The following is a 138,833-nucleotide window of genomic DNA, read 5'->3' on the forward strand; positions in this document are numbered from 1 at the left end:
ATTGGAGTTGTGTAGCTCAACTTATGAGCTGCCAAGCACACTGGATTCAGTGTCCAGAAATTCTATCCTAATGTTCAATTGTCATTTCCTTTAATTACTTCCACTAACCAATCTCAATTCACATTTAATTCATCCCAAAATGACCATAATTTAACATTAAACACATCAATGGCACTTCCTAGCACAAAACCCCTAATTTTTCAAAACCCTAGTTTGCAATTTTCCCAATCTATATGAACGAGTCGCCCTTTAGCCTCGACTGGTTTTCCTTCCTCTCCTTGATATTTCCTCTGTATTTTGAAAAACCTGCTCTTCAATATACAAAAAAAGCACTAAAATAATATTTACAGTTAGGTATAAAATTATACCCAGAGACTTCATGACTGACTTTCACACACCTCACGAAATCTGCTTCTCCTCTAATCTCTCTTTTTGCGTAAAGAATAAAAGCTCATTGAAGAGTAAACTGAGTGTCACAATATCTCTTCTCTTGCACACCTCAACACTTCTCCGGAGAAAGAAAAATAAAAAATAATACCCCCCCCCTCGTAAGTCTGAGCTGAGTTGTTCAAATATATGGTCATGACAGGCTTTAGAGCATAGTAATATTGTGTGCAACCTCCTCAAAACGAGTCGCCCTTTAGCCTCGACTCTCTCCTCCTTCCCCCGATATTCTTTTTCAACAAAAACACATAATTTTTTTTGTTGTTTTCTTTAGAGAAAATAAATCTAACTCTAACGTGTTAAATTCGACGCTTCTCGAAATTTTTTGTTTTTTACTATATTCACACGGAGTTTTGTAGCTCAAGTATGGCCAAAAAAGAAGTTTGTTCATCACGTGTTCATATCTGCATGCTTTAATTGTCAGAATTTTTGCTATACAACTCCATCAATTCCTTTCATCCCATTAATGTCAATTCACACTCAAATGACCACAATTTGTCATTATAAATACTAATTATACTTCATACAATAAAAACCCTAATTTCCCATAAACCCTAATCTTCCATTTTTCAATTTATGCAATTCTCATGCAATTTCCCTACTTCAATCTTGTAACCCATTTCAATTTAACTTGAATTCATCGTCAATTTAGCTAAAACACATCAAAACCCTAATTTTCTCCAAGTTGGCCAAAAATCACACCTCTTCCTACATGCATAATTTCTTTCAAATTCTCATGAAATTTCATCACAATCTAACTTAATTCAAAGCTTATGTAACTAATTGAGCAAGAAAAGAAGCTTACCTCAAGTGATCAACTTCTAATCTTCAATTTCCCTTCCAAATCTCTTATTTTTCTTGCTACAAACCCTCAATCAAGGGTCACTTTGGTATTTTCTACAATTTAGGTGAAGAACCCATGGAAGAAAAGTGGGGAAATCAAGGGTTGAGAGAGGTTGCAAATGGTGGAAATGAAAAAAAGAGAGAGTGAGAGAGAGTTGGGGGAGAGTGGCGGCATGCATGAAAAGAGAAGAAGGAAAAATGGCTTTTTTTAATTATAGTTAATTTGTCTTGTCTCTTATATATTTATCCCCAAAATTAGTTTATTAAAATCATAAATTTTAATTGTGTCATAAGAGTAATTAAACTTAAATTTTTATTCCTTTTTTTTTTTACATTTACACTTAATTTTTCCTCAAAATTTCTTCATTATTCAATATATTATTTTTCATTTAATTTAATTGACATTTTGGTCAAAAATCAACTCTTGAAGTGAATTGACCAAAATGCCCCTTATCAGGTTATAATCCATCTTTTTAATAATACCCGATGAGTCCTTAGATTTTTTAGTTCACTTGAATTTTTATTGTGTTTATCTCAATTAATTTTCCATTTATTATTATTATTATTTTTATCCCTAAGGTGGCTTTGAATAGTATTATTCATAGACAAAAAATGGTACTATTCAGAGCTCAGAGGTTCAAGGTGTTACAGAGCTTGGTAGTAAAAAGAAGACCTCTCCTTCCATGGACAATCAGAACCATTCATACAACACCAAAATGGAGGTGAGTATACCGTTGTCTTTTCCACTAAGGAATGAGAGCAGGTGGAATGTATAGAGTAACATATTGTTCTTTAGTTGTTGAATGAAGAGCACATTAGTCCAGTCCAGACGTTTGAACATATTCTTTAATTGCTAGCCTTTTGGTGGAAATGATAGATCGAATTCCTCTGGTCAAGGATTCAGAACTTCTGTAGATATTATAAGGACTAAGGAGAGGGAGAAGAGTCTCTCTACCTAGGCACTTTTAGGAATTTGACAGATTTTGACTAAGTTTTCTATTTTTGAGGCTAAAGTTCTATGACGATAGGAAGATAAAGAAAGAGAAGAAGAAAGATTTATCAGGTTTAGGTAGGGGTGAGCTTCGGTCGGTTTGATTGAAAATCGAATCGAACCAAAAAAATAAAAAACCAAATTTTATATAAAATTCAAAACCGAACCGAATTATATACACCACCGAATTGAACCGAACAGAAATAAATCAGTTTGATTCGGTTAAATTATTTGGTTTTTCATACTCCATTTTTGTTTTATGTTCAAACAATAGATCCACAACCACAATCACAAAATCAAGTAAATATCTAGAACAAAATAATTAAAAATAAAATTTTCATCAACAAATTTAACTTAAAATCATAATCATACAAATCAAATTAGATCAATATTACATATTACAGATAATAAATTAAAAATTTAGGAAATAGAAATGAAAGAATTGTGGCATGTGATGCTACGACGTTGGTGCTGCTGCGACGCTGCAAGGTTGCATTTTGATGTTCTTGATACTCTTGGACTGCTTTCGACATGGCTATAGATTGTGCTTGCATCTTCTTTTGTATCAGGAGTGCAAACTTTAAATATAACGATTTCTTATTAGTTCTAAAGTGTTGATCATAAAATGGAGATGAAACCCTTGTGGATTAAAGAGAAACATAATGGAGAAAGAGAATGATGACAAAAAAAAAATAAGGATAAAGAGGAAGCCTGAAACATGAAAAAGAAACAGAGGGGGAAACGGCTACAAGTGAAAGATAGGAAGGCTAGGGCTAAGAATTTAAAGATATATATACAGTGCAAGTGGAAAGTTGAGATTAGATTAGAGGAATGGTTAGGATTGATTGTTAAAAAAAAAGAATTAAAAAATGTAAACTATTAGAGTTGAACACACAACCTTTAATAGATTTTAAGCTAATCTTGCCACTAGGCTAACAAACATTTCTACATCATTTAAGTGTGTGAGTTTAATGTTATATTAGTTCGATTCGATTATTCTAATTTTTTATTTTTAAAAATCGAACCAAACCAAAATTATTAAAATTTTTAAAAATTAAAATTGAACCGAACTGAATATTATTAAAACCAAACCGGAAAAACTGAAAGTAATCGGTTCTGTCAATTTATTCTGTTTGAACCAAATAATACTCACATCTAGATTTAGGAAATCTAACGTTGATGAGACAATGTGGGCAGGTGTACTGAGAGTAATAATGGTTACCAGGTTTTCTCCTTACTCATCCTTAAACAAAACCTTACATTAACAATTTGATTTTTAGAAAATCATATAATCAAGTTATCTTAATGAAACATAAGGAATATATGATAATTAATGCTTTCTTAATTTTAAAAGAAGTTATTTTCGTAAAAAAAATAAATAAATAAATTTGAGCATTTACTTTAGAAAATGTTATTTATTAGTTTTCATCTAACTAAAATAAATTATATTGCACATCAATATTAGTGAATTTATTTAATTTAATTCAACATAATGCGTAAACTCGAATCAAATCCTTCCTGCATGAGTTAATTGAATCTATAAAATAAATAAAAAATAAAAATAAAAATAAAATATATAATTATTTTATATAATTCAACATCGTCTGTCAACATATTGAATGTTAAGCATTGACCTTTAATATTCAACAAACTGTTAGCCACCACTATTTCTTTTTTTCCTTTCTATATTTTTTTTCTTAAATATTTAATTTCACTCAGTATTTATTAGGATATTTAATTTAACATATTTTTAATTTTTTATTTAAATGAATTAAAAAATTTCAATTTAAATTAAATTTAGCTTTAAAATTAAAATTTTTGGACTAAATTTCTTAATTTAGACAAAATATCAAAAAGTTTAATTTCATGTTTTTTGGGCTAAATTTCTTAATTTAATGATTTGGATAAAATATCAAGAAGTTTAATTTTATACTTTTGGGGCAAAATTTGTTGATTTAGTCTTTATTTTTTTAGCTAAGTTGATTTTTAATGTAAACTTTTGAGATAAATTAGACAAAAAATTAAAAACGGGCTAAATTGAATATCCTAATAGATATATACATGTGAGTTGAGCATTAATTTTTTTTTTTTTTTCAGTTTCAGTTATTTTTAGGGAGCAAGACATGGAGGATGGGAATGAAAACAGCTACTTGCCACTTTGCAAAGTTGCATTGCATCCATTGGATTCCTGCAAAGAGAATTTTTTATAATTACTCTATTGTATTATTTTATTTTCCTTTTAATTTATATATTAAACTTGATCAATTTTTGCATAAGAAGAATAAATGTTGTACTTAGAATAATATATTTGCATAAAGAGGGAAGGTATCGCTTCAAAAACATAAAATGAAGATGCTGATCTACTTTCTCTCATTTTACTCCAAGAACTAGAAATATGCTCGCCTGTTGCGCAAGTTTACATTATTAGCAATTTATTTTAATTTATTGTTTATACACAAAAATAATTATATTGACATTTATATTTAAATTATGTATATGCAAAATATTTTGATAAAAAATATTGCACAATAGATATATTATGCTAATTTAATAATTATGTGATATATATACATATATATATTAGATGTAAAGTAGTTAAAAAATATGTGATTGTTATTTTTTTGGTACTTTAATATTTATAAATAAATTAATTAAATATATTATAAATTTATTAATTAGTTTAATTAAATATTTTATTAATTATATTTTATGTATTTAAAATTTAAAATATCTAAAAATTTATAAAATAGAAAATTAGTAATATACAATGAACTTTCAAATATTTAATGATTAGATTTTTAGACTCATAATTAATTATAAATAAATATTAATATTAAATTTAAAAAATATATATATTAATTGTATAAAAAAATTTTAAATTCTTAAAAAAAATATATTTGTAATTCATAAGAATTGCTAAGTAGGAGGTAGATGAATAATAAAATATAGTGAAACTAAGGTATTTCGAATTTTTTTTTTTTTTTTTGGAAAAATGAATTAAAGGAGATCACATAGAAATGAAGATCTCTAAAAGTTAAAGAAGCTAGCAGATGAGCTATTTGATTGAAAGAACGCTTAACAAAAATAATGGAATTTTATCATTCCAAACATATTAATAATTTGGCTCATATTGCATATTCAATATAATATAATTATCATTCCAAATAAACTAAAAAGCAAAGTCGCAAATATGGCAAAAATACACAAACTTATTTTCAAAGAAAAAGGCACCACAAAGAATTAAAAAAATATTTATAGACAGTACTTTAATAATTAATATTTGTTTTACCAAACCAACGAACACCAAACTCGGCTCAGGAATCAAAGACTGGTTTGGAACACCTTATTAGGCACCACCACATATGGCGACGATGGAGGAGAATTATTATCATCGTCATCTTTTATATGGTAACCTTCAAGTACTAACATTGTTTACCAATCGTGCGGAGATAACTTGGCAGCAGCCGTAGCCTAAGGTTGTCTCACCATTGAGGAAGAAAAAAAAATGATCTCCCTAGTCCAAGCTTGAAGTTGGATCAAAGAGTCCTGACAACTTGATGATTATTCATTTAACTTTAATCAAGCAATGAGATTTGAGTTGGAGGCCAAGGGACGTACCATGGCTCAGCCAGTTGCTACCAAATAGCAATGAGAAGAAGGAGATTGAGATTATAAGGCATTGGCAAAGGAATAAGTAAGAAGACATGGTAATTAGGTAATAACAAATCTAACAAACTCAAAACACTAAACATCCCAAACCAAAATAAATAAATAAAAATATTAGTTAATAAAAAAAAATTCTCAATCATCAAAACACTAAACAAAGAAGGCATAGATCAAATAACCTCAATAAGCAAAATGGGTACAAACCACTTGTAGAAAACAAAAGTGCCTGCTGATCCTACAAAACCAACACCACCTTAAAAAATCAACCAAAAAAAAAAAAAAAAGGTACAAGTGGAAGAAGGGTAATATTTTGTAGCTTAAAATCAGCTTATATTCTTCAGCGCGGCAGCCCAAAATTACGAAAAATAAAAAAAGGGAACAAACATGCTCTCTTCTGAGCCAATACGTTGCAGTGGATGCCAATCGACAGGCATGTTGTTGGCCCCGTTGATATGGTAGGGAAGCAAGAGAAAATTAAGGGAATAAGAGAATGAATTGGGAAAACGGAAAGGGCATAGGAATTGAAGAGGTGTTTCAGAGAACTTGCATCTTAAAAGCTTGATTATTGGGAATTCAAAGTTTGAATTTGAACTGTTTCATTTTTGTTTGATTAATTGCATTCTACTACATATGCACCAAAATAATTGCGTAACTCAATTGATCAACATCACGTAACTCACTGGCTTGTTGGATTTTGCTCTGAAATCAAGAATCTACACTCTTTTATTTTTTTGTTTTAAATAAACATCAAGAATCTACTCTTAATGCGTTCCTATGCCTAATTTTTTTTTTTTTTTTTTACAATACGAATTTTTGCTGAAACTTGAATCCGGTGTCATCTAAAATTGTTTCCCTGTAGATTTTCCTGGTGGTTTTTATTTAGCGCCGGTTCATAATTTTTTTTGCAGTTGACAAATAGATGAGTTGATCTTGTAAAACTATTATCGAAATAGGGGTAAAATAGAAAAAAAGCTAACAGAACGCTACTTGTCGCATTTGATAAAACTTTTTTTGAGACCAGCTTTGTTATAAATTATATAGATATAGATAGATAGATATAGATATACATAGATATAAATATTCCAACATTCCTGTCAATAAATAACATTTCTTTCCCTTTTAGCCTTAAAGATTCAAGTAAGTGTAAGCAAGCCAATATTAATTTAATCATCTTCTTCCTTTCTGTATATTTTATATATGTTTCTTTTTCAGTTAATTTTTATTCTTTGCAGGGAGTGCAAGAAATGGGGATGAGAACGACAACCACTGATTCTTTTTTATTTGATAGAATTAAAAATAAAAAAATAAAAAACTGTTCGCTCTGAATTCAGTCAATACCTAAATCGGTCCAAAATTAGACTCTCGTCCAGCAAGTGATGATAAAAGCAGGATTGTCACACCCCTTACCCGTGTACAGTATATCCGAGTAAGTAATGCCACACGGTGTACTGGCACACTCTAATATACCTTACTTAATTTGTATCATGCTTTTGAAGCTAATTTATGAAATATGATTCATTTAAGCCATTTATCGAAATTATTATTTATTTGAGGTTCCGAAAATTTTAAAGAAAATCCGGCGGAGTACCGGCTAAAAATGGAGAAAACAGTTCTTCGGAACCTGTTAAAAACACTTCCAAATAATTTCCAAACAATCCCAACTTCAATTTATCAACAAAATCTCAATATTAAGATCTCAACAACATTTCAATTCCAGTTCTCAATCATCCATCACATGTGATGATCACATATAAATCACAAGTAAACATTTACTTTTCCATTCACAAGTACAATTTTCATAATTTACATAAACATCAATATACATTACACAAGTTTAATTACATAGGAGAAAAACAAAGTTAAGTTACAAAATGTCAAAATGACACCTAATGTCCTACCAATGCAGTTGAGGTGACACGGACAGCGTGCAGGATGGACTCACCCAGTCTGTGGTCTACTGGGCTCACGATCGGGATCTCCAGTACCTACGCGTGGCAAAAGCAACGCGCTAAGCAATAATGCTTAGTGGTGCAATAATATAATAAAAGAAAATAGCAAGAAAACGAATATATAGTGAATGTGTATGATTCATTTGTTTAGTATGGTTATATATACATTAATTCAGTAACTTTGTTCACTTTCATTCATTTGGTTGCCCAAGTAACCCACACTAGACGATCGGATCGATAAGTATCAAGTGCCTCGCCGTCACACCATCGGTCACATATGCATCTCTAACAAGTCAGAATATATCGAGCACAAGGCCAAAGCTCAATACAAAGTTAGAATGGCTAAAAGCCATAAAATCAGAATGGCATATTGCCATGTGCGATCGCTAATCAACCCTATTGGCATGCCAAACTATCCAAACCAATCTTGTTAGGTATACTAGGGCATTTGAAACTTTTAAATTCTTCAATTTGTGAATTTCAAATTTTTAGTGTCACTATTCATCTTATTGGTCAACAAAAATGTTGACTTTTAGAATAAAAATATGTACATTGACTTTGGCACTCCCAACATACCACATTTGGCATTCCAAACTTGTTGGCATTAAGCATTTATGCCATTTCAAAGTTTAAACCAACACAAGCAGAATTTTCAGTTTTGGTGAGTCAACTTCACTGTTCCATTGGATACTGTTGCTGTGGGAATTTGAAGAAATGTAAAACATGAAAGTTGTTCCTTATTTTGTCTAGTTGAATTTCTTTTTTTGAATCACTCCATTTGGAGTTTTGTAGCTCCAGATATGGTCCAAAAACCACAGCTGGCCGGATTTGCATTCTGCAGAAATTACCATATCTATAGTAACATGAACAGTGACTTCCACTGCCATTTGGGTTAGGTTCTGGCCATAATTTGGGGTAGGTTCCTTCATGAAAGTTGTTTGTCTATGTCTTAACTTGTTGCTGTAAAAATTTCAGGTCAATTGACCAAATCTACAGTGAGTTATGGCCAAATGAACAGTTACTGTTTATTTGGTCAATTCTGCAGAATCAGTTGCAGGGTGTCCGGATTGGGGCCAAGTTTTGGTCCTCTTGCTTTGGTCTTTTAGGCATGGTTTCTTCAGCAAAAATGTGCCATTATAAGCCTAGTTTCATGTCCAATTGGCCAAACACCAATTGGACCAACACAACCAAAGTTATGGCTATGTAATTGGACTGAAATCTCAGTCCATTGCTGCTGTCCTAGGGCAGATTTCACCTTCACTTTACCATACTATTTTTCAGTTCTAATTATGGTCAACTTACCTAAAATGGTCACTAATTGACCATTAAAATGTGCTCTAACAATTTCCCAAGCCAAGCCAATTTTTCACTCTTCAAAACCCTAGTTCCATTATAGGTTTTCACAACACCTTAATTACTAGCTCTTTCAATAATCACATACACACATGGTTTAAACTTGATCTATAGCCCACTTTAAGTCCATCAAAACAATTAAAATAATTCCTTCACAAGGGCTGCCAAAAATTCATAGTATGTATACACATAATTCTTGTTCATTTTAGTTGCAATTCTCACTCAATACAAGTTACAATTCATGAAAATAAGAAGTTTTAAGTGTCTAATGCACTAACCTTGATTAGGGTAGATTTTTCCTCACTCAAAACTTCACTTTCCTTCACTTTCTAGGCTGCCAAAAGCTTGTTTAAGATGTGGGGTAAAGTTTTAATGAAGAGAGGTTAGAGAAATATGGTGGAAGTGATGGAAATCTAAAGCTTGAAAAAGCTTCAATGGAGGGTGGCCATGGAGTTAGGTTTCGGCTGGCTTTTTGGGGAGGGAGAGGGCTGCTGAAATTTTGTTATTTTGGTCTTGTTTAGTCTCTTTTATTTGTTAGTCAAAGGATAGCTCAATTGTGATTGGTTGGTAATTATAAATGACATCACCATGATATCATAAATAGCCATTTTTCCTCAATTTCTTTTCTTTCCTCCACTACTCATTTTCAATTTAATTTCTAGTAATGTTTATTCATATTTTATGTCATATTAATTATTTACTCAACTGGACAAGTCGGCCAAAAATCACCTCTGAAGGCGAAATGACCAAAATGCCCTCCGTTTGACTTAACGGGTCAAAATTGTCTGTACCGATTGAAAAAATTTTTTAGGTATTTTCTTGGCATTCTAATGCCATGGGAACCTCAATAACCCTTTTTTGGAGTTCCAAAAATTATTTTATAATTTTTCCCCCGGGTCTAGGGCTCCTCGTTGCGAGAACCGCAACTTCCCTCCGGTTACCCATCGCTTGGGCACCGGCTCATTTGACTTGGTTGTATTTTATTTTTAAAATTTTTACTAAGTGTTTCTTATTAATATTTGAGTTAATTATGGTCCCTCACTTAAGTTTAATTATTTTTCCGGACATTCTAGTTGTCCGGACCGAATGTACGGAGTTGTTATCGGGAGGATGTTACAACTCTTCCCCTCTAATTTAAATTTCGTCCTCGAAATTTACCTGATGCAAACAGTTGAGGGAACTGTTGCCTCATCGTCTCTTCACTTTCCCAAGTTGCCTCCTCGGTGTTGTGGTGCCTCTAAAGCACTTTCACCAGTGGAATCTGCTTGTTCCTCAACTCTTTTACTTCCCGAGCCAGGATCCGTAGAGGTTCTTCTTCATATGTCAAATCCGGCTGTATTTCAATTTCTTCTCTGGAGATGACATGTGAAGGATCTGGCGGTATCTTACGAGCATGGACACGTGGAACACATTGTGGATCTTGTCCACTGTGGTAAAGCTAGCCTATAGGCCACTGGACCCACACGTTCAATGACTTCATATGGGCCAATGAACCTAGGGCTTAACTTACCTTTCCTTCCAAACCTCAATACTTTCTTCCATGGTGACACCTTGACGCCAACCACATATTCTATTTCTTTTCTCTTTAGGTCGGCATAGGATTTCTGTCTGTCTGAGACAACCTTGAGATTTGCTTTGATTAGTTTTACCTTTTCCTCGATTTCACTGTGTCCGCCCCACCAATTGTCTTCGCCAATTCAGTCCGACACTGAGTTCTACATTTTCTCCCATACGATTACTTCATATGGGGCCATTTGGATGCTAGCTTGGTAGCTATTGTTGTATGCAAATTCGATGCTGGAGGTATCTATCCCAACTTCCTCAAATTCACTGACACAACTCCTCAGCATATCCTCAAGGACCTGACATATATTTCATGTTATTGTTATCATTTCAGTTCAATATTTGTATCAATTTCATTGGTTTCAATTATTTACCTGGATTACTCTTTCAGATTGCCCATCCGTCTGAGGATGGAAAGTTGTGCTGAAATGGAGTTGTGTACCCAAGGATTCATGCAACTTCTTCCAGAATCTCGATGTAAACCTTGGGTCTCGATCAGATATGATGGAAAGTGGAATTCCATGCAGTCTAACTATCTCACCGATATACAGCTAACTTCTCCGGTGAGTAGTCGGTCCTAATCGGCGAAAGTGTCTTGACTTTGTCAATCTATCAACTATCACCCATGCCGCATCATGTTTCTTCCGTGAGAGGTAGACCACTTACAAAATCCATGGTGACCGATCCCATTTCCATTCGTATGCGTATATAGCAAACCCGATGGAACTTGATGTTGCCTTGACTTGTCGACATGTCAAGCATTTAGTCACATAGTCACTATGTCTTTTTCATACTGTGCCACCAATATCAAGCTTCGATCATGATACATCTTTGTACTTCGTGCATTGCATATACACTGGTGTGTGCCTCTTTTAGAATACTGGCCTTCAATTCCCCATCATCTGGTACACACAGTCTTCCTTTGTAATACAGACACCCATCTGCTTTCACTTCATAGTCAGTTGCTTTTCCTTCTGGGATTTTGCTCATAATGGCCGTTAACTTTCCATCTGCCTTTTGCCCATCTAAAATCTGCTGTAGCAGGTTTGGCCTCACTTGCAACTCAGCCAAAATAGTTCCATCTCGAATCAAAGTTAGACGGGCATTCAATGATCTCAAAGCTGTGATGGACTTTCTGCTTAAAGCATCAGCAACTACATTTGCCTTCCCAGGATGATAGTCAATCACACAATCATAGTCCTTCAGGAACTCAATCCATCGCCTCTGTCTAAGGTTGAGCTCCCTCTGAGTTGGCAAATATTTTAGACTCTTGTGGTCTGTGTAAATGTAGCACTTTTCACCATACAAGTAATGCTTCCATATCTTCAGTGCGAAGATAATTGCTGCAAGTTCTAGATCATGGGTAGGGTAGTTCTGTTCATGTAGTCTTAGCTGCCTGGAAGCATAAGCGACCACCTTTCCCTCTTGCATCAATACACACCCTAACCCATTATGAGAGGCATCAAGACCACGAAGTCCTTTCTCGACACCGGTGTGTTGGTGCCTCACAACATAGCCTTCAACTTCTCAAAGCGGTCCGACACTTGTCATTCCAAATCGACATTCTTGTGTAACAACTTGGTCATTGGAGCACTATTAGGGAAAATCCCTTTACAAATCTTCTGTAATACCCTAGCCCCAAGAAACTTCGACCTCGGTTGTATTCCTGGGAGGCTTCCATTCCATCACTGCTTCTATTTTCTTGGGATCCACCCTAATCCCATCAGCTGACACTATGTGTCCAAGGAATGCAATATCATTCATCCAAAAGTCACACTTGGACAACTTAGCATACAGCTTCTTTTCTCTCAGGGTTTGCAGAACAATCCTCAAATGCTCATCATGTTCTGCCCTGGTCTTGGAATACACCAAAATGTCATCAATAAAGACCACTACGAACCGATCTAAGTATGGATGGAAGATACGGTTCATAAGGTCCATGAATGCTGCTAGTGCATTTGTTAGGCCAAAGGGCATCACTAGGAACTCATAATGCCCATATCGGGTCCTGAATGCAGTCTTTGGCACATCTGCATCCTTTACCCTCAACTGATGATACCCTGATCTGAGATCAATCTTAGAAAATACTCTGCTCCTTCAACCGATCAAACAGATCATCAATTCTAGGCAACGGATATTTGTTCTTCAGTCACTTTATTCAACCGCGGTAATAAATGCATAGCCTTAAAGACCCATCATTATTTTTCACAACAAAGACTGGAGCTCCCCATGGTGACACATCGCGTATGAACCCCTTATCAAGCAACTCTTGCAACCGAAGTTTTCAACTCCTCAATTCAAGGTGCCATCCTATAAGGAGCAATGGAAATAGGTGGTCTCAATAGCAAATTCAACTTCCCTTCGTGGCAAACCAGCAATTCTTCAGAAATACCTGGGAAGTCTCTCACCGTGGGTATGTCACTCAAGTTTGGCTTAGCTCGCCTAGTATCCACCACATGTGCTAGGTAGGCTTCACGATCTTTTCTCATCATTCGCCTTGCAACCGTGGTCGAGATGACATTGGACAAGAAATCCTTTCCCCACAACCGTGATCTCATTACCCTCTCAAGTTTTTAGAGAAAGTCTCTTCAATTTGCAATCAACTATTGCCTGATGACGTGACAACCAGTCCATTCCCAAACTCACATCAAACTCGTGGAAGGGTAACTCAATCAGGTCGGCCAAGAATTCATACCCCTGAATCCTTAACGGGCAACCCTTGTATACTTTGTTCACCACTACACTGTGGCCTAATGGATTAGTGACCGAATGTCTTGGTCACTCTCCCTACCAAGATCCCCTTTCTACGGGTAGATTGATGCGATGTATGAGTGAGTGGATCCTGGATCCACCAATGCATGCACAGTGTAGTGTAGAGGAGAACGTACTCGATGACGCCCGGCATCTTGCTCCTCCCGAGCTCTCAAGGCATAATTTGTGGTCCGTTATCCGGCCTCTCTGGCTCGGATGCAGCCTCCGAGATGGTCCCACATCTTGGATTTACCGGACCTTCTACCCCTTGGTGGTGCAGAGCAGTCTGCGCTTGTGTTGGAGCAATGTAGTAGTTCTGCGTGGAGCGTTCTTCAACCGATGCTCGTTGACCCACACCTCAAGCAAGCACCGTTACTCCAACATTCCCTTGTGCCATTTCAGCAATGCGGACATGCAGATGTTGGGGCTGGTCCTCGAACCCCATCCTCGGAGAGCCACCGATGGTGTGGGTGACCTCTCCTAGGGGTGAACTATGGCTCGCCCCGAGACCGACCACGACTCGTGGCGAGCCGAACTCGTGCAGAGGACCCTTGAACTTCTTCCCGAATGCGTGAGCTGAACTAGACCGACCGGTCCCTCTTCTCGCCTATCCTTCCAGTCCGCCACCGATTCTTACTTTTTCTACCTTTATTGCAGCTTCCACTAACTTGCTAAATTCTGTGATTCCCAAGGCAGTGAGCTGGATCTTGATGTTGTCATTTAGTCCCTCTTCAAATCTCTTGCACCTTTCAGCTTCATTAGGGACTATCTCTCTTCCATAGCGGCTCAATCTTACGAATTCCTTCTCATATTCGCCATCGACAACCTGTCTCGCCTGTGTTAATAAACTCTCTTCTTCTCTCTTCCGTATACAAGACACATATTTCTTCTTGAATTCAGAGAGGAAGAAGTCCCAAGTTATAGTTTCTGCACTTCATCGGACACGTTGTCCCACCATTCGTAGGCATCGTCTTGTAACAAGGATACACTTCTAAGTTACGCTGCAGGTGCAGTGGAGTTGTTTTAGGACTCTGCTCTGCTCAACCAATTCTACCGCAATGAGTCATCTTCTCTCTTGCCATAGAAGTCCACACCCAAACTTCCTTAGCCTTTCCAGTGTGATTTACTGTGGAGTGGTGGTGGTGGTGGTGGTGCTGCATTACCCGACCATTTGTCCAAGAAGTCGGCCATTTGTTGGAACATGGCCTCGTGGAGGCCGAGGTGCTTTGCTTGAGCGAGCAGATTCTCTCATGCCCCAGCCTCACAGTGGAGCATGACTCTCCACTTCCTCCTCAACAGCTCTCTGAGATGAAGGGTCCATATCCTATTCAAAATAACAAAGACAAACAGATCTGCATTAGTGTCACCTTGACTCTTACAAATGCAATGCATGGTATGGACTCAATCTAGGCCCAGAAACGCCTAAACCGTGCTCGATACCACTAAATGTCACACCCTTACCCGTACAAGATACCCGAGTAAGTAATGCCACACATCGCACACTCTAATATACCTTACTTAATTTGTATCATGCTTTTGAAGCTAATTTATGAAATATGATTTATTTAAGCCATTTATCGAAATTATTATTTATTTGAGGTTCCGAAAATTTTAAAGAAAATCCGGCGGAGTACCGGCTAAAAATGGAGAAAACAGTTCTTCGGAACCTGTTAAAAACACTTCCAAATAATTTCCAAACAATCCCAACTTCAATTTATCAACAAAATCTCAATATTAAGATCTCAACAACATTTCAATTCCAGTTCTCAATCATCCATCACATGTGATGATCACATATAAATCACAAGTAAACATTTACTTTTCCATTCACAAGTACAATTTTCATAATTTACATAAACATCAATATACATTACACAAGTTTAATTACATAGGAGAAAAACAAAGTTAAGTTACAAAATGTCAAAATGACACCTAATGTCCTACCAATGCACTGCAGGTTGAGGTGACACGGACACCGTGCGAGGATGGACTCACCCGATCTGTGGTCTACTGGGCTCACGATCGGGATCTCCAGTACCTACGCGTGGCAAAAGCAACGCGCTAAGCAATAATGCTTAGTGGTGCAATAATATAATAAAAGAAAATAGCAAGAAAACGAATATATAGTGAATGTGTATGATTCATTTGTTTAGTATGGTTATATATACATTAATTCAGTAACTTTGTTCACTTTCATTCATTTGGTTGCCCAAGTAACCTACACTAGACGATCGGATCGATAACGGGTAAACTGGCACTGGGTATCAAGTACCTCGGGCCGTCACACCATCGGTCACATATGCATCTCCCGGTGTGCAACAAAACAGCTAACAAGCAGTAAATATATCAGGCACAAGGCCAAAGCTCAATACAAAGTCAGAATGGCTAAAAGCCATAAAATCACAGAATGGCATATTGCCATGTGCGATCGCTAATCGAACCCTATTGGCATGCCAAACTATCCAAACCAATCTTGTTAGGTATACTAGGGCATTTGAAACTTTTAAATTCTTCAATTTGTGAATTTCAAATTTTTAGTGTCACTATTCATCTTGTTGGTCAACAAAAATATTGACTTTTAGAATAAAAATATGTACATTGACTTTGGCACTCCCAACATACCACATTTGGCATTCCAAACTTGTTGGCATTAAGCATTTATGCCATTTCAAAGTTTAAACCAACACAAGCAGAATTTTCAGTTTTGGTGAGTCAACTTTACTGTTCCATTGGACACTGTTGCTGTAGGAATTTGAAGAAATGTAAAACATGAAAGTTGTTCTTTATTTTGTCTAGTTGAATTTCTTTTTTTGAATCACTCCATTTGGAGTTTTGTAGCTCCAGATATGGTCCAAAAACCACAGCTGGCCGGATTTGCATTCTGCAGAAATTACCATATCTACAGTAACATGAACAGTGAATTCCACTGCCATTTGGGTTAGGTTCTGGCCATAATTTGGGGTAGGTTCCTTCATGAAAGTTGTTTGTCTATGTATTAACTTGTTGCTGTAAAAATTTCAGGTCAATTGACCAAATCTACAGTGAGTTATGGCCAAATGAATAGTTACTGTTCATTTGGTCAATTCTGCAGAATCAGTTGCAGGGTGTCCGGATTGGGGCCAAGTTTTGGTCCTCTTGCTTTGGTCTTTTGGGCATGGTTTCTTCAGCAAAAATGTGCCATTATAAGCCTAGTTTCATGTCCAATTGGCCAAACACCAATTGGACCAACACAGCCAAAGTTATGGCTATGTAATTGGACTGAAATCTCAGTCCATTGCTGCTGTCCTAGGGCAGATTTCACCTTCACTTTACCATACTATTTTTCAGTTCTAATTATGGTCAACTTACCTAAAATGGTCACTAATTGACCATTAAAATGTGCTCTAACAATTTCCCAAGCCAAGCCAATTTTTCACTCTTCAAAACCCTAGTTCCATTATAGGTTTTCACAACACCTTAATTACTAGCTCTTTCAATAATCACATACACACATGGTTTAAACTTGATCTATAGCCCACTTTAAGCCCATCAAAACAATTAAAATAATTCCTTCACAAGGGCTGCCAAAAATTCATAGTATGTATACACATAATTCTTGTTCATTTTAGTTGCAATTCTCACTCAATACAAGTTACAATTCATGAAAATAAGAAGTTTTAAGTGTCTAATGCACTAACCTTGATTAGGGCAGATTTTTCCTCACTCAAAACTTCACTTTCCTTCACTTTCTAGGCTGCCAAAAGCTTGTTTAAGATGTGGGGTAAAGTTTTAATGAAGAGAGGTTAGAGAAATATGGTGGAAGTGATGGAAATCTAAAGCTTGAAAAAGCTTCAATGGAGGGTGGCCATGGAGTTAGGTTTCGGCTGGCTTTTTGGGGAGGGAGAGGGCTGCTGCAATTTTGTTATTTTGGTCTTGTTTAGTCTCTTTTATTTGTTAGTCAAAGGATAGCTCAATTGTGATTGGTTGGTAATTATAAATGACATCACCATGATGTCATAAATAGCCCTTTTTCCTCAATTTCTTTTCTTTCCTCCACTACTCATTTTCAATTTAATTTCTAGTAATGTTTATTCATATTTTATGTCATATTAATTATTTACTCAACTGGACAAGTCGGCCAAAAATCACCTCTGAAGGCGAAATGACCAAAATGCCCTCCGTTTGACTTAACGGGTCAAAATTGTCTGTACCGATTGAAAAATTTTTTTAAGTATTTTCTTGGCATTCTAATGCCATGGGAACCTCAATAACCCTTTTTTGGAGTTTCAAAAATTATTTTATAATTTTTCCCTCGGGTCTAGGGCTCCTCGTTGCGAGAACCGCAACTTCCCTCCGGTTACCCATCGCTTGGGCACCGGCTCATTTGACTTGGTTGTATTTTATTTTTAAAATTTTTACTAAGTGTTTCTTATTAATATTTGAGTTAATTATGGTCCCTCACTTAAGTTTAATTATTTTTCCGGACGTTCTAGCTGTCCGGACCGACACCGGTCACCGGAATAGTAGAATGTACGGAGTTGTTATCGGGAGGATGTTACAAGGATTTTTTTTTTAGGCATTGCATGTTCATATTAGGTGCAGTGAAGTGACGCAAGTCTGGAGAATATTCAAATTAGTGTCTATTATAATAATTTTTCCTTTCAACATTGAATTGTTTGTGGAGGTAACAAGCTTTTACCCAACCAATTTAAATTTTGTGTGCCTTGATTTTATGAGTTATTTCATGAAAAGATTCTTGCAAAATCATAAATTACTCTAGGGTATTAATTCCTGTCGTACTTAGTATAATGCAATGCTTCAAAAGCGTAAAAGAAAGATGTTGATCCACTTTCTCCCATTTTACTCCAAGAATATAAAGATTTCAACATTTCTTGTCAACAAATAAAATTTCTTTCCCTGTTGACCTTAAAGATTCACGGAAGTGTAAGCCTCTATATATTAATTCAATCATCTTCTTCCTTTCTGTGTGTGTGTGTGTGTATATATATATATATTCAGTTAATTTCTGTTCTTTGCGAGGAGTGCAAGAGATGATGGATGAGAATGTAAGGCACTGCTTGCCACTGTACAAAGCTGCACTACATGGAGATTGGGATACTGCAAAGAGAATTTTTGATAGTGATTCAAATGCTTTAACTGCTAATATTTCACCCATAGAAGAAACTGCTCTCCATGTCTCAATTTGCGCCGGTCACTCCATTGAATTTGTGGAGAAGCTTGTAGATAGAATGCCAGCAGATGAACTCGGAATAAAAAATAAATTCGGCCAAACTCCTCTTCACGCAGCTGGTGTAGCTGGAAATACAGAAGCTGCAAAGGTGTTGGTGAAAAAAAATCCAAGATTGACTCAAGAAAGGAACTCTGTTAATGATACACCGCTTCATCTTGCTGCCGTACATGCCCGTAAGGAAACAGTTCAGTATCTTCTGTCAGTAACTCAGGATGAGGATCCAAGTCCTTTCGCTGACAAAGATGGTGTCAAACTCCTCAATTTGCTGATCACTGCAGATTTTTATAGTTATGTGCATTATCACCTTTGTTTAATTATGTATTTGCTTTGACCTGATTTTTCTTTGTAATTGAATGCTAAATACAAAGCATGCACTCGACTATTGAGCTACTTGAACAGCCGCAAACACATTTAGCTCTGTTGATAACCGTTTTCTACTCATTCTTCATGAGCAGGCATCGCGCTTGATCTATTGAAGCTCTATCCTGCATTGGCACGCAGAAGAGACGGCCAAGGAGTTTCTGCTTTAGACAGATTGGCCGGAAAGCCTCAGGCATTCGCAAGTGGAAGTCGGCTTGGATTTTTCCAACGCTTATTCTATCGTTGTTGGACTAGCATTCCTGATCTATTTCTTTTATCTACATGAAAGTTGGATCTCTCGTTGACCATGTCTTTTCAATGCAGATTTTGCATGTACTTCTGCAGACAAAGAAAGCGTCCATCAAGGAAAAGATGTGGAAAATCCAGGCGGGCATTTTGAAGAATACCAAAAGGAATCCATGCACTTTCAATTTCTGCAACACATACAGAAAAAAAATTTATTGCATAAGCAAGCAATGGAGCTACTCAGACTTTTGATTTCTGAAGCTATAGAAGGGAGTGTATTAGAAGCTGATAATCTATTAGCATCTCCAACAGGTATTGCTGCCACATTGGGCATTCAAGAATTCGTCACCGAGGTGATTAAGTCCTACCCTTATATAGTGTGGCTCCGGAATAGGGATGGGCAAAATATTTTTCTTCTTGCTGTAAAACATCGCCAAGAAAAAATATTCAATCTCCTGTATCAAATGGGTACGCATAAGCTTTTTACTACAACATTCATTGATAAACAGCGCAACAGCATGTTGCATTTAGCAGGGATGTTGGAACCGTCAAAGAAGATTTCTGGCGCTGCTTTGCAAATGCAAAGGGAGCTGCAATGGTTCAAGGTGATAAACTCTCCAATCTAAATCTTATTTAGATGGCATTTCCTTATGCAAACAGCAAAAGTATTATTCAATATTTTGTCCTGCATGTCTTTATTCATCATCATTTCTTTCTGACATTTATACAGGAAGTGGAAAAGGTTGTCCAGCCATCATACAAGGAAATAAAAAATAAAGATGGAAAAATTCCGAGGGAGGTTTTCACTGAGGAACACAAGGATCTAGTTGGGAAAGGTGAGAAATGGATGAAGGATACAGCTTCATCATGCGCAACAGTCGCTGCACTTGTGGTCACAGTTGTGTTTGCAGCAGCTTTCACTGTACCAGGCGGCACCAATAGCGAACAAGGGATCCCCATTTATTTAAAAGAAACATCTTTCATGATTTTTGCTGTATCAGATGCCTTGGGACTTTTTTCTTCCTCAACCTCATTGCTTATGTTTCTGGGAATACTCACATCACGCTATTCTGAAGAAGATTTTCTCAAGGCCTTGCCAATGAGGTTGAGCATCGGTCTTATCACATTATTCTTTTCAATAGCCTCCATGCTTGTAGCATTCACAGCAGCCTTTCACTTGGTTTTGTTTCATAGAGTGAAATGGATCACAATTCCAATTGGCCTAACAGCTTGTGCACCTGTTACTTTATTTGCACTACTGCAGTTTCCTCTCTTGGTTGAAATAGTTTCTTCAACATTTGGGCCTAGCATTTTCTACATACAAAGTGAGGAAATCATATTTTAGCTATAGAAAATGTCCTCACTGGCTTCATAACGTTTCATGTGAGATATGATCACATTCTGTGAGATGTGCAAGAAATAAACAGTAATAAATAAGTTTGTTGTACTCAGAAAATTTTCTTATATTTTGGTTTAGTGTTGGAGTTTGTTAGAATTATTTATATTTTTACCTAATCTTTGTAATTGTATTCCTCTGTTTTATTACTGAAATTTGTGTTTTCTCTTCATTTTAGCTTCTCTTGTGTTTTGTTATTCAAGATATTTTATGTGTTGTTTCTTCTCTCTGTTTTTGAGGTTCATACTCTGCAAATCTATTTCTCCCTGTGTTTTAATTTTCCGACAATTATCAACAGCGCATTCACAAAGCTTATATAACAGAAGATGAATTTAAACATCTAGATTTTTCAGCAAAGCCATAGCATTCGCTGCTTCCGTAAAGACAATCCAACAACAAGAAGTATGGTATTTTCAATGGGCTGAGTTGTCTGTTGATTCAATTCAATTCATCTGAAAATCAGAAAAATTAAATAAAATAAAATAAAATTTAATAGGCCAAATTGAACCAAATTAAAATACTGAAAAAATTGGTCGAATAAACCAAAATTTTAACATTAAATTTAATTTTTCTTAATACTTCTTAATTACTATTTAAAAAACAATTTTCTTCAAAATTAATATTTAAATAAGACCAAATAACACTTGATCTATTGCATTTTTGCTTTTTTGTCAAACAGCATGAAGGAATGAAATAAATGCAAGGAAAAAGAAAAGGAAGATTACTAGCAATTGCAAAGAAGAATGCCCTTGTCCATGTCCTCAACCAAAGTAGGAGACCTAAACACTCTTCCACCAAAACTTTTAATCCAATCACACTCTTCCATTCTGAAGGCAGCTGCGATCTTTCTAAACTCTAGCATTCACTGAAACTACTCTTCCTCTCCCAATGAGTGTTGAGATTAGTATGTTTGGGAAGGGAGGAAAGTAAGAGGGAAAAGAAAATGTGAGGGGAAAATAAATTTATTTTCCATTCTTTAGTTTGGATTGAGTAGAAAATAAAGGAAGAGGGAAAATATTGGAGGGAAAATAAAAATATTTTGTCTTTTTCTCCTTTCTCTCCAAAATGAGGGGAATATAGGAGAAAAATGTTTAAAAGTACAAAAATATCCCTATACTTAATTTTTTTTTTAATTTAAGGGTAAAGTTGTAATTTTACTATTCATAAAACTAACTTTTCCTCTAATATTTTCCTCCCCCAATCCAAACAAGGGGAAAGAAAATAATTTTTATTTTCATTCCTTACTTTCCTATTTTTATTTTCCTTCCCTCTTTTATTTTCCTTCCCCCCTTCCCAAACATAGTGGGAAATTGGTGAACAAGCAACTATGGAGATTTAGGCATTCAGGGATGAGCTGACGAAATGGGTCTAATACCACATGGATAGGATACTGATGGGGACAAAAGGAGAGCCATGAACACTTGAATGGAGCTGTGGGCCTGTGGTGGTGTATGGGCAAAGTGAAGAGAACCAACAAGAGTCGGGTGGTGCGAGTACGAGGCAAGGAGATGGTCTCTCAAAAATTGCTCTCTTGGATAAGTATATAGGGTTGCAAATGCTCGGATTCTTTGAAGAATAATTTGAGAGGGTGAGATTTTTCCTCCCAAACTTGTTTTTTTAACCCAAAACCATCTTTCACACATAGAGGTGCCGGCTCATATGTTTACTGTTCATCTGGCAGACATTGCCGGCTCAAACTTTTAGGGTCATGTGCAAATTTTTGTTGAATGGCATATTTTTATTGAGTAAAAAAAAAGGTACGTGTGTATATGTTATGTAAAAAATACAATAATTCAAATATCTGAAGATGAATTTAGCCTTTAAATAATGTTAATTGACTAGGTGAAATATAACTTTTTGTTATTTTTGTATATATTGATTTAAATAAATTGCACAACCAAATTTGATATAATTTTCTTTTGATAGCAAAAAAATATTTATACCATAAGTGTAAAAAAGTAAACATAAATTAAATTATTTTGGTGTTTTTGGTTAATATGTTTTATAGTTTAAATTAACAAATATTTTATTTATGTAAATTAATTAAAGTGGCTAAAGAAGTTTTGAACTAGCAAATTAAGAAAGCAAAGTCTCAGAATACTTTCTTATAGAAGATTGACTTAAAGATTGATTTAGTAGTCGTACAAGCCCAGCTTACCGAGACTAAGATTAACAGCTTGTCAGCCCAAGTCAACAAACTCTATGCTGATATTCAATCCATAGTTAATCAACTTTTTCCAAATACAAATACATAGGCTATCATATCAAAAAAGATCACAACCTCATCTGTGATCTTCTCTAGAGACCGCAAGTCATACAACTTATTTTCTCTGTCTAGCCTATACTACTCATTTTTATGGAAAGTTTCTCCAAAAAGCCATCTGGCTCCGAAATTACTGTGTCTTATTCCTACTCCTAAGAGTTTTCCACCGGATGTAATTGACCTTGTGATAAATCTAGACTTTTACAAAAAAATAATCTTTTCCATTACCAAAACCTTATCAATGTCCTTCTTATCCTTCTTTTTTATGGTGGCAGTAGAAGTCATCTTCCTAATCCTAATCTTCATAGTCACAGCCTGGATTCGCACGTACCGAATCCAGGGGCATCCCATATGAAATGTCCTTTAATCTTATCAGTATAAATAGGATCACCATCAGGTCTGAATGAATGCACTAGAATTTTTTCTCTTTTTCCGGTGACAGGGGAGGTCATACAAGAATGAAAGATCTTTAGAGTCTGTGAAGAACCTTTAAGGGACTTGAAAACTGTTTTGATAATTCCATTTGGTTGTTTGTGGAAAGAAGGATCCATGGCTTGGATAGGATGGGAATTATTGTGCAGCTTTTCATAATTAGTAAGACATTCCATGGAAATGAGCTTTACTAACTCATCTCTGGCCAGTTTCCTGGGAATCTGTATAATGGTAGATGTTATCTCTGTGTCAGCAAGAACAAACAGAGTATCAAAAGAGACTTCTGGTTGTGAAAGATCAACAACATGATCCTGGAATCAATCTGGCAATGAGGAGTTGCTGTCATGAAAGACACTGTTTGTTCTAAATTAACTATTTGGACTTGCACCTTCAGGCTTGTAGGAAGATAAAGATCTTGGAGAGACATATTGTAGTTTGGGAAAAACGTAAGCACCACACTTCCAAACTAAGCTAAAAAAAAATTATTTATTCAACTATAGACATTCAAACTTCAAAGACAGAAACAATGGCAATTATTATACAAGGATAAATTTACATTTTCAAACGAATGAATTCACTAAATTCAACACACAAAACAAAAGAACACTTATCTTGAACGAAGTGACAGAGGTAGTAACAGTGATCGTCTACTCACCCGGCAAGGAGAGAAAAATGGCCAATTTGCCAAAGCACTCTAGGAAATATAATTGGGAGCTATAGCAGTGCATAATATTCTTAATTTTTGTGACTGGGTAGATGGGAATGAGAGAGAGTGAGATAAAGTTGGAGGTGGAAGGTCCTGGAAAGATCAGATTTTCAGGAAATGAGCAGCCATTGGAGGTGTTGAATTGGGTTTGAACTTTGAATATGTGGTAAAATTATAAAAGCACGATTGATGATATAAAATGTCAGTTATCCCTGTGCTGTGTAAAGCAATTGAAGTAGTTGCAAGAATTTCATTTCCTTGCTATAGCTGAACTCTTGCTGGGCAGACAATGGCAGAGTCTTCTCTTTTCTATAAATTGCAAACCAAGTATTGTTAAAAATAGAAGCTTCTTCACTTCATAATTTTCATTCATTTTGATCTTCTCGTTACAGCTCCTTTAGTCATTTTTCATTTTCATCTTCCTTTGAACCATTGTTATAATTTATAGTATTAATTTGTATATTTCCCATTATCATGCTTTCTCTTTTCTTGTGCAGTAAATCAACTGAACAAACAGAGATAGACGAATGGAAACTAGAAAGGAAGAAAGATGAGGTAAGTACTTGCTTTGAACCAGAAGACAGAAGTGGGTGTAGTGTGGGTTTGGAGTCGACACAGGGTTATCTCAGTACAGTATGTTAATCCTGTTTGGGTCTGGGTAGTGGGTAGAACCGACCCATCAGCCAATTGGGCTGACTTACTAAGGTAGGCCATTTAGGCCTACTTTCCAGTCACATTTCCACAACCTTTTAGATTTTTTGAGGAATTACTATGATTGTAATTATTTTCTTTATAAAAATAAATTCTGCTTCCAAATATCATACTAAAAAAAATTAAGATATTTTAGTTGTGGAATAAATTAATATATACCATAGTTAAAAAAAATGATATTTTAATTATTAATAAAAAAAAAATTATGATTCATTTCTTTACTTTTTTATATGAATAAATAAGGTTTTTATAAGGCTTGAGTAATTCTTCTTCTCTTAAACTAGCTTTTGGGTTGTGTTAAGTCTGATCTATATTCTCTGTATGGTATCAGAGCCTTTGTATTTACTTATAAATTCCATACTCCAGATATTCATAAAATGAAATTTTAAAAAATTAAATTAAACTAAATTAATAATTGAGAAAATTAAGTTAAATAAACTAAAATTTGAATGCACTAAATATTTAATTTCACTAGGAACTTATTAGGAAAATTTAATTTAGCATATTTTTTAACTTTTTATTTAAATGAATTTAAAAGTTTCAATTTAAACTCAATTTAACCTAAAAATTAAAATTTCTAAGTTAAATTTCTTAATTTCATGATTTACACAAAATATCAAGAAGTTTTATTTCGTGCTTTTGGACTTAAATTTCTTGATTTAGTTCAAAAATTAAGGAGTCTAGTTTCGTGAATTTTTGGTTAAATTAAGTTTCAATTGAAACTTATGAGATAATTTAGACAATCAAACATCACAATACATACAGGAGTGAAATTGAGCATTAAGCTTTTTTGTTTATTTATTTTTTAACAGGTAGCAAGAAATGGAGGATAGGAATGCAAAGCTGCATTAAATCCATTGGATTCCTGCAAAAATAATTTTTTTATAATTACTCTAGCGTATTAATTTATTTTCCTTTAAATCTGTATATTGAACTTGATCAATTGTTGCGTAAGAAGAAGACCTGTTGTACTTAGAATAATATTTTTGCATAAAGAGGGAAAGTATTGCTTCAAAAACAAAAAATGAAGATACTGATCCACTTCCTCTCATTTTACACCAAGATTATAAATATTCCAGTATTCCTGTCAATAAATAACATTTCTTTCCCTGTTAACCTTAAAGATTTCAAGTGTAAGCCAAGCCAATATTAATTTAATCAATCTCTTTATTAATTTAATCAATCTCTTCCTTTCTGTACTTTTCTTTTCTTTTTCAGTTAATTTCTATTCTTTACAGGGAGTGCAAGAGATGGAGGATGAGAATGAAAACTGCTACTTGTCACAGTACAAAGCAGCACTACATGGCGATTGGATTACTGCAAACAGAATTTTTGATAGTGATTCAAATGCTCCAAGTGCTAAAATTTTAGGCTTACAAGAGACTGTTCTCCATGTCATTGAATTTGTGCAGAAGCTTGTTGATATAATGTCAGCACATTAATAAGAAGTGTGCATGTTAAATAAGGGACGATATTCAAGAGTGCAAAGAAGCACTCAATTGGAAATTTTCTTTTAGGCTGATTCTATTTTATTTGGAGGTGGAGAATTGTTGAGTCCAACTCAAAATAAGATTAGAAAAGAGTTAAAAAAACATAAAAGAAAGATGCTGATCTACATTCTCTCATTTTACTCCAAGAATATAGAGATTCCAACATTTCTTGTCAACAAAAAAAACTTCTTTCTTGTTAGCCGTAAAGATTCACGAAAGTGCAAGCCACCATATAGTAATTTAATCATCTTCTTCCTTGCAGTATTTTTTTTTTCTTTTTCAGTTAATTTCTATTCTTTTCAGGGAACGCAAGAGATGGAGGATGAGAATGTAAACCTCTACTTTCCACTATACAAAGCTGCGATACATGGCGATTGGATTACTGCGAAGAGAATATTTGATAGTGATTCAAACTCTCTAACAGCTAATATTTCAGCCTTACAAGAGACTGCTCTCCATGTTTCGATTGGCGCCGGTCATTCCATTGAATTTGTGCAGGAGCATGTAGACAGAATGTCAGCAGATGCACTTGGAATAAAAAATAGAGACGGCGATACTCCTCTTCACTAAGCTGGTATAGCAGGAAATACAGAAGCTGCAATGATGCTGGTGAAGAAAAATCCAAATTTGCCTCAAGCAAGGAACCCTCCTAATCACACCCCACTTCATCGTGCTGCTCAAAATGCCCATAAGGAAACAGTTCAGTATCTTCTGCCAGTAACTGATCCGAGTCTTCTCACTGAGAAAGATGGTGTTGGACTCATCAATTTTCTGATCATTGCAGATTTTTATATTTATGTGTAATATCACTTATTAATTATGTATTTGCTTTGACTTGATTTTTCTCTGTAATTGAATACTAACTCCAGTACAACAGAGCAAGAACTCAACTATTGAGCTACTTGTCCAGTGGCAAACATTTAGGTCTGTTGATAACCATTTCTACTCCTTGAGCAGGCGTCGCACTTGATCTATTGAAGCGCTATCCTGCTTTAGCACGCAGAAGAGACTATAGAGGAGATTCTTCTTTGGACATACTGGCTGAAAAGCCTCAGGCATTCGCAAGTGAAAGTCGGCTTGGATTTTTCCAACGCTTATTCTATTGTGTTGGTCTAAAAATTCTGATATATTTCTTCTATCTACATAGAAGTTCGATCTCTCATTGACTAGGCATTTTCAATGCAGATTTTGCAGACACCTCTGCAGACAAAGAAAGTGTCCATCGAGGCAAAGATGTGGAAAATCCAGGTGGGAATTTTGATGAATATCAAAAGGAGTCTATGCAATTTCATTTTCACAACACATACAGAAAATAATATTGATGCATGAGCAAGCAATGGAGCTTCTCAGACTCTTGATTTCTGAAGCTATAAAAAGGAATGTATTAGAAGCTAGAGACCTATTAGGATCTCCAACACTAATTGCTGCCACATTGGGCATTCAAGAATTCGTTACCGAGGGGCTTAAGTCCCACCCTTGTATGGTGTGGATCATAAATGAGAAAGGTGAAAGAATTTTTCATCTTGCTCTAAAACATCACCAAGAAAAAATATTAATTCTCCCGTATCAAATGGGTACGCAAAAACTTTTTGCTACATATTAGTGGATAACTCGGGCAAAAACATGTTGCATTTGGCAGGGAAGTTAGAACCATCAAGCAAGATTTCTGGTGCCGCTTTGCAAATGCAAAGGGGACTGCAATGGTTCAAGGTTATATATTCTCCCATCTAAATCTCATTTAGATGGAATTTCCTCTTGCAAACAGCAAAATTAATATTCAAGATTTTGTCCTGTCTGTCTTTATTCATTATCATTTCTTTCTGAAATTTTGTACGGGAAGTGGAAAAGGTTGTCCAACTTTCATACAAGGAAATGCAAAATAAAGATAGGAAAAGTCCAAGGCAGGTTTTTACTGGGGAGCACGAGAATCTAGTTGAGAAAGGTGAGAAATGGATGAAGGATACAGCTTCATCATGCGCAACAGTAGCTGCACTTGTGGTCACAGTTGTGTTTGCAGCAGCTTTCACTGTACCAGGTGGCAACAATAGCGATCTAGGGATCCCTGTTTATTTAAAAGAAACATCTTTCATGATTTTTGCGGTATTAGATGCCTTGGGACTTTTTTCTTCCTCAACCTCATTGTTAATGTTTTTGGGAATTCTCACATCCTGTTATTCTGAAGAAGATTTTCTCAAGGCCTTGCCAATGAGGTTGAGCATCGGCCTCATCACATTATTCTTTTCAATAGCCTCCATGCTCACAGCATTCACTGCTGCCTTTCACTTGGTTTTGTTTCATAGAGTGAAATGGATCACAATTCCAATTGGCCTAATAGCTTCTGCACCTGTTACCTTATTTGCACTACTGTAGTTTCCTCTCTTGGTTGAAATAGTCTCTTCAACATTTGGGCCTAGCATTTTCCACAAAGAAAGTGAGGAAAAAATCTTTTAGCCAAAGAAAGTGTCCTGCTTGCTTCAAAATGTTTCATATGAGATATAATCACATTTCTGTGAGGTATGCAGGAAACAAACAGCAATATATGAGTTTGTTGTACCTGAGAATATTTTCCTCTGTTTTATTCCTCTACAAAATCTTTGTACCATGGAATAGTTTCAGCAAACATGAGCAGACATAGCATTCTCTACTTACAAAAAGACAACCCAACAAGAAGTATGGTATTGTCTAACATATTTTAGCAACCAAAATTAAAGGTAACGAAAGAAAAAAAAAATTGCAGCAGCATGTTTCAACTCAACGAAGTTATCAAATTCAAAAGCCTGACAATTAGCATATGTCAGTTGCTCTCATATGTAATGGATTTTTATTATAAAAAGTGTAATCTTTTAAATTTAAAAATTTATTGTAAACAAAGTATTATATATATATATATATATATATATATATATATGACTGGGCTCAAATTGAAGGTCTCACAACCCAAAGCTCATTGGTAACAAAGTATACCCTTTTAGCACACCAATTTTAAAGGTAATATGAGATGTCCACTAAACATATATGCTAAGCAAAGAAACAGTCTAGTGGTTAACTTATTGAGTTGATTTTGTCCCATCCAATATGATAGTCAAATATTGTCTTTACTTAGTAGTGTAATAGAAGCTGGCGGTAGTAGGTTGTTTAATGGTTCTTATTACTCGGTGTCATCTTAAGTTCGATAATAGATTCTTTCTTATAAGGTTGAGTTAAATTAAGGATATCAACCGGTGACCTCGGGCCTCGAGTCTAAGGAGCTATGACGGTCATACTAGAAAGTCCTATTTTTTTGTGGTGTAAAAAAAAAAAAAACTGCAGAGATATTTAAACATCAAAGATTGAAACAATGGCAATTAATCTATTAGTGGGTCTCAAATTTAATTTTTCTCCTCCTTTCTTCATGAAATAAAAATATATAAATTATAAAATTAATTATTTTAAATTTAAATCAATTTCCACAAATAAATAGATATTTATTAAAAATATTTTAACTTCAAAAAAAAGTCAAAGATCTAAAATGTATGTGAAATTTCAAAAATTTACATTAAAAAAGAATTTTTTTTAAGAAAATATTATTTAAACAAACATTTTCAAACCAAAATTTTCTAATTTTTCAAAAAGAAAATAAAAAAATTTCAGAGTGAAAAGGTTAATAACGGCAATTAATCTGTCATTAGGACTGTTTACATGAGGGATGAATTTGTTAGCAAAATTAAAATATGAAGACTAGTTAATTAATGGGTATAAGTCCCATATAATTATATGGTTCATGGTGAACAAGGTGTAAGCAAGAATTTCATTTAATTAATATACTCACTTAAGAAGTAAATAGTTATTGGATTTTTCTTAATTAGACCGAGTCTACGTGAATCCAAAACATAGAATGTATGATGGGATTATCTATTAAATAGGTGGCTCTCATATATTTGTGTTTTAAGTACATGGTAAACCGAGTTAAATAAAAATTTCTCATAGATATTCATCTCTCCGTTATGAAAAAATTAAAAAAGTTATGCCATCACTATTTCTTCTTCCTTTCTGTATTTTTTTTTTCTTTTTTCAGTTTCTGTTCTTTACTGAGAACAAGAAATGGAGGATGGGAATGAAAACAGCTACTTCCCCATTTACAAAGCTGCGTGACATGGCATTGGATTCCTGCAAAGAGAAATTTTGATAATTACTCTAGTGTATTAATTCATTTTACTTTTAATTTAGATCTTGAACTTGATCAATCTTTACTTAAGAAGAAGACCACTTGTACTTGGCATATATAGATTTGCATAAAGAAGGAAGGTATTCCTTCAAAACCATAAAAGAAAGATGCTGATCCACTCTCTCTCATTTTACTCCAAGAATATCAAGATTCCAAATCTTAAAGATTCACGCAAGTGTAAGCCATTATATATTAATTCAATCATCTTCTTCCTTTATGTATTATTTAGTTTCTTTTTCAGTTAATTTCTGTTCTTTACAGGGAGCACGAGATGGCGGATAACAGTGCGACCCGCTACTTGCCACTGTATAATGCTGCACTACATGGCGATTGGATTACTGCAAAGAGAATTTTTGATAGTGATTCAAATGCTCTAACTGCTAAAATCTTAGGCTTACATGAGACTGCTCTCCATGTCTCAATTAGCGCCGGTCACTCCATTGAATTTGTGAAGAAGCTTGTAGATAGGATGTCAGCAGATGAACTTGGAATAAAAAATAAATACGGCAATACTCCTCTTCACTATGCTTGTGTGGCTGGAAATACAGAAGCTGCAAAAATGCTGGTGAAAAAAAATCCTAGATTGCCTCAAGAAAGGGACTCTAGTAATGATACCCCACTTCATCGTGCTGCTGCATATGCCCATAAGGAAACAGTTCAGTATCTTCTGTTAGCGACCAAGGATGAGGATCCAAGTCCTTTCGCTAACAAAGATGGTGTCAGACTTCTCAATTTGCTGATCACTGCAGATTTTTATAGTTACGTGAAATATCACCTTCTTAGTTATGTATTTGCTTTGACATGATTTTCTCTGTAAATGAATACTAATCTCCTGTATTACAAAGCAAGCAGTCGACTATTGAGCTGCTTGTCCAGTGGCAAACATTTAGCTCTGCTGATAACCATTTTCTATTCATTCTTCTTGAGCAGGCATCGCGCTTGATCTATTGGAGCTGTATCCAACATTAGCACGCGGAAGAGACCATCGAGGAGTATCTGCTTTGGACACATTGGTTGAAAAGCCTCAGGCATTTGCAAGTGGAAGTCGGCTTGGATTTTTCCAACGCTTATTCTATCATTGTTGGTCTAGCAATCCTGATCTATTTTTTCATATCAACGTGCAAGTTGGATCTCTCATTGACTAGGCCTTTTCAATGCAGATTTTGACGGTACTTCTGCAGACGAAGAAAGTGCCCACCGAGGCGAAGATGTTGAAAATCCAGGTGGGAATTTTGATAAATACCAAAAGGAATCCTTGCAATTTCAATTTCTACAACACATACAGAAAACAAAATTGATGCATAGCCAAGCAATGGAGCTTCTCAGACTCCTGATTTCTGAAGCTTTAAAAGGAAGTGTATCAGAAGCTGATGATCTATTAGGACCTCCAACACGAATTGCTGCCACATTGGGCATTCAAGAATTCGTTACCGAGGTGATTAAATCCTACCCTGGCACGGTGTGGCTCCGGAATATGAATGGGCAAAATATTTTTCATCTTGCTGTAAAACATCGCCAAGAAAAAATATTCAATCTCCTATATCAAATGGGTACGCATAATCTTTTTGCTACATCATTAGTGGATGACTTTGGCAACAACATGTTGCATTTAGCAGGGAAGTTGGAACCATCAAACAAGATATCTGGTGCTGCTCTGCAAATGCAAAGGGAGTTGCAATGGTTCAAGGTTATAAATTCTCCGATCTAAATCTTATTTAGATGGCATTTTCTCTTGCAAACAGCAAAGTAGTAGTCAAGATTTTCTCCCGTCTTTTTTTTTTTTAAATCATCATTTCTTTCTGAAATTTTATGCAGGAAGTGGAAAAGGTTGTCCAACCTTCATACAAGGATATGAAAAATAAAGATTGGAAAAGTCCGAGGACGGTCTTTGCCGAGGAGCACAAGGATCTAGTTGAGAAAGGTGAGAAATGGATGAAGGATACTGCTACATCATGCGCAACGGTTGCCGCACTTGTGGTCACAGTTGTGTTTGCAGCAGCTTTTACCGTACCAGGTGGCAACAATAGCGATCTAGGGATCCCCATTTATTTAAAAGAAAGATCTTTCATGATTTTCGCTGTATCAGATGCCTTGGGACTTTTTTCTTCCTCAACCTCATTGCTAATGTTTCTGGGAATACTCACATCGCGCTATTCTGAAGAAGATTTTCTCAAAGCCTTACCAATGAGGTTGAGCATCGATCTCATCACATTGTTCTTTTCAATAGCCTCCATGCTCACAGCATTCACTGCAGCCTTTCACTTAGTTTTGTTTCATAGAGTGAAATGGATCACAATTCCAATTGGCCTAATAGCTTGTGCACCTGTTACGTTATTTGCACTTCTGCAGCTTCCTCTCTTGGTTGCAATAGTCTCTTCAACATTTGGGCCTAGCATTTTCTACAAACAAAGCGACGAAATAATATTTTAGCTAAAGAAAATGTCCTCACTGGCTCCATAACGTTTCATGTGAGATACGATCACATTTCTGTGAGGTGTGCAAGAAACACACAGCAATAAATAAGTTTGTTTTACTTGAGAACATTTTCATATATCTTGGAGGAGTATCAGGGGAAAGATGTTTTCATACATTAGCGTTGGAATTTGTTAGAATTGTTGATACTTATACTTGAAAAGCAATTAGGTGAAAATCCTTGCATACGAGAAAAGCAACTGAGTATGGGCATTTGTTGATTGATGCAAGCTATCTTTCTTTGTATGAAAATTCCTATTGAAATTTTGACAGAATCCCCTCTCTAATATAGATCTCCTATTACCACTATGAATACTAACAGCTATGCGACAATATTTCAGTAAATATCATCCACAATCTGACTCCCAATCTCAATTTATTTTCCTACACATTTGCAAGGGAAAGATCCTAATGGTAGTACCCTGAATTACAACTTTCAAGTATTACTCAATCGCATGTGAAATAAAATGACTTAAGACCAATGCATGGTCAATGTGTTGGTCTTCCGAATTCTAGCTCTAAAAATATTAAATATAATAATAGCTATCACGCTTAATTCTTGACTTTTAGAATACCTATAATGTCACATCTAACTTTAACCTGTAAAAATGAATGCGATTCAAAAGATTGACTGAGTTTCTCTTAAAATATTGCTAACTGAACATAGAAAATCTATTAAAAACACGATTGTATATAATATAACTATGTCAATCAAGCATATTTCAAAAACATATTTAGAGAATATCCTCCCTTAGGATTAATTTCATATTTTAGGGTTTCTTCATACTAAATTGAAATTATTTAATTACTCTTTGGTTAACGTATTTTTATTTTACCACTATAATTATGGTTGATTATACATATCTTATTGGAAATAAATCTTGAGTGATAAATTAGAAAGTAAATTTATGTATCACTCGAACTAACTTTTTGTTTTTTCGAATTTAAATACGTGATATTCTCACACTCAAGTCGAGAGTAATATTCAGATAAAACTCTCTCAATAAGTAAATTTTTATAATTCATATATCTAACTTTGTAGGTAAAATTTGTATAGAAATTAGCTCTACGCCACGGGTTTAACTATTTGTTGGTTCACTCGAATTAACTTTTATTATATATTGAATTATATTTAAAAAAAATATATTATATAATTTTAGTAAAAGGGTTAAATTGAATTTAAAAAAAATTAAATTATAATATAATTCTTGAACTTTATTTGATTAATAAAATAGTCTATTGATTTAAACGTTATATTTAAAAAGAAATATATTTTATATTTATTATATATAATAAATAAATACTTTATTTATTACATAAAATATATTTTATATTTATTTTTAATTGAATTTTATTTTAAAAATATTTTTATTAATTGAAAGTAATGTATTTATCTCTTAAATCAAGTCAAATAAATTCATATATTCAAAAAAAAGTAAAAATAAGTACTTACCATTTTACAAAATAAATTTAAAAAGAATATATAATTAAAAAAAATATATCCCATATGAATTATGACATTCATTAAATAAAATGTACATATTAATTAGAATGAATTTTATAGTAAACACATGATCAATATATCTTTAATTATAAATAAAATTTCTTTTTTATTTTAATTAGAGAATAAATTAATTACAAAACTAAAATATCAAAAAAACAACAACTATACTAATTAATAAAAAAAATATAAAATTATAAACATCCAATAATTTATACAGTAAGTTTTTATTAACATATATTTCACTTATCATAATTTCAATATGTCTTCCGAATGTGTTCGCATATAAGTCCATATTTCATACTTTCCACCAAAAAAGTATTAAAAATAATCATTATAATTAAAAAAAGCCCCATAGGTAGCTTCATTATGATATATTCGGACATCTCTATATAAAAAAAAAAAAAAATTAAATACTATGTTGGAATTTCAATTTTAAATTATGTTTGATGTTACGGAAAGAAAATTATTCCCATTATATAACTAATAAAATGTTTTTATGTTAAAAAGTTCTTTAATCAATAAAAATGTTTTTTTAGCAGAAATATATTATTTCAGGAATACATTTTATATAATAAACAAAAATATTTAAATATAAACTTTAAATTAATGTAATATTGTTAATCAAATTAATTTTAATTATAAATTAAAAGTTTTACATATGAGATAATAGATCAACTATTTAGGGAATATTATAGTTGTGTTTACAATATTCTCTTTCTTATTATTATTATTATTATTATTATTATTATTATTATATACTTAAAGAATCATAATAGTTAAAAAATTTATGTTTCTATTGATTAAAAGTTTTAATTTTTACTAATTGAACTTTTAAAAAATATTAGTATCGATAATTACATTCATATGTTTGCTTATGAATTATATATAATTACCTGTGTTGTATATGAAAAATAAAATATTTAAATTAAAAATAATTATATTTTAAATCAAAATTATCATTAATTTAAAAATTTCGATTAAAACGTGACATAAATAATAAAATATCTGTGCAATATGCAAATATATATATATATATATGTGATTTTTTTTATAGAGAAATTGACATATTTTATAATTAGTATTTATTATCTTTTAGAAGGGATTCGGTTCTTCTTAAGCAAATATTTGAATTTGAGTCTTATAAGTGCAAAAAATCACACTGAGAGAGTTTTCTTTTATATAGGTCTGACAATAGCTCGACTCTGAAAATAGACAAGCCAATGAATCACCGAATACTGAAGACATAGATAAAAAAAAAATGCTATGCTTATTTTATTTTTAATGAAGTAAAATTGATTTTATAAATAATTATTATGGAATTAATTAATAATGATTTATTAAATGATAAAAATAATAAAGCATAGATGAATTAAAAATAAACATAGAAGGAAGCTTATGTTAAATGTTTAATTCTTTTTATTTTTCTTTGGAGTATCATTAATGTCACTACTGCCTCAATTTTCTTGATTTAAGTAATTAACTGATTGCAAAAGAATATGGATTTCACAATGATTTTTTATAGAAGCTCAATAATAAAATTTTATTCTTTAAAATTTTATTTTTTAAATTTGTTTCTTTATTTTTTTTAAGAACAAATATATATTCTTTCTTTTAATTATTATTATTATCTCAAATTTCATAATTTAAATAATTAATTCCTTTAACAACTTGTTGCAAAAAAGATCATGCTCCATAAACAAATTTAATCATTTAAAAGGTTTTATTTTATTATTTTTCTATTTTTTTAATTAAAAATAGAAGTGGTATTGCACTTTCTTTAGGATATATTTCCTCAATTTTCATGATTTAGACAATTAATTTCTTTAACATTTTATTGAAAAAAAAAAATCATGGTCTCCATAATTAAATTTGTTATTTAAAAATTTTATTTTATTATTTTTATTTTTTTATCAGAACAAAAGTGATATTACTCTTTCTTTAATGTCCTAATAGCCCACAATATGTAAATATTTTTATCATGAATTTTTTTTATACAATTTCTTTTATGTTAAGTATTTTATTCAATTTATAATTTATCATTAATAGTTATTACATTAATTTTTATGAGTTAAATAATTATTTTCTTGAACAATTAATGAAAAAAAAAAAATCATGGCCCTCATAATTAAATTTATTATTTAAAATGTTTATTTTCTTTAATTTTTTAGCAAAGAAAGAATTGATATTGCTTTTTCTTTAATATCATACATTCCATGCATATATTTTTATCTATGCTTTTTTCCCTTTTCACATATTTTATTAATTTGATTATTCTTATTTTTTTTATTTATAAAAATTAAAAGGTCCACATATAAAAAAATTAAATATTTATGCGCAGTTACTATTTAATCTAAGGTTTTCAATTTTAGTAATTTAAGTTAAATTAAAACATTTATTGAAATTTTATCTAATGCTTAAAATTAATTAAGAAGGAATTTTTTATGACATGGCACATTACTTAGACTTTTTTTTTTATCAAAATTTAAAGTTTTTATATTAAATCATAATTGTATGCAAATGTTTGAATTTGTTTATAATTAGGCCAAATTAAAATTATAATCTAATATATACCAAGCAGCTGAATCAGTCCCTTGGTGTTGTTACCTATTATGTTAAATATTTTTATTTTTTCTTTTAAGTATTATTATTTCCATTATTTTTCAATTTTTATTATTTAATTAATTATTTTATTTTATTTTTTATAAAATTCAACAATTCATTAATAAAAATAATAAGATAAGTATAACATAATATTTTAATAAGAGAAATAAATGCAAATAATTAAAATCCTCTGTTCAAAAATGATATGGGTAAAGCTTCTTAATAGTAATTTATCCTTGTTGACTTTGGACAATTAAAAAGAAACCTTTTACCATGTTGTCCTCTCAAGAACTTGTTATCTCTGTGGCCATAGAAGATATTAAGCCATCAAACATCATTAGAGAAACAGGCCGCGCTATTATGCTTCATTTGTAAGAGAACATTACCCATACCTGAAGATTTAAAGTCTCCGATCAAAAGAAATAAACGATTAACACTGTATTTTTTTATTAATAAATAGCATATTCAAATATTAAAAAGAAAACCACACTAATAGGGAGAAACAAAAGCTAATATTGAGGAGGAAGGCTCATATCTGTTCTTAAGAGACACAAATTTAAAATATTTATTATGTTGCTTTTTTTATTAAAAATAGAAGTAATGTTGCTTATGATGAATATTTTTATTTTGTTTCACATGATTTCTTAATTAGATTGTTTTAACGTTTTTGTTTATAAAAATTAAAATTATAAAAATCTCGTGCAGTACACAAGCAGGTTTTGATAGTTAGTTAGTTAGTTAGTTATAAATATTTTGGCCCAAATATGTTTTGATATTTTTGTCTTCTCCAATTAAAATTTATAATAAATATATTTATAGTCTTACGTGTTACTGAGAAAAAGAAATATTTTCGAATTTTAAAAATTAATATTGGCTAGATTTATTTTTCGGAATAAAAAAAAAGTTTACTTAATTCAAAAAAAAAGCAAAAATAATTTTTAAATTCATAGTGAAAAAAAAAGTGCCAGAAAAATAAATTATGCAAAATAAATGTAAAATTAAATTAAATGCACAATTACAAAAACGTAGTCTATTGTGAATCGTGCATAATTTAATTATTTTCTTTTATTTTTTAAATTTTAGTTTAAAAAAATTAAAAATTAACGAAATTATTAAAATTTTTAATTTTTTTTATTACATTGAAAAGAATCGATCATTAAATTGCTAATCTAATAACATACATATAATCCTATTAACGTGACATGATTTTAAATGAAATTTGTAATTTTTAAGGTATTCAGATACACTTCTTAGTTTTATCTGTTGATTTAAAATTTATTTTTTAACTTATAAATCGATTTAAAAATAAATAATTAATTATTTAATAAAATTACTTAAAAATTAATTTTAAATAATTTAAATATTTAATTAAAATATATTTAAAAATAATTTAATTTATAAAAAAATTAAAAAATATATGTAATTTAGTGTTATAATTATTAAAATGAGAATAATATTAATATTTTTAAAAGTTATTAAAATAGTATAATTTTTCTTGATTAAAAAGATATTTTAAAATAAATAAATAAATAAATTATAAATAAAAGTTATCTTTTTTTATTTATTTTAAATAATTTATTTAATTTATAAATTAAATTAAATAATAATTTATTTATAACTTTAAATCAAAAATCATCTTTTTTTCACTTAAAAAAAAAAAATTATTGCAAATGATGCCTAATTTGTTAACATATTCAATTGATGCAGAAGAAATGTTGGCTATTAAGGATGACGGCTAAACAACATTCAACGCTAGTGACACCATTTCAACAAAGCAAACTCAAATTATGACATATCTCCTTCTTAAATTCAACCTTGACGTTTCAATCATCTCTAGAGTTAATTAGACTCTTACATCCTTTTGCAGGGCAGCCTATCTTATGTGCTGATTTACCATATTAGCCTTTTCCACTTTTTTTTTTTTAGAAAAACAAAAAATAAAGAAAGCAAGCATTGACGAGGAATTATTAAATTGATGGTGATTTTAGCAGCCTCATAACGTAAGGATACACGTTTATTAGAATACGGTGGATTTGGGTTAATTAATGTTGATGATTAATCGTAATCACTTAAATTGATATTATTTCATATTTTAGTTCACTATTAGATCATTGATTACTTAAAGCTTGAGATTTTGTTTTTCTTTTCTTAACTCAAATCCAAATCTCATATCATAATATTTAAACTAAAATAAATGATTATCAATTCTAATTGAACTCTCTTATTCATTAATTACTGATTTAATATCGTATTTATTTGCGCATTTTTTGCTTAATTAAAAATATGATTAATATTTAATTGTTAAATGTTTTATTTTACTCATGTTCAATTTAGTCTATTTAAATTTTTTTTTAATTAATGTTTAATTTTTTTATTTTTGAATTTAAATTTAAACTTTTGAATCAATTTAGATTAAAAATTAAAAATAAACTAAATTGAATATATCTAACAAGTATATGGGTGAAATTGAACATAAAATCATATATAATTAAATAAGTTGAGTCTCTTTCAACAAATTGTATATATTATGATTTTAAAGGGTATTTAATTTACCTTTTAAATGTAGTTGATAACTAATAAACACCTAAATAGTTAAACTAAAGTGTTTGATAACTTTAAAAAAAATAGAGCTGATACCTAATAGATAATTGATACGATACCGATCAGCTGAAAGCTGATTTGATTTTATATTTTATTTAAATTATATTATTTTTTTATATAACTCGAAAATTAATATTATTAATATTATTTGTCTTTTTTTTTATTTATAATTTTAACACCTTAATTAGCGTTTTGAATTTTATTAAAATATTTTCTATTAATAATATAAAATATTTATTTATTATGAAAAAATATATTTTTTTTTCCAAAACTTAAAATTATAAGATTTTCTTTAGTTATCGACAATAAAATTACTTTATTATTTTATAACTATATTTTTAAAATTATTTAATTATTTTCTTTTTTAAGAAATTTAATTATTTTCTTATTTCAATAATAAAATAAATAATATGATATAATAAATTAATAATTATATTTTTATTTTAATAATATAATAAATGATATGATATATTAAATTAATAATTATGTATTTATTTTAATAAGAATATAAGTAATATAAAATTATATAATAAATTATAATTTTATATTTATTTAAATAATAAAATAAATTATATTATATATACTCTTATTAGTCATTTTAAATATTAATAGCAATAGCTAAATATAATTTTACTAAACACTTAATATAAATCAGCTATTATCAGCTAGCAACTATTAGCTATCAGTTAATAGTAACAACTATCGATTAACAGTTATCAGCTGCATCCAACAGTTAAACCAAACAAGTTCTAATAAATAACTAAGTCTTTTTTAGCTTTTGAAGTTTAGCAAAATTGGATGATATAATTTTCATTTTTTCATTAACCCTTTTTAATTTAGTTATTAATTTAATAATTAAATATTTATTTTATAATATAAAAAATAATAAAAAAATTAAAATAAGAAAAAAAATGTTAATTACCTTCTTAATTATATTTAAACAACCTTAATAAAATAGGAAAAATGCAACTAATCTTTTTAACGAATGTATCTTTTTGACTTGAAGGAGGAAAGGAACCTTGTGGATTTTTGTCTTGTTTAATTTATTGATTTTGGGGGTGGCTTCCTTTTATCTTCTAATAAGTGGGAAACGCCTTTCTTGAACTACAAAGTGATGTTCAAATGCACTTGCATTAAAAAAATGGGTATATTTAGAGAATAAAAGGGTTACTTAAATTATTAAAAAAAAAAAAAAAAAAGGAGACAAGTCACCATGACAAAAAGGTCGTTCACTTGACCAGAAATAATTTGGCTGTTTTTTGACTTTGCAAAGAGACAAAGTGAGAGATTTTGGTGGGAATTAGTATCAGATGCATTTCATACAATCCTCCCAATTATAATCAAGAAGTTATATTTAATTGTAAAAGTTTTCATTGTCAAAATTATAAAATTTATTTTCATAAATTTATAATAATAATATATAAATTACTGTATATTTTTACTATAAAATTAGAATTGAATATTTGGTTCAAATTAAATCGAATCGAATCGTCAAAACTAAATTAATTAAATTATTATATTTTAGAAATTGAATCAAATAAAATGCATGAAAAACTGAACCAAATTGAACCTTTCAAATTCGATTCGGTTAAATTCGAACTAATTGGTTTTTGGGCTTTGATGTTTTTATTTATAATTGATTTTTAAGTTATTTGATATGATTTTGACTTTGATTTGAACTTAATAACTATTAATCAATAAAATTAAATAATTTATATATACAAAAATATATATGATACATAAATTCTCTATAAAAAATGAAGTAATTTAAAAATTAATAAAGCAATTCAATTCAGTTTAATCAATTTTTTCTATCCAAAATCGGATTGAATCAAAATTTTTAAAATTCAAAACTGAACTGAACTGAATTATCTTAAAATTGAACCGAATTATCAAATTAAAGTAATTTAGTTTGGTTTGATTTATTTGGTTCAAATCGAAAAGTGCTCACTTATATAAAATTGTGGCAGTAAGTATTTTACAATAAAATTATTGTTACAATAAAAAAAATAATTATTGACGGTAACAATTATTACCGTAAAAAATTTATCAATAGCAACAATATTATCATATTTTTTATTATTGTAAAAAAATTTATAATAATAACAATGTTATCATATTTTTTTTTTCATATGTATTATTAACAGTAATTATTCATATTGTTACTATATGCTACCCTAACATTTATTGTAGTAATTTTATCATATTTATACACATAAACTTTAGAACCCTTGATTTAAACATTGTGTCTCTTTAAATATTGTTTAAAAAAGTACTTTAAAAAATTGGTTTATTATTTTTATTTTTAATGTCTAAAAAAATTGTAAAATTTTTCTTTAACTGAACATTCATGTTTGGAATTGAAAAAAATATTAATATGATATAAAAAAGTTGACCATTCATATAAATATATAAAATGTTATGTGTGCATAGATGTATGCATATATATAGCTTGGGGAGCTGGTGCAATTTGAGTGGATTAAGTTGAAAAACCAAAACCAAACTCTCTCAATTCTCTCCATTTTTCTTCATACAGGTACATGAGAATGTTGGACACGGTTCTGTTGGTCCTTAAGCATTGAAATAATCAAGAGCTGATATTGTTCTTTATTTGGAAAGTTACAGATTTATAACAAGTTTTGTTTGTTTGGAGTAATAGAAAAGACTCTTGAGGAAATATGAAATTCTAGGGAGAGATAGAGAGAGAGAGAGAGAGGTGTTTCAGTTGAGGTTCTTGACTTTGGTGTTTTTTCATTTTATCTCTAATCATATAATATTATTTGAAGAGTCTCAGCCTTCTAGATATCTTGGATTCATCTACAAACTTCTATTTGTACAAGCAGCCATAATTGGATGATTTGAATGGAATTGTTCACATCTGTTGAAGTTTCTAAACTGGGTTTTGCTGATATTTAAATTCTAAACAGCAAAAGCTGTGATTTCTATAATTGTATTTAAGCTTTTCAAGCAAAGGGTACTTTCTATTTAAGAAGTGGAGCATTCTGAGATTGGAATTCTGAAAGATTATTGCTCATAAGATCAAACCACAGATTGAAAATATTGAAGTTGCAGAAAGTGAGAGCCAGCCATTGAATCTGCTACAATTCCCAGTTCAGGTGAGTTCATATATATACATAGATTAGCTATTTTCTTCTTCTTTTTGGGCCATTTGATGAACATGCATATCATTCTTTAATCTTTTTAAGATTCTTTAAAAATGAAAATTGTTGATTTTGTTGCTGTATGTTCTGATTTGGTGCTCTAAAAAAAATTGTTCTTTACTTGCAAAGAAGTTTATGCCATATAAAACAAATAGCTGCTTGCTTTTACAAAAGCAGTGCACCCATCCATGAAACAGAAAAAAGGATCTTTCTAAATTCACACTTAAGCTAAATGCTCCTTTATTTTTCCCCTTTTTTCTTTAGGAAGGTTCATTTAATCTTGAGCCTAGCTAGCTTCCCCAGAAGCTTAATTCCCATGCAAATGAAGAAGCTCTTTCTACCTCCATCTAATTTTCTTGTTTTCTTTGATGGGTTTTAGTTTTTTTTTCTTCTTTTGGTTTATTAACTTGTTTGATGGGTTAGCTTCTCACTTCCTGTTGAGATTCAGAAAGCAAAAATTAGCATTTGGGTTAGTTAGAAAGAGACAGGGCTTGAATTTTCCCAAATCTTACATGTGCATTTCTAACCTCATTAATTCTTCTCCTCTACTTGTTCTACAGGTTAAAGATGGGCTCCACTTGTAAAACACAATTGGGTGTGCCTCTAATTTTCTTGGTCATCGTTATATGTTCGAACTTCATTGCAGCACAAACAATTCAAACCAATGGTTCTGAGCCAGGTGAGGCTTTATTTTTCAATTTTCATTATGCGAAGTCTTTTTCTTGCAATATATATGGAGGAAAAATCAAGCTCATAATTATCTTAGAAATTAATGGAAATTTTCCTAATCTTTTGAGCTTGAAAAATGAAAAAGCATGGGTTTTTCCTTGCAAAAGGGTCACCATTTCAGAATATAAATGATAATCCACCTAATAAGAAGAAAAAAAAAATGAAGAAATTGCTTAGGTAAAGACTTGTAAATTATAAAAGAATTTCAAGAAATTATGGAATGATTCAAAGTGAATTTCATTTAATAAATTGGGATTCACAATATTAATTTTGATAATGTCATTATGCACATTCTGTATTGTAGGGGAATTCTTATTTAAACCCAATTCATCATAGGAGACTCATGTATTTAATAAGTGGGTCTCGCTATATATCTTATATATTGGGTCCACAATGGACTAGGTCTAGAGAAAAATTCTTGTATTATAGTAGTTTAAGTCATTAATAAATACCAAATATTCATCTTAGATACTAGATTAAGAGTTTAATTATTTTAATTAAACAAAGGCATTTCTAAGAAACCTAGGATTAACCAAATGCAAATGGTTGTGCCTTACAAGAAAGTTCATTTTCAATCTTAGAAGCAAACTTCAGCACATGCCCCTAATTATTTACACACAAAAGAAAAAATTAGAAGAAAATTCTTTATATTTTATGAAATTCACATCTTACTTCTCCTATTCTTAAAAGCCACCATCATGAATTATTATAAAAGTAACTATTCATTATTATCAAGAAAACAATTAAAAAAATAAGACTGGAGGCTGGAGCAAAAGAATGGCCAAGGAGAGAGGGGGTGGGGGGAAGCATGAAAGGTTGCTGAAGTTGAAAGCAAATTAAATCAAATTATTAAATATATATTTTTTCTTAATCCTTTGTGCTTATCTAAGCTTATAATTAAGATATAATTTTATCTCATCCTGGGATTTGTCTGGTTTCTCAGGTACTAATTTGCTTGAAACAAACAATGACTCACTGTCAGATGACACTGTGAGGGTGGATCCTCTAGACCATTTCAAGAAATACAGAGGAGGATATGATATCACAAACAAGCACTATTGGAGTGTAATTCTCTCTCTTTATCTCTCTAATAAAAGAATAAAAATTGAACAATATTTTGTCTTATTTTGCACCCTTTCAAATTCATAAAAGCATGGTAGTGTAAGGGTTATTTGATATCTAATTTTGTTTTCTTTTTTTATTGTTTAATTTTAAAATTTTATTTTTTGAAAAACAAGTTGATAAAACTAAGAAAATCACTTTTCATGATTTTCATGCGTTAACAACCTTCTTTTTTCTGGCAGTCAACAGCATTTACAGGAGTTTATGGATACGTCATTGGGGTGCTCTGGCTTCTGGCTGGAATCATATATGGAAGCATTCTTCTAGCAAATACTTACTGTTGCAAAACTAGAAAGAAGGGGAATCTCAAGAAAAAATTGCCTTGCCATAAACAATGTTACTTTTGGCCTATTCTCCTGGCTATTCTATTCACTGTCTTGGCAATGTAAGTCATGTCCATTTCACAAGTCCAAATTATGTGTTAAAAGTTACAAGAATTTGACAGATGAATACTATCTGCAGAACCGCATCTGGGTTAGTTCTTGGAGGGAATGTAAAATTCCGATCACGAGCGAGAACTGTGGTGGACATCATCATTGACACAGCAGATGGAGCATCAGGAACATTATTTAACACAACAGGAGCAATGAAAGAAATAAGAGATAGTATAGCAGAATCTAATGTAAGTGCAGAGGCAGAGCAGGCTTCCAGTTTCCTTACCTCCACATCAGAGAAACTCGATGATCAAGCTGCTGATATTGACAGGCATGCTAGGAAAAATAGGCGTCTGATTATGAAAGTTCTCAAGATAGTGTAAGTTTCTGTCTCATTATACCTTATAATATAAATAGAGAAAACTTTCCACTGAATGATGTGTGGATTCTTGCAGGTATATAATAACAACAGTCACTATTTCCTTGAACCTGGCTGCTGTGATTTCTCTTTCAGGTATGTCTATTTATATGCCTGGTTTGTTAGCTCAGACTTCAATGTGTGCATTTTCTTGAACTAAGTAAAGGAAACAATCTCACGAACCTGACAGAATTACAATTTCTCAAAAATAAAAAAAAAAAATTTGCCAGGCTATGTCTTTACTCATTCATAACAATCTCATTGAATAGAATTCTCACTAAATTTGGAATAATCATTCTGCAGTTTGTGGAACACTGCGCCTACGCCGAGCTCTTAACCTGTAAGTAGAGAAAAACATTTAAAATTGTCATGAATAGAAAATTTTTAAAGAGAATTGATTGTCATTTATTGAGTTTGTTTCTAATGGTTTCATCTTGCATTTGCAGGCTTATTGTACTCTGTTGGATCCTGACTGCTCTATGCTGGGTGCTCTTTGGCGTGTATTTCTTCTTAGGAAAGTAAGTCCAAGTTCTTCCATTTCCTCAAGCCTTTCAGGTTTACTAGGAAAGAAAATTGCATGAGATAGTGACTGATGACTTGGAGGTTCAGAGAACTAATGAGGGGAAAATCCACATCTTTCTAGGTTCGCAGGAGACACATGTACAGCTCTTGAAAACTTCCAAGAGAACCCCTACAACAACAGCTTGAGTTCGATCCTTCCCTGCGATGAATTGCTCAAAGCAAAGCCTGTCTTGACTGATGTCAGTGAAGGGATCTACAACATTGTTAACCAGGTAAATTTGATTACAAATTTAACTGCAGGTTGGCAGGATATTCTTTTTCATCAAATTAGCATATACATATTTCATTTGCTCTAATTATCCAGCTGGTAATTTGGCTAGTCTAGTGTGAGTTGAAAGTAAAAGCCTTCATTTGCCACAATGCAGGTGAATGAAAACATATCAGTGGTACAATTGTGCAATCCTTTCTCAGGACCACCGGAGTATCAATACCAGGCAGATAATTGCCCTGCCAATACAATTCAAATTGGGGACATCCCAAAGGTAATACTAAAATCAACTACGATTATGTTCATCCTCATTAACTAAAAATTCCATATTCTAACTCATCCTGTCTCCCTCTCTTTCTGAAGATTTTGGAGCCTCTTACTTGTTCTGGCACCAGCAATGCAACATGCAGTGCTGGACAATTCATAACAATTGATGATTTCAGAATATTGGGAGATTTCACAAGTTCAATTCAGAACCTACTAAATGCATTTCCGGGCATGGAAAGCCTGGTAGAATGCCAATCTGTGAGTAATGCATTTTCTGAAATCCTTACACACCACTGCAAACCATTGAAGAAATATGCTCGGATGGTATGGGGATCAATGCTGTTTCTGTCATTGAGCATGGTGTTTCTGGTTCTGATATGGACAGTTCAAGCTCATCATGAACAAGAAAACCATTCTTTAGATGGTTCTGTGAAACCACATTCTTCTGCAGTGAAAGAAGTGGAATCAGCAGAAAGCAAAGTAGCAAAAGATAGCTCAAATTATGCATAGTTTATTAGTCTACAGACTGCCAACATTTTTCCAGCATAATATACTCCTCCTGGAAGATCTCTGCGCAAGCAGGATTTCCAGCAGAAATTGGCAGTAGGATCAAGATTTCAAGATACAGATTGTATAGGCAGACATACAAGAAGATGGAAGAAATCGAGAAGATTATAGAGATTGAATTTATCTATGCAGGGGAGGGTCAAAGTTGGAGAAGAATCAGAATTTTTTTTATAGAAGGGAAGTCATACAGAAATTTTTTATTTCTTTGATTGGTATAAGATCAAAGCCTGGGGACCAACCCCATTATAGTATGCAAATTAAATTATTTAAACAATAATATAAAGTCCAATTCAGTTGATTGAATCCCTGACTTCTTTTTTTCTTTGCTAGACAAGCAATCTACCATTAACTCCTATCCCAATGATGGTTTATTTTGATTTTCCTGATATTCTGGAAGAGGAGACCACTATCTCCTATTAACAATTTAATTTTAATCAAGCTAGTTGTAAAAAAAAAATAATTTTCAGATTATTTAATTTTAATAAACAATTTATTATTATTTTAATATCATATTATTAATTTTAATTGTGATAAATATTAATATAATTAAACAAATAACTTTTCTTTTTCTTCCCACCACTTGTCTTTCCCTTTAACTTAGCAGGGGAATTGAAGTTAACAAAAGTACACTGCAAGAAGTTAATCATTAATTTCATTAAAGAATTAAATAAACTAAATAAAGTCAAAGGAATTAACAGTTAACCCTTAACTATTAATCCCCTTTTAATCTCAATCTAAAAGCATAAAAAAAAAAATTAAGATGAACTTCTTAATGGTAACTTTGGAAATGATTAAGCGTTTTACTTAAATTTTTCTTAAAAGAGCACTGAAGAATTTCATAACAAGCTAACTTTATTTTATTATTCTAAAGAAAAACACTTTTATTTTTTATAATGTAACATTCTGGTTAAAAAAAATTATAAAAGTTTTAGAATTAAAAAAAAAAAAAGATAGGGACCATAAATTGATTAAATAGAAAATTTCTAAAAGATAGAAAAGTAAATAAATAAAATAAAAGGATAAGAAATAATAAAGAAAGAAACTTCTATGATAGTAGAAAAAAAAAAGAATGGAAGGGAGTTTATTTAAAATTGATTAAAAGGACCAGGAGAAAAAATTATAAATTACAATATAGTTTTGAGATTTGAAGCAATCAATAATTTTGTTTTAATATTTTCAAAATTACTTCCTTAACAAAGTAATCTCTATATTTACTATTAATCCAATTGAAACAATTCAATATTCAATATTTTAATGTAATTAATAATTTAATTTTTATTTTTTTACTACGAGATAATTTGATTGATTTTTCTCTATTTTGAAAGCGAAAAAAATGAGAGATCTCGAAGTCAAATATTTGCAAGTTGTTATGTTACCCATTTGTTCCTCAATTGAATTAAAAAAATAATAATTTTATAAATAAAATTATTAATAAATTATTATTTAGAAACCTTAATAATTAATTATTTTACTTATATGTTGCGTGGATTATTTATTATTTAATATAATTTAATATTTACATTTATATTTTATATTTTACATATATATATTTTATTAAATATAATAAACACAATTAAATTTATAATAAATTTTGAATAATTATATATCTACTCAAATCAGATTAAAGAAAACCATATATAATTTAAAAGATATATAATAATAACAATTAGTGTGCTCAAAGATTCTTTTTTTAAAGATATTATTTTAAATATAATGTCAATATTAAGAAATAAATTTAAAATATAAAAAATAGAATTATTTTATTATTTATGATCTTCCTTTTTTTTATTGTTTTTTTAGGTCTTTACTCTATTTAATAATCGTAAATTTTGATCAATTTGCAATCAGTAAGAAGAAGATCCTTCAAATTTGTAAGACTCATTAAATTAATCATATTATTATAAATTAGGAAATTGGTGATTTTATTGAGAACAAATAAGAAATGACTCTATATTTTTAATAAAATTATTTAAATAATTATATTTCTAATGATCGGTATGTAATAAATTGCAAAAAAAAAAGTGAAGGTTATATATATATATATATTAAAATAAATAAATAGTAATTAATTTTAAATTTTATAATAATTTAATTAATAATTTTACTTAAGTTACATGCCACATAGTGAGGTTTCAAATAACTTTACTAAATGAGGTAATATTTAGTGTGTTGATTAGTTAATGAGAATGACAATTTATTGAAATAAATAAAAATTTTGAAATATTAACAAATATTTTCATTTTAATTCTTTTTATTTTCAATTTTTTTAAGTTCCATTAAAATAAATAAAAATCATTCCTAATTCTATTTAGACAGATAAAAATGTTAAATCAAAGCAATTTAATTTTGATATTTAATTTAAAAATAAATTGCAATCAATTTTATTTTATGTTAAATATTATCTAAGAAAGATTATTTTAAAAAAGGTTATTTTAACGAAATACAATAGATAAATTAAAATAAAATTTAAATATTTTAAAATTTATAAATTGTAAATATTTTATATTTTTAATTAAAATTATTAATTTTTAATTATTTCAATTGGTATATCTATTTTCCACAGTACGGCAGACAGGGGGCTTAACTTAAAACTACAGTTGACGGAAACAAAAGAAGGGGAGGAGAGAAGGAGAAAATGGAGCAACTGAGAGAGTGCATAGAAGAGCTAGTGAAGTTCACGCTTAATTCTCACATTAACGAAACCCTAGAATTCGATTTGGGCCTTTCTAAGGACTTCTGCTCCAATCTCCTTAGAGACGACCCAAACGACTCTGTTTCACTGCCTGACATTGGTATTGCAGGTAATTAATCATCTCATCATTACTAGGCATATTATATTTTTCTAAAAGGGTGTTTTCTTTTTGAATGGAAAGTTACATTTTGAATATGGGTCTCTATAATTGGTGAAGAAAGAATGTAAAAACCAAGCAAACAATATTAATTTCTTAAGCTATGTATGAAATTGATGATGTTGCTTTTTTTCTGTTTTTTTTTTATTTTTTATTTTTATGAAAGTATGGATGAGCAATCAAGAATATGAACAGAGTTTTAATATTAATGGAGTAATAAGATAATAATAATGATTTTGGGCATAAGGAGACTACTTGTGTTGGTAGAAAAAGGTTTAATATTAATGGATTAAAAGTAAAAACAAATAAAAAAACCAGAGGGGAAAATAGAAGAAGAGGAACACCATTCATCATCATCATTTTCCCCTCTGTTTTCATCCTTTTATTAGTTTTTAAGTTTATTATTTGTAAGGTGTCAAGGATGAACTTCTATTTGTGCATATTATCCTTGGTAATAAATGCTTTTTATTGAAATTCCATTTGCATCCATTGTGTGCTACTTGTTTGCAATGGACGCTCTACAAAATGGAAGACAAATGCATGGCCTATGGGCTGCTTAAGTGGATGGTGCAAAGGCGAGGTGCAGTTTGCCAGGATCACTGGGGGGAGAGATAGAAAGAGACTCTACAAAGCATATGCATTTCTGAAGGAGTGTTCTGCCATATTGCAAGTAAAATGTATGTTTCTTTATTTCAAGGAAGATTCACTGCTTCATACTCAAATGCTACAGGTTGTTTTGAAGGAGTTCCCCAATATCCCTTATTCACGCGCCTAGCTTCAGCTTTATACCAATGTATAATTTCTGGGTCATTTTGTAAGACATATGGTGAGATAGAATTCATCAATGAAGATATTTCCTTGAAGCAGAAAGAAGATGAATGGAATAAGTTAATTATGGAAAAGGGATCTGATCTAAAAAATGTAAGTGGAGAAAAGGGCAAAATTTATGGAGTGATTTATTTCCTTTTCTATTTTTTTAATGTGTTATTAGTGATTCAGTCTGTTACTACCATATATAAACTACTGCATTTATCAGATGTTCAAGTCTACATTTTTTGAACTTCATGTTCAGGAGCCCTTCTTCTCACTCCTAAAAGGTATTACTTGTTTTCTAATAGGTCTTTCTAGCTTTTTATCGATGGTCAAGTAACTAAAATTTTACTTTAATATTTTTTTTACTAATGGATTGTTTATCTTATCCTCGAGTATTTGGATTGTATGCAGATGGCCGGAAAACAATTGAAGGAAGATGTGCTGGTTCTAATTACAGTAGGTACTGCCTATTTAAGTTTTAGATCTATAGTTGATGCATTACATGCTTCTATTTTCCTTTCTGATATATTTATTCTTCAGTTTGGTCTATACCTATTACATATTGCAAGAAGGATAATGTATGGCTGTATATTGACAATGGAGCCTTAAATATATGTGAGTTGTCAGATGTAATTACGAAAACAGTTTAGAATCTTTGTGTATGAGAATTGCTAGTGCAATTTGGTTTGGCTACAGTATTAGCAATTCGCTCACAAGAGGTTAACCTTAACTTATTGTGATCATGTATCTCCCAACACCGCTAGTCTCCTAGTTTAGTCTTGGCCTCTCGGAATAAGATTGGATTATCATTAGTTATTGGAAAAGTAATCTAACCTGAATTAGAATTAGAAGATCGTGAAAGCTAAATAAATTAATATTAAACTTGTTAACGGGGAATTTTTTGAAAACTGTAGCTACAGCCACTCTGTTATCATGATGTTGCACCATGAAACTTCACCACACCTGAAAACTAAATGGTAGAAGGCTTAATCATCATGCATTTTGGAAGCTGTTAAAAGTCAACTGTCAAGAGGGATGGGCAGGCACTAACACAAGGGAATCATTAGGGGACTGAGGAGGGCATTTTAGAGTTCCTTAATCTTTATTAGTGCATATAAATGACAATTGACAACTATAAATTTGGCCCTGTTAATAAAATAACGTCCTTTTAAAAAATCTCCTGTTAGTGAATATGCTTAAATATTACTGTCAAGATATGTTATTATGCATAATATATTTTAATTTGCCATTTGTTCTTCTCATTTATTTATAAATTTATTGATATATTGGTTTCTTTGTTGTTAGAATTGAGCCAGGAGCTTTGGTTCTTTTAAACAGAACTGCAGTGCTTGAGGTTAAGGTGATAATATGTTTATGCACTTTATTTGCTTTCCTATTTCCAGTTGGGCCTCTGTAATTTCATCAATTCACAGGATGTTCGCCGATATGCTTCATTTTCAGAGATGTTGGAGACAGAGGATCTTTCACAAGTCCTTCCTGGGGTTAAAACTGTTCAAGAAGGTAACAATTTTTGCTTTTACTAGGTCCTATGCTGATATTATATCTGACAATCAAGTTAATGTTCTTATTTGGGACATATATAAGATGAATGACTAAGGTGCTTAGTTGTTGTGCCTTAAAAACTAAGACTCCAAGACTTTTATCTCAAGAAGTTATGGATGGGGGCTAGGGTTTCTGTTGGTGCTTGAATAGGAGCTTTTTGATGTATTAAAAAGTGTGATAGGCACCCAAATGAACATTGCCTAAGGATGCAGATCTCTAATGGAACCCAAGGATCATCAACACCAAAATAAGTTTTCTTTGAACAAAATAAGATGTAATCTCTATGGAAAAAGAAGCACCAGAATATATATTTCAAAGAGGAACAAATAAAGTGTCAATACAATAACCCAACTTTTGGAAGATTACATTGATCGTCAAGTAAAATAGGCAAGTGATCAAGTTACCTAAGTTGTAGTTCTTCCAGAAACTAGCAAGAAAGAAAACTCAAACTCTCTCTAAGGGAGACTCTCATGTACAGTATAAATGAAAAACTGAAGGAAGAAGATGGTATTCTCTTCCTTATAAACCTAGGGTTACAGAACCACAAGCTAAAGATGTTAAGACAAAAGTTACAAATAATTGTGCCATGTTGGCTATTTTAACAAGAATAGTAAGTGTATTAATTATAAAGACAAAAGATGGCAGCAGCATTAATTGCAAAAGGGCAGAAGCTGGCAGCAATTGGTCTCTCTTTGTGGCAGAATATTGTGGTTCACTTGTTTAAAAAGTAGCTTTCTTTAATTCAAATGAACCAATGAGCTCCCTCCACATGGCGTAAATCCTACAAACATCTAGGTGGCTGCCAAGTGGACTCCAAGGTGGCATGTGGTTGGTGACGTGGCTAGTGACGTGGCAATGGAAGCTGACGTGGCTGGTGATGTGGCAATGGATGCTTCAACTTGGCACATGGTGATCCATTTAGATTCTTGGAGCAAGCAAGCTAGGCCTTCCTTATACAGCTCTCCTCCTAAGCTGAAAACCCTTTTATCGACCATGAGCATGCTTTGAAGTTGCTTAGCTCTCGCTCTAGTGTTTGGCCCTTTGAAGGGTGGTGGTGCTCCATGATGATCCTCATCGACCTCTCTCACTTGAAAAGAATTCATTTTCGAATTTGTTTCTGCACCAAGGAAAGGAGTAAGATCAGTTACATTAAAAGTATTACTAACACCATAATCACTAGGCAATTCTATCTTATAAGCATTATTGTTAATTCTTTCAAGCACTTGAAAAGGGCCATCACTTCTAGGATGCAATTTAGATTTCCTTTGGTTAGAAAATCTTTCTTTTCTCAAATGGATCCATACCAAGTCACCTGATTCAAAAATCATAGGCTTTCGCCCCTTATTAGCATGAGATGCATATTGCTCATTTTTCTTTTCTAGATGCATATTGCTCATTTTTCTTTTCTAGATGCAACCTAGCTTGTTCATGCATCTTTTTAACCATTTCAGCCTTTTTCTCACCATCCAATGAAGCAACATGATCAATAGGCAATGGGAACAAATCCAAGGGAGTAAGTGGATCAAAATCATAAACAAGCTTGTTATGGAAAGTCAATCACTATATTATTTCTCTGTATATTCTGTATTCTGTATTCCTATTTAGGATTTCTTATTTAGGATTTCTTCCTAATTAGTAGAACACAATTATAGGAATCAATTGTATATATATACCCATGTTAATTGAAATCAATGAGAATCATCTCTTTCTACATGGTATCGAGCAGTCATCAATCTAGGGTGACTATTTGTTCTCACTAAGAGACCTTCAACATCGCCGCGCCTCAACCCCTCATTCCACCAACCATTAAAGGACTTCGAGGTTTGGCTCTCGATCCTATTTTTTGCTTGATTTGTGATTTTGGATTATTTTGCTACTATAAGCACTTTGGATTAGCGTTTCGATTAGTTTTCTTTGTCTCAACAAATGGCAGACAATAAGAATGTTATTTCTGATGTGATTCCGTTGATGACTAAGATCACGGAACACAAACTTAATGGTTTGGAGTAAGGTCTATTTGCATAGCATTGATAAGGATGATCACCTTACTAAAGATCCACCCACTGATGATACGCAACAAACTTGGCTAAGGGAGGATGCTCGGTTATTTTTGCAGCTTCGGAACTCGATTCATAGTGAGGTAATTAGTTTAATTAATCACTGTGAATTTGTTAAGGAATTGATGGATTACTTAGATTTTGGAATATCTCCGTATTTATGATGTTTGTAAGGCATTCTAAGAGGATAAGTCTCTCAATTTTATGAATTTTAAACGTATATGAGGAACTTAATGTATTGTTGCCTTTTAGTCCGATGTGAAAGTTGAGTTTTCTTGGCCTTCCTTCGAGTATGAGACTGCTAAATCTCGATTCTCTCTTTCCTCTTTGCATGAAACGTTCACATGGGTCCTGAGTACTCAATCTTCATCCAAATGGACAACGTAATAGAAGAGGAAGTAGAGAAGGAATTATAATGGAGAGGCTAGTTCTAATCAGACTCAAGAGGAGTCATTTGTTATTATTGCCATGAGCATACAAAATATAATTGTAGGAAAAATCGATGGCAAATATGGCTCTTCCTCTGAGAAAACTATTTTAGGATTTTGCACAATTTTCCGCATCTCTAAAGCCTAGTAAATCCACTACATGCCTTGTGTCTTCCTCATCCAAATGGGTTATTGATTCATTCTAGTCTTCTATCTAATCTCACTTCCTCATGGTTCTACTTCTTGTGTCATGGGTTATTTCTTTGTCTTCATTTTGTGTCTACCAAAATTCTCTTTTAATCTACTTTACGTGAGTAAACTTACGTTTGTTTGATCTTACGATTTGCGGATTATTGGTAGAGGAAAATCATGTACTTGTTTGCTCAACACCTCTTGAAGCTCATTGTAGATTGGGTCATCCTTCTTTGTCTACTATGAAGAAGCTCAATTTAATGTGAGTCGTGTCAATTTGCAAAACATCATCGTTTGCCTTCGTGTCTAGAGTCAATAAACGGGCTCATCCCCTTTTGAGTTAGTTCATTCGATGTTTGGGGTCCTTGTTAATTTCGTTATTTTGTTACTTTTGTTGATGATTACGTTATATTTAATGAAGAATCGTTGTTTTCTATCTTTTGCCTTTTGTAATGAAATCAAACCCAATTTAATATTTACGTGTGCATATTAAGAAGTGACAATGCCAAAGAATACTTTTCAACACAATTTTTATATGACACAAAATGGCATTCTTCATCTGGATACCCCATCCCAAAATGGCGTAAAAATCGGCATCTTCTTGAGGTAACTCGTGCTCTTCTTTTTAGATGAAAGTACCTAAACACTTTTGGGCGGATTTTTGATCAATCGTATGGGATATTCCTTATTTGTTTTCTACAAAATCTTTGTTCCCTATTGAACCTTTTTGTTGTAGCGTGATGTTAGTCCACGTGTTACTAAATTGGATCCAAAATCTCTCAAATGTGTCTTCCTTGGGTACTCCAAAAAGGGGTTGTTTCTCTCCTACTCTTAATCGTTATCTTGTTTATGTCACATTTTTGAGTTCACTCCATTTTTTCCTCCATCATCTATGAGAGTCGGGGAGGAGGATGATCTCTTAATATATCTTTGTCAACCAATGTCTAGTCCTCTCCCTGTTCATGTTTGTTCCAGATTGAGATTTCCTCCACCAACTACGGGAGATCCTATACCTCATCGATCATGATTCGATCTAGACTTACCCATTGCTCTTCGTAAAGTAAAACGTTCATGACTTACCTATCTCTTCTTTTGTTTCTTATAATCAATTGTCTTCTTGTTCTCGGTGTTTTGTTACTTCTTTAGACTCTGTTCCTATCCCTAATATTTGTTGGTGAGACTGTTTCATCGGTTGGTGTGATGCTATGAAAGAGGAAATGGAGGCTTTAGATGCTAATGGTACATGGGAACTATTGCCTTGTAAGAAAGCTATTGGTTGCAAATGGGTATTTAGGTAAATATGGTTCTGTGGCTAGGTTAAAAGCACGCCTTGTAGCAAAAGGATATGCTCGGACATATGGGGTTGATTACTCGATACTTTTTCTCCTGTAGCTAAACTTACTTCTATTCGCTTGTTTATCTCTTTAGCACTACATATGATTGGCCCTATTGGATATCAAGAATGCTTTCCTTCATGGTGATCTTAGGAGGTGTATATGGAGCAACCACCGGTTTGTTGCTCAGGAGAGTTGGGTAAAGTTTGTAGGTTTGAAATCTCTTTATGGCTTGAAACAAAGTCCTAGGGCATGGTTTGGGAGATTCAATTTGGTATGCAAAAGAGTAAGTGTGATCACCGATATTTTATAGGCAATTCTAATTCTCTTGGTAGTCTATGTGGATGACATTGTCATCAGAGTGACTCGTATTTCATCTCTTAAAACCTTCCTCCAAACTCCAAAGACTTGGGATTGTTAAAGTATTTCTTGGGTATCGGTTATGAGAAGTAAGAAGGGTATTTTCTTATCTCAAAGAAAATATGTCCTTGATTTATTGACAGAAAATTAGGTGCTAAGCCTTGTAGCGCACCAATGACTCCAACTTTACGGATAGTGAGTTGTTTGAAGATCCAGAGAGATGAGATTGGTAGGAAAATTGAACTACCTTACATTGCTTATGCCGTTAGTGTGGTAAGTCGGTTTATGTCTTGCTCATTGGGAAGCCTTGGAACAAATCTTGTGTTATCCGAAGGGCGCCCAGAAGAGGTTTGCTATATGGTAATCATGGGCATTTGAATATTGAATGTTTTTCGATCTAAGGTTGACAGGAGGTCAACTGATATTGCATTTTTATTGGAGGAAATTTGGTGTCTTGGAGAAGCAAGAAGCGAGTGTAGTTTCTCGATCTAGTGCTGAATCGAATACAGAGCCATGGCACAATGTGAGGTAATGTGGATACTTCAATTACTAGATGAGACAGTTTTAAGACCAATTGTGGTGTGATAATCTCTTCATATTGCTTCTAATCCGGTGTTTCATGAGCGGACCAAACATATTGAGATTGATTGTCACTTTATTCGTGAAAAGATTCAACAACAGATCATCTCAACGGGCCACATCAAAACTGGAGAGCAGTTAGGAGATATTTTCACAAAAGCTCTGAATGGAGCTAGGATTGACTACATTTGTAACAAGTTGGGCATGATTAACATCTATGCTCCAACTTGAGGGGGAGTGTTATGGAAAGTCAATCACTATATTATTTCCCTGTATATTTTCCTATTTAGGATTTCTTATTTAGGATTTCTTCCTAATTAGTAGAACACAATTATAGGAATCAATTGTATATATATACCCATGTACAGATTAATTGAAATCAATGAGAATCATCTCTTTCTACAAAGCTCAAAAAGAGAGTATCCACTAGATGAATGCACAACCCTATTATATGCAAATTCTATGTATGGTATGCATTCCTCCCAAGACTTTAAATTTTGTTTCACTAAGGCTCTCAAAAGTGTGACTAAGGTCCTATTCACTACCTCTGTTTGGCCATCAGTTTGGGGATGGCAAGTAGTAGAGAAAAGTAGCTTAGTACCTAATTTTCCCTGTAGAAAGAGATGATTCTCCTTCCAAAAATGACTCAAGAACTTGATATCCTTGTCACTCACAATGGTTCTAGGTATACCATGTAACCTAACAACCTCCCTAAAGAATAGATTAGCAACATATGTAGCATCATCATTTTCGTGACATGGGATAAAATGAGCCATTTTTGAAAACCTATCCACAACGACAAAAATTGAATCATGACCCCTTTGTGACCTAGGCAATCCCAAGACAAAGTCCATAGACAAATCAATCCAAGGATGCTCAGGCATGGGTAGAGGTGTGTATAGCCCATGAGGCATCACCTTAGACTTTGCTCTCTTGCAAGTCTCATATCTAGCACATAGTCTCTCAACATCTTTTCTCATGTGGGGCGAAAAGAAATGCTCCCTAAGGACATCTAGTATTTTGACAGCACCCAAATGCCCCACAAGGCCTCCACTATGACTCTCATTTACAAGCAAATTTCCTCAAAGAACTTTTAGGCACACAATCTATTTTCTTTAAACAAATATCCATTATGCCTAAAGTACTTTTGGAATGCAGATTTCTCACATGCATGGAATGTGGCAGCAAAGTCATCATCATGTTCATATAATTCTTTAACATACTCAAATTCCAATAATTTAGAATCAAGAGTAGTGAGAGGATTATACTTGCGGGAGAGTGCATCAGCTACCACATTCTCTTTGCCCTGTTTATATTTAACAACATAAGGAAAAGACTATAAATTCTTCCCATTTAGCATGTCTCCTACTCAACTTATGTTGGCTTTTGATATACTTCAAAGACTCATGATCAGAATGTATGACAAATTCCTTAGGCCATAGATAATGTTGCCATGTCTCTAATGCCCTAACTAATGCATATAATTCTTTGTCGTATGTAGAATAATTCAATGTGGCACCATACAACTTTTCAGTAAAGTAAGCAATTGGACGTTTCTCTTGCATGAGAACAGCTCCAATCTTTACACCTGGTGCATCACATTCAATCTCAAATGTCTTGTCAAAATTAGGCAAAATTAATAAAGGTGCAGAACATAATTTCTCTTTAAGCATGGCAAATGCATGTTCATGTTCTTTACCCCAAACAAATGTCACATTCTTTTTGACAAGTTCATTTAATGGAGCAGCCAATATACTAAAGTTAGGTACAAATCTCCTATAAAAACTTGCTAATCCATGAAAGCTCCTAACTTCAGATGCATTTTTAGGAGTTGGCCAATCTCTAATTGCCTTAACCTTTTCATCATCTACTTCAACACCTTTGCTGCTCACAACAAATCCCAAAAACACAATTCTTTCTAAGCAAAAAGAATACTTTTTCACATTTGCATATAATTTTTCTTTTCTCAACACATCAAACAAAAGTTTCAAATGATGCAAATGATCATCAATGTTTTTGCTATGGACAAGAATATCATCAAAGTAGACAACAACAAACTGTCCAATAAAAGCTCTCAAAACATGATTCATAAACCTCATGAAAGTACTAGGGGTATTAGAGAGACCAAAAGGCATCACTAGCCACTCATATAAGCCATGTTTTGTTTTGAAGGCAGTTTTCCATTCATCACCAACTCTCATTCTAATTTGATGGTAACCGCTCTTCAAATCAATCTTACTAAAAAAGCAAGAATCATGCAATTCATCCAACAAATCATCCAATCTAGGAATAGGGTGGCGATACTTTACAGTGATTTTATTCACAGCTCTACAATCTACGCACATCCTATATGTTCCATCCTTCTTTGGCACAAGCAAAACAGGAACCGCACAAGGACTCATGCTCTCACGGACATGTCCCTTAGCCAAAAGCTCATCTACCTGTCTTTGAAGCTCCTTAGTCTCAGCTGGACTACTCCTATAGGCTGGTCTATTAGGAATTTGAGCATCAGGAATGAAATCTATTTGGTGTTCAATACCCCTAATAGGTGGTAAACCCGAAGGTATCTCATCCGGAAACACATCTTGGTATTCCTGCAAAAGAGACACAACAGAAGAAGGAAGATTGGGGTCAAGGTCAGAAACATTTAAATAATTCTCCCTATACATGAGAATGCACAATGGCATCCCACCACTCAAAGCTCCTCTCAACTCCCTTCCCCCAACATACAAGCTCATCTTTTTCTCTCTTCTCTCCTTTTGTCTCGAGCCCTCTCCTTTTTCCATTACATTCACTTTCTTTTCTTTCACTTCTTTCTTTTTCTCTTTCCCATCACTCTTTTCTTTACTCTCTTCACTCTTGTGCTCGGCCTCTCTTAATTTTTCTCTCCAACTCTCTTTTCTCTCCTCAACAGCCCTCAATATTCTCATTTGGTCCTCATGTGCTTGTGATGGTGACAAGGGCACCAAGGCATGTGTGCGGCCATCTTTCTTCAAATTGTAGTGATTCTTCCTCCCATCATGAATCACATACCTATCATACTGCCATGGCCTACCTAGCAAGATATGTGTAGCTATCATGGGCACTACATCACATAAGACCTCATCATGGTAGCTCCCTATAATGAAAGGTACCACTACTTGCTTAGTTACCTTCACTTTGTTGCAATCATTTAGCCATTGTAACCCATAAGGTTTAGGATGCTTAAAGGTAGACAATCCTAATTTCTCCACAAGTAAGGAACTAGCCAGATTGCAACAACTACCCCCATCTATAATCATGCTACACAATTTCTCCTTCACCACACACCTAGTATGAAAGATGTTTTCCCTTTGCAACTCATCACTATCCACAATAGGTTGAGCACTCAAGGTCCTCATGGTAACCAATGCAAAGTCATACCCATCGGATGGCTCTTCAACGTGCACATCCTCTTCATTTTCATTCCCCTCAACTAACATCAAAGGTTCGGCCTCATTTTCTTCCTCACTCTCTACCTCCCCATCTTTCCTAATCACAATGACTCTCTTGTTAGAACATTGGGAAGCATAATGCCCATATCCCAAACACTTGAAACACTTCACATCTCTAGTCCTAGTAGTGGCAGTACCCCCCTTCTCCTTATCTTTACTTTCTACCTTTTCTTTCCCCTTCCACTCTTCTTTCCTAAACTTAGAAATTTCTTTCTCACCCTTAGAAGTCTTATCTACATTTGGTTTCCAAGGGGCCTTTGGAGCTGAATGGACACCACTACCATGCTTAAAAGCTCTCTTCATCTTCAATTGTTTTTCTACTCTAATGGCTATGTGCACCAACTCAGTCAAATTAGTGTAAGAGTGCAACTCAACAACATGTGCAATCTCCATGTTAAGATTAGCTAGGAAACGTGCCATAGTAGCGTCTGGAGGTTCATCTAATTGTGCCTTGTCTATGGCTATCTCCATTGCCTTATAGTACTCCTCTACACTCTTCTCTCCTTGTGTCATCCTTTGCAACCTTTGGTGGAGTTCCCTCAAGTAGTGTTGGGGAACAAATCTCTCCCTCATTGCTTTTTTCATAGCCTCCCAAGAAGCAATGGATCTAAGACCTAAAGTTCTTCTCCTAACCATCAACTGGTCCTACCACACTATGGCATACTCCTTAAACTCTATGGCTGCAAGCTTCACCTTCTTTTCTTCACTATAGTTATGACACTAAAAAATTAGCTCAACTTGCCTTTCCCATTCCATGTAAGCATCCGGATTCTCCTTCCCATGAAAGGGAGGAATTTTCATCTTAATACTACCCACATTAGTGTCTACCCTCTCTTCTAGGCCTCCATATCCATAATCACCATATCTATACTCTCCAAATCTAGGCAACCTACCTCCTCTTCTACCTCTAGCTCCCTTGCCCCTAGGTGGTCAATAACCCCTACCACCATAGTTGTAGTTCCCAACCTCAAATTCTTCTTCTATCTCTTCCTCAAACTCTTCCTCAACATGCACTTCACCCTCAAGGTTCTCCACTCTTGGTTCCCCTATATTTCTCACTTCTTGCCTTCTGTCCCTAGCATCATCTCTACCCCTTGCTCTCTCTTCCCTATCCCTTCTCATCTCCTCCAAAATCCTATTCATGTCATCCCTCAATGTATTCATGCCCAAGGTCAACCTCTCAAATTGTGCAACCACGACGCCCCTTTATATAGCTTCATCAACTAGGACTCTCTCCCCACTACTACCAGTTTCATTTGACATGATTTTGAGCTGCAAGAAAACAAGTTAGTAGGAAATGGCTAACCCTCTCTAGGTGTTTCACACAAACAGATGGCTTTTACCCTAATGCACTCACACCCTCAAGCCTTTTACCACTCACTTCTTGTTTGGTTCCCTTGGAACTAAGATACCAATGGCAATTCAAAAACTCACAAATTTTAAACAAAATGATCAAGAACGACAAGGAACAAGACGTGGCACAAGAACAAAAAATGTGACACTGGGGTCAAAATAAGAGATAGACACCAAATGAAGAGTTAGTAAACTGGAATGAAGACAACCTAATGAAATGATATCAAGCTCAAATATCAAATTTCATAATCAATGCAGCAACGATACCAGCAGTTCACATAATTTACCAAAAATATGCTTCAATTTTGGTTCACCACACAAACGACTATATTTTGATATGAAATTTGGTACACATTGGAAACCCAATACTGACTAACTACTGGTAAAATTTCAGGAGTTTCTGAGGGAGTTTACTATGTAAACTAAATTTGATCAGGTTTGCCATAAATTTTGGTTCGGTAAGAGAACAGTGTCAAACAACCCCCAAAATTGACATGGGAACTACTAAAATGGGGTATAAATAGCCTATAAATTTTCAGAGTTTTCTGGATTGGTTTCTTATGTGAACTAAATTTGATTAGGTTTGCCGCAAAATTTTGGTTTGGTAGGCAATCAATGTCAAACAACTCTCATAATTGACATAGGAACTAGTGAAATGGGGTATAAACAGCCTATAAATTTTCAGAGTTTTCTGGGTTGGTTTGTTATGTGAACTAAAAATAGTCCAGTTTCTCTGCAAAATTTGGTTCAATAAGCAAACAGTGGTATTTTCACCCCAAATTTGGTATGAAGCACAATAATTATACCCAAATGATGCTGGTGAAATTTCAAAATCAAATTCAAACTTTAACCCCACGTTTCTATAATTTCCCCCAATTCAACAATGGTAACAAATCAAAATTCCAGCACAAACACCACAAACTCCAATAGGGCAGTAGATATATCATCAAAATTGCATTACTATCAGTTACTAATCATGTCAATTCCCAATTTCAGTCATCAATTCATCAATCTCTCATAAATCAAAATTACTGCAGTAGGCTCAACATGCTTGATATTATGCAAGAGTTCAAAGAAATTAGCTAGCACAAAGATGGTATAAGCTGGAATATAGATTAAACCCTAAGACAAAACTGGAATCAAAGACAGATCTAAAGAAATTTCTCTAAAACCCTAGATGAAGATTTCAGTAGCAAGTATTAGAAACAGAAATGAAAAGCATGGAAGATGAAGAAAAACAAAAACCCTAGAAATATCTTCTTTGGCAGAATGCCTTAGAAGCTTAAACCAAACAGAAAAATCAACTAAAGGAAGATAAAGAATGAAAGATACTTACTTGATTTGATGCCCTAATGCTCTGATTCCGATATGATAGGCACCCAAATGAACATTGCCTAAGGATGTAGACTTTTAATGGAACCTAAGGATCATCAACACCAAAATAAGTTTTCTTTGAACAAAATAAGATACAATCTCTATGGAAAAAGAAGCACCAGAATATATATTTCAAAGAGGAACAGATCAAGTGTCAACACAATAACCAAACTTGTGGGAGATTACATTGATCATCAAGTAAAATAGGCAAGTGATCAAACTGCCTAAGTTCTAATTCTTCCATAAACTAGCAAGAAAGAAAACTCAAACTCTCTCTAAGGGAGGCTCTCATGTACAACAAAAATGAAAAACTGAAGAAAGAAGATAGTATTCTCTTCCTTATAAACCTAGGGTTACAGAAACACAAGTGAAAAATGTTAAGACAAAAGTTACAAATAATTGTGTCATGTTGGCTATCCTAACAAGAATAGTAAGTGTATTAATTATAAAGACAAAAAATGGTAGCAGCATTAATTGCAAAAGGGCAGAAGGTGGCAGCAATTGGTCCCTCTTTGTGGTAGAATATTGGGGCCCACTTGGTCAAAAAGTAGCTTTCTTTAATTCAAATGAACCAATGAGCTCCCTCCACGTGGCGTGAACCCTACAAACACCTAGGTGGCTGCCAAGTGGACTCCAAGGTGGCATGAGGCATGTCCAAGGTGGCATGAGGCATGTCCAAAGTGGCTGGTGACGTGGTCGGTGGCATGGCTAGTGACGTGGCAATGGAAGCTGACATAGCTGGTGACGTGGCAATGGATGCTCCAACTTGGAACATGGTGATCCACTTAGATTCTTGGAGCAAGCAAGCTAGGCCTTCCTTATGCAGCTCCCCTCCTAAGCCGAAAATCCTTTTATGGTCCATGAGCATGCTTTGAAGTTGCTTAGCTCTCGCCCTAGTGATTGCCCCTTTGAAGGGTGGTGTTGCTCTATGATGATCCTCATCAAAGTGCCATCTGCTTAAAATAAGGTGTACTGCAAACAAATTTGCAGAAATTAAGAAGAAGAATGAGATAACAGATCAGTTTGAGGGTGTAAAGTTGTCCTATGGATTTTATAAAATAGATCTAATAAAAGCAAAGACAAGTAAAGAAAAAAGTGAATGATTATCCTTTCTCAAGCTAATTTCAATTGAGTCCCGATTATTTCTATTACATTATGCCATTGGAGTAATAGGAAAAATGTATTTAATGAATTGCTATTCTTAGGTGATGTACATTGGAACTTTTTAAATTCTAGGTTGGGATGTTTTCTGAAAGGCCAAATGGTTAAAAAAATCCAAAATTTTGTCGCTTTTTACAATTATAGCCAATTCTCTCTCTCTCTCTCTCTATTTTTTTTTTTTGGGGGGGGGGGGGATGCAATTTCAGCTTAACCTTAAACGTTTGTCGCAATTATAACCAAAGTTCAAAATTTGAGAGATCAGTCGTAAATTGTGCCACATAAGTTGATTTAGAACGAATTTTGAACTTTGGCTATAATTGCAACAAACCTTTAAGGTTAGGCTTAAAACAAAGGACTTGGCTATAATTGCAAAAATAGGCAATTTTTTGTTTTTGTTGCTTTAAGTTTTCCACTTAATTTTTTTGCATGCAATACAAAAAATGTGGTTTAGCGCTTTTTCAAGTAATAGCTTTTTTTTTTTTTAAAAAAAAAAAGAGAAATCAGCACTTAGTTTCATGTGTTTTGCTCTATTAGCAATTAGCAGTTAAATGCACTAATGTCGTTAAAAATGCTGATGTATTAAGATATAAAAATAATAAAGAGTATATATATTTTTCATTTTTCTAAGATCCAATTAAATTATTATTTTTAAAATAATTAAATGTGATTTTTTAAAAAATTTTAAAATAATTTTTATTATTTCAAATCTGCCACATTAGTATTTTTAAAAACATTAGTGCATTTGGCTACTAATTGCTAACAGAACAAAACATAAAGTGCTGACTTGTCAAAAAACCAAAAAAGAACCTTGATTGAAAAATAGTTAAACCACATTTTTTTTTGTACTTTGCCTTACCCTTAAAGTGAGATTTGTTGAAAATTTTATTGCTGGCGATTGCATTCCTGAATATGTAAGATCTGAATGTCTAATGTCATGGATTTATGGCAATTCCAGGTGTAAAAATCTATAGGAAGTTTTATACAGAAGAAAAGGAAATGTCCAATGGTGTCCTTGCAATCTGTGTATCAAAATCTTCTCCTCAGCCATACCTACATCTGGCTAGCATACTGTTAGTGAGTTGCTTATTTTCATGAAATTAAGTTAATCTTTATGAATAGGACTCTTTGATTGTTTAGATGCAAATATGCCATGCTATTAAATTGAGTCAGTGCTAATATAAGAAGGTACGCGTGTCAGAAAATTGTAATGCTTGGATTGTGCTTAATGCTGAATGGTATGCTGCAGAACCATAACACTTGTGTAATAATACAAGGAATACAATGGTCATTTTGATCATGTAGCATTCTATGGTAATCCCAACTACTACATAAATTCTCTTAAAAAGGCAATATTTGCTAAACAATCTGTGCTGCTTTGATGTTTTCCAGGGATTGAGTTATGGTGGTATCCAAAGTCTTCTGGGCCTTGCACATACTGTTGGAGCAGTTTCTGATGCCCTTCCTCCACCAAGATCAACTCTTCTCTCATCCTTCACTCTACCATATAGACCAAATGTAAGATTACAATTGGCAATGAATTATTTTTGGTTTTTTTGCTGTGTTGAGGAGAGATTTTTGCTTCATTCTTTTTTTAATTTCTTTATGGTCCTAGCATTTGAAAAATGTTTCATTTTTAAAAATTGATCATTTCAACTTGTTACATACAAGCATTTGCTTCAATAAAAATGTTAAGGAGAGCTCATATGTTGATCACAGAGGAGTGGTTTACTTTAGGCATGGCAGAAAAGTGATGCTCTGCTTTGTTTGCTACAAATACATTAAGATGTTTATCTTTCTTCTAATTTATCTCTAGATATACATAAGACTATTGTATTCTATAAACAGAACAATTTGTTGGCAATGGGCTACATTCTCATTAGGACCTGCAGAATGGTGGCAGTGCAGAACTGGATATTTTATACTATTTTTGGTGTATATATTCATTTCATACATTATGTTAAATCACAAGAAAAGCAATAGTCCTTCAAATTTGTATACATGTTGCAGCAAGTTTAGATGTATCTTCTTAGAATTTTCACAAGCTTGGTGTTTTAAAAATTATGTGTTCTATAAATTTGAATTTTCTGATTTCATGGCTTGAGGTCAATGGTAGTGCCTTGACACATGGAGCAAGGGCTTTGGCAAAGCACACTGAAAGGAGTAGCAATAAATATTGGGGTATTATTAGTGGAAGTGGTGAGTGTCTAATGCAATTCTGAATTGGGTCCTTGAGCCAACAATCTTTTTTTCTTTTGGTTCTGCTTTTGTTTATTTGCTGTATGTGTGATGTCTTCCAAATATTTTTCTTCTGTGTTGTTAAATGCTATAAAATACTTATGTATTTTTTCTTCATATGCAAAAGGAGGACGACATCGAAAAGAGGAGTTCTCTCAAATTTTGTGTCTGAACTCTGATCCCTATTTTCTTTGGATAAATTTTGACAACCGTCCCTGAACTTATCTAGTATAACATTATAGTCCTTCAACTTAAAAATGTAACATAAAACCCCTTCAACTTTCAAATTTTGCACAGTAAAATCCCTCTAACCTCTAATTGTCGATTTTTCAGTTAGACGCTGACCTGAACAGTTCTAGCGTGGAGCTTAATCAATATTTCTCTTTTCTCTCTCAAGTTATGTGTAAATTGAATCATTTTTCTCACTGTAAACAGAATGATTTTTCAGGTGCAGAGAGAATAATTTTACAATTTGAATAAGAGAGGAGAGAGAAATGTTGACTAAGAGCCATGTGGGAGCTGTTCACATCAGTTTTCAACTGAAAAATCAGTAATTGAAAGTTAGAGGGATTTTACTGTGCAAAATTTGAAAGTTTAGGGGGTTTTATGTTACGTTTTAAAGTTTAAGGACTGTAGTGTTACAACCATATAAGTTCAGGGATAGTTATTGAAATTTACCCCTATTTCTTTTTTCTCCTGTTCATTCTCTCTCTCCCTCTCCCCTTTTTCAACATAAATAGACTTGAAATCCATCTTTTTAAAAATAATTAATGTTATCATCACTAGCAAGCTATTATCTGACTTGTTGGCACTATCATACCTTCTAATCATGGTAATGGGACTCCAGCCACCAATCAGTTATCAATTGCCCCCATGTGCTTGAGCTTGGCCTTCCTGCTCCCACCTTAAGAACCAAGCACCACCTGCACCAACCTGTTTTCCAGTCACTGCAACAGCAATTCAACCTATCAGTTCAAACCAACTTCTTATCACCTCTAGCATCCTCAGTATTATAAAGTCACTAACTACTTGGTATTTGCCACCACAACATTACTGCTGCTTTCCTGTCATTGCCACCAAATAGGGATGGCAAAAGCGATCAATTTTCCCCGACTCCGCCCCGACCCCGATTTGTGTGGGGTGGGGACAGGAAGACCTTATCCCCACTCCGAAACCTCATAACCCACCCCGCACAGTAATATATTATTATTTTTTTATTAAAAAATAATTTATTTTTATATATTTAAATATTATAATTTTAACAAAATATATAAATATATTGTTAAAATAATGTGTAAAACTTGTATTTTTAATTATATTTTATTTTTTAATAAATAAATTTATATTATATACTAATAAATTAAAATAAAAAAATAAAAAAATAAAAGGAAAATTCTCTGAGGAGAAACCTGCCCCGCCAAGCACCCCGGCGGGTAATGTCCCGTCCCAACCCCGAACTCCTATGGAGCGGGGACGGGAGGAGTGATTTCTGTCCCTGACCTGCTCCGTTGTCATTCCTACCACCAAAATGGTGTGGTGCCTATCTTTGACACAAATTATACTTGCTTTAAATCTCAAATCTTTGAAAAGGCTTAGCGCAGATCATGATACCTAAAGTTTGCCATTAATTCTTGTCTACTGATCCCAATTGATTACAGTGTTTATTTTATTGTTTCTAGTTCTATCCACTGTACTGCGAAGCAGTATTGAATCAGTATAGTTCAAAAGTTTGTAAATTCAAATACACACTTTATGATTTAATTGAAACATTTTTCCCCTCGTCTTTTACAAGTCTCCAAAACTTATTTATAAAGGTCAGACTATAAATCCTTGGATTTCAAATTTCTTATCCTAACAACTTTAAGGCACTGAAGAAAAAAAACTCCTTGGGGTGTAATCAAAAGAAAAACCTAATTCCGAAGAGGCATTGGCTGAATAATTGTTGAAATTGGAACACTTATGAAGCTCTTACTGATCCCCGAGGCAAATGTTATAAGAAAGAACTCTCAAAACAGCTGTCTGACCAGCCGTGCACAATAAATAAATAGAAGACATCCCAAATACTCCTAAAAATAGCTAACTGCATTATACAACACGCTTCAGTTCCTACTAGGAGTTCTACTTTCACAAACCATGTTGTTCAGTCCATTCTTTCCCTTATGATCCCTTTCCCTTATGATCCCTTTGCCTTCTAACAAATTAAATATAGATACTCAATGTGAAGAATTTTCTAGGATCCTATGCTGTAATAGATAATCCTTCGAGGAATTCGACAAGTTCGTTGGGTTACACGTTGTTCTTGGGGTATCCTATTAGTACATGAAACCTAGTTTTTCATATAATGAAAAAGGAAGTCTGCTTATTTTTCATACTGGCCTTCAATTATATGTTTATGACTAACTTTTATGTTACATTGTCATTTTTATCTTTCCAGATTCTACTAAAAATAGCCTTGCAATGAATGTCATCAATTTCTTAATTGCTTCTTGTTGCTGGTCGAATGTGCATATTGTTCCTCCACATGGGGCTGTCTTTGAGGTAAGGGTGGCTGATGGTTATGGAGCGCGGTGGTCTAAGGATGGAGCTAAGGTATATTTATGCTATCAATAGGCGTGCTTAAATAATAGCAAAACATTTTCACTGATGTTATTGCAAAGATATGAACAATTATGCTACTAACTGCCATTTCAAAACCTCAATGATATTGTTGGCTTTTGTTCAATTAAAAATTAAAAGTATTAAGACTTAGCTTCTTTTCTTCCACATAGATTAGCCTTTTATGTAATACCATTCACAGAGTTACTCCCAGTCCTGTGCATGGCATCTGCAGTTCCAAAGAATGCATTACTTATTCTTGTCTTCTTCTTCAGAGAATGACCTTTGATGCAGATGATGTCATGATAGTGTAAGCATGAGAACCATAGGGGAAACCATTTCCTCGTTTGTCAAGTCTAATGACAATAGGAATCCCTACAAAATAGCAAGTCTTGTCCGAAATCAAATAGAAATCCCAGCAAATATCTAACTAGTTATCGTTACCTAACTCTATAAATAATTTAATCTAATCACTGCCCAAGCATCTAACCAAAATTTTGTGTTTGTGTTATTTCAGTTCATTGGATTTCTTGAGCCATATATGGAAGATGGTTACTCAAAGGGATGGAAGCATTAAATATCTTGGTTACACATTCACACTGGCTTCCTTGATCTATGCGGGTATGTTTTCTCAACAATTGGACCTACCTGCACTCCCTCTGCCCCAGTCATAATCTTTTCTTTTTCTCATACTTGATCATGATGTGATACTATGCCTGCTCAGTTTCAGTTCAAGGAAGTGACCTCTCATCAGTTCCCATCTGTTATAGAAAGTCAACTTTGTAGATTATGTTTTCCTAATTAGGTTGCATAGTTATAGGGATATATTCCTATTTAGTTTTGCATAATTATAGGCATAGTTACGTATTCCTTCATTATTGAAATATACAGAAAATTATTCCTCAACATCATCTCCATGACACTGGATGGATCTTTAACAAGTTAAATTTTGATGGTGTTTGGTCTTTGGGTTTAAAAATCTGGGTTCAATTTCCTATCAATTTAAAAGTTGAGCTGGGTTTAGGACTTAAAATTTTTCAAGGGTTGGTGGTGGTAAATGTTAATGTGAATTCTGCTTTAAAGTTAGTCCAAATCTATGCTTGGGTGCTTTCCTTGATCTTCTACCCTAATTTATTTGGTTTTGTACAGATACTGGAAATATTCCCAAGAGTTGTTTCAGTGTCAACGTCAATGTTCATCATGGATTGGGTTCCTATTTGAGCAAGTGTCCATCATGTATATATATCATATGCAAATGAACAAGGGTATGTTGACTTTCAATTAATTAAATGAAACCAACTAGAGGTAATTATATGTGCTTAGGTTGTGCCATGATGAGTGGTAGCTACATATAGATTTTTACCTGTCCATACAACGCTTAGTACGCATTAAATAGTTAACCCTTTAGGGATAGCTCTATCATGTGTATGACTAGCTTTATTTTTTTTTTTCTCTGGGGCATCATCGTTGCACACAAGATCTCTCTCTTTGCTTCCAAGCTTCCAGCTTAATTATTATTTGCTTCTGAAATGTCAGGATACATGTTTAGTTTACGAGGATTTGGAAATGGATGCTTTCTTTGATAATAATAATAATAAATTTTGATTTATAAATTTTTGAGTAAATTAAAATTTAATAATGTGCAAAAAAATTATTAAAAAATAAAATATTTTAACTACACTTGGTTGTCACTCATCACATCAACATACAATTAATGGAGTTAATGAACTAATCAATCACGTAATCATATTTTACCATCTGGATACAAAGATAATTCAAGTGTTCATATATAAAATTATATGATATATTTTTGAACTTGTCCCTACTCTTTATTAACAAATTAAATCATTATCGACACTCCTTAAACTGCATTAAAATAATCACAAATTATTTGAGCAATAAGTTAATTTTTTTTAATAAATTAATCCTTCTGCTAAAAAAATTTAATTCACTGTTAAACAATCTTTAACTCCAAAATAACTAATAATTTTTTAATGATAAAATTGCCCTTTTAAAATTGGAGAAGGAGGTGAGTTGTTCTTACTCAACCACAACTGTCTTCTCTATGGCAGCACCACTTTGGTCTGTTTAGTTTAGTTTAGTTGTTAGATATAATTGATAATTAATAATCATTGTTAATGGATTATTGATTATAATTGATTTATATTAAGCATTTGATAAATTATATATAGTTGTTATCTTTGATATATAAAATATTATTAAGTATATATTTTATTTTATATTTTATTATTAAAATAAATATATAATTGTTAAAAATGTGTAATTATAAAGATTTTTCTTTTAATTATCACATCACATAATTACATTTTTTTAATATATTCTATTAAATTATAATATTTATAAGAATTTGTATAATAAAATTATGCACATTCATTACAGTATATCCGTTACATGAAATTAGATAAATAAAATTTAATAAATTTGCATATTGGAGCGAGAGAGATTAAAGTTGAATAGAAAATTCAATTTAAAAAATTAATAATATTATTTATTATAGTGAATTTCTATTACTTGTAGAAAATTATTTTATAAGTAATTATTTTTTTAAAATAAATAATTATACATTATAAATAAAGAAAAAAAAATTGACCAAGTATTCCCCCTTTGGTCATTGAATAGTTCCGCCTTTGCGGTTGCTGGACCGACCAAACGTAGACGAGAAAAATTTTGATGGTCTTTGTTATTATTTGGTGACGCAACCTTCTTCTAGGCCTGCTGCTTGCTGCGACTCATTTAAAAATATTTTGATATTTGGCAATGGATTTAGGCCATCCCTCACTATCCATTTGTCCTGTTGTTGTAAGCTTGTTCGTAAAGGGACAATTCTTTTTATCCAAACAAAATTTTGTCAGAAAGAAAATATATACGCATGTGTGTTTGTCCAGATGTAATTGTGAATTGTCCGGCACGCTTAGGGCCTATTTAGTATTATTATTGCCGCAGGTGAAAAATTATTTCTTTAAATATATTAATTAAAAAATAATTTAAAATTAAATTTAATAAATTTTAATTATAAAAATATTAAAATAATTTTTGTAAATTACTTTTATTAATAATATTTAAAATAAATATTTATTTAAAAAATAATTCCGACCCTTTAAATATAATATCAATTTGATATTAAAATTGAAAAGTTAAAACAATTTTTTAGAAAAAAAATATTATTTAAAATATTTTATTATTTTAATATTTTTATAGTTAAAATTTATTAAATTTAATTTTAAATTATCTTTTAATACTCTCTGATTAATATATTTAAAAAATATTTTTTTTAATAACAGTTTCAATAATAATCCTAGATAGTAAGGTTGACTCGAGGGGCTAACTTTTTTTTAAAAAACAAAATTCAAATATTTTATGAGTTTTGTTATAAACAAAAAATAATAAGTCTAAAATATTAAATGTCCATTTAAGTAAATTAATCATTAAATTTAAATTTTAATTAATTTCATTTTAACTTTGTCTAAAATTAAAATTTGTATAAATTTCTTAAAAAAATTTAAGAAAACATAATAATAAGTAACTCCCATATATGTATAATTGGAATCTTCTTTTTAATTCTTTTGTCTAGTGTTTCACATCTAAATATTATAAAAAAATTCAAAGTGTTAACTATTTAATTAGTAAGTTTTAATATTTTACTAATTATTGGTCCTAGAATAAGTAAGCTCATATCACTCACCGTCGACTCTTGCCTCGACTCACTCATTCACCTTTATTCATTTAATTTATTAATTTTTTTTTTTTTAACTCCACCCATTCAACTTAATTCATGATACCTTTTGTAATAAGTTATATAGTACTAATATTTTATAAAAATTAATTTGAGAAATTGAAGATAAAAAATATTCAAATACTAATTTTATCTCAAATTCAACATTTTAATTTACACAAATGAGAGATATATGATGTTTTAAGATTTTATTTATTTATTTACTTAATAAATTTATATGTTTATTATTAATTACTTAATTTTTATTTATTTTAATGTGTTAAATTTTATAAAAAAAAATTGATAATACGCTATAATCAATATTTCTAATAAATTAATTATTTAATCACTTTAAAAATTTTTTATTTTAGATATTTTTAATTTTATGATTAATATATATTGAAAATATTTTGTTTTATAAATAAAAATAAAAATTAAAAAAATTATTTTACATATTAACAAAGAAAATTAATATTTAAGTATTCCATACTTCGATTTTATCCATTAAAAATTAATAGGAAATTGAGTCTTATTTTAACAAAAGGATTAATTAACCAAGTAAATTTTAGGACTAAATTATTATACAAACTTAAATCAGAGACTTATTTATAAATTTTTGTTATCCTTAGACTTAGTTGTAGATTTCCTTAAAAAAGCACTGCTCGAATTGCAATATCAGAAATATTATTCAATTAAAATAATTAATTCATTTAGAAGTCTTTGAACTCATAAATTTTAATGAAATAACTTTTATTCTGATTGATGAAAATAAATTTAAATATCATATATATGACATATGCATGTTGATACATGAACATAGCTTATTTATTTTGTTTTTTTTTTTGCATATTTTTTTTTTGTGTTTGAAGTACTTACAAAATTATCAATAAAAAATATTTTTCTGATTAAAGATAAAAATTAAATTATTTTTAAGAAAAATAACTTTTTCTTTTTATAAAAGAAAATTATTTTCTAAATTTTAATAATTTTATTAATATATATATATATATATACTATTAGTTTAATATTAATTGTAACCATTTATAAAAATTTTTTTTTCATGTATATATTATTTTTTGTAAAACAAACAAAACTTAAGATGGATTATTTTTAAATATTTAGACTCTATTTGATTCACGAAAAATAATTTATATATAAAAAATATTTTTTTATAGAAAATATTTTTTAAAAGAAATTCAAGAAAATATTTTATTTTTTAGTTATAATGTTAAATTAATATTATATATTTATTTCACATATATATAAATATTTTTATATTTTAATAAAATTATCAATATTTAAAAAATAAAAAATGATCTTCTCTTATTAAGAAATTAAGAAAGGAAGTTATTTTTCTTAAAAATAATTTAATTTTTTATTTAAAAAAATATTTTTATTTATTAATTTTTTTAATACTCTTAATATTAAAAAGTATAAAAAAATATTTTTTTATAAAATAAACAGAACAAAATATTTTATATTGTCAAGTGTTGCATCAATACCTAGTTTACTTTTTAAATTTTTTAATCCTAATTAGAAATGTTTATTACGTGTACCTTTAAGAATAATTTTTTTTTTATTGAAATTCTAAAAGAATTATTTTACACTAATTACTAATACATCCAATTTTGTAGAGTCTATTTTATCTTCTAGAAGGCTTACTTATTTGACCTGAAAATGAAAATATTACATTTAGTTAATTAAATAAAATAAAACTATATATCTATCCAATTATTTATTTGGTATAAGTACTGAACGAATCTCTAATTAATATATTTTGGCCAGCCTCTTTCGTATTTTTTATTTGGGTATTTTATAAAATATCCTTAAATTTTGATAATAATAATAATAATAATAATAATAATAATATATTCACTCTCTTATTTTTATTTTTTATCAATAATTTATATTATTTTATTCAAATTTAATATAAATTATCATAATATAATTTGATCTATTTTATATTTAAGATTGTGATTCCCATATCTTAAATTCATAATAAATCAGATTTAGATAAAAATTTTTCAATGTATACATCCTAAAGTTTTTTTTTTTTTTTCAAAGAAAGATATGGGAGGAAATGTTTTATAAGGGAAGGCTAAGCTCAATTAATAGTGTCTTATATATAAAATATCTCGTGTGGTTGGTTCTCTCATGTGTAGTATTGGAAAGAGGACTCCCTGCTAGTGGCCGGAGGCAAGAGTAGACTAAGATTTGAGGTTTTTTCTCCAAGTTATTGTCAAATCTATGGAGCTGGGTTCAATTTGGGTGATCCCAATGTGCATAGTACTGGGCGTTTTAGCTCTGAAATGGATTCTACAGGGAGCTAATGGGTGGCTCTATGAAACCAAACTGGGTGAAATTCAGTATTCACTGCCTCCAGGTGACTTGGGTTGGCCATTCATTGGCAATATGTGGTCATTTCTCAGAGCTTTCAAGTCAACTGACCCTGATTCTTTCATGCGCACCTTTACCACTAGGTCATCTCTCTCTTCCTATCTTTCTTCATTTCTTGACTTTAACTACTTCAATATTACCCAATAATCAAAACAATTAATGCAGATATGGACGTACTGGAATCTACAAGGCCTTCATGTTTGGGAAGCCTAGTGTGTTCGTGACATCGCCGGAAACGTGCAGAAGAGTACTAACTGATGATGATGCATTTCAGCCTGGCTGGCCTAAATCCACAATGGAGCTCATTGGAAACAAATCCTTCCTAGCTATTTCTCTTGAAGAACACAAGATTCTCCGGCGGCTCACTGCCTCTCCTGTCAATGGTCATGAAGCTCTGTCTCTGTATGTGAACTACATCGAAGAAATTGTTATATCTGCCTTGGAAAAATGGTCCACTATGGGAGAGATTGAGTTCTTGACTCAACTCAGGAAACTTACTTTCAGAATCATTATGTATATCTTCCTTGGCTCTGAGAGCGAGCTAGTCGAGGAGAGTTTGCAGAAGGAATTTACAGCACTTAACTATGGGGTTAGATCCATGGCAATCAATCTTCCAGGATTTGCATACCATAAAGCACTCAAGGTGTTGTTCTCTCGGCCTCATTGATGTCCCTTTTTGAACTTGATATATACATCAGCTTGGTGGTACAGAATAAAACTTGACTCAACATTCAACAACTATCTGATTAAATTTCAGGCTCGCAAAAACCTTGTGGCTACATTACAATCTGCAATAGATAAGCGCAGAAATCAAAGGAAGGAAAATATTTCATCAAAGAAGAAAGATATGATGGATGCTCTGATTGATGTTGAAGATGAAACTGGTAGAAAATTGATTGATGAAGAAATCATTGATGTTCTGTTGACGTACTTGAATGCAGGCCATGAATCTTCTGGCCATATCACTATGTGGGCTACTGTTTTGCTTCAGCAGCACCCAGAATTTCTCCAGAAGGCCAAGGTTCCAATGCAACTCTGTTTCATTGGCCCTTATACCTCTGCAATTAATCACATCTCTTAATTATTTGTTTTGACTTAATTACATTATAGGAAGAGCAGGAGGAGATCATAAGAAGGAGGCTACCAACACAAAAGGGATTGACACTTAAAGAAGTTCGAGAGATGACATATCTTTCCAAGGTAATTCATATTGATGCTTGGATGATCAGTCCATCATTTTTCAGTATTAATTCTGAATTTATTTTTATATTAATCTTCTTAGGTGATTGATGAAACACTTCGTTTGATAACATTCTCTCTTGTGGTTTTCCGAGAGGCAAAATCAGATGTCAATATAAATGGTGAGTTCGCCCACAACCACCCGTCAAAATTTGAATTCCTGACTTCTTGCATTACAAAGCAATTAGTTCAGTGGCCGTAATTCAATGTAATGCAATCAAATTTTGTATTGAATCTCAATGATTTGAAATTGACTTGGAATTCAGGGTATGTCATCCCCAAGGGTTGGAAGGTTCTGGTGTGGTTCAGAAGTGTTCACTTGGATCATGAAATCTATCCAAATCCAAAGGAATTTAATCCTTCAAGATGGGATGTAAGTCTTTTAACTCTTGCACTTGTTTCTTCATTTAATTAATAACAAATGGATCTTAATCATGTTTATACATAATTTGGATGTGATGTAGAATCATGCACCCAAAGCAGGAACTTTCCTTCCCTTTGGAACAGGAAGTAGGCTGTGCCCTGGAAAAGATTTAGCAAAGCTTGAAATCTCTATTTTTCTGCATCATTTTCTCGTTAATTATGAGTGAGTCCTAACCCCTTCTCTCTCCTACCAGCAAATAAACAGAAAGTAGACCTTTTTGGCATGTTCTTTTTCATTATACAATGATTTGGAACCATAAATTTTCATTACATTTGTTCTTCACTTTTTACTGTAACCATTATCTAGCAGTTCTGCATGATCCTGATTGTAACAGCAACTATGGCATTGCTAACAGTACAGTTAAATTACTAGCGAGCTTTAGCTTAGTGGTACTAAAGTCATTTTAATAATACTGAAGTCATCTCCAAAGTCTTAAGTTCAAATCTCATTCTGGAAAATAAAATTGCTGTTTTTACTTGGTTTTCTGATGTTACAGGCTTGAAAGACTCAATCCTGGAAGTTCATCGTTGTATTTACCTCATTCAAGACCAAAAGACAATTGCATGGCAAAAATCAAGAAAACTCCATATTCACTTGTGAAGAAACAGATGTGATTAAACAAAGCAAATGCAAGACAACCAAACATGCTTACACTGTTGGTTGCTTATATTGTTTTTTTCAACATATCTCCATCTTGAATATAATAAATGGTTAAGAGCCTCCTATTCTATTTCAGAGTTTAACCTTATTCTGATGTGGCTTGAAGTCTTGACAGGTTTTCATGAGCTTAAATGATAACTTGACTCAAAGCATGTGAATCTCACTCCTCGTTAACAGCTTGTTTGAGTGGAAGTTTTTAGAGATAAAAAAAAGTACCATATTTGTTTAGAGGAAGGTTTTTAAATGTAACCACCTAAAATTTTTAATAAATATTTACATTTATTAAGCTAATAATTTATTGATATTTTATTCATTGTTTTAAAATTAATATTTTCACAATAATATTTTTTGTTAAATGAATATTATTTTTACATGTATCATAATAATAATTATTATTATTTATTGTATATTATTTTTATTGTTAATAAAAAAAATAGGAGAAAGAAAGAAAGAAAGAAAAGAATTAAAAATTTTTTCCAGGATGAATCTAGACAACATGCTTGTTCAGATTCATTCCCAGAATTAAAAAAAAAAAAACCCAAAACTAGCAGAATTCCTCCCTTCCTCACGCAACTCTCCCCTTCCCTCATCTCTTCTCTCTCTTTCTCCATATTTTCCGGCTGGTGAAGGAACAACCGTCACTGACCGGCCACTAAGCAGCTTCAAGCGACACCGGCAAGCCACCAAACGGCCGGTAGCACCACTAGACGCGGCGGCAGGAAGGGACGAAAGAGAAAAACGAGAGTGCTGGTGGTCCAACTTCCAGGCGTGATTCTGGCTTCATCTGACGTTCGATTGAGGCAATTCAGGTGGAGTTGGAAAGCTTCTCTAATAGCTTTATTTTGCTATCAATTTTGCAGCAAATTGAGGTCGAATGAGTGAGATATAGAGAAGAAAAGTTTTGAGTTTTTCAAGCTTTTTAATCCGATCTAGGACGATCCGACCGTTGGATCAACGATCCAAGACCACCTATGGACTCAGGAGGAGGAGAGGAACATTTTGGTGTGACCAGTTCCAGCAAATGTTACCGGTGACCGATGGCCAACCACCGTGCGCGGTGGTTCTGGCAGTGGCTCCGGTGAGCTTTGGTGATGAATCAACTTTCAGAGGCTTTCTTATAAATTTTTAAAATTTTTGAGACACTGATAAGCTTTGGATAAGATTATTTTTCCTATTTCTCAGTCTGTGGTACTTAAATACAGTGTTTCTTGGATAGGAAAAATTAGAGAAAAATTCTAAGAAAAATATATGATGAAAGTAAAATGATTTGGAGATATTCTATGGTGTTTGTTGAATTTTTGAATGATTGTGGAATATTTTTGAAAAATATATAACGGTTTTAGTTGGATTTTTAGCATACGGGCATATAAGATTATATGAACTTTTGGTATTTAAATTTTATATGATTGATTGAAGCTTGAGAATGGAGAGTTAAATATATAAATGTTGATTTGGGTTGAATTAAGAATATGTTAGCTGTTGAAAACGTATGAAATTGAGTAATACTCTTGAATAAAAATTCATAAAATATTCGAGAGTTATTAGAAAATTGTAATTCCTTTTGCAATATCCTTATAATATTGTTAAAGACTGCGGGGCAAAGTTTTAAAATTTTTAGAGCTCGTTTGAGTAATTTTTATAGAATATCAGTTTTAGGGGTAAAAATATAATTTTTGATTTTATGAGATTTTGCTTGGATTGGAGGGTCCAAGAGGGGCCATATGTTGTTGAAGAGATATGAAGATGGGATATGTGATTTTAAAAGTGTGATTTGAACTACTTTGCAGATTGGGTAGGTCATAAGTACAGGAGAAACTCTGCCGAAATTTCGGCAAGATCTTAGAAACTATTTTAATTTTATGGTTTAAATTAATTATTTAATTTTGTTAGTTTTTTTTATAGAGGTCAGTGTGTATGCTTAGGTGGTCGGTGTCGGCCGTCTTCTCATTTCAACCGGACCAACTGCAGTCCAGTCGACTAATCTGTGAGTAGATATTAATTTTATTTACAATTTTAACATTATTATATATTCAAGGCTTGCTCATGCAGCATATATAAATATATGCATATAGTTAAATGTTAGGCATGCTCTATGTTGCATATTTCTTATTTGAAATATGGTTGTGGATGTTGCCTTAGGGTAACTTAGAGCTATGTGCGTGTGTCGGCGTGCGTGTAATACGCTGTGATGAATATGGGTAGAATGGGAAAATCAGCTTGAGCTAGTCTAGCTTGGGGCCCGCTCCTTTTTTAGAAATTCGAGGTGAGTACAGCTTTGAGTTGATCTCACTGACCCCTGCATTTAGATTATTAAGCGAAAGTTCGGCTCGAGTTGATCTCGCTTGCAGGCTTTGGACTAAGTGAGTTGTATAGGGGATCGGCTCTCATATGTAATTTATTTGATATGATATATATGTGTGTGAGTACTCCAAATTATTCTTTGTGTGAGTATTGTTTGAATTTAGTGAAATTTGCTGATCGATGTTGTATTCCATCCTTAGGGATATATTAGAATTAGATAGCTATAGAAATTATTTTTAAAATCAATATCTCACTCTATGAGTCGAATGCTCACTCTTGTTTACTCCTATTTTTTCAGGATACAGGAGTAGTTCTTTTTCAGAGTAACCTACTTTCTTTCTCGCAGGTTTATTAACAGTTATTTATTTGTAATATTATTTTCAAAATTTATAATCTAGAACTCTGCATGTGTTAGCAGTATTATGAAAAATTTTTATGATATATAAATAATTTGTAAATGGTGGTACTAGGGTTGAGCTAGGCTCCCCTCGGTTTAGTAGCTGATAATCATCGGGTTGGGTTAACCTAAATTAAAATGAAATATTTTATTTTTATTTTTATTTTATTTACATATTAGGCCTTGGTTATGGATTTGGAAACAATAAAGCTTACTATGGGCCTCAGGAGCTTTATGCTGGCCCTGGTCCTGTGCCAGTCTGGCCCATGAGATTGGGTCATGACAATAATGGTATCAGAGCTTAGGCTCTAGATTCATGGGAAGTACATGTCTAAGGCATTAAGAAGAGTCTTGTTAGGGGGTCACATGTGGAGTATAGGTTCCTATTCGTCTTCTTCTGTAATTCCTTATTTCTAGATTCTGCGTTTTTCCTTGGGTAGTGTAAGAGCACTCCAATTTAGTGTTTCGGTTTTCGTGGAGTACATGGTGCTGTGAATTAAGGCTAGTAGACATATTGAGGTCTGTCATGGGGATGCGTACTCCAAGAAATGCTATTTTTCAGTCGGTATGGGTTTAAATGGCGTGCCTATCTAGTGCAAGGCACGAGAACATAAAGGTGACTTTTGACAGTATAGCTGCCTTAGATGGGAGTGAGGGTATCATTGTTGGCAGTTGTCAGTGGATAGCCTAATCAGAGAAAGTTATAGTATTAGTAAATCCGAGAGAGATAAAAGATTGAGAAACTGGTCTTTTGGGATGTACTGTAGTAACTATGCAATGTTCTCGATATTTGTGCTGTAAGCTACAAATTACAATACCAATATGAGATTATTGTGTAGAGTTGCATGCTTCCCGGTGGTGCTCCACGGTGAGGATGTTTACAGATAGTCTCTATTTTGGTATAGTTATGCCAGAATAGAGTTCTATATCTACAGAGGAGTTGAAAACTCCTAGTTAGGGGTTTAAAGCTCTCAAGCTAGAACATCGAAAAGCACAATTGGGTGATAACTAGAGTCAGTTATATGGTTATCTTAAATTGAGAGCAGAGTTATAGCATAAATAGCATCAAACTAGAGATTTTTAGTATGATTGCAGTATAATGATGACACCTACTTTGTGGGATCATCTGATCTTCGATATGGGGTCTTGGACCGTTTTGGCATTACAAGTCATGTTTTGCCTAAAGATTTGTAAGAATAGTATATCCATCGTGTGTTCGCATGATGCAAAGTACAACCTTAATACCTAGAGAAAACTGGAGGCTAGGAATAAGGTACATCAGCTATGAAATGATAATCTAAAGAGTTATGGCATGATAAGAGAGTAACTAATCTGACATGATTTTGGCAAGGTGGTAGATATAGTACCCCTGTTGCAGTCAGTTATGATATAGGATATGATCTTATGCTTTTAGGAAAGACAAAAGAATGCTACTAGTGATGACAATATAAGGAATAGTGTCCCAAATGGGGTTGTAGAGTGTGGTAGAGAGTAGTTGGCTCAAGCATCCTAAAGAGAGTATAAGTTTCATTGTAGGAACCGTAAGCGATTAGATCATGATGGATGAAAAGCCAGTGAATTAAATGATAGATTATGATACCCAGTACCATAAGTTTTGACTAATTGAGTGGATATAAGAAAATAGAATCCTTGTAGATTTCCTCCTTAAAGTATTAGAGGGTAGTTGTAGTTAAGCAGCAAAAAGGACAATGACTATAATTCAGTGAAAATAAGTCATAGAATATCAGTAGATGAAAGAAAATATGGAAATGAAAATTTGGATAATTGGTTTCAGAGGTAATAAGAGAGAAATTTGAATGGTAGTGAAAGTGTTAATCAGAGTGGTCGAAAGACTAATTCTGAGTAGTGTAAGGTGAAGATGACCTAGCAGAGACACTAAAAAGTACAATTATCTAGCATAACTGTCAGCTCAAGAAGAATAATGAAGCTAGGGAATAAAGTAATCAAGGTTTTATTTTGGATAAGATAAAAGAGATGAATTAAAAAGCAAATTGAATAGCCAAGAATAAGATAGATTAGGAAGATCAAAATGAGATATAAAATACATAAAGTGTCATCTTGAGTAAGTTAAAAAGGATGAGCTAAAAAGCAATATTAAAAAGCCCAGAACGAGATTACATGAGTGAGGATAATTGTCAAGATATAGAATCCATAAGTATAGAACTTAGAGCAGGACATAGTACTGGCAGTGTTAGGAGCCAAGATGTGGAGTTTAGAATTATAGGATATGTATCAAACTCAGTCTATTCCTATTCCCAGGATAGAGTAGGTAGCAATGGGATAAGATCCATTTAAACTTCTAATAGCATGAGGAAAGTTAGTTGAGGAATGCAACCGAAGCAGACAAAAGTTAATAGGATGTGCAATGGTGTCTTGAACTGTTCTATCAGGCAAATGAGTGAATTAATAAGTAGTAAGTTAAATAAAACTAAATCTAATGGTTCAAATAAGCATGCTGAGAAAAAGGGATGGTGGAAAAATGGCACATAGGCTTAGCTTATGAGTAGAGATGGTGAGATAGCAGTTATGGGGTCTGTGATCAAGGGATAGGTAAGCATTTTTAGTATGACCAGTAGGGTCACTTTATAAGGAAACATGAATAACAATAAGCAATAGAATGATAGTAAGAGATAGAGCAGGCAGAGATATGTATGGGTGGTAGTCACAAGTCACCGATAAGTACGAGGATAGGAGTTATGGTAGTAAGCATGATTGGGATCAATTCAGGAAGAATCTGTTAGTGAGAGGTATCTTCTAGAATCTAGTGAGATATAGGGATGCAATGGGCGAAGGTGGGCATAAAAGGTAAAAATGGAGTATAAATAGAGATAGTAAACTTCAAGATTATATGTCAGGAAAATAGGTGGTACAACAGAAGGATTGTTGCAGTTGATATCTTATAGAAAAAGATGATGAAATTTCAAGAAGAAGACCAAGAGACAGGGGGTTGAACACTACCCTACAGATAACAGTGTGCTGATGATTGTAGGTGGAGAATTCTCCTTCTCTTCAAGTTTAATTTGTACTATTGGCTCTTGAATACTACATGAGTAAAGGAAATTATGTTGAGGTGACCCAGTATTTAAGAATTTAGTTGTAACACCCCTCACCCGACTACAGTGTAGCCGAGCAAAGTGTGCTACATTCGGTGCCGGAACACCCTATGTTATCTTACTTTATTCCTTTCATATTTTGATCTCGATATATTTTAATATTAATAAATTTTTGTGGAGAAACCAGTGAGTTTCCCTATTTTATTACCAGTTGACGTATTTTACTATTTACCTGTTTGAAAGTTTCAATAATATTTTACAAATAAAATCTCATCAATTATTTTCATAACCATCTCATAATTCACATCTCGTTTATATATCTCAATTTCATATTCATTTCCATGCATTATCTATATAATTCAAATCTGTCTTCGAATCCATACAATCTCATTCATGCTCAAATCACATAAGTAAAATTTTCAAATTTCTTTAATTTACATAATTTCATAATTTACATGATATATAAATTAATTACATATGAAAAAGCTAATTTATTAAATTACATTACATTTCTATTAATTACCTGCTCATAATCTACATTATAATACAATATCTAGCATTTTATACTAAATACAAAATATGATCTATATGGGCCCTATCTACATGCATTCTTTGAGGAGGTGACAACCTTGAATACTCCAGCCACTTCGCAGATCCTGGACTCCAAAAATCTTAGTCAAAGTACCTGCGCGAGGAAACAAATCCATCGCGCTAAGCATTGCTGCTTAGTGGTGCAATAATAGAACAAGAAAATAAAATATACAAATAAGGAAAGAACGAAGCATAATTTGAATATTTAAGAATCAATTTAATTTAATACAATATGTCTAATATTAATTATCTTTTGTTCTCATTTGTTTCGCTTTGAAAGCGTTTAATTCTGAAATTCACAGGGATAATGTACAACATACAGAATTAATAAAAATACTCAGTTTATATTTATATGGCAATAGAAGGTACCTTTAAAATATTTAGTTAAGTTATACCTATTTTTGCAACTCTTTTATCATTTTACTTAACAATTTTTATGTGGTTTGGATCATTTCATAATTGTAACTAATTCTTTTGAAGTCTTAGTAACTCATTTATTTGATTTCTAATATTTTTAATTACTAATAGTCTTAATTTATTTTAATAAATTACACTGCCCAAGTAACCTACGACAGGCTGACTAAACTGGATAATGGGTCGTTGGCTCTGGACACCGCTGTGCCTCGGGCCGTCATACCATGGGACGTAGAACGTCAACCACGTATGCAGTCAGTATGGTTAAAAAGCCATGATATCACATAATCGGGCATAAAAGCTATGAATACGGGCATAAGAGCCATGTATACGGGCATAGAGCTATGAATATAGGCATAAAGCCTTTTGCAGTACTGCTAAAACAATACCCTATTAGCATGCCAAACTATCCAATCTGACACACATGTCTAGGCAATACAAGGGCACATAATATCATTAAATATTAATATGTTGTGTTTTATGACTTCATTATTTTATGATAAATTTCGATTATAATTCATACATTCATTTGATCATTTATATGATCACAATTCACATCAATTATCCTTTTATACCATTGTACTCAAAACATTTTTCTTTTCTCATTTATACATTCAAGAATCTACTCATGTAATTACAATTTTTATATTTCAAGTTGAGTTATTAATATGTTATGAATTCCATTTGTGATGGGCATATAAGCCCTAACTAATTATTCACATCAATTTGGTGACTTATTTTTCATGTTTCAAGTAATCCATAAATATTTCATGGATTTCAAATTTATGGCCTTAATTTCTTTTTAATAATTTTGACTAGGATGCATAGTCCACATTTGTCATACAATTCTAAGCATTTAAGCTTAGAATTGGTTCTAGGTCTTCATCTTAATTTACTAATCATTTTGATTACTATTCACCTTACTAGTCAACCCAAAATGTTGACCTTTTTATATTTAATGGATATATTAATTCTAATTACACCAAGATCCCACATTTTTAGTTTTACATTTGCTAGTATTAATTGTCAATTGCAATTTAAAGTCCCCTAGATGCATTTCTAATTTCAAATTTTGAATTTTCAAGTTTTGGTGTCACTATTCACCTTATTGGTCAACAAAAATGTTGACTTTTGGATAGAAAATAGGTACATTGGTTTTAACACACCCAACATACCACATTTTGCATTGAAAACTTGTTGGCATTAAGCATTAATACCATTTCTAAACTTAAACCAAGGGAAGCAGAATTTTCAGTTTTTGAAGCCTAACTTTACTGTTCCATTAAGCACTGTTGCAGTGGGAATTTGAGGAAATGGTAAACATGAAAGTTGTTCCTTATTTTGTCTAGTTGAATTTCTTTTTTTAAATCACTCCATTTGGAGTTTTGTAGCTCCAGTTATGGTCCAAAAACCACAGCTGGCCGGATTGGAAAAACTGCAGAATTACCAAATCTACAGTACCATGAATAATGACTGCCACTGTCTTGTTGGATAGGTTATGGTCATAATTTGGGGTAGGTTTCTTCATGAAAGTTGTTTGTCTATGTCTTAACTTATTGCTCTAAAAATTTCAGATCAATTGACCATATCTACAGTGAGTTATGGCCAAATGAACAGTTACTATTCATTTGGTCATTTCTGCAGGTGCTGTTGCAGGGTATCCGGATTGGGGCCAACTTTTGGTCCACTTGCTTTGGTCTTTTGGGCATGGTTTCTTCAGCAAAATTGTGCCATTATAAGTCTAGTTTCATGTCCAATTGGACAAACAATTGGACAAACACAAATTGGACCTACACAGCCAAAGTTATGGCTGTCTAAATGGGCTGGAATCACAGCCTCATTGCTGCTGTCTCTAGGCAGCCTTCCCATTTCAATTTGCCATACATTAGCTCACTTAAAATTATGATTAACTTGCCTCAAATGGTCACTAATTGACCATTATAATGTCCATTAATCATTTCATAAGCCAAGTCCAATTTTTCACTCCCAAAACCCTAATTTTCCCTTTCAATTCACCCATACACCTAGTTAAGCACTTTCATTCATTCTATATGTGTATATACACCTTAAACATAATCTCTAATTCATTTTAAGTCCATTAAAACCATCAAAAACACTCCATCATTGTTCCTTCCTTAGGGCTGCCGAAATTCATGGTGGACATACACATATATTTGGTTCATTTAATTCACAAATTCTTACTCAATTCAAGTCACTAACATGGAAATAAAGAGCTTAAGGTGTATAAGTGCACTAACCTCTTGTAGGGCAGAATTTTCCAAGCTCAAACTTCACTTTCCTTCCTTTTCTAGGCTGGCAAACACTTCCCCAAGAGGTATGGACAAGTTTTAATGAAAGGTGTCTAGGGTTTTATAGTGGAAATTCATGGGAAAATGGAAGTGATGCAAGAAATTTTTATGGAGGGCTATGGAAGAGAGGTCACATTTTGAGGAGGAAGAAGAAGAAAATGACCAGAATTTTTGGTCCATTTTGTATCTTTTAAATGTTTTAAGAATGCTTGTTAACTTGTGATTGGTTGGGAGTAAGATAATGACATCATGTGATGTCATTATCCCTAATTTTCTTTATTTTTCTTTTCTTTTCTTTTCTACTAACTTCAAATTAATTTTTCATCAACATTAATTCATATTTTATGTCATAATAATTATTTACTCAACTGGACAAGTCGGCCAACAATCGTCTCTGAAGGCGAAATGACCAAAATGCCCTCTGTTTGGCTTAACGGGTCAAAATTGTCTTTACCGATTGAAAAATTTTTCTAAATATTTTCTTGGCATTCTAATGCCATAGGAACCTCAATGACCCTTCTCTGGAGTCCCAAAAATTATTTTATGAATTTTTCCCTGGGTCTAGGGCTCCTCGTTGCGAGAACCACAACTTCCCTCTGGTTACCCATCGCTTGGGCACCGGCTCGTTCAACTTGGTTGTATTTTATTTCTAAAATTTTTCCTAAATTTTTCTTATTAATATTTGAGTTAATTATGGTTCCTGACTTTAGTTTAAATATTTTTCCGGACGTTCTAGCTGTCCGGACTGACACCAGTCACCGGAACAGTAGAATGTACGGAGTTGCTACCGAGAGGGTGTTACATTAGTAAGCACTCGTCCATCCATATTCTCCTTAAAAAGGAAATGATGGTAAGTGTATACCTAATATTAGGTATGAAAGGACAATCAGAGTAGCAACAGGAGTTAAATTGAGTTAATTACTAGGGTTTCCAACCCTTCTGAATTATAAGCTAGAGGAGGTACTATTGGTGGATGAGTTTCAGTGGATGAAATTGTTACTGATGGGTAAATTTAAGGCTAAAGTTTAGAGAGCCTTGGATAGTATATGTGGTTCTATTAAAGAGAATGAACACGTGAAGTATCTTGTCTGGGATTTTAGCATATCACACATTTCCCACAGCCATGTTGGTTCAGGTAGAACTTATAGTTTCAAGGGCTCCTATCTAACCATAATAAGCAATTGCCTACAAAGGATAGTAGGGAATGATAATGTTCTAATGGTCAAGTTAAGGAAAGGAGATACAAGGAGAATTTTCCATGGTAAATTACAAGTGTCACATAATGTGAAAGATGTATTGGTAGGAGCCAATCGTAAGGTTAGAATTCCAAGAGTAAGGGAACTAGTAATTAAGACATGACTAAGAAATAAAAAAGAAGGTTAAAGAATAAGTACAGTAGGTGAGAAAAATATCAACAATAGTAAAAACATGATAAGAAAGTGGATAAGATCCAAAGGACAGGAGAAGAGCTCAATAGATTTGGTTACAATAATGGGAATAAGAAAGAATAAGTATGCTAGAGACACACTAAGGGGTGTTTAAAATAAGTTATGGTGAGATGGTAGATCAAAGGAATAGTGAAACCTCGATTTAAGTACCAATGTATCAAGAAGCATGTCAAATAGTAAGAAGTTTCAGGCAGAAGTCAAGGACCTTTCTTTTCAGAAAAGGAGTAGGATATGATAATTTGTATGGACTAGGTGGCTTAGGAATACGTAGACTTTTGATAGGTCAGAGAAGAGACCCAGTCCACTTTCTAGTTTGATAGATAGAATATGGATGTTCAACACTGAGATGGAGCTCTACATAACTAATTACATAAGATGGACAGGAGTTGATTTGAGGACCTTAGTAATGACACAAAGTAAATTGGAAATTCGAGGTATCATGGGAGTGAGAAGATGCATAGGTGTTGACCATTGAGACCGTAAGACAAGTAAAAATTTAGAATAAGATGCCTATGATAGGTGCTACAGGAAAGCATCTTATAGGATATTATAGGATAAGGAATATAAGTCATATCTTTAGGGAGCAGAGATTGTTGAAACAGAGGAATGGGGACTGAAATCACTAAGAGACACGTTAAGGTGCAATGGAATAAAAGTAAGAGTCCCTCTAGGAAAGGGTGATGCTAGGGCACTACAGAAGAGTTAGAAGGCAGTAGAATGTGATCGATAGTATACGAAGAGTTAGAAGAATAAAATGTTTTAACCATCTTTGCATAGCTGAAGGAGAAAACGTTTGCACCTACCCCAATAACCTTCTTTTCAATGTCCCTTGTTTGTTTAAAAATTCAGAGACGAATTTTCTTAAGGGGGGAAGAATATAACAACATAAAATTTTTAATAAACATTTTCATTTATTGAGCTAATAATTTATTGATATTTTATTCATTATTTTAAAATTAATATTTTCATAATAATATTTTTTGTTAAATGAATATTATTTTTACATGTATCATAATTATTATTATTATTATTATTATTATTATTTATTGTATATTATTTTTATTGTTAATAAAAAAAAGAGAAAGAAAGAAAGAAAGAAAGAAAGAAAATGATTAAAAATTTTTCCAGGGATGAATCTAGACACCATGGCTGTCCAGATTCATTCCTAGAATTAAAAAAAAAAAAAACCCAAAACCAGCAGAATTCCCCCCTCTCCCTCACACAACTCTCCCCTTCCCTCATCTCTTCTCTCCCTTTCTCCATATTTTTTGGCAGGCGAAGAAACAACCACCACTGATCGACAACCAAGCAGCTTCAGGCGATGTAGGCGAGCCTCCAGCCGGCCGGCAGCACCACCAAACGCTGCGGCAAGAAGGGATGAGAGAGAAAAATGGTCGCGCAGGTGGTCAAACTTCCAGGCAATATTTCGGCTTTATCCGACGTCCAATCGAGGCAATTCAGTTGGTGTTGGAAAGCTTGTTTTGAGAGCTTTCTTTTGATACTAATTTTGTAGCAAATGGAGGTCGGATTAATAAGATATGGAGGAGAGAAATTTCGGATTTTTAAAGCAAATTTCGGATTTTTTAAGCTTTTTTGTCTGATCTAGGATGATTTGACCGTTGGATTTACGATCCGAGACCACCTATAGATTTACGATTCGAGACCACCTATGGATTTAGGAGGAAGAGAGAAATATTTTGGTGTGACCAGTTCTGGCAGATGTCGCAGGCGACCGGTGACCAGCTACCGTGCGCCGTGGTTTCGAGGGTAGCTCCAATGAGCTTTAGTGATGATTCAACTTCCAGAGGCTTTCTCATAAATTTTTGAAATTTTTGAGATACAGATAAGCTTTGGGTAAGATTATTTTTCTTATTTCTCAGTCTGTGGTACTTAAATGTAGTGTTTCTTAGACAGGAAAAATTAAAGAAAAATTCTAAGAAAAATATATGATGAAAGTGAAATGATTTGGAGATATTCTATGGTGTTTGTTGAATTTTTGAGTGATTGTGGGATATTTTTGAAAAATATATATAGGTTTTAGTTGGATTTTTAGCATACAGGCATATAAGATTATATGAACTTTTAGTATTTAAATTTTACATGATTGGTTAAAGCTTGAGAATGGAGAGTTAAATATGTGAATGTTGATTTGGGTTGAATTAAGAATATGTTAGCTGTCGAAAACTTATGAAATTGAGTAATACTCTTGAATAAAAATTCATAAAATATTCGAAGTTATTAGAAAATTGTAATTCCTTTTGCAATAGCCTTATAATATTGTTAAGGAATGCGGGGCAAAGTTTTAGAATTTTTAGAACTCGTTTGGCTAATTTTTACAAAATATCAATTATAGGGGCAAAAATATAATTTTTGATTTTGTGAGATTTTGCTTGGATTGGAGGGCCCAGGAGGGGCCATGTATTGTTAATGAGATATGGGGATGGGATGTGTGATTTTAGAAGTATGATTTGAACTATTTTACAGGTTGGGTATGTCCTAGGTGCAGGAAAAACTCTGCCAAAATTTCGATAAGATCTTAGGAACTATTTTGATTTTATGCTTTAAATTAATTATTTAATTTTGTTAGTCTTTTGATAGAGGTCAGTGTGCATGTTTAAGTGATAGGTGCCTGCCGTTTTCTCCTTTCAGCCGTACCAGCTGCAGTCCAATCGACTAAGTTGTGAGTAGATATTGATTTTATTTACAATTTCAATATTATTATATATCCAATGTATGCTCATGCATCACATATAAATATATGTATATAGTTAAATATTAGGCATGCTCTAAATTGCATTTTTCTTGTTTGAAATATGCTTATGGATGTTGCCTTAGGGTAATTTCGAGCTGTGCACGTGTGTCGGCGTGCGTGTGGTGTGGTGTGGTGTGATGAATATGAGTAGGACGGGCAAATCGGCTTGAGCTAGTCTCACTTGGGGCCCGGTCCTTTTTGAGAAAGTCAGAGTGAGTATAACTTTGAGTTGATCTTGCTGACCCATGCATTTGGATTATTAAGCGAAAGTTTGGCTCGAGTTGATCTCGCTGGCAGGCTTTGGACTAAAAGAGTTGCATAAGGGATCAGCTCTCATATGTAATTTATTTGATATGATATATGTGTGTGTGAGTGTTCTAAATTATTCTTTGTGTGAGTATTGTTTGAATTTGGTTAAATTTGCTTATCGATGTTGCATTCCATCCTTAGGGATGTATTAGAATTAGATAGTTATCAAAATTATTTTTAAAATCAATATCTTACTCTATGAGTCGAACGTTCACTCTTGTTCACCCTATTTTTTTTATGATACAGGAGGAGTTCTTTTTCAGAGCAACCTGCTTTCTTCCTCGTAAGTTTATTAATGGTTATTTATTTGTATTATTATTTTCAAAATTTATAATTTAGAACTTCGCATGTGTTAGCAGTATTATGAAAAATTTTTATGGTATATAAATAATTTGTAAATGGTGGTACTGGGGTTGAGCTAGGCTCCCCTCATTTTAGTAGCTGGTAATCATCGGTGTCGACACCATATTTTGGCCGATCCCCAAAATCAATAAAACTTTGAAACCGATCCCCGTTACTAAGTCTCCTTCGGACAGCTAATCACATTTCCGATCCCTCTTTGATAGGCTGTCACAATTTCGATCTCTCCCCGCAAAGAATTAAATCAAATTGTTAAGTTCTCGCATCAGTCAAAGCTTTACCAGTCTATCGCTCACCGATCTCTCAAACCCATTGTCGAAACTCAGGACCCGTCAAGTATATTCCTGATAAATGAACTAGCACTAGATCTTTTCTTACCCGTTTAATTGCCGATCTCCCTTTCGAAAGTTTAAGAGCTAAGGTTTTGGTTCGGTTTAATAAGGATTCCAATCTTAAGTGTTCAAGTTAAATTTTCAATTTTAATCAAGTCCCATTCAGCATTTCTTCCCCACCGATCTCATGCTTATTGTGCTTTCCGATCTCTTATACTTAGATTAATAGTTGCATTTAGTTCTTGTTTCGCTATGCTCATACAATCAAATACTTAGGCAATTCAGAGATTTTCCAATCACATCCATTCATTGAACAAAAGAGACAGCCCATTTCATTTCATTTTTTGTACAAGCTATTCAGCTGGAGGGTCACCCCCAGCCTGATTTACATTTTGCTCACTCTCTCTCTCACCCTCGGCTTCCTCCTCACTGTCCTCATCATCACCCCCAGGAGCCAGGTCGGCCATCCAAGAGAAGTCCTCCTCTGGGTAACGCTCGAGGTTCGGCCAAGAGGTCCTTGTGAGCATTCACTTAGGCCGGCTATTCCGTCACCATCTCTTCATCTTTCTCCTTAAGCTCCCGTCTTTCTCTTTAAGCTCTTGATGAGTTGGGCGACTGGCGGCTCGTTGGCTGTGGCGCCTGGACTTCTCCGAGAACCCGATTCCTTTCAGCCAGAACAAGATTCAGTTCGGCCACCCTGTCCTCATAAAACTTCGCCCGCCCCTCAACTTGAGATATATAATCTTGAGCGGATGAGAGTTGGGATCGGAGGGAAGCCACTTCCTGATTTTTCTTCCCGATCTCCTTACCCACGAACCTTTTCCCAAACCATGATGCGATTCACGGGCACTCCACGTTGAGCTCATGGATTGAGTCAAGATATCATCAAAGGCATTCGAGGATAGCCTGTCCGATCCTCGAAGAAAGATGGAAGACCCAAAGACTTTGGCAAAACCGGGGTTCTCCCGAACAGTCCGGTTATTCTTCAGGGACTAGATTAGCTTTTGAGCACCACGAGAAGAGGTCCTCCCAGAAGATTGAGAAGGACCCCTGTCCGTGCTTGGAACAAGCTGGAAGAGCGAGGTTGCTCTTCCAATCTAGGAGGAGATCGGACGGCTTCGGTCGGCTGATCCGAAGGTTGAGGATGGTCCCCTTGTACTTCCCAGTTCATGACCGGTGTTGAAGCATTTCCGAGCGCTTCATCTCCTTTATTTTCCGGAGATCTCTTTGTCCTTCTTCGCTTCCTAGAACCCTCACCACCCGCCATACTGCACAAAGAAAAGGTCGGTGAGATCGCTAAGGTCTGAGTGAGATATAGAAAATACCAATGCGAGGTCGAGAGCGGAAGTTCGCGGTCTTGGCCGGTGGCGATTGAATGGTCCAATGGTGCAACTCGGCGATCACCGCATCCAAACAAGAATACTTTTAAGTGGCGGCGGACTCTTGAGATCCATCACTATTAAGCTTTCCTCCAGTTCGGGTAATATGCTTGGAAGCAAAGGCCCACTGGTACCACCAGTCTGAGGAAGTCCTCAGCGGCTCGGATCTTTGCTCCTCGGGATGAAGAAAGCAGTTCTTCCAATTCTTAAGGGATGAGGCGGTCGGAAAAGAGCCGCAATGAGGCTTCGCTGAAAGAACCAGATGTTTGTCATCCTTTGGCGAGTTAGTGCATGCGATTCGGCGAACACCTTAGCCGTAGGTCCGATTCCTTAGCTCGGCATAGACCTCGGAAGGCTACCAAGATCCGCCACGAGTTAGGGTGAATTTGAGCAATGCACGCTCGGTGAAGTTTTAGGACCTCCTTATAGAAGTCATCTAAAGGGAACCGAAGACCGGCCTTTAACTGTTCCTCATACACTATAACCATGTCATTCTCTTCAAAGGAGTGATCGACACGAAGATCGCCGTGGCACTTGATTAACTCGTACAAATCAGGCCGAATGTTGTATTCTTGGCTAAACGATTGCAGATCGGATACTCGAAGAACCGACGGTAGCTCATCTATAGGGAGAGTCTCCCTCCCTGAAACAGGTGCACGCCTTGATGGTATGACCCGCCCCCGACCTGGAACGAAAGCCCTAGGAGGTTCAGGTTGCGTGCTTGGCCCGACTACCTCTTCTTCATCGGACGACCATGAGAACTGAATGGAAGGAGGGCTCGCCGCTCTTTGACCTTCGGCACAGCTCATTTTCAAAAGAAATGAAGAACTTAAACTAAAAAAAGAAGATCAAAGCCCTTACCGGAGTCTGATCGGCGTCGGAAGAACTTGAGAAAACGAGAGAACTTCGAAGTTGTGAGCAGGAGATTGAAAATGGAATGAGAGAGCAAATGACTAACCCCCCCATCCCTATTTATACTAGTCCGAGCATTTAATGCTCACGAGGTTCCATGCAGTGCATCGGTTAACGGGATTCGCGGTGTTACGACACGTCTCGAACATTCGAGATCGGTTAGCGGAGATCGACATCTTAAGTTGAATATTTTGAATGAAGGATCAGTTAAGAGTCGTTTTGTTAGGAACCAGACCGGACAAATATATCAGAGATCGGAAAATAATCAATAAGATAATAATTGGAGAAACAAGACTTTTATTTCCAAAAAGATCGGATTACATCATTAGAGCGATCTCTAGGGATCGGATTACAATAAAGGTCTAACTACATCATTTGGGCGATCTCTAGGGATCGGATTACAATAAAGTTCTAACTACATCATTTGGGCGATCTCTAAGGATCGGAATACATTGGAGATCTGATCATATCAAAAGGCCGATCTAAGGATCAGTTTGTAACTGATCCCAAGGATATTGCCGACCGGAAACTTAATCCGCTGTCGGAACACCCAATGTGGGAGGAAACCGCTGTCGGAACACTCAATGTGATGAGAAGCTGAATGAACTCAGTTGAGCGACTCGAGATCGGTACAACCGAGGTCTGGTCGGTCAAATCCAGTTCTCTCACCATCGTCAGTTAGGGTTATGCGATCACCGGGATCATAAATTTTCAGCCGGTGGTTAAAGAAGCTCATCGGAAAGGGATCAAAAACCACAATCATGGCCGGAACTTCCACCGGAGCAGCTAGAACAGGGAAAGTAAGAAAGGAAGAGAGGAAAATCAGATGAAGGAAATGTCTCTGTCAACAGGGGTATATATAGGGGAAAATGAGCATTTATTCTTTGAGCGTAAAGCGGCGCCCGGGAATCGAGGGGCAATTAATGCTTTGACCAGACCAGACCTGAGGAAGGGAAAGATCGGAAGATAGGAGACCAGCATGAAAGATCAGAAAAGAGCATGTGAAAGAGATCAGAAAGAGGAGGGATCAGAAGGCCAAAAGAATAAGACAAATCCCAATAACCGTCGTCAGAATCAGAGCCGAGGTAGTTAAAGCGTTGCAGACGAGATCTCCACCGCACGCCTAAGAATCGCCCGCAATGCTGACAGGTGCCAGGGTATGTCATGACAGTCCTGTACATCCCAATCTCCACCGTTGATCCCACTTGTAAGGACAAACCCGGAACCCTTGGATCAAGAGAGAAGAAGACAACACCAGCGTCTTTCGCTCTTAGCCCTTAGATCGTTCCGGACAAGAAGATCTGGGACCGTCAGATTGAAAGAAGAAAAGGACAAACGTTCTGAAGAGGGATCTCAGCCATTCATTTTGATTCTCTTTAATTCCTGGACATCCGATCATGTCCTTCGAAATCTTGACCCTCCATCTCCCTCAAAATAAATCCTGACCCTTCACGGGGAGTGCCCGATTCCTATAAATACCTGCATGAAGAAAACTGTTCAGGGGACGGACGGACAAAAAGAGGCTGTTATTATAGCGGAAGAACTCTGAAAACTTCATTTAGTTTGTTATTCCGCTACCTTGAAGTGTTGATTGGAAAAACTTTTGAAACTAGTTTTCTGAAGTGTTTCTTGAAAAGGATTCTGAATACTGGAACTCTACATTTCCAGTTTGTTCATTATCTGGTCACACCCTCACTTTCAGCCCTTTATCATCTCTGTTTTCATTCCCACTGTCTAAGCAAAACTTCATTCCACTCGGCTTTTATCTTAATCTGATTATATTTTAGCTGAGCTCCCATCACTTCCCGACGAACATCAGCTCTCAGGCTAATCAGTCCACTGTCTTATCTCTATTTGCCACCCCGTAGCTATTTCAGTAGATTTGGCTCCTCACAGGTAAGAGCTCATATTGCTGTTTTACTAAATGTTTACATTTACTTTTCGCACTTTCTTTGTTCTTCTTGCGTATGTGATTTTCTCCAAGTTCATTTTGTGCAAAAGGACCCAAAAGAATGTTACTCTCGAGCTATCTCTTTATTGATTAGTCCGTCGTTTTATTAATCTTCGTCATTTACATGCAAGTTTTTAGTTCCTAGTAGCGTGTAAATGGTCGGGCAAGATGTAGGTAATCGCAACTTAGGGGTCTCTTTTAAAGAGAGAACTGAATAACGCGTCAGAAGATAGCCAAACTATTAGGTGGCGTGCGACAATTCGACAAAGAGGTCATAAAGTGGAATAAAACCAAAATAAACAAAATAGAATATATCGGTCATTAATAGATATTGGTAAAATGAATACTTGGAAGGTCGGTAAATCAAGTCTAGTTTTCCCCATCTAGCCAAAAGGTATCGAGAAGCCTTATCCCCAGCATCTTTGAATGCCAGAATCCTTAGCTTTAGGCTCTTATGTCATATAGACGAAATTAAAATTCGGGAGATCGGAAAAGTCCCTTTCAGGCTCCTGTTAATCTAAAAGAGATCGGAGGAGAGTTCTTATCCGATCTCCCCTCAAAATTTTAATAAACGTTAAAAAGAGATCGGAGGAGAGTTCTTATCCGGTCTCAACTCAAAAATTTTGATAAATGTCTAGAGGAGATCGGAGGAGAGTTCTTATCCGATCTCCCCTCAAAATTTTAATAAACGTTAAAAAGAGATCGGAGGAGAGTTCTTATCCGGTCTCAACTTAAAAGTTTTAATAAACGTCTAGAGGAGATCGAAGGAGGGTTCTTATCCGATCTCCCTCCAAAATTTTAATAAATAACTTAAAAGAGATCGGAGGAGAGTTCTTATCCGATTCTCACACCAAATTTTAACCCGTACGCAAAATAATCTCAGAACTAAAAAATTCGTAACGTCAATTCACTAAGGTGGTCTCATTTACTTGTGTATCTGAGTGATTCGAATTTAGTGAAAGATCAAAATTTCCTTTTGAAAAAAGGATTAACATTTCCATCCGAGCCCTCTTAACTAATTTATAAAGAACGCAAAAATTAAATCTACTTACCCTTATTAAGGGACGAGGTGGGGTGCCTAACACCTTCCCCACCCGTTTACGGACCCCGAACCTAGAATCTCTGTTTTGAAGTGGTTTCATTTTTAATTCATCTTCCCAAATGGTTTTCTTTAGTTTCCCTCAAAACTAAGGTGGCGACTCCTCACTTTTCCCACTTCGGTGAGTGATCGTCCAGGCGACCGCAAAATCCCTTGCGACAGCATGGCGACTCCACTGGGGACGTAATTTTAACCCCGGTCTAGTGGTCCAAAAGTAGATTTAATTTTGTTGGATCAAATTATAGTTAGATGGGCTCATTCGGCGATGTTTTATACATTAATTATTATTGCTGCTAACTATTTTGTTTGTTTTGTCTGTTCTATTTCCCACAGTGCTCTTCATTTCAAAAAAAAGGGAAAAAAAGGGAAAAATGGAAAAATAAAATCCCCCTGAATTGGGAAGAGGTAAAGGTGTCCCTTCACACACTGAACACTCACACAATGTCCTCACACACTATGGTCCTAACCCGGGCTTTCTTACCCTTTTAGGAAAGTAGGAGGGGGTCATGTAGCGATGCAGTGGGTTTTACCCCGTTAGTATCCGTGAAGGCTTCTGCTCAAGTTGAAACTCGTTCTATTTACCGTGATACCCATGGAATTTTCCCGACAATATCATGGGGGTAGAATGGGGCTCTACTGTTTACATTAGGGGCAATTTGGGAACCTGTGGCTTTTAGAAAATTAGATCCTGAGCTAAACTATCACAATAGCTGAAAGCCGTAGTAAACTACCTTATAAGATAGAACTATCCAGATAGGTAGCGCTCACCCGGTATTAGGAGTCTCCCTACTATAGGACAAAAAGGGGCATACTTACTCCTATCCTGTTCCGCTTTAATTTCCTTTTGTTCATTTTTTTTTGAGGGTAATCTTGAATCCTACTAAAACACCTACACATTTTCCTACTTTGATAAATGTGTACGTGTCACCCTGTCAACAGTATGATTCAAAATTACCCCAATTTATCTTGCTAACGTATTTTCCGGCAGACGTTACCAAACCAAGAGTCTGTAAAAGGATAGGCATCATTTTTTATTATGGCATCCTCAAGTCGGTCGGTAGAAAAGGTTCAGAATGCTAAACTTTGGTCCAAATCAGCTCATAGTCCGGTACCCTCGCAAAATGATATTTCCGAGGCACATGCTAGCTTCCTACCTTCACTAGATCTGAATAAAATAAAGGTCAGAATGAACGACCTCGAGGGTCTGTCTAATGGATGGAGGTCGCTTCCCGATAAGGTTAAGGCACGATTTGAAGAAAAGTACGGGAGGATTGCAACCTTAATGCGAGTCAAGGTCCAAATCCTGGCATTAAAAGCCATGTTGTCGGTTTGGAACCCAAAGTACGGGGTATTCTCTTTCAATGATATTGATACAGTTCCCACTATGGAAGAATATCAGGCATTGCTAGGGATTCCTTACTCATTGCAGAACCGGATCTACCTACACCTCGAACATAGGTAGACCTGGAAAAGACTGGCACATATGTTGGGTACTCCCCCAGAAGAATTGAAGTCAAAAGAAACCGCCAAAGGAAACACGCATGGTTGGTATTGGACATATCTCCAGAAATGGTTAGATCAATGCCTCCGAGAGAAACAGTGGGATCAAGCTTCGGTAGCACTCGCCTTGGGAATCTATGGTCTGATTTTGTTCCCAGGACCATTGGGAATCATAACTTGCAACGCGGTGGAAGTGTTCTGGATAGTAGAAAGGCAGCAGATCAATCCAATACCGGCGATCCTTGCGGAGACTTTATTAACCCTTACCTACTGCAGACAACAGGGCAAAGGGTCCCTTAAGTGTTGTTCTCAACTGTTATACCTCTGGATTATCAGTCACATGTGTCCCGTGGAGACAAAGGGGTTGACTTGGTACCTTGACCAGCCTCCCATCGAGAGAATGACCCGGTTAGTAATCAGTCTGAAGAATGAACAGCAGTGGTGGGAACGGATTTTGAGTTTCAATGGCCATAATTACTGTTGGAGGAAGCTATGGACGTCAGACCAACCCGTTCTGATCGGTACAGGGGGTAATCAGGCGGTGTCCCTAATTGGAATAACCGGGTATACAAGTTACACTCCGGCATTGGTAATGAGGCAGTTTGGCTCAACACAGTCCGTGATCAACATCAAAGAATACCACCAAGGTCGCTTCTACCATGAGCTCAAGGAAAAGGAAGGGTTGAAAATGGCTCGCAAGTCTTGGGAAAACATCACTCTGATGGAGAGATCACCCAAAGGCCCAAGTGCCTCGGGCGATTATCTTAAATGGAGAACTGATAGGGACCGAGAACACTCTACTGTAGAATTCAAGGACAGCAACCCTCGCCAAAACGCCCTATTAGAGGAAGGCGATGTCGCTGGTTGACTCGCTACAAAAGGCAAATACCGAGAACTCACAGTTGCAAGAACGAATGAAACAATGGGAGGACCAACAGCAGAAACTTAAGAGAAGGGTGAAAAGACTCAAGGAAGAGGCAAGAGCCGAAAGAATGGAGTTAGAAAAGCAAGAGGTGCAGTGGGAAAAGGAAAAAGACTCTCTTCAAGCTGAGGCCAAAGAAATAAAAGTGCAGAATGGTAAGCTTCAGGAAAAAATGAAATACCAAGAAATACTCATTGAAGAGTATAAGCAAGAAAACAAAAAGAAGAAGCTTGAATTAAAAGAACAAGCACTACTCATCAACGATATCTTGAAAGAGTGTGCTAAAGAAAGGAAAGAGAAAGAAAAACAAGCTGCTCTCTATCAAGAACTGAAAGAGAATGTTGACCAGCTGGAGAGAACAATAGCACAGGGAAAACAAGAACTATTACCTGAATCCGAGTATGCCCTGAAAGCATTCGATCCTGCCAAGCAAGAAGAAAGGTTGTATGAGTATCACAGAAAATGTCATCTCATAATAAAGAACCTCCCAGAGCCTAGGCCGATGTAAAGAATATGGTGTACAAATTATTCAGTTAATAAAATGATTTTTGGACCATTGTTTAGTAAATTTGTGAATGAATAATATGACTCCCGTAGGAACTCCCTCGCTAGGGTTATGTGAAAAATTGAATGCGCTATATGGACAGGTATCATAAATGCGCATTCAATCCCGTCATTCACGGTCAGACCATCGAACGATGCCATGATAAAGTGGGTGCGATTATCCTTTTACAGATGACAACCCGGCTCTCGAACGCCACTGTATCCTTCGTCCAGATCAGGACTTTTAGTCTCTTTGAAAAATTCGAAGTTTATTTAAAATTTCCCTTTTTCTCTACTCCCTCACAGGAAATCAATATTGCTTCAAACAAAGCAAGTCTGACCAAGCACACGGTTCAGCCCAAGCGAGTGTACTTAACAAGATCTCGGACAAAGAAGATAATGGAAGATCAGGAACAAGTACAGAACCTACAGGGGCAAGTTTCCGAATTGAAAGACCAGGTCTCAGAACTTATGAGACTAATGAGAGAAATGTCCCAGAATAAACCGACAGCAGAGTCTAGCCTGCCATTACCTCCTCCACCACCTCCAACAAATGATCCTCACCAAGCTTCAACTTCTTTTACCTTTCAGTCTCCCATCCCGGACCCGACAATCACTGTCAATCCGGTTACTACAAATAATGACCTACCTTACTCTCATTACCCAACCGTTCAAAACACCGACCCATACCCTTCAAATGTGATCCCTCCCATTCACTTCACCCCTCATCTCCCAAGCTGGGAGTATTCCACGCAGATGGGGAGAAAATAAGTCAAAAGAAAATGAGAAAGCTATGCTCTAGAGGAAAGATTGAGAGCAATTGAAGGGCTGAATATGTATGGCTCTGTGGATGTGGCATCACTAAGATCGGTGCGGATGTGGTGGTGCCGCCCAAATTCAAGGTTCGGATTTTGACAAGTACACCGAACTCGGATCCCGCATCCACTGCAACCTATATTGCCAAAATGTCCGCCTAACGAAGATGTGACAGACTTCTCATTCACTTCTTTCACGAGAGCCTCTCCGGAGCGGCTCTAAGATGGTGCATACAATTGGGCGAGAGCAAGTGCACTCTGGAAGGATTTAGCTGATACCTTCTTGAAGCAATACAAATTCAATTGTGATGCGGCACCCACAAGGAGAGACCTCCAGAACATGGCACAGAAAGACCGGGAAGGTTTCAAGCAGTATGCCCAAAGATGGAGAGGAAAAGGCGTGAGTATATCCCCGGTGGATCGACAATGAGCTATGCTCTTTGTTCATCGAGACTTTGAAGGCTCCCTACTTCAACCTGATGATTGGAAACACTTCCAACAGCTTCTCTGACATCATCCAGGCGGGTGAGAGAATTGAGGCCAACTTAAGAATGGGACATTGCAGAGTCGTGAGAACCTCAGAAGAAGACTTTGGCAAGAAAAAGGAGGGTGAGGTACATTCTGTCACCCGTCAAAATAATTATTCCCCATTCCCCCAAAACAACTACTGGCCGTATTCTTCCTCTCCTGGCCAAACCATCGCAAACATTCCACCTCCGTTTCCTAATTATCCGCAACCACGCCCACAATATCCTCCACCTACAAATTTCCAACCAAGACCACCTCCTCCTCCCGTTCAACCAAGACCACCACAAAGCAACCCAAGACCTCCAAGGAACCCTGATCCACCTCTCCCCCTCCCTCTCAGTGAAATATACCGATACCTTGTCGGTATAAACCAAATCGTACCAGTCCCCTTAGACCCAATCCAGCCACCATACCCCAGATGGTATGATGCCACTGCCCGTTGTGAGTACCATGGAGGGGCACAAGGGCATTCAACTGATAACTGCGGGGCACTCAGAGGGAGAGTGCACGCTTTAATCCGAAATGGGTGGTTGAAGATCGAGGGAAATGGTTCCCTCCCCAACGTTACCTCAAACCCACTGCCTAACCATAATACGGGCAGTGGTGTAAATATGATAGAGTCTGAGGAAGAAGGATCAACACTGGAAGTGGACAAGCTGGTTCCTTACTTTAAGGAGATTTTTGCTGTAGCAATGAGGGAAGGCTACCTTTGCCCTCAGGTAGCGGGATTCGAAGAGAGTACGGGGTGTCCTTACCATGGAGGGGCAGCTGACCATGAGCTGCGAGATTGTGAGGGGTTCAGGCAAGAAGTCCGGAACTTATTGTCTCTCAAGGTTCTGAGGTGCCAGACAAAGTCAAAGACGGAAGAGGGAGTGAACACCACTAGGTTCAGCCAAACTGCTTCTACCTCCAAACCCAGAATCACCTTCTCACCCCCGGTAGCCTCACCACCAGTAACGGTTATCCGAACTCCGCCTCAACTCCCCGTCACCAATACTCACGCTGTCCCATGGAATTATAATTTCCAAGTTTTCACTCAGGGAGCATCAAGCAGCACATCCGCTCCTAGTCTTGCCTCACCTCCGGCACCACCAAAACCATGTTTCGCTCCTCATGAGCACTTCAGGATGACTTATGCTGGACCTGCCAGCGACATTACTCCCCAGACCAGTTCTCAGCCCGTTATCACAACAAAGCCCTCTCCACCTGAGCAAGAAGTCGAGTTTATAACTCGAAGTGGGAGGTGTTACGGGAACGAAGAAAGAGAGAGGAGGAAAGGGAAAGTAAAAATGGGAGAGTCATCAAGAAATACAGAAGAGGAGGTTGAGAAAGCAGGGGAAGTAGAGCCTGTTGAGCACAAGGAAGAGGAAGAACTGCTGCTCCAAATAATGAAACAGAGCGAGTATGATGTGGTGGAGCAGTTGAGAAAAACACCCGCCCGGATTTCACTGTTATCACTGATCCTGAGCTCGGAAGTCCACCGACAAGCCTTACAAAGAATCCTGGATCAAGCCTTTGTAAACCCCGACATTACTCCGGGGCAGTTTGAGAAGATAGTAGAACAAATCCAGGCATCCAGCTTTGTAGCCTTTTCTGAAGAGGAGGTAGACCCCGCAGGCTTAGGGCACAATAAAGCTCTACATGTAACTGTGAAGTGTAAGGGTTGTATAGTGGCCAAGGTCCTCATCGATAACGGATCAGCCCTCAATGTACTGCCTAGCGCTACCTTAGCCAGGCTGCCGGTCGACCAATCATATATACGTCAGAGTGCTATGGTGGTAAGAGCCTTTGTTGGTACCGGAGAGAGAGTGTCTTTGGTAGACATTGACTTGCCAATCCAAGTCGGTGCATGTACTTTCAATGTCACGTTCCAGGTGATGAACATTGAGCCGGCTTACACTATGCTGTTGGGAAGGCCGTGGATCCATTCTGCGAATGCTGTTCCTTCGACTTTGCACCAGAAGATCAAATACATTAAGGACGGCAAAATCATCACTGTAAGGGGCGAAGAAGCCATACTGGTCACCAAGCCGCAATCACTTCCTTATGTGGAAGCGGCCGAGGAATCGTTGGAGAGTTCTTTCCAGGCCCTTGAACTGCAAGATACCGGGAAGGAGGGGGCTATGGCTATGGTGGCCAAAGTGATGTCGAGGAACGGGTATCAAGAGGGGAAAGGCTTGGGCACCGCACTGCAAGGAATCGTGGAACCCATACCGGCTATTCAGAAGATAGGCCGTTGTGGTTTGGGATATGAGGAGGATGCCCTCGTGGATGGGCGGTTCTGGATGAGGAAAATACTTCGGGATCAGAGGTTTGACCAGGAGATGGGAAAGATGAAAATAGTCCCGAGAATTACGGAGATCTTCACTAAACCGGTCATTCAACATCCGGCAAATACAGAAGAATCACCCGATGATCCATCCATAGATGTCATCCAACTGGACTCCTTGTATGAGGCCCTAGTATCGCCAATGGCTGAGGGGCAGGAGTTGGACAACTGGACAACAGAGGATATCCCTGTACTCAATCTCGAGTAAAGTACCTTTGGTTATCAACACTTGATCATTTTGTCCATGGTGACAAGTGTAATACTGTAAATGGACCTTTTCTCATGGCATTAATATTAATGAATTGATAGCGCATTTTAAAATCCAATACTCTCTTTCTTTCCTTTTTAATTCCATCCTTATAACACGTTCTATTCTTTACTTATTCAGGACCATTCATCAATTAACACCTAATAATCCAATAGACTCAGAAATCCCTCTGGTTAATTTTGAAATCCCCATAACTGCCATTACTTCAAGTGATTCTGAGGAAGACCTTACACAAGAAGACGGTGAAAAGGATGAGCCCTCCCTCGTGCCTTGTGGAGACGAGACGCACACAATAAACTTGGGCACGGAAGAAGTAAAAAGGGAACTTAAGGTAGTGGAGAGTGAAGAATTGGGAGATATGATCAGTCTGCTTAAAGAATTCCTCGATGTATTTTCCTGGAGCTATGATGATATGGTGGGTTTGGACCCTCAGATAGTAACGCACAAAATTCCCTTAATTCCAGGAACGATTCCGGTGAAGCAGAAACTAAGGAGAATGAATCCCGACACACTGCTCAAGGTTCGGGATGAAGTCAAGAAACAGTATGACGCCGGGTTCTTGGAAGTGGTCAAATATCCCCAATGGGTGGCTAACGTCGTCCCGGTAATGAAGAAGGACGGGAGAGTCAGGGTGTGCGTTGACTACAGGGATCTTAATAAAGCTAGCTTGAAAGACGATTTCCCTCTCCCCCACATTGATGTGTTAGTTGACAATGCTGTGGGATTGGGCAGGTGTTCGTGTATTGATGGGGCATCAGGGTACAATCAGATCCCAATGGACAAAGAAGACAAGGATAAAACTGCTTTCATCACTCAATGGGGAGTATTTTGCTATCGGGTCATGCCCTTCGGGTTGAAAAATGCCGGGGCTACTTACCAGCGCGCAATGGTCACATTATTCGACGATATGATGCATAATGAAGTGGAGGTATACTTTGATGATATGATCATCAAATCCGAGGAGAAGAGAGCCACGTTCAAGTGATGAGGAGGGTATTCGAAAGGCTCAGGAAATACCACTTGAAGCTGAACCCTGCTAAATGCATATTCGGAGCTAGATCGGGGAAGTTGTTGGGATTCATAGTAAGCGAGAAAGGGATAGAAGTAGATCCAGACAAAGTCCGAGCTATTCAAGAAATGCCGTCCCCAAAAACAGAAAGGAAGGTGCGCGATTTTAGGAAAGGTGAACTACATTTGAGGTTTATTTCTAATCTCACCGCCAAAGTGAGCCTATTTTTGATTACTCCGGAAGAACAACTCTACTCAATGGGATTCAGTTTGTCAAGAGGCTTTTGAGAAAATCAAGCAGTATCTGTCTAATCCACCAGTATTGGTTCCACCTGTGGCGGACAGGCCTTTGATCCTATACATGGCAGTCCAGCAGAACTCGATGGGATGTGTTTTGGGACAACATGATGATACCGGCCGAAAAGAGAGGGCCATTTATTACCTGAGCAAGAAGTTCAATGATTGTGAATCAAGGTACTCTTTCTTAGAAAAGACTTGCTGCGCGTTAGCCTGGACAGCAAATCGCCTCAAGCACTACATGTTGAATCACAAGACATGGCTCATCTCCAGGATGGATCCTATCAGATATGTATTCGAGAGCCCATTCGTGCCAGGAAGGATAGCCAAGTGGCAGGTTATACTCTCCCAATATGATATAGTCTACATGACCTGGAAAGCGGTGAAAGGTAGCGTGATTGCTGACCTCCTAGGGAAAACCCTATCCAGGATTATGAAGCTCTGAATTTTGAGTTCCTTGATGAGCATATTAATGAAGTAGACTGCGAAGAAAAGGGGCCAAATGATGTATGGGAATTATATTTTGATGGAGCAGTCAATTTATCCGGGAATGGAATCGGAGCTGTACTAGTATCCCCGGACGGAAAACATTTCCCGATAGCTGTCAAGTTGAGATTTGACTGTACTAACAATGTCGAAGAATATGAAGCTTGTGTAATGGGTCTACAAGCTGCTATCGAGATGAAAATCGTAAAGGAGGTGTACGGAGACTCGGCTCTGATAATTTATCAAGTCAAGGGAGAATGGCAAACCAAAGACCTCAAGCTGATCCCATATCAGAAGTACCTACTGGAGCTAATCAAGGAATTCGAAGAAATCTCTTTCACCCATCTTAGTAGAGACAAGAATCAATTTGCTGATGCCTTAGCTACTCTAGGTTATGGCTCAAATCGAAGAAGAGCGACTCAAACATTGAGGATTAAAGCAAGGGATGAGCGACCATCGCTTCATGGTTGAAGAGGAGCCGATGGAAAGCCTTGGTATCATGATATCCTGGTCTACTGCAGAACCAGAGAATTCCCCAGGGGCAAGCAAAAATGAAAAGAAGATGATTCGGAGATTAGCGTTGGGATACTTCCCCAGTGGAGAAACCCTATACAAGAGGAGCTCCAGCGGCGAATTATTGAGATGTGTAGATGCAAAAGAGGCAAAGAGAATCCTTTTTGAGACTCATGAGGGAAATTGTGCAACTCACGCCAATGGACACGTGATGGCTAAGCAAATCATGCGACGGGGATATTTTTGGACCACAATGGAAAAGGACTGCATCGAGTATTTCCGAAAGTGCCATAAGTGTCAGATTTATGCGGATCCAATAAATGTGCCACCTCACAAGTTATTCAACCTCGTCTCACCATGGCCTTTCGCAATGTGGGGCATCGATGTGATTGGTCCCATCAATCCCAAGGCATCCAATGGACATAGGTTTATCCTAGTGGCCATCGACTATTTCTCCAAATGGGTCGAAGCAACGTCGTATGCTCACATCACGCAAAACACGTTTCTTAAATTCCTCAAAAGCAACATCATCTGCCGGCATGGCCTCCCGAATGAAATTGTCACTGATAATGCCAAGAACTTGAATGGTCCGAAGGTGCGAAGCGTGTGATCAATACGAATCCGACATCTCAACTCCTCCCCATCGTCCCCGGATGAATGGAGCGGTGGAAGCCGCAAACAAAAACCTCAAGAGGATAATTCGGAAAATGACGGTCACATATAGGGATTGGCATGATATGCTCCCACGCTCTTCACGCATACCGGACTTAGTGAGGACCTCAACCGGCAACTCCATACTCATTGGTCTACGGGATGGAAGCGGATACCTATTGAGGTCGAAATTCCTTCCTTAAGGATTACGAAGGAATCGAGAATTGATGAATCAGAATGGATCCAGTGAAGGTTGGATCAGTTAAACCTGCTGGACGAGAAAAGATTAACAGCGGCATGTCATGGGCAATTATACCAAAGGAGAATGGCTAGGGCATTTGACAAAGGTGTCCGCCCGCGCGAATTCCAACCCGGGGACCTAGTTCTGAAGAAAGTGCTATCGAACCAAAACGATCCCCGGGGCAAATGGTCACCAACCTATGAGGGACCCTATGTGGTTAAAAAGGCATTTTCTGGAGGAGCCTTGATCTTGACCCACATGGACGGTGACGAATTCCCGAGACCTGTGAATGCCGACACTGTCAAGAGGTACTATGCATAAAATGAGTGAAGGATGAAAATCCGAAAGGGTGTCCCAAAAAAAAAAAAAAAAAAAAAAAAAAAAACAAACTTGGGGTGAAAACCCGAAAGGGCGCCCCAAGAACCAAAATGGAGAAATAAGGAAGGGGATATGAAACCGAGGATGGAGAGGAAACTGTCGCGGCATGAGGCTTCAGAGAACTTGAAATAACGGCAGTTAAAAAACTTCAAAACCAACTATAAGGAATATGTGAGATCTATCCTTGTACCCTTCCTTTTCCTTTGAAAGTATATCCCTATTTTTCCTAAAGCCATAATAAAATTATACTTTATTCCTTCTGCTTTTGTTTTCCTGTTTACTCACTTTTCAAAATACTATCCTTTCTCTTTGTTTAAAGCGTTATTGATTAGTTAAAATTTTTGCCATAAGATTTGAATTCAAAAATTGATAACCTCACGTACTTTATTATGAGATTTGCAGGGAATGGCCTTAAAAAAAAAAACTAGGGGTGAAAACCCGAAAGGGCGCTTCTGGTCGAATGGACGAAAAGAAAGTGAAAACCCGCAAGGGCGCTTTCCGTAAAATAGAAAGAAAACCGGGGACAGAAAAGGGCCATCCGAAGGAATGGGATCATGGGTCGAGTCTTGCAACTCCTCCTCCATTAATCATCGGCCTTCGGTATCTTGTTAAGTACACTTTGTCAGGGAAAGAACTTCATGTGTCAGGGTTAGACTTGCTTTGTAAGTTGATTTTAATTTCATGCAATTTACATTTCCACCATCAACCTCTGGTTCCTTGATCTAAGTTGATTTTAATTTCCTGCATTTAAATTTCTGTCATCAACCTCTGGTTCCTTGATCTAAGTTGATTTTAATTTCATGCAATTTACATTTTCTGTCATCAACCTCTGGTTCCTTGATCTAAGTTGATTTTAATTTCCTGCAATTTACATTTTCTGTCATCAACCTCTGGTTCCTTGATCTAAGTTGATTTTAATTTCATGCAATTTACATTTTCTGTCATCAACCTCTGGTTCCTTGATCTAAGTTGATTTTAATTTCCTGCAATTTACATTCCTGTCATCAACCTCTGGTTCCTTGATCTAAGTTGATTTTAATTTCCTGCAATTTACATTTCTGTTATCAACCTCTGGTTCCTTGATCTAAGTTGATTTTAAATTCTTGCAATTTTAATTTTCATGCAATTTACATTTTCTGTTATCAACCTCTGGTTCCTTGATCTAAGTTGATTTTAATTTCTTGCATTTAAATTTCTGTCATCAACCTCTGGTTCCTTGATCTAAGTTGATTTTAATTTCATGCAATTTACATTTCCACCATCAATCGCTGGTTCCTTGATCTAAGTTGATTTTAATTTCCTGCATTTACATTTTCTGTCATCAACCTCTGGTTCCTTGATCTAAGTTGATTTTAATTTCCTGTAATGTACATTTTCTGTCATCAACCTCTGGTTCCTTGATCTAAGTTGATTTTAATTTCATGCAATTTATATTTTCTGTCATCAACCTCTGGTTCCTTGATCTAAGTTGATTTTAATTTCCTGCAATTTACATTTCTGTTATCAACCTCTGGTTCCTTGATCTAAGTTGATTTTAAATTCTTGCAATTTTAATTTTCATGCAATTTACATTTTCTGTTATCAACCTCTGGTTCCTTGATCTAAGTTGATTTTAATTTCCTGCAATTTACATTTTCTGTCATCAACCTCTAGTTCCTTGATCTAAGTTGATTTTAATTTCATGCAATTTACATTTTCTGTCATCAACCTCTGGTTCCTTGATCTAAGTTGATTTTAATTTCCTGCAATTTACATTTCTGTTATCAACCTCTGGTTCCTTGATCTAAGTTGATTTTAAATTCTTGCAATTTTAATTTTCATGCAATTTACATTTTCTGTTATCAACCTCTGGTTCCTTGATCTAAGTTGATTTTAATTTCCTGCAATTTACATTTTCTGTCATCAACCTCTGGTTCCTTGATCTAAGTTGATTTTAATTTCCTGCAATTTAATTTTCCTGCTATCAACCTCTGGTTTCTTGATCCAAGTTGGTTTTTAATTTTCTAAGTATTCTAACTTTCGTTGCCAATTTCTAGGTCGTTAACTTAGGTACACCTAATCGTCCAAAATATGAGTCTGAATCTTTACATAATTCCGAACGGAAATTTTTTCCTTTAATAGAAATTATGTAAAGAGGGGCAGCTGTCGACACCATATTTTGGCCGATCCCCAAAATCAATAAAACTTTGAAACCGATCCCCGTTACTAAGTCTCCTTCGGACAGCTAATCACATTTCCGATCCCTCTTTGATAGGCTGTCACAATTCCGATCTCTCCCCGCAAAGAATTAAATCAAATTGTTAAGTTCTCGCATCAGTCAAAGCTTTACCAGTCTATCGCTCACCGATCTCTCAAACCCATTGTCGAAACTCAGGACCCGTCAAGTATATTCCTGATAAATGAACTAGCACTAGATCTTTTCTTACCCGTTTCATTGCCGATCTCCCTTTCGAAAGTTTAAGAGCTAAGGTTTTGGTTCGGTTTAATAAGGATTCCAATCTTAAGTGTTCAAGTTAAATTTTCAATTTTAATCAAGTCCCATTCAGCATTTCTTCCCCACCGATCTCATGCTTATTGTGCTTTCCGATCTCTTATACTTAGATTAATAGTTGCATTTAGTTCTTGTTTCGCTATGCTCATACAATCAAATACTTAGGCAATTCAGAGATTTTCCAATCACATCCATTCATTGAACAAAAGAGACAGCCCATTTCATTTCATTTTTTGTACAAGCTATTCAGCTGGAGGGTCACCCCCAGCCTGATTTACATTTTGCTCACTCTCTCTCTCACCCTCGGCTTCCTCCTCACTGTCCTCATCATCACCCCCAGGAGCCAGGTCGGCCATCCAAGAGAAGTCCTCCCCTGGGTAACGCTTCTGGAGTTCGGCCAAGAGGTCCTTGTGAGCATTCACATAGGCCCCGGCTATTCCCGTCACCATCTCTTCATCTTTCTCCTTAAGCTCCCCGTCTTTCTCTTTAAGCTCTTCGATGAGTTGGGCGACCTGAGCAGCTTCGTTGGCCTGTAGCGCCTGGACTTCTCCGAGAACCCGATTCCTTTCAGCCAGAACAAGATTCAGTTCGGCCACCCTGTCCTCATAAAACTTCGCCCGCCCCTCAACTTGAGATATATAATCTTGAGCGGATGAGAGTTGGGATCGGAGGGAAGCCACTTCCTGATTTTTCTTCCCGATCTCCTTACCCAGACGCTGAACCTTTCCCAAACCATGGTCTGATTCACCAGGCACTCCACGTTCAGGCTCATGGATTGAGTCAAGATATCATCAAGGCTGTTCGAGGATAGCCTGTCCCGATCCTCCCGAAGAAAGATGGAAGACCCCAAGACTTGGGCAAAACCGGGGTTCTCCCGAACAGTCCGGTTATTCTTCAGGGACTCGATTAGCTTTTGAGCACCACGAGAAGAGGTCCTCCCAGAAGATTGAGAAGGACCCCTTTCCGTGCTTGGAACAACTGGAAGAGCTGGAGGTTGCTCTTCCAATCTAGGAGGAGATCGGACAGCTTCAGCGGTCGGCAGATCCGAAGGTTGAGGCGGGTCCCCTTGTACTTCCCATTCATGACTGTGTGTTCAAGCATTTTGACGCTTCATCTCCTTTATTTTCCGGGAGATCTCTTTGTCCTTCTTTCGCTTCCTAGAACCCTCACCACCCGCCATACCTGCACAAAGAAAAGGTCAGTGAGATCACTAAGGTCCTGAGAGCTGAGATATAGAAAATACCAATGCTGAGGTTAGAGAGCGGAAGTTCGCGGTCTTGGCCGGTGAGCAGTTGAATGGTCCAATGGTGCAACTCGGCAGTCACCGCATCCAAACAAGAATACTTTTGAGTGGCGGCCAGACTCTTCAGATCCATCACTATTAAGCTTTCCTCCTGGTTCAGGGTAATATGCTTCAGAAGCAAAGGCCCTTGGTACCACCAGCTACGGGGGAAGTCCTCAAAGCAGCTCGGATCTTTGCTCCTCAGGATGAAGAAACGGTTCTTCCAATTCTTAAGGGATGAGGGCAGATCGGAAAAGAGCCCGCAATGAGGCTTACTGAAAGAACGATGTTCGTCATCCTTTTGGCGAGTTAGTGCATGCGGTTCGGCGAACACCTTAGCCGTAGGTCTGATTCCCTTAGCTCGGCATAGACCTCGGAAGGCTACCAAGATCCGCCACGAGTTAGGGTGAATTTGAGCAATGCACGCTCGGTGAAGTTTTAGGACCTCCTTATAGAAGTCATCTAAAGGGAACCGAAGACCGGCCTTTAACTGTTCCTCGTACACTATAACCATGTCATTCTCTTCAAAGGAGTGATCGACACGAAGATCGCCGTGGCACTTGATTAGCTCGTACAAATCAGGCCGAATGTTGTATTCTTGGCTAAACGATTGCATATCGGATACTCAAGAACCGACGGTAGCTCATCTATAGGAGAGTCTCCCTCCACAAAGCAGTGCACGCCTTGATGGTATGACCCGCCCCCGACCTGGAACGGAAGCCCTAGGAGGTTCAGGTTGCGTGCTTGGCCCGACTACCTCTTCTTCATCGGACGACCATGAGAACTGAATGGAAGGAGGGCTCGCCGCTCTTTGACCTTCGGCACAGCTCATTTTCAAAAGAAATGAAGAACTTAAACTAAAAAAAGAAGATCAAAGCCCTTACCGGAGTCTGATCGGCGTCGGAAGAACTTGAGAAAACGAGAGAACTTCGAAGTTGTGAGCAGGAGATTGAAAATGGAATGAGAGAGCAAATGACTAACCCCCCCATCCCTATTTATACTAGTCCGAGCATTTAATGCTCACGAGGTTCCATGCAGTGCATCGGTTAACGGGATTCGCCAGCTGTTCTGACACGTCTCTCGAACATTCCGAGATCGGTTAACTGGAGATCGACATAATAAGTTGAATATTTTGAATGAAGGATCAGTTAAGAGTCGTTTTGTTAGGAACCAGACCGGACAAATATATCAGAGATCGGAAAATAATCAATAAGATAATAATTGGAGAAACAAGACTTTTATTTCCAAAAAGATCGGATTACATCATTAGAGCGATCTCTAGGGATCGGATTACAATAAAGGTCTAACTACATCATTTGGGCGATCTCTAGGGATCGGATTACAATAAAGTTCTAACTACATCATTTGGGCGATCTCTAAGGATCGGAATACATTGGAGATCTGATCATATCAAAAGGCCGATCTAAGGATCAGTTTGTAACTGATCCCAAGGATATTGCCGACCGGAAACTTAATCCGCTGTCGGAACACCCAATGTGGGAGGAAACCGCTGTCGGAACACTCAATGTGATGAGAAGCCGAATGAACTCAGTTGAACGACTCGAGATCGGTACAACCGAGGTCCGCATAATCTGGTCGGTCAAATCCGGTTCTCTCACCATCGCGATTAGGGTTATGCGATCAAGGATCGTAAATTTTCAGCGGTGGTTAAAGAAGCTCATCGGAAAGGGATCAAAAACCACAATCATGGCGAAACTTCCACCGAGCGGCTAGAAACGAGGAAAGTAAGAAAGGAAGAGAGGAAAATCAGATGAAGGAAATGTCTCTGCATCAGCGAGGTATATATAGGGGAAAATGAGCATTTATTGTCGAAGCAACGGCAACGCTTCGAATCGAGGCAATTAATGCTTTGACCAGGACTGAGGAAGGGAAAGATCGGAATAATAGATCGGAAGATAGGAGACCAGCATGAAAGATCGGAAAGAGCATGTGAAAGAGATCGAGAAGAGGAGGGATCGAAGGCAAAAGAATAAGACAAATCCCAATAACCGTCGAATCGGGCGAGGTAGTTAAAGCGTTGCGCACGAGATCTCCAACGCACACCTAAGAATCGCCACTTAATCTTGTGGTGCGGGGTATGTCATGACAGTCCTGTACATCCCAATCTCCACCGTTGATCCCACTTGTAAGGACAAACCCGGAACCCTTGGATCAAGAGAGAAGACGACAATACCAGCGTCTTTCGCTCTTAGCCCTTAGATCGTTCCGGACAAGAAGATCTGGGACCGTCAGATTGAAAGAAGAAAAGGACAAACGTTCTGAAGAGGGATCTCAGCCATTCATTTTGATTCTCTTTAATTCCTGGACATCTGATCATGTCCTTCGAAATCTTGACCCTCCATCTCTCTCAAAATAAATCCTGACCCTTCACGGGGAGTGCCCGATTCCTATAAATACCTGCATGAAGAAAACTGTTCAGGGGACGGACGGACAAAAAGAGGCTGTTATTATAGCGGAAGAACTCTGAAAACTTCATTTAGTTTGTTATTCCGCTACCTTGAAGTGTTGATTGGAAAAACTTTTGAAACTAGTTTTCTGAAGTGTTTCTTGAAAAGGATTCTGAATACTGGAACTCTACATTTCCAGTTTGTTCATTATCTGGTCACACCCTCACTTTCAGCCCTTTATCATCTCTGTTTTCATTCCCACTGTTTAAGCAAAACTTCATTCCACTCGGCTTTTATCTTAATCTGATTATATTTTAGCTGAGCTCCCATCACTTCCCGAAGAACATCAGCTCTCAGGCTAATCAGTCCACTGTCTTATCTCTATTTGCCACCTCGTAGCTATTTCAGTAGATTTGGCTCCTCACAGGTAAGAGCTCATATTGCTGTTTTACTAAATGTTTACATTTACTTTTCGCACTTTCTTTGTTCTTCTTGCGTATGTGATTTTCTCCAAGTTCATTTTGTGCAAAAGGACCCAAAAGAATGTTACTCTCGAGCTATCTCTTTATTGATTAGTCCGTCGTTTTATTAATCTTCGTCATTTTTGAATGCAAGTTTTTCTGGTTCCTAGTAGCGTGTAAATGGTCAGGCAAGACGTAGGTAACTGCAACTTAGGGGTCTCTTTTAAAAGAGAGAACCTGAATAACGCGTTAGGAAGATAGCCAAACTATTAGGCTGACGTAAACAGCAATTCGACAAAGAGGTCATAAAGTGGAATAAAACCAAAATAAACAAAACAGAATATATCGGTCATTAATAGATATTGGTAAAATGAATACTTGGAAGGTCGGTAAATCAAGTCTAGTTTTCCCCATCTAGCCAAAAGGTATCGAGAAGCCTTATCCCCAGCATCTTTGAATGCCAGAATCCTTAGCTTTAGGCTCTTATGTCATATAGACGAAATTAAAATCCGGGAGATCGGAAAAGTCCCTTTCAGGCTCCTGTTAATCTAAAAGAGATCGGAGGAGAGTTCTTATTCGATCTCCCCTCAAAATTTTAATAAACGTTAAAAAGAGATCGGAGGAGAGTTCTTATCCGGTCTCAACTCAAAAATTTTGATAAATGTCTAGAGGAGATCGGAGGAGAGTTCTTATCCGATCTCCCCTCAAAATTTTAATAAACGTTAAAAAGAGATCGGAGGAGAGTTCTTATCCGGTCTTAACTTAAAAGTTTTAATAAACGTCTAGAGGAGATCGGAGGAGGGTTCTTATCCGATCTCCCTCCAAAATTTTAATAAATAACTTAAAAGAGATCGGAGGAGAGTTCTTATCCGATTCTCACACCAAATTTTAACCCGTACGCAAAATAATCTCAGAACTAAAAAATTCGTAACGTCAATTCACTAAAGTGGTCTCATTTACTTGTGTATCTGAGTGATCCGAATTTAGTGAAAGATCGAAATTTCCTTTTGAAAAAAGGATTAACATTTCCATCCGAGCCCTCTTAACTAATTTATAAAGAACGCAAAAATTAAATCTACTTACCCTTATTAAGGGACGAGGTGGGGTGCCTAACACCTTCCCCACCCGTTTACGGACCCCGAACCTAGAATCTCTGTTTTGAAGTGGTTTCATTTTTAATTCATCTTCCCAAATGGTTTTCTTTAGTTTCCCTCAAAACTAAGGTGGCGACTCCTCACTTTTCCCACTTCGGTGAGTGATCGTCCAGGCGACCGCAAAATCCCTTGCGACAATCGGGTTGGGTTGACCCAACTTAAAATGAAATATTTTATTTATATATTGAGCCTTGGTTATGGATTTTGGAACAGTAAGGCTTACTACGGGCCTCGGGAGCTTTATGCCAGCCCAGGTCCTAGTGTCGGTTCAGCCCGTGGGATTGGGTCGTGACAATAAAGGAGGTAAGTTTTTGAGGGTTTCAAAGTCTCTAAAACCCTTACTTTTTCAACCCCTCAAATTGGTAGATTAGAAGGTTTTGCTATCTTACACTTTGTTTGGGAGGAGTGTAAGAAAGTAAGGTAAAGTTTTTTAAAGTAAAGTAATAGAAGGTAAAGTATGGTAAAGTAAAATTTCCTATTATTATCTTATTTGGAAGGAAGGTACGGCAACTTATATTGTTTGGATCAAAAGTATGGGAAGGTAAGTATTAAAATTACTAAAATAACCTTATTATATAAAGAGATGAATTCATGTTCAACATTATTATTTATTATAAAAATTTTTAAAGATTCAGCACCACGAGCTCAAAGACAAAGACATTTTATTTTTTTATTTATGACATTATTATTGATTTAGTAATTCAAAAGTCCAATATCAGTCGCTATTTATCTTTTAATATAAAAAATTAAGTTAATATTTTTCTTTTTAAGAAAAATAATAGGTTGACCAAGAGATTGTATAATATTTTTTTTCAAGAAAAATTTATTTTGCAAAACAATTTGCGGTTGTTCATGTTTCAGAAAAAAAAATGCAGTTTTGGTAGCTAGCATAAAATATAATATATATTTTAATATTATTTAAATATATCTTTTGACAACCAATCTAAGGAAACAACCTAATCACCAAGAATGTAAAATGGGTGTCATTTGATTTTCACTAAGAACTAAGAAAAAAAAAAAATTCAACTTTCCATTAAATTATTGCCAATGCAATACAAAAGCATGAAATAAAAAATACTATCAAGAAACAGAAAATACAAAAGCATGGGCTCAAGATTATAGAAGAGAGAAATCTACTTACAATTCACAAAATTCAAGTGTGATGAGGAGAGAGCCGGGAATAGTTTAACAATCAGTTGTTCTCATGTGAATATGGGTGAAAGAACAAGAGGGACAATCAGTTGTTCTTGTGTGAGTATGGGCAAGAGAACAAGAGAGACAGGAGAGACTCTTTGAAAATAGGCTAGTGTTAATTTACATAATTCAGTTTAGGTCAAATTCTTTGAAACAAAGAGCCATTCTCATGCAATAGTTTAAGTTAAAATTAAATTTTAATGAGGGTATTAGTGAAAATATATATTATATAATTTATAAAAAATTTTCCAACACCCCAAGTTGGTGGATTGAAAAACTGAGGTTTTTGAGGGATTTAAAAACTTTCAAAAACTCTTTAAAACCTTATTTTTCCCATAAAATCTTCATTCCAAACAAGTGCAATATGTACCTATTGCCTTACAAAACCTTATCTTCCCTAAAAAAAACTTGCTCCCAAACATAGTGTTACCTTCTATTATCTTACCTTACTTTACTTTATAAAACCTTTCATTATCATACTCTTTCAATCCCCTAGTAAAAAAACTATGTTGAAGTAATTATCGAATAAAATATTCGATAATCTCTCCTTTCTTTTATTTTTTAAACATTTTTTAACACTAAATTTAATTTAAAATTGCCTCTGTTAATCAGCAGTAACCTTTATCATTCCCCCCCTCCCTCTTTCATCTGCTTTCAACAAACTCAGATTTGTTATTGACAAATCTATTTTTGCTCCATATCTTTCATTCGGCAAAATTATTTGTCACTCAGGACGATCTTATCTTTATATGCATATCCTTGTATACATATATAATTCAATTATATGTCATCACTCATGACAACGCAACATAATTTATATATATATATATAATCGAAATATGATTTCACAGATGAAAGATTAAAACTACAAAGATCAAGCCCAATTATAACAAGAGACAGCTAATTAAAACCAACTTTCATATCCAAAAGTAAAAAGCCCAAAGCCTGAAACTAAACCCTAGAGCATATGGGTGGTTACCCAAACAACTAAACATTTGACAGAAACAATGGAACACAAAGCTCAACCGCTGCCATCTTCACTGTCATCCAAAGGGAGATGACAAATCCTGTAAACGTACAACTGAGAGCTCCGATGACAAGCAAAGTAAAATCTTTCAATCCAAAGCTAACCGAGTTTCACAGACAAAATACGTCAACCCCTAAACTCAAAAATAAAAAAGCCATCAACAGTCAAAGAAGAACCAAATCTATGCAGGTGCTAAACCAGGATCAATAAACATTAACAATTACGCAACAATAATTTATATTCTATGCATCTAATATGTAATTAATATACATAATTTATGAAACATTTTCTATTGCCTCTTTGTTTTTCCCTCTCCCTCGCCATTTTTCTTACTACTCAGTCATTGTCTTTCTCTTCATCTATTGGCGAGAGACAAATATTCGTAATAAATAATTTTATATCATAAAAAACACCAAAAAAATTTAGGATAGGTATAAAATATTAAATGAACAAAAAATAAATAAATTTCAAATAAAATTTAAATCGCGTTATAAAAATAAAATAAAAACTCAAGATCACCTTTAAATTCTTAAAAAAACTTGAAATCATAAATACGCTAAAAAAATAAGATAATTCGAAATATTACATCAAATGTCATTGCATGCACATGTGAATAATAAAGCACTTCCCATGTTATCATCCTAAAAGGACATATATAACCCACATGCTTTTTTATCCAGCTAAAGCCTAACCAAAGTAATAAAAGCTCATGCACAAAAAATACACGAGGAAGCTTTTTTTTTTTAACAGTTTATATGCATGCCATGACATTTGTCAATTGGGTCTATTTAGTTTGTTACATCTTTTAAATTTTTTAAAAAAAATTATAAAAAAATAAAATTATTTATTAAAATTATTTAAAAATTAAAAATGCAAAATATAACAAATTTTATAATGCCAGTCTCATTAAACAAACTTATGAAGTAGCTCATTAAACTGATTCGTTTATTAACTCATTTACAAGCACATTGGCTTAGCATATTATATTGAAATTTGGACCATTTATTTTAACTATTCTACTTCATAATATTGAAAATAAATTACTTTTATTTATGAATATTTTATGAAATAATATATTACTAATTATAATTAGAATTATAATATAATTAAATTATTTAAAATATAGTTATTAATCGAAAGTATAATTAAATAGAGTGTTTTTAATTAGTGACATTATTATGTTTTTTTAGATTTATTAATTATCATTAAAAATTGCAGCATAATTAAATTATTTAAAATTTGGTTACAAAATTAAAAGCATTACCAAACAGAGTCATTTTTAACTAATAGCATTATTATGATCTATTAGGATTATAATAAAATGAAATTTAAATATTCCTTTCTAATATTTCTCTTTCTTCGATTTTTTCCATGCCAACATTGTTTGATGTCAGTGTCACCATAGCCACAAGTGTTGTTGTGGTGTTGTCAAGGGCACCGATGGCCTAGAGACAAGGCGATAGTAGAACGGGAGGGTGTTGCCTCTATTTTTTCCTCTCACCCACTCTCCATTTCTCTTACTACCCACTCATTTATTTTTTTTCTCTTCTCCTATTGAGGCAGGACAAAATATTCGAAATAAATAATTTAAAATCATTAAAAAAACCAAAAAAATTTTTAGATGCTTATAAAATATTAAATAACCTAAAAGATAACAAAAGGCTAATCAAATTTAAATAGCATATAAATAAAATGAAATAAAAAAAAATTCAAGACTACAAATAAATTCTGAAAAATTTTCATAAAAAATTTGAAATTTTAAATACACAAAAAAATATTAACATTCAAAATATTACACCAAGTGTCATTGCATGTACAATATATGTTAATAATAAAGCATTTCCCATGTGATTATTGTAAAAGTATACGCCACGGATAGTCTTTTCTAGCTAAAGCCTAACAATAGTTAAACCCCATGCACAAAAAAACACATGAAGAATCCTTTAATTGTCAACAGTTTATGTGCATGCCTTGACATTTATCAGTTGGTCTATATTATTATTGTATGTACATAAAATGTTAATAATAAAGCATTGCCCATGTGATTATTATAAAAGTATGCCCCACAAATAGTTTTGTCAAGCTAAAGCCTAGCTAAAGTTAAACCCCATGCACAAAAATTCACATGAGAAATCTTTTTTTGTTAACAATGCATGTGCATGTTTGTTAATCGGGTCTACAATATCATTGCATGCACATAAAACATTAAGAAATAAAGCATTTTCCATGTGATTACACTAAAATAATGCACCTCAGATAGTTTTGTCCAGCTAAAGCCTAGTTAAAGTTAAGCCCCTTGCATAAAAAATCACATGTGGAATCCTTTTTTTGTTAACAGCTTATGTGCATTCCTAGGCATTTATCTATTGGGTCTATAATGTCATTGCATGCACTTAAGATGTTAAGAAATAAAGCATTTCCCATGTGATTATGCCAAAAGTATGCCCCATAGATAGTTTTATCCAACTAAAGTTAGACCCCATGCATAAAAAGTCACATGAGGTATCCTTTTTTCTTTAATTAACAGTTTATGTGCATGCCCTGATATTTGTCAATTGGGTCAATAGTGTTATTGCATGCACATAAAATGCTAATAGTAAAGCATTTCACATATGATTATTGTAAAAGAATGCCCCACAAATAGTTTTGTACAACCAAAGTTAAACCCCATGCACAAAAAATCACATGAGGAATCCTTTGCTTTGACATTTGTCAATTGGGTCTACAGTGTCATTGTATGCACATAAAATGTTAAAAAAATAAAGCATTTCCCATGTGATTACTTTAAAAGTATGCCCCTCAGATAGTTTTTTCCAGTTAAAGCCTAGTTAAAGATAAATCCCATGCATAAAAAATCCTTTTTTTGTCAATAGTTTGTGTATGCCTTGACATTTGTCAATTGAAATAAAGGTTTAGTTGAGTTGAGTTGAGTTAAAACCTAGCCAAAGTTAAACCTCATGCACACAAAAAAAAAAAAAATCACATGAGGAATTCTATTTTTGTTAATAGTTTATGTGCATGCCTTGACATTTGTCAGTTGGGTTAATGGTATTATTGCACGCACATAAAATGTCAATAGTAAAGCATTTCCCATGTGACTATTATAAAAGTATGCCTCACAGATGATTTTATCCAACCAAAGTTAAACCCCATACATAAAAAATCACATGAGGAATGCTTTTTTTTTTTTTTTTTTAACATTGTATGTGCATGTCTTGGCATTTGCCAATTGGGTCTACAATGTCATTGCATGCACATAAAATATTAAGAATTAAAACATTTCTCATGTGATTACTATAAAAAAAAATACCCCACAGATAGTTTTGCGTAGCTAAAGTTAAACCCCATGCATAGAAAATCACATGAGAAATCTTTTTTGTTAACAGTTTATGTGCAACCATTGACATTTATCAATTGGATTTACAATGTTATTGCATGCACATAAAATGCTACAAAATAGTGATTATTATAAAAGTATGCCCCATAGATAATTTTGTCTAGCTAAAGCCTAGCTAAAGTTAAACCCCATGCATAAAAAATCACATGAGAAATCCTCTTTTTGTTAGCAGTATATGTGCATTCTTTAACATTTGTCAATTGGGTTTACAGTGCCATTGCATGCACAAGAAATGTTAAGGAATAAAGCATTTCCCATGTGATTACTCTAAAAGTATGCCCTATAGATACTTTTTTCAAGTTAAAGCCTAGTCAAATTTAAACCTCATGCACAAAAAATCACATAGAGAATTCTTTTTTTGTTAGCAATTTATGTGCATGCCTTGATATTTATCAATTGGGTCAATTATGTTATTGCATGCGCATAAAATGTTAATTGAAAAGCATTTCCCATGTGATTATTATAAAAGTAAACCCATATATAATTTTGTCCAATTAAAGCCTACCTAAAAAACCCCATGCACAAAAAATTACTTTAGGAATCCTTTTTTTGTTAGTAATTTATGTGCATGGTTTGACATTTGTCAATTGTATCTAAAATGTTATTGCATGCACAAAAATTGTTAAGAAATAAGGCATTTCCTATGTGATTATTCTAAAAGTATGCCCCACATATATTTTTTTTTCCAGTTAAAGTGTACTCAAATTTAAGCCCATGAACAAACAATCACATGAATAACACTTTTTTTGTTATCAATTTATGTGCAAGTCTTGACATTTATCAATTGGATCTATAGTGTTATTGCATGCACAAAAAATGTTAAGAAATTAATAAAGCATTTCTTATGTGATTACTCTAAGAGAATACCCCACAAATAGTTTTGCCCAACTGAAACCAAGCTAAAGTAAAACCCTTATGCACAAAAAATCACATTAGGAATCCTTTTTTTTTTTTATAACAATTTATGTGCATGTCTTGACATGTATCAATTGGGTCAATAGTGTTATTGCATGCACATAAAATGTTAATAATAAAGCATTTCCCATATGATTATTGTAAAAGTATGCCACAGATAGTTTCATTTAGCTAAAGTTAAACCCCATGCATAAAAAATTATGAGAAATCCTTTTTTGGTTAGCAATTTTTATGTGCATGCTTTGATATTTGTTAATTAGGTCTACAGTGTCATTGCATCACATAATGTTAGGAAATAAAGTATTTCCCATGTGATTACTCTATAAGTATGCCCCACAAATACTTTTTTCAAGTTGAAGCCTCGTCAAAGTTAAACCCCATGCACAAAAAATCACATGAAGAATCATTTTTGTTAGCAATTTATGGGCATGCCTTGACATTTGTCAATTGGGTCAATTGTGTTATTGCATGCACATAAAATGTTAATTGAAAAGCATTTCCCATATGATTATTGTAAAAGTAAGCCTATATATAGTTTTGTCCAGTTAAAGCTTACCTAAAAAAACCCATGCACAAAAAATCACATTAAGAATCCTTTTTTTGTTTGCAATTTATGTGCGTGATTTGACAATTGTCAATTGTGTCTACAATGTCATTGCATGTACATAAAATATCAAGAAATAAGGTATTTCCTATGTGATTACTCTAACAGATAATTTTTTTTTCCAATTAAAGCGTACTAAAATTTAAGCCCCATGTAAGCCTTGACATTTGTCAGTTGGGTCTATAGTGTCATTACATGCACCAAAAATGTTAAGAAATTAATAAAACATTTCTTATGTAATTACTTTAAGAGAATGTCCGACAAATAGTTTTGCCCAGCTAAAACCAAGCCAAAATTAAACCCTTACGCACAAAAAATCACATTAGGAAACACTTTTTTTTTTTGTAATAGTTTATGTGCATGCCTTGACATTTGTCAATTGGGTCAATAGTGTTATTGTATGCACATAAAATGTTAATAATAAAGCATTTCCCATATAATTATTGTAAAAGTATGCTACACAGATAGTTTTGTTTAACTAAAGCCTAGCTAAAGTCAAACCCCATCCACAACAAATCACGAGGAATCCTTTTTCTGTTAGCAATTTTAATGTGCATGCTTTAACATTTGTTAATTGGGTTTACAGTGTCATTGCATCATATAAAATGTTAGGAAATAAAGTATTTCCTATGTGATTACTCTATAAGTATATCCCATAAATAGTTTTTCCTATTAAAGCCAAGTCAAGGTTAAAGGCAATGCACAAAAAATTACATGAAGAATCCTTTCTTTGTTAGCAATTTATTTGCATTCCTTGACATTTGTCAATTTGGTCAATAGTGTTATTGCATGCACATAAAATGTTAATTCTAAAGCATTTCCCATGTGATTGTTATTAAAGTATGCCTTTAGATAGTTTTATCCAGCTAAAGCCTAGCCAAAGTTAAACCACATGCACAAAAAATCATATTAGAAATCCTTTTTTTGTTAGCAATTTATGCGCATGCTTTGACATTTGTCAATTGTGTCTACAGTGTCATTGCGTGCACATAAAATATTAAGAAATAAAGTATTTCTCATGTGATTGCTACAAAAATATGCCTCAAATCCTACTTAAAATTAACCCACACACAAAAAATCACATGAAGAATCCTTTTTTCGTTAGCAATTTATGTGCATACCTTGACATTTGTTAATTGGATCTATAGTGTCATTGTATGCACATAAAATATTAAGAAATAATGCATTTCTCATGTGATTACTCTAAAAGTATGCCCCACAAATAGTTTTGTCTAGTTAAAGCCTAGCCAATGTTAAACCCCCATGTACATGAGGAATCCTTTTTTTGTTAACAGTTTATGTGCATGCTTATTGCATATACATAAATGTTAATAATAAAGCATTTCCCATATATATGATTATTGTAAAAGTATGCCACATGGATAGTTTTGTTTAGCTAAAACCTAGTCAAAGTTAAACCCCATGCATAAAAAACACATGAGAAATCCTTTTTTTATTAGTAATTTATGTGCATACTTTGACATTCGCCAATTGGGTTTACAATATCATTGCATGCATATAAAATATTAGGAAGTAAAACATTTCCCATGTGATACTCTATAAGTATGCCCCACAAATAGTTTTTTCCTATTAAACCCATGTTAAAGTTAGAGACCATGCACAAAAAATCACATGAATAATCCTTTTTTGTTAGCAATTTATGCCTTGCCATTTGTCAATTGGGTCAATAGTGTTATTGCGTGTACATAAAATGTTAATCCTAAGGTATTTCTCATGTGATTGTTATTAAATTATACTTTTAGATAGTTTTGTTCAGCTAAAGCCTGGCCAAAGTTGAACCCATGCACAAAAAATCATATTGGGCATCCTTTTTTATTAGCAGCTTATGTGCATGCTTTAACATTTGTCAATAGTATTTACAATGTCTTTACATGCATATAAAATGTTAAAAAATAAAGCATTTTCTATGTGATTACTATAAAAGTATGCTTCATAGATTTTTTTTTTTTCGGTTTAAGCCTACTCAAAATTAAACCCCATACACAAAATCACATGAAGAATCCCTTTTTTGTTAGCAATTTATGTGCACCCTTGACATTTGTCAATTGGGTCTACAGTGTCATTGCATACACATAAAATGTTAATAATAAAACATTTTCCATGTGCTTATTATAAAAGTTTGCCCATATATAGTTTTGTCCAACTAAAACCTAGCCAAAATTAAACCTTATGCACAAAAAATAACACAAGAAATCCTTTTTTTTGTTAGTAGTTTATGTGTATGCCTTGACATTTGTCAATTGGGTCTATTCATTTTGTTACACATTTTATACATTTATAAAAAATTATTAAAAAAATAAAAAGCCTTTCACATCTAACAATATTATCATCAATAAAAAAATTTAGAATTATAACCAAAAAATTAATTAAAAAAATTATATTAGTCTATTTATATTGCCTTTTCTAAACCATATGACACATGTTTGTGTTTGTTTAAATGAGTAGTCTAACATTTACTCTATACTGTTACCCATTGTTAACTGTCAGATTACAAATTATAAAATCCTTATAAAGAAATATTTAACATATGCCTTCTATAATATCTTCTTAACTAGAAGTAAGCAGTATTTGATTCAACCAAAAATTTAATTTAACTAAATAAATTTAGTTTTTTTATTTAGTTTTATAATATATCGATTTATTTTGATTTTTTTATCTATATAATGTTCTTTCGCTTCATTTTTTCTCATTAATAGCTGCCCTCCATTCTTTGCCTCACACTTTATTCCAATTCCAGCCTTCCTTCTTTATTCTCTCTTGTTTCACCTTACTTTTCTTTCACTTGACCTTCTGGTTTTTTGCCAACCAAGCTAACCAAATTGAGGAGATTTTATTCTCTCACCTTCCTTTCTTTTGCTTTCCGTTTTTCTTTATCACTAAATAAACACCCTTCTTTTAGAGCCTTAACAACCACATTGATGTGACCTAGCCTGAATGGTTAGACAAGCTCCTCTCTTGCCCTTCGACCCTTCCTCCTCCATTAGCCCTCGCCTCACATAGTCACTATTAGGATAGTTATGAGATATTTATTCACATCATTGGAATCAAATATTGTTGCATACATTTATCTTGCATAGGTCATATAAATATCACTTTTGTATCTACACTCAATTAATAAAAAATCACAATTTCTTCCACCTATTTATTTCTCTATATAGTATTAGAGCTTACCATCTAATCAATTTCTTCCACATTACGACTTTTGCTGTTAGCAATGACCATAAACTCATCTTCTTCTTAATTTAACTCTTCGCATAAAATAAGGAATTTTCCCTCTTTTTCTTTCCTTTTTATTCCCATTTGAATTTTTTTTGTTTTTAATTTTAAGTTTTGTTGAAACTTTTCTTATTGATGAGAAAATAGATTATTTGCTACTTCAGATTTTGATTTAATTATTTTGATTGATTTCCAAAATTGAGATTTAAATTTTTATAGAAAATGGGCAAAAACTTTGTGGAGTTTTCTTAAGGTGATAATGTGTGCTTTGTTCTGCCCTTAGTGTGACACCTCTTATCCGTCTACAGTATAGCCGAGTAAGATATGTCACACAGTGTACTGGAACACCCTATTTTATTTCAATCATTTTTATCCGTCCTAATTTATTTCTTTCATAGTTATGAAGTATAATTCGTGAAATATCATTCATTGAAGTCATTTATTGAAATCATAATTTTATTTGAGGTTCTGCAAATTTTATAGAAAATCCAGCAGAGTGCCGACTAAAAATGGATAAAACAGTTCTTCGGAACCTATGAAAAACACTTCCAAAATTTTCTATCAATCCAAAACTCCATTTCATCAATAAAATCTCAATATTTCTCAAATATACTCCCATTTCTCATCATTTCATTTCATAGGATATTCATGTACAAGTCATAAATCAATATTCACTTTGTCATTCATAAACATAATTTCCACTATTTACATTGATAACAAAAAAAATTACATGAGTCTCAATTTCATATGAGAAAATAAAAGTTAATTACAAAATACTCAAAATGAAACCTAGTGTCCTACCAATGCACTGATGTCGGTAAGGTGACATGGACACTATGCAGATCTGCAGAAGGTCTCACCCAGTCTGTGGTCTATTGGGCTCTCGGCCGGTCTCTCCAGAACCTACGTGTGGCAAAAAGCAACGCGCTAAGTAATAATGCTTAGTGGTGCCAATAATAAAATAAAAAGAAATAAGAGAAAGTAAATATGCAGTGCATATTTAGATGTCTTATGCAGGCAATTTTTCGATCATTATTGGTAATCTTATTTAATATGTACCTGTTCTATTCATTACTTCATTAAATTTGTTCACTTTCATTTTTGGTTGCCCAAGTAGCTTATACTGGATGACTGGACTGGATAAACAGCTAAACTGGCATTGGGTATCAAGTACCTCGTGCCGTCACACCATCGGTCACATATGTATCTCCTGGTGTGCAACAGAACAGCTAATAAGCTGCAATAACATTAGGCACAAGGCTAAGTATCAACATAATGTCAGAATGGGTAAAAGCCATGAAATAACAGAATGGCATAATGCCATGTGCAGTACTGCTAATCGAACCCTATTGGCATGCCAACCTATCCAAACCAATCTTGCTAGGTGTACTAGGGCATGTTACACTTTTAAATTATACAATTCTTGAAATTTAAGTTTAGGTGTTACTATTTATTTTATTAGTCAACAAAAATGTTGACTTTTGCATAGACAATAGGTACATTGGTTCTAATACTCCCAACATACCATATTTTATATTCCAAAGTTGTTGGTATTGGTTGTCAATACTATTTCTAAGCTTAGTGTTAGTTGTTTAAAATTTTTAGATTTCAAGTCTTGTGTTTACTGTTCCATTGGTCATTTTTATAGTAGGAATTTGGAAAAGATGTCTTCATGAAAGTTGTTCTTTATTGTGTCTAATTACATTTCTTTTTTTGGATCACTCCATTTGGAGTTTTGTAGCTCAAGTTATGGCCTAAATACCATAACTGGCCGGATTGTAAACTTTCCAGATTTTCTGGACTGACCAAATCTATAGTGTTTTGTGCAGTGATTGTAGGTCACTTTTTGAACATGTTATGTTGAAAATTTGGGTTAGGTTTCTTCATGAAAGTTGTAGGTCTATATCTCAGCTTTCTGATGGTAAAATTTCAGGTCAATTGGATCTTTCTACACTGAGTTATGACCAAATGAATAATAATCTGTTCATTTGATCATTTTGCCCAGGCAGAATGCAAGTCACCCGGATTAGGGTAATTTTTAAGTCAATTTGATTTGGTTTTCTGAGCAGAATGTCTTCACCAAAGTTGTGCCATTATGTGTCTAGTTTCATGTTCAATTGGCCTTGTACCAATTGAACCTCTACAACTCCATTTATAACTGCCCAAACCTGCTGAACTCATGCTCAGTCCTATAGGTCAGCCAAGGCAGCTCACCCATACACAAATGCCAAGCCTCAACTCACTTCATTTCCTCATAATACACATTTAAATGGTCACCAATTGACCATTACAAGGTTAATGAACCATCACATGAGAAAACTCTAATATTGTTAAGTGTCCATATTTTTCCATGTTCATACATACCTAATCCTTTCATTTCACCTACACAACTAAGTTCAATCATGCATTTAGCACTAAGGGCTACTTTTCAACACTTTGCTATCAAGCAAAATCACCAACCCTAACTAACCCTAGCTGCCTAAACTTGTAGGGTGCACACACACACTTGTTTATTTCATTTTCTTACATTTTCTCACAATTCATGCCCTTAAATATGAATTAAAGCAAAAGGAACAAAGATTAGACACTAACCTTGAATGGAACAGAATTTCAAACCAATTAAACTTGCTCTTTCCTTCCTCTTTTGGCTGCCTAGAGGGTGTTCAAGTTGCTAGGTTAATTTTTTATGAAGCTAGGTAAGGGTTTCAAGTGAGATTTGATGAGGTTGGGAGCTTGGGTGAGCTTTCATGGAGGAAATGGCTATGGGAGAAGAGGGAGACGGCTGGTCTTTAGTTTGGTGAAGAAACATATTGTTTTTTTCTTTTTTTGGTGTTATTTATCTTCTTTTATTACTTACTTAAGTGATGCTTTAATGTGATTGGTGGGAATTCCTTTAAATGACATCATATGATGTCAAAATTGACATTAAATCTCATTTTCTTTTCTTTTCTTCTCTACTCATTTTCAATTTAATTTTTAACAATATTTATTCATATTTTGTGTCATGATAATTATTTACTTAACTGGAAAATTCGGCCAAAAATCATCTCTGAAGAAGAAATGACCAAAATGCCCTCCGTTGGGCTTAATAGACCAAAATTGTCTGTACCGATTGAAAATTTTTTTTAAGCATTTTCTTGGCATTCTAATGCCATAGAAACCTCAATGACTCTTCTCTGGAGTCCCAAAAATTATTTTTTGAATTTTCTCCTCGGTTTAGGGCTTCTAGTTGCGAGAATCGCAACTTCCCACTGGTTACCTATCACTAGGGCACTTGCTCATTTAACTTAGTTGTATTTTATTTCTAAAATTTTTTCTAGGTTTTTCTTATTAATATTTGAGTTAATTATGGTTCCTCACTTTAATTTAAATATTTTTTTAGACGTTCTAGCTATCCGGACCGACACTGGTCACCGGAATAGTAGAATGTATGGAGTTGCTACGAGGAGGGTGTTACAACTCTTCCCCTCTAATTTAAATTTCGTCCTCGAAATTTACCTGATGCAAATAGTTGAGGGAATTGTTGCCTCATCGTCTCTTCACTTTCCCAAGTTGCCTTCTCGGTGTTATGGTGCCTCCAAAGCACTTTCACCAGTGGAATCTGCTTATTCCTTAACTCTTTCACTTCCTGAGCCAGGATTCGTATAAGTTCTTCTTCATATGTCAAATCTGGTTGAACTTCAATTTCTTCCATGGAGATGACATGTGAAGGATCTGAGCAGTATCTTCTTAGCATAAATACATGGAACACATTATAGATCTTGTCCAACTCTGGTGGTAAAGCTAGCCTGTAGGCCACTGGACCCATACATTCAATGACTTCATATGAGCCAACGAACTTAGAGCTTAACTTACCTTTTCTTCCAAACCTCAGTATCTTCTTCTACAGTGACACCTTGAGGAACACTTTGTCACCAACCGCATATTCTATTTATTTTCTCTTTAGGTCAGCATAGGATTTCTGTCTGTCTAAGGCAACTTTTAGATTTGCTTTGATTAGTTTTACCTTCTCCTCAGTCTGTTTCACCAGGTTTGGGCCTACCATTTTGTCTTCGCCTAATTCAGTCCAGCACACTAGAGTTCTACATTTCCTCCCATACAGTGCTTCATATGGGGCCATTTGGATGCTATCTTGGTAGCTATTGTTGTATGCAAAATCTGCCAGTGGGAGGTATTTATCCCAACTTCCCTCAAACTCAATGACACAACTCCTCAGCATATCTTCAAGGACCTAACATATATTTCATGTTATTATTATCATTTCAGTTCAATGTTTGTATTAGTTCAATTGGTTTCAATTGTTTACCTGCATTACTCTTTCTGATTGCCCATCCGTCTGAGGATGGAAAGCTGTACTGAAGTGGAGTTGTGTACCTAAAGATTCATGCAACTTCTTCCAGAATCTCGATATAAACCTTGGGTCTCGATCAGATATGATGAAAATTGGAATTCCATACAGTCTAACTATCTCACTGATATACAATTCTGCTAACTTCTCCAATGAGTAGTCAGTCCTAACTGGCAGAAAGTGTGCTAACTTTGTCAATCTATCTACTATCACCCATACTGCATCATGCTTCTTCTGGGTGAGAGGTAGACTACTTACAAAATCCATGGTGACCCGATCCCATTTCCATTCAGATATGCGTATAGGCTGTAGCAAACTCGATGGAACTTGATGTTCTGCCTTGACTTGCTGACATGTTAAGCATTTAGTCACATAGTCAGCTATGTCCTTCTTCATACTAGGCCACCAATAATGAAGTTTCAGGTTATGATACATTTTTGTACTTCCTGGGTGCATAGCATAAACACTGGTATGTGCCTCTTTTAGAATACTGACTTTCAATTCCCCATCATCTGGTACACATACTCTTCCTTTGTAGTACAGACACCCATCTGCTTTCACCACATAATCAGTTGCTTCTCCCTCTGAGATTTTACTCATAGTAGTCATTAATTTCTCATCTACCTTCTGCCCATCTAAAATCTGCTGTAGCAGGTTTGGCCTCACTTGCAACTCAGCCAAAATAGCTCCATCTCGAGCTAAGGATAGACGGGCATTCAATGATCTCAAAGCTGTGATGGATTTTCTGCTTAAAGCATCAGCAACTATATTTGCCTTCCTAGGATGGTAGTCAATCACACAATCATAGTCCTTCAGGAACTCAATCCATTGCCTTTGTCTAAGGTTGAGCTCCTTCTGGGTTGGCAAGTATTTCAGACTTTTATGGTCTGTGTAAATGTAACACTTTTCACCATACCAATAGTGCCTCCATATCTTCAGTGCGAAGATAATTGCTGCAAGTTCTAGATCATGGGTAGGATAATTCTGTTCATGTGGCCTTAGCTGCCAGGAAGCATAAGCGACCACCTTCCCTTCTTACATCAATACACACCCTAACCCATTATGAGAGGCATCACTGTAGACTACAAAGTCTTTTCCCGACACTAGCTGTATTAATACTGATGCCTCTGTCAACATAGCCTTTAACTTCTCAAAACTGGTATGACACTTGACATTCCAGTCAAATCTGACATTCTTGTGTAACAACTTAGTCATTGGAGCAGCTATTAAAGAAAATCCCTTCACAAATCTTCTGTAATACCCAGCTAGCCCTAAGAAACATCTGACCTCACTTGTATTTCTAGGAGGCTTCCATTCCATCACTGCTTCTATCTTCTTGGGATCTACCCTAATCCCATCAGCTGACACTATGTGTCCAAGGAATGCAATTTCATTCAACCAGAAGTCACACTTGGACAACTTAGCATACAACTTCTTTTCTCTCAGGGTTTGCAGAACAATCCTCAAATGCTCATCATGTTCTTCCCTGGTTTTGGAATACACCAAAATATCATCAATAAAGACCACTACAAACTGATCTAGGTATAGATGGAAGATACAGTTCATAAGGTTCATGAATGCCGCTGGTGCATTCGTTAGGCCAAAGGGCATCACCAGGAACTCATAATGCCCATACCGGGTCCTGAATGCAGTCTTTGGCACATCTGCATCCTTCACCCTCAACTGATGATACCCTGATCTGAGATCAATTTTAGAAAATACTCCTGCTCCCTTCAACTGATCAAACAAATCATCAATTCTAGGCAACGGATTTTTATTCTTCATTGTCACTTTATTCAACTACCGGTAATCGATGCATAACCTCAAAGTCCCATCCTTCTTCTTTACAAACAACACCGGAGCTCCCCATGGTGACACACTGGGGCATATGAACCTCTTATCTAGCAACTCCTGTAATTGGATTTTCAGTTCCTTCAATTCTGTGGGTGCCTTCCTATAAGGAGCAATAGGGATTGGTGCTGTAACCGGCAGTATCTCAATAGCAAATTCAACTTCCCTTTCTGGTGGCAAGCCAGGCAATTCTTCAGGGAACACATCTGGGAAGTCTCTTACTGTGGGTATGTCACATAGATCTGGCTTAGCCTGCCTAGTATCCACCACATGTGCTAGGTAGGCTTCACAGCCTTTTCTCATCAGTTTTCTTGCAACTGTGGCTGAGATGACATTAGACAAGAAATCTGTCCTTTCCCCTACAACTGTAATCTCATTACCCTCAGGAGTTTTCAAAGAGATCCTTTTCAATTTACAATCAACCATTGCCTGATGACGTGACAATCAGTCCATTCCCAAAATCACGTTAAACTCATGGAAAGACAACTCAATCAGGTTTGCCAAGAATTCATACCCCTGAATCCTTAACGGGCAACCTTTGTACACATTGTTCACCACTACACTGTGGCCCAATATATTAGTAACCAGGATGTCTTAGTCACTCTCCTCTACTAGTTTCTCTCTTTTTACAGGTAGGTTGATGCAGATGTATGAATGAGTGGATCCTGGATCCACCAATACATGCACAAATGTATTGTAGAGGGAGAACGTACCCCTGATGATGTCCGGGGCATCTTGCTCCTTCTGAGCTCTTATGGCATAGGCTCTAGCAGGTGCTTTGCCCTCAGGCCTCTTTGCTGGCTCAGATGCAGGCCTCTGTGATGGTCCCACTGCCTCAGATTTTCCAGATTTTCTACCCTTTGGTGGTGCAGGAGCAGGTATGTTTGCTTGTGTTGAAGCAGCAGTAGCAGTTCTGCATGGACAATTCCTCAACTGATGCTCTATTGAGCCACACCTTAAGCAAGCACCCGTTACTCTCCAACACTCCTCCTTATGCCACTTCAAACAATGCGGACATGCAGAAGATGTTGGGGCTGGTCCCCTGAACCCCGTCCCTAGAGAGCTGCCCACTGATGGTGTGGACTGACCTCTCCTAGGGATGAACTGTGGCCTGGGTCCCTGGGACTGACCTTGACCCTGTGGTTGACCTGAACTTTGTGCAGGTGGACCTTTGAACTTCTTTCCTGGTGTAGGAGATGAGCTAGACTGACTCGGGCCCCTCTTCTGCTGTCTCTCTTCTGGTCTGCTCACTTATTATGACCTTTTTAACTTTTATTGCAACTTCTACTAACTTGGTGAAGTTTGTGATTCCCAAGGCAGTGATCATGATCTTTATGTTGTCATTTAATCCCTCTTCAAATCTCTTACACCTTTTGGCTTCATTAGGGACTATCTCCCTTCCATAGCGACTTAGTCTGACAAATTCTTTTTCATACTTCGCTACTGATAGCTGTCTTTGCCTCAGGTTAATAAACTCTCTTCTTCTCTCTTCTAGGTATACACTACCCACATACTTCTTCTTGAATTCAGAGAGGAAGAAGTCCCAAGTTATTACTTCTGACTGCACTTCACTAGATACTGTATCCCACCATTGGTAGGCATCATCTTGCAGCAGGGATACAACAGCTTCTAGATTTTGCTCTGGAGTACATTGGAGTTGTTTTAGAACTCTCCCTGTTCTGTTCAACTAGTTTTCAGCTGCAACAGAATCATCTTCTCTCTTGCCAAAGAAGTCTACTGCTCCAAATTTTCTTAATATTTCCAGATGTGATTTCTGCTATGGAGGTGGTGGTGGTGGTGGCATTACCTCAGCCATTTGTCTAAAAAACTCAGCCATTTGCTAGAACATGGCCTGTGGAGGCTGAGCAGGTTCTGCTGGAGCTGGTGGAGCAAGTTCTCCCCTATCCCTAGTCTCAGCTACTGTAGGTGGAGCATAACTCTCCACTTCCTTATCAACTGCCCTCTGAGATGTGGGGTCCAAATCCTATTTAAAGTAACAATGACAAACAGATCTGCATTAGTGTCACCTCGAATCTTACAAATGCAATGCATGGTACAGACTCGATCTAGGCCCAGAAATGCCTAAACCGTGTTTTGATACCACTAAATGTGATACCCCTTACCTGTCTACAGTATAGCCGAGTAAGATATGTCACACAGTGTACTGTAACACCCTATTTTATTTCAATCATTTTTATCCTTCCTAATTTATTTCTTTCATAGTTATGAAGTATAATTCGTGAAATATAATTCATTGAAGTCATTTATTGAAATCATAATTTTATTTGAGGTTCTGCAAATTTTATAGAAAATCCAGCAGAGTGCTGACTAAAAATGGATAAAACAGTTCTTCGGAACCTATGAAAAACACTTCCAAAATTTTCTATCAATCCAAAACTCCATTTCATCAATAAAATCTCAATATTTCTCAAATATACTCCCATTTCTCATCATTTCATTTCATAGGATATTCATGTACAAGTCATAAATCAATATTCACTTTGTCATTCATAAACATAATTTCCACTATTTACATTGATGACAAAAAAAATTACATGAGTCTCAATTTCATATGAGAAAATAAAAGTTAATTACAAAATACCCAAAATGAAACCTAGTGTCCTACCAATGCACTGATGTCGGTAAGGTGACATGGACACTATACAGATCTGCAGAAGGTCTCACCCAGTCTGTGGTCTATTGGGCTCTCGGCCGGTCTCTCCATAACCTACGCATGGCAAAAAGCAACGTGCTAAGAAATAATGCTTAGTGGTGCCAATAATAAAATAAAAAGAAATAACAGAAAGTAAATATGCAGTGCATGTTTTGATGTCTTATGCAGGCAATTTTTCGATCATTATTGGTAATCTTATTTATTATGTACCTGTTCTATTCATTATTTCATTAAATTTGTTCACTTTCATTTTTGGTTGCCCAAGTAACCTATACTGGATGACTGGACTGGATAAATGGGTAAACTAGCACTGGGTATCAAGTACCTCGGGCTGTCACACCATCGGTCACATATGTATCTCCCGGTGTGCAACAGAATAGCTAATAAGCTGTAATAATATTAGGCACAAGGCCAAGTATCAACATAATGTCAAAATGGGTAAAAACCATGAAATCACAGAATGGCATAATGCCATGTGCAGTACTGCTAACCGAACCCTATTGGCATGCCAACCTATCCAAACCAATCTTGCTAGGTGTACTAGGGCATGTTAAACTTTTAAATTGTACAATTCTTGAAATTTAAGTTTAGGTGTTACTATTCATTTTATTAGTCAACAAAAATGTTGACTTTTGCATAGGAAATAGGTACATTGGTTCTAATACTCCCAACATATCACATTTTGCTTTCCAAAATTTTTGGTATTGGTTGCCAATACCATTTCTAAGCTTAGTGTTAGTTGTTCAAAATTTTCAGATTTCAAGCCTTGTGTTTACTATTCCATTGGTCATTTTTACAGTAGGAATTTGACAAAGATGTCTTCATGAAAGTTGTTCCTTATTGTGTCTAGTTACATTTTTTTTTTTGAATCACTCCATTTGGAGTTTTGTACCTCAAGTTATGGCCTAAACACCATAACTGGCTAAATTGCAAACTTTTCAGATTTTCTGGACTGACCAAATCTACAGTGTTTTATGCAGTGATTGCAGGTCACTTTTTGAACATGTTATGGTGAAAATTTGGGTTAGGTTTCTTCATGAAAGTTGTAGGTATATATCTCAGCTTTCTGATGGTAAAATATCAAGTGAATTGGACCTTTCTACACTAAGTTATGACTAAATGAGCAAATACTATTCATTTGATCATTTTGCCTAGGCAGATTGCAAGTCACCCAGATTAGGGAAATTTTTAGGTCAACTTGGTTTGGTTTTCTGGGCAGTGTTTCTTCACCAAAATTGTGACATTATGTGTCTAGTTTCATTTCCAATTAGCCTTGAACCAATTGAACCTCTACAACTCCATTTATAACTGCCCAAACCTGCTGGACTCTTGCTCAGTCCTGCAGGTCAGCCAAGGCAGCTCATCCATACACAAATGCCAAGCCTCAACTCACTTCATTTACTCATAATACACATTTAAATGGTCACCAATTGACCATTACAAGCTTAATGAGCCATCACATGAATAAACTCTAATATTGTTAAGTGTCCATATTTTTCCATGTTCATACATACTTAATCCTTGCATTTCACCTACACAACTAAATTCAATTATGCATTTAGTACTAAGGGCTGCTCTTCAACACTTTGTTTTCAAGAAAAATCACCAACCCTAACTAACCCTAGCTGCCTAAACTTGTAGGGTGCACACACACACTTGTTTATTTCATTTTCTTACATTTTCTACACAATTCATGCCCTTAAACATGAATTAAAGCAAAAGGAACAAGGATTGGACGCTAACCTTGAATGGAGTAGAATTTCAAACCAATTAAACTTGCTCTTTCCTTCCTCTTTTGGCTACCTAGAGGATGTTTAAGTTGCTAGGTTAATTTTTTATGAAGCTAGGTAAGGGTTTCAAGTGAGATTTGGTGAGGTTGCGAGCTTGGGTGAGATTTCATGGAGGAAATGGCTATGGGAGAACAGGGAGATGGCTGGTCTTTAGTTTGGTGAAGAAACAGATTGTTTTTTTCTTTTTTTGGTGTTATTTATCTTCTTTTATTACTTACTTAAGTGATGCTTTAATGTGATTGGTGGGAATTCTTTTAAATGACATTATATGATGTCAAAATTGACATTAAATCTCATTTTCTTTTCTTTTCTTCTCTACTCATTTTCAATTTAATTTTTAATAATATTTATTTATATTTTGTGTCATGATAATTATTTACTTAACTGGACAAGTCGGCCAAAAATCATCTCTGAAGATGAAATGAACAAAATACCCTCCGTTGGGCTTAACAGACCAAAATTGTCTGTACCGATTGAAAAATTTTTCTAAGCATTTTCTTGGCATTCTAATGCCATAGAAACCTCAATGACTCTTCTCTGGAGTTCCAAAAATTATTTTATAAATTTTCTCCTTGGTCTAGGGCTTCTAGTTGCGAGAATTGCAACTTCCCATTGGTTACCCATCACTAGGGCACCGACTCATTTAACTTAGTTGTATTTTATTTTTAAAATTTTTTCTAGATTTTTCTTATTAATATTTGAGTTATTTATGGTTCCTCACTTTAATTTAAATATTTTTCCAGACGTTCTAGCTGTCCGGACCTACACTGGTCACTGGAACAGTAGAATGTACGGAGTTGCTATAGGGAGGGTGTTACACTTAGCATCAAAATCAAATTATTAAATTGAATTGAACCGAAGTCATTCTATTTGATTTGATTTAGTTGTTCAATAAAATCGATTTTGGTTTGATATAAAATTTATGAAAGTGCAATCTACTTAGTTTGATCAATTTGCTTTAATATTAAATCGAATCTATTGATTGCTCACTCGTATTCTTAACTTCTTCTACTTTTGAATAAAAATATATTACCCAATTTTTTTTGCCTTTTCTCTCCACTGCCATCTTTGTAATCTGATATTGAAATAATGAAGGCTGCTCACCGAAAGTCTTTGATTGGATCAAGTGCATGTTCCTAAGAGACAAAGCCACTTCTAATTCTAGAGGGTTTGCTATTGATAACTGATTGCATCTAATCATATACTCCGAGTTAGAGGAAATAAACCTTTAAGGGCATTGAATACATGATTTGTGGTAATGTTTTTTCATCTTTTAAAATCTAATTTTTTTCATTTCTAGTCGATTAATCTCGTTTCTCCCTAAGTTGCCTTCTTCGCATATCAAAATACATCAATGCATATTGTAACACCCCTCACCCGACTACAGTGTAGCCGAGTGAAGTGTGCTACATTCGGTGCCGGAGCACCCTATTTTATCTTACTTTATTCCTTTAATAATTTGATCTCATTATATTTTAATATCAATTATTTTTTTGCGGAGAAACTAGCGGAGTTTCTCTATTTTATTATCAGTTGACGTATTTTACTATTCACCTGCTTAAAATTTTCAGTAATATTTTACATTAAAAATATCATTCATGCTCATCATATTCATCTCACATTCAATTCTTGTAATTCACATACTCATTTGTACAAATCCATTCATACTCAATTCATATGTAAACATTCTCAAATTACATAAGCAAAATTTTCAAATTTCTTTAATTTACATAATTTACAAATAATTACATAATTTTATAATTTACATGATCTATATTTCAGCATACAATTCATAGTTTACATTACAAATAATAACTAATTATAATGTACAAAATACATAATATAATCTATATGGGCCCTATTTACATGC

General features: G+C 34.7%; 5 protein-coding genes and 1 pseudogene across 11 annotated transcripts; all 6 read left to right on the forward strand.

Moving 5' to 3' along the window:
- The first annotated feature begins 18,480 nt into the window (after positions 1-18,480).
- On the forward strand, positions 18,481-20,964 carry LOC110664448 (protein ACCELERATED CELL DEATH 6). Of its 2 annotated transcripts, none has more exons than XM_021824144.2 (4): positions 18,481-19,077; positions 19,246-19,395; positions 19,475-20,001; positions 20,127-20,964. In XM_021824144.2, the coding sequence occupies exons 1-4, from the start codon at positions 18,591-18,593 to the stop codon at positions 20,739-20,741; spliced, it is 1,779 nt and encodes a 592-aa protein (XP_021679836.2). In that variant the 5' UTR covers positions 18,481-18,590; the 3' UTR covers positions 20,742-20,964. The 2 variants fall into 2 exon arrangements, with proteins under 2 accessions (XP_021679836.2, XP_058004446.1); XM_058148463.1 differs by having other exon boundaries at positions 18,491-19,077; positions 19,246-19,392.
- Positions 20,965-26,709: 5,745 nt separating this feature from the next.
- On the forward strand, positions 26,710-28,845 carry LOC110664434 (ankyrin repeat-containing protein NPR4-like; annotated as a pseudogene).
- A 2,003-nt stretch (positions 28,846-30,848) lies between these two features.
- On the forward strand, positions 30,849-33,219 carry LOC110664432 (ankyrin repeat-containing protein At5g02620-like). The gene is made up of 4 exons (XM_058149288.1): positions 30,849-31,356; positions 31,529-31,678; positions 31,759-32,285; positions 32,414-33,219. Exons 1-4 carry the CDS (start codon positions 30,870-30,872, stop codon positions 33,026-33,028), a joined length of 1,779 nt encoding a protein of 592 aa, XP_058005271.1. The 5' UTR covers positions 30,849-30,869; the 3' UTR covers positions 33,029-33,219.
- A 9,023-nt stretch (positions 33,220-42,242) lies between these two features.
- Positions 42,243-47,507, forward strand: LOC110637525 (uncharacterized). Of its 2 annotated transcripts, none has more exons than XM_058148464.1 (11): positions 42,243-42,892; positions 43,498-43,616; positions 44,610-44,731; positions 44,971-45,173; positions 45,251-45,541; positions 45,618-45,676; positions 45,884-45,920; positions 46,027-46,098; positions 46,224-46,374; positions 46,528-46,644; positions 46,734-47,507. In XM_058148464.1, exons 2-11 carry the CDS (start codon positions 43,505-43,507, stop codon positions 47,145-47,147), a joined length of 1,578 nt encoding a protein of 525 aa, XP_058004447.1. In that variant the 5' UTR covers positions 42,243-42,892; positions 43,498-43,504; the 3' UTR covers positions 47,148-47,507. The 2 variants fall into 2 exon arrangements, with proteins under 2 accessions (XP_058004447.1, XP_021643364.2); XM_021787672.2 differs by lacking the exon at positions 42,243-42,892 and adding an exon at positions 43,194-43,406.
- Positions 47,508-49,782: 2,275 nt separating this feature from the next.
- Positions 49,783-70,892, forward strand: LOC110637521 (uncharacterized). Of its 4 annotated transcripts, XM_021787662.2 has the most exons (13): positions 49,859-50,005; positions 50,586-50,730; positions 50,784-50,974; positions 51,090-51,150; positions 51,278-51,326; positions 52,172-52,226; positions 52,300-52,387; positions 65,696-65,814; positions 66,130-66,255; positions 66,843-66,936; positions 69,410-69,564; positions 70,088-70,191; positions 70,720-70,892. In XM_021787662.2, the coding sequence occupies exons 2-12, from the start codon at positions 50,601-50,603 to the stop codon at positions 70,145-70,147; spliced, it is 1,128 nt and encodes a 375-aa protein (XP_021643354.2). In that variant the 5' UTR covers positions 49,859-50,005; positions 50,586-50,600; the 3' UTR covers positions 70,148-70,191; positions 70,720-70,892. The 4 variants fall into 4 exon arrangements, with proteins under 4 accessions (XP_021643353.2, XP_021643357.2, XP_021643356.2 ...); XM_021787661.2 differs by lacking the exon at positions 50,586-50,730 and having other exon boundaries at positions 49,783-50,005; XM_021787665.2 differs by lacking the exons at positions 50,586-50,730; positions 65,696-65,814 and having other exon boundaries at positions 49,783-50,005; positions 52,328-52,387.
- Positions 70,893-75,438: 4,546 nt separating this feature from the next.
- On the forward strand, positions 75,439-78,205 carry LOC110637522 (ent-kaurenoic acid oxidase 2-like). Of its 2 annotated transcripts, XM_021787666.2 has the most exons (8): positions 75,439-75,783; positions 75,866-76,343; positions 76,458-76,721; positions 76,811-76,900; positions 76,983-77,061; positions 77,206-77,312; positions 77,404-77,525; positions 77,860-78,203. In XM_021787666.2, exons 1-8 carry the CDS (start codon positions 75,551-75,553, stop codon positions 77,975-77,977), a joined length of 1,491 nt encoding a protein of 496 aa, XP_021643358.2. In that variant the 5' UTR covers positions 75,439-75,550; the 3' UTR covers positions 77,978-78,203. The 2 variants fall into 2 exon arrangements, with proteins under 2 accessions (XP_021643358.2, XP_058005272.1); XM_058149289.1 differs by lacking the exon at positions 77,404-77,525 and having other exon boundaries at positions 77,860-78,205.
- Positions 78,206-138,833: the final 60,628 nt, after the last annotated feature.

This window comes from Hevea brasiliensis, chromosome 6, assembly GCF_030052815.1.
Source record: "Hevea brasiliensis isolate MT/VB/25A 57/8 chromosome 6, ASM3005281v1, whole genome shotgun sequence".
NCBI lineage: Eukaryota > Viridiplantae > Streptophyta > Magnoliopsida > Malpighiales > Euphorbiaceae > Hevea > Hevea brasiliensis.

What these genes read in the sequence shown, in the direction of transcription:
- LOC110664432 (XM_058149288.1), top strand. Translation starts at nt 30,870, where the DNA reads ATGGCGGATAACAGTGCGACCCGCTACTTGCCACTGTATAATGCTGCA. An exon ending in CCAACGCTTATTCTATCATT is followed by an intron (nt 31,679 to 31,758) that starts GTTGGTCTAGCA and finishes TTTTCAATGCAG; the next exon opens with ATTTTGACGGTACTTCTGCA. An exon ending in GGGAGTTGCAATGGTTCAAG is followed by an intron (nt 32,286 to 32,413) that starts GTTATAAATTCT and finishes AATTTTATGCAG; the next exon opens with GAAGTGGAAAAGGTTGTCCA.
- LOC110637522 (XM_021787666.2), top strand. Translation starts at nt 75,551, where the DNA reads ATGGAGCTGGGTTCAATTTGGGTGATCCCAATGTGCATAGTACTGGGC. An exon ending in CATACCATAAAGCACTCAAG is followed by an intron (nt 76,344 to 76,457) that starts GTGTTGTTCTCT and finishes ATTAAATTTCAG; the next exon opens with GCTCGCAAAAACCTTGTGGC. An exon ending in AATTTCTCCAGAAGGCCAAG is followed by an intron (nt 76,722 to 76,810) that starts GTTCCAATGCAA and finishes ATTACATTATAG; the next exon opens with GAAGAGCAGGAGGAGATCAT.
- LOC110664448 (XM_021824144.2), top strand. Translation starts at nt 18,591, where the DNA reads ATGATGGATGAGAATGTAAGGCACTGCTTGCCACTGTACAAAGCTGCA. An exon ending in GATCACTGCAGATTTTTATA is followed by an intron (nt 19,078 to 19,245) that starts GTTATGTGCATT and finishes CTTCATGAGCAG; the next exon opens with GCATCGCGCTTGATCTATTG. An exon ending in CCAACGCTTATTCTATCGTT is followed by an intron (nt 19,396 to 19,474) that starts GTTGGACTAGCA and finishes TTTTCAATGCAG; the next exon opens with ATTTTGCATGTACTTCTGCA.
- LOC110637521 (XM_021787661.2), top strand. Translation starts at nt 49,840, where the DNA reads ATGGAGCAACTGAGAGAGTGCATAGAAGAGCTAGTGAAGTTCACGCTT. An exon ending in CTGCAGTGCTTGAGGTTAAG is followed by an intron (nt 52,227 to 52,299) that starts GTGATAATATGT and finishes ATCAATTCACAG; the next exon opens with GATGTTCGCCGATATGCTTC. An exon ending in GGTTAAAACTGTTCAAGAAG is followed by an intron (nt 52,388 to 65,695) that starts GTAACAATTTTT and finishes TGGCAATTCCAG; the next exon opens with GTGTAAAAATCTATAGGAAG.
- LOC110637525 (XM_021787672.2), top strand. Translation starts at nt 43,306, where the DNA reads ATGGGTTTTAGTTTTTTTTTCTTCTTTTGGTTTATTAACTTGTTTGAT. An exon ending in CTATTCACTGTCTTGGCAAT is followed by an intron (nt 45,174 to 45,250) that starts GTAAGTCATGTC and finishes TACTATCTGCAG; the next exon opens with AACCGCATCTGGGTTAGTTC. An exon ending in CTACGCCGAGCTCTTAACCT is followed by an intron (nt 45,921 to 46,026) that starts GTAAGTAGAGAA and finishes TTGCATTTGCAG; the next exon opens with GCTTATTGTACTCTGTTGGA.